Source organism: Seriola aureovittata, chromosome 4 (assembly GCF_021018895.1).
Source record: "Seriola aureovittata isolate HTS-2021-v1 ecotype China chromosome 4, ASM2101889v1, whole genome shotgun sequence".
Lineage (NCBI taxonomy): Eukaryota > Metazoa > Chordata > Actinopteri > Carangiformes > Carangidae > Seriola > Seriola aureovittata.
In genome coordinates, this window is record NC_079367.1 from 23,826,153 (window position 1) to 23,948,340 (window position 122,188).

General features: G+C 39.9%; 2 protein-coding genes across 5 annotated transcripts in view; one reads left to right on the forward strand and one right to left on the reverse strand.

The window, feature by feature from the left end:
• Nucleotides 1-1,037, reverse strand: part of LOC130168178 (cell adhesion molecule 2-like) — a 145,656-nt gene extending 144,619 nt beyond the window's left edge. The window contains exon 1 of one of the 4 annotated variants that reach the window (XM_056374824.1): nt 558-1,037. In XM_056374824.1, coding sequence (XP_056230799.1) covers nt 558-618 — 61 coding nt within the window. In that variant the 5' untranslated portion in view covers nt 619-1,037. The remainder of the gene's footprint in view (nt 1-557) is intronic. The other 3 variants (XM_056374822.1, XM_056374825.1, XM_056374823.1) reach the window with 3 other exon arrangements.
• Nucleotides 1,038-29,203: 28,166 nt separating this feature from the next.
• Nucleotides 29,204-120,457, forward strand: gbe1b (glucan (1,4-alpha-), branching enzyme 1b). Its single transcript, XM_056374372.1, has 16 exons — nt 29,204-30,861; nt 41,718-41,887; nt 44,629-44,744; nt 47,010-47,135; nt 48,238-48,373; nt 51,470-51,560; nt 53,294-53,503; nt 65,063-65,178; nt 65,831-65,958; nt 66,265-66,363; nt 74,822-74,932; nt 75,026-75,197; nt 89,312-89,496; nt 93,545-93,675; nt 102,593-102,710; nt 117,035-120,457. The coding sequence occupies exons 1-16, from the start codon at nt 30,764-30,766 to the stop codon at nt 117,095-117,097; spliced, it is 2,070 nt and encodes a 689-aa protein (XP_056230347.1). The 5' UTR covers nt 29,204-30,763; the 3' UTR covers nt 117,098-120,457.
• Nucleotides 120,458-122,188: the final 1,731 nt, after the last annotated feature.

The following is a 122,188-nucleotide window of genomic DNA, read 5'->3' on the forward strand; positions in this document are numbered from 1 at the left end:
AACCACCGGTTTAAAGTCATGCGTGAAATTACTTAAAAGGCCCAAAGAGACGCGACAGTATGACTTAAAAATGATCCGCTCAATGACACCGGGCTCCCAACAAACAGGACGCACGCCGCCAGCTGCCGTAACCTTTCGTGCATCCCTGTGTCAGCTTCAGGGGACATTAACTGGATGAACAGAACAAACGGGAGGCGACTATACAGGCGACTCATCTGCAGCCCGATGTCTTATCTGTCACTTAATACCAAAGGGAGGGCAACATCCAAGTTGTCTCCGATACAAAAAACTTGTGCAGCCGCATTCTGCTTTTCATTGCGCCGCACAATCAACTTCCAGGCATTCCAGCACAGTCGGCTCTGACAGCAGACAACGACAGCCGTGCTCCGGCCACAACTGCTGCGCAAACACACATCATTTGAAAGGAAAATCAACTCTCTCTGCACCGAATACTTGAACTCACATGTGACATGATCACATTTGATCTTTCCACTTAACGCAGCCACCACCTCCCCGCACACCACGCCCGTCTATATACGGCAACATCCAGCGCTCACCTTTAAAGACGCTTGCACAGAGGCTGTAAAGGATGAAGATCAAGTGCTGCTGGACAATCATATTCTTCTCTTTTCCTTCACAATTTGACGTCGACACTCCACTCGGTTAGTCTCTTGTCTTTCTCTCTCTCTTTCTCTCTCTCTCTCTCTCTCTCTCTCTCTCTCTCTCTTCTCGTCGGGATGGACTTATCCAGGTAAACGGCGCAGTTTCGGACTGACCGGAGTTACATTGATGAACTCTTGCCTTTTCCAGAGGAGTCCCTGTGTATTTTTCGCAGATCCGGGGGCAGTGATTACTGTAGTGAAGCAGGACGGCAGAGATGCTCGTCGGCAAAGTGCAGCTCCTGCCTCCCTTTATTGCCTTTCTCTTTGACTCGCTGCAGAGAGCAAGAGTCCCGCCCACGCTTTTTGACTAATGAAGACGCTTCACCAATGGAGAACACCTAGAAATAGTTCTGATCTCTGGTAAACTGTCAAAACAATTACACCGTGTGCCTGAGGGGTTACTGCCTTAACACCCATTTGGAGACAATAGGCTTCTGCAGGAATATACCGATAGTTGAGGCCCATCGTAAAAAATATCATTAAGTCTAAGATCTGTAAGGTCGGAAGGAGCCAGTGTTGGGCACCACAGACCTCCTACTAAGGCTCTAAAAAGGAAGACAAGATGCTGCTCCCTACCTCACGCGCACTGTCAGCGTGTGTCTTAACTGTGAGTGCAAAAATCACCATGCCACTGATTTAAAGTATTAAAATATGCCCACAGCTATCAGAGTTAATTTAACACTTTTAGACAGTTTGAACACACCGCCCCTGAGCCATAACAGCTTTATGAGCAGACAAACACAAGCCTGCAGTCAACACTAAACAACTCCAAATAAGTGTCAGTGCAAAAATCGACACTTATTGTCACTTTGAACATTTTTACAGCGCATGCTGAGTGTCTGTCTTGGAATCGTGGAAATGCAATAAAAAAAAGGACAGTGTGCAGTAACAAAAGAAAGACCTAGTCCATGTTGTGTGAAAAGGCGGTTGCTTTCCAAGAGGTTGTGACCTGGTGTCTGGGTGTGTGTCAGGAATCAGTGCACAGGCGCAGGGGAGGTTAATGGGCTCCTAGACATCCCTCTTCCTTCAAAGGTTCCTGCGAATGGTGCACAGAAATGAGTGTGACCATCCCTAAAGACAGAGGTGGGGGGAAGGCAGCGGCTCCAGCCAGGGATCGTTTTCTAAGCCCATCGTGAGGATTTTACACATGGTTTAACATGCTGCCGGGTGAATTTGGTTCAATTTTGCACAGTGGCCTTCCGTGCCACTCCCACTTCAAATCAAAATGCTGACCTGGCCATACCACCTGAGAAAAACGCTGTGGTGCTAAAAATATATTCCAGCCTTTTAAATCATTGGCTTTTCTCTTTCTCTCTCTCTCAGCAGGAATAAATGTAAATGACATGTGAAGCTCCACCATTCATTATCTAAACAAGCAATCAGTTGCATCACTAATTTTCATTGCCAAACAAGAAATTAATGCTGCGTTTTTCAGCACGTTTTAATCCATTACAGCTTCGAATCAGAATGGTTCAAATGGGGACCTTTAAGTCATTCACTTCTGAATGCTGATGCTGCGTTTTAGCCTTTCAACTTGGAACCATGCACATCTCTAATCCCTGTGGAGCCATTGTTTCCTTTCTGAACTGTAAACCTTGAAGGTCTGAGCGTTCTTGTGTGACATACAGTCTCTATACAACTCACTTATAATTCAGAGCAGAACCATACAAAGCTAATTACCATGAGCATGGTGGTAAAGAATCAATCCCATGTATCCTGAAGGTCAATTCTTCGTCGTTTCATTAGATCTTTGAGAGTAGAATTCCTCTCATGTGCCTTTTAAACAGCGAGAATTTATTGACCATGTGGGTTCAGCAAAAAGCAGAGGTTGCTGACATAGATCTGTAATTCAGAGGAGCACGATCCCCTTTTCATTTACCTCTGGGACTCTGCATGCTGCCTCTGTGCTTTGTATCATTTAAAATGCCCAATTGTGTCCTTTTGCCAGATTCAACCAGGTCACCAGCTGCGCTTCATACCCGAGTGTTTTTATCTTTAAATTTCATTCTAGTTTGCACTGAAAACAACATAAGATTCGTAAGTTCGAGCCTGCAAAGTGCAAAGAGAAGAATCAAAACAAAGCAAAAGACAAAAGTTTAAGCTAAGCTGAAATACATTAATATGCATTAACCTGTCACTGATAGCATTTAATCCTCCTCACTGATCGAAAAACAACTAATCCAGACACACTTGGTGCACAATCCATTTCAGAATGTGCCTGAATGACAGCAGTCGTGAAGGCTGAATGCTTTATATAAATGGTCCACTTCGGGAGATGAAGTGCTGCTCAAAGGATCACAGCATGTGCTGTAGCAATCTTTTCGTGACTCAAGCAATAAATACTGAACTACACTACATGATCCTGATTAAAAAAAAATTAAAATTTTTGATATACTGTTGCTTTTGTGTTATTGAGGCAACATGTTACATTTCAACACTTATGAAAGAGCTTCTTAACAACTGAATGACTTTGATTCCCACTTTGAATTGATAATCCTGTTACAGTGCATTGCATTGCATTCAGTGCAAGTATTCGGACCCTTTCACTTTTCTCACGTTCTTTTTTTGTTGCAACTTTATGCATCAATAATTCTGGAAGTGTCTCCCATCTCCACACCGGATCTCTGGAGCTCAGCCAGAGTGACCATCAGGTTCTTGGTCACTTCTCTTACCAAGACTCTTTAACCCCCCGATTGCTCAGTTTGGCCAGAGAGCCAGCTCTAGGTATAGTCCTGGTTGTTCCACACTTCTTCCATGTAAGAATTATGGAGGCAACTGCGCTCTTGGGAACCTTCAGTGCAGCAGAAATCTTTCATAGCCTTCCCCAGATCTGTGATTCCACACAATCCTGTCTCAAAGATGATCAAGAGAAGAGGGAGGAGCCTGAGCTAAATTTGAAGTGTCACAGTAAAGGGTCTGAATACTTATGTCAATGTGATATTTCAGTTTTTCCTTTTTAATAATACATTTGGGACAAATTTTTAAAATTCTGTTTTCATGTTGTTGTTACAGGATATTGAGTGTAGATTGAAGGGGAAAAAAAATTTAACGATTCCAGCCCTGCAACACAGCGAAATGTGAAAAAAAGTAAAGGGGCCTAAACACTTTGTAAATGTTCGCGTCTGCTTGGATGGTGAAATGTACTGCAGCCTGACTGATAATCAGCCAAATAAGAACTTATCATTGATATACTGCTATTAGCACATATTTCAGCCAAAAAGTATCAAGAACTGACAGTACAGATGTTTAACTTATATTTAAAGAAATCTGGACATGAACAGTGTTTGCCATTACATCATTTATCCAAAAGAGAGCAATTACATGTTTGTTTTTCTAAAGTGATACCAGCATAATATATATGTTGTTCACAGTTCTTTAATAAATAAATGTAAATAAAATAAATAAACAGCTCTATAAGAAAAATGTTTGATTATGTTTCTTGTTTGTGTTAAAATATGAATACTGAGTTATTGGTTATTTTAAAAATCTATTACTGGTTGACAAATCTATTATGTGAACCAATACATGGAAAGATTCTATAAGGTTTAACAAGTTCAGTATTGGATGAGTTAAACCTGAAAAAGGTCAATTCAAATTTTTTGCCTGTCTGAAAAAGATGTAGAAAAGTCACAGAAGACTTGTGCACGTAACCGACCAGTATGCACGTGTGTTGTTATGTTTCTGCTATATCATGAAAAAGCAGAGTTTAAAATGTTCAGTTTTCATACTAATGAGCTCCCACAACACTCTTAATTAATTAATTCATAAGATTCAATTAAAAGTATCACTCACACAAGCATTTCAGTTTGGTTTTTACCTTGAGGGGGTATTATGTTACAAATTACACATTGTGTTTTACACTGAGAATATAAAGACTGTGAAAGCCTAGCCAACCCACGATCCCTTTGTATTAAATAAATAATGCATGTGTTGTCGCTGAGATTACAACATTTAATCTCATTTTTCATCAGACACATTTTCAAGCACTTGTGTCTCCATCTGTTGAAAGTTGTAAGTTATTTTATTTTGAAAGAGTTCCTGGCAGATTTGACTGAGGGGGCATGAGGCTGGGTTCCAGCCCGTTTTCATGATGAGTCACAATTTATTGCAACATTTCAAAAAACTGTAAAAGATATATGCATCATATTCTACCAGAGGATGTACAGTAGCATTTGCATGTCATTTGTGGATGATACACACCTCTAATTTGCCGTTCACCTCTTATGGTCTTGATCATGCAAAAGAGGTAGCAACCAGCAGCGTGCTTAAGGAAGATACTGAATACTTTAATTAGCACTAAGCTCCTTTATCATAATGAGATAAACACTAATGTTTCTGTCCACACTTCCACAAATCACCGTCATTATTCTGCATCATGCTTCTGTGTAATGATGTGCAGTGGGTACATGTTGCAATGTGCTGTTGAAGACAAAGATTAAGGAGCATTTAGAGTTAATACCCTTTCTCTGAATGATTTCTTGTATCACTTGCATATTTGAAGAACAACACTATGTCAAAATAAAACACTAGTAGTTTTTCTATGTGCAAAAGCTGTTCTTGCTCCTGTACCACATGTAGCCTACATGGTGCCTTTTTTACCACTGAAGGTTAAAGCTCAGACTACAACAGTAGCACAGCACTTTGTATACAACTCTCCATATGAGCCGACACATACATGTTTTTTTTTTTTTCCTGTCAGAGCTCCACTGGGAAATAACACCTGCTCTCTCAAGCTTTGCAAAGCTTATTATAATGAGAGCTTTATGTTCTTGGTGCATTTCCTTATGCCTGTAAGATATTTGTTATCAATGACTAGTGGGAATAAAATTCCATCTGTTTATTGCCTTATTGATGGCACATTGGGAACTGCTACATTGATGATGGGGTTTGTGTACCAGGCAAAAAACATGCAAGTCAGCACCCTACGGAGCAAAATTAGAAGTAATCACTCATATATGTTGTCTGGAGATGTATACATCTCACAGCCATTCCCCACAGTATTTTCATCTGAACTCAGCATCAATTATGCAAAAACATACACAGTGTGCCATGTCATGATTGTTTCACATGCAGGTTCTAATTTGTGTTTTCCAATAAAAGTGTAACCATATGTTTGTCTGATCCTTTCAGCTCTCTAACCTACAAGATGCACTCTTTGTATGAGCCGCATGCTGCCGACAAGCTGAAGCGTCACTCAGCAGGACAAGTGACAATCAAATCAAAAGTGATTCAGCTTTGTGTGGCAATGCCACGGACAGAGATGAAGGGAAACTGAAGCCCCTTAATAACTTGAGACCTTAAACAGACGTCACACAAAGAGGCTTCATGTTGGCTTCATCAGACGTTCATGGAAACTATTCGCTATTTGCATTCACACTTATTTTCAATAATAAATTACATAAATTAGGGATGTGTGCAGTTAGTTGACAAAACGCTTAAAACTTTGCTCCCCTCACCTGCTGCCACCAGAAATACTAGTCAGTTATTATTTATTTTATTAATGTACAACTCTGGTTAACTGTTGTGTCTAAGGTGCAGACAGCGGGCCCCTTTCTCCCCACACACTGATGCCTGGATGTTGTAAACAAGCAAGGTGGAAAGTGGGATAGACAACATCTATGATATTTTTATCTGTGATGTGTGTTAGAATAAACTGGCATACGACCACTTTATGAAGCAGTGCATAACCACAGTCAGCACAGGCACGTGGACGTTAACCTGCAAGGTTAAGAGGGCTACTTGTGCGAGCACTGCTCACGTTAACCACATTCGGCAATCCAGTATCAATTTGTTTACCCACTGAAGCTGTGATTTCCACTCGGTCTGAAAAGTTAACATAGCTCACCATGGCAACTTTGACTGTTTTCTGATTGTTTTCTTACTTTTAGACGAGTCGACTAGTCTAAATTCATTTTTTCATTTAATCGACAGGGACATGAGTTGTTAGGAACATAATTCCCCTGAGTGAATTTACATTTTGAAATACTTTTAGTAGTTTACTTATTGGTAGATTATTGGTAGGCCATACCTATTGGCTAGTATGGCTGAACAGCGTCTAAACAGGGACAAAATATCATGTACGTTTTTCAATATCATGGAAAAACAGTACAACATCACAAGTTACAATAAATCCACATCTCAACAACGATGTACAAATTATACAAAACATATGACAATTGAGGCTTTACAAAAGGAAAAATTTGTTATTTGTAAAATTAACAATTCAATTTTTTCCTACGGTTTGCAAAAGGCACTGTGTGATGTATAGAGATGACAAATGGTTCCAGGAGAGCTATTTTATCTGATTGAATGAGGTGATTTTCTTCTTTTGTTGCATTACAGGGAAGTGAGTTTGAAACATTATACAACTATGGCGCTAGATAACTAATAATAACTTAATTGTGCTTGAGCTGAACACCACTGACATCTGTAATACATTTCCAGTGGAATTTTATTAAGAGTAACTCTTTCGCATCTGGAACATGGAGTGGCATAAAAGCACTTCTTCTAGGTTTTACTCTGAAAAGTTATCCGCGCAACTCAGTAAGCCGAAACAGCGCCCCAGGACAACCATGTCCTCCTTTCAAACTATTTAACCTACAGTGCACTCTGCCACTCAAGATTACTGAAAATATATCTCGACAAGCTACAAAACCTTGAACAGTATTCTAATATATAATAAAAGTTGAGATTTTTCTTAGAACACACAAGAGTATAAACATTTACACAATATTCCCTGAAAGCCTTGTTATCCAGCACCACCCTCTGATTTCACATATCCTAACATGTCTAAGAGTTTTGGCTGGGAGAGTGTTTTCGCTGGAGTAAAATATTTCAGCATTTAATGTAGAAATGCTTCCAAGGACAGCCAGCACAGTAGCACAGTGCACAGTTGTAGTACTCAAATCACAGAAATTACTGGACAGAACCTTAGCAGGTCTGATTAATTGAAAATGAAATGTTAAATAAACATGGTGACACCACAGTCCCCACCCACACACCCCCACCTTGTTTTCCACTGAAACTACTATTGAGAGATGAGTCATCTTTAGGCCGGGAGAGGTGCATGGTAATTACTGTATCGTTACTGCACAGCTCCAGGGGCATGGAGCTGTAATAATTCAATCAATACTGGCCTTTTGTCTTAACTTTACAAACCAAGCATCTTTTCAAGGGCACACACCGCCCCCGTGGGACCAGTATGAAGGCATTTTCTAGCAGACGCTCCTCTCTCCATCCTTGCCGATGCAAACAAAACCTAGTGCCCTGGTTATGCAGAGTGAAGTGCTTTGTGTTAGGGCTCACGTCCACGATAGCCCATGGCAGCTGGTGTTCTCACAGACCACTGCATGGAAAATGGGCTGATTTCAGGATTTAGCTGCCCGTGGTGGATTTCTCACTCGTGCTTATTGGGGCCAGAATCACTTTGATATGGACTTGCATAAGATTAACAGCGAGATTCTAAGTCCCCAGTCTCAGTTTTGTTACATGCTGGTCAGTGTTGCTGCCGTTTACCGTCATTATGCCGCTCTGACAAAAGCAGCCCAATTAGCATACAGCCATTTAATACTTGCATTTGATCTGAAGATTCAAGCTCTGATGAATCTACTGTGAGAGTTATGATGTCTGGAAGAAAATAACGTGTCACTCCAAACATCGAGGTCAATGCATCACATTCGTTAATATAAGGAAAGTAACATTTAGCAACATGAATCTAAATGATTCTGATATTATATCTTTCAAATATATTGATGTACAACATCTAAATATGTGAAACCTAAGCTGATCCATTCATCAAAAAGCACAAGAAAAAGCACCACATCTGGTGTCTATCAGATGGTGTCAGGTGTCTATTTATTCATTATAAACTAAATGAGAAACAATGAGTAACAAGTTTTAGAGGCACTGCACGACTTTTCTGTCAGTCCGACATGTCAAGCGCTACCAAAAGTTTTGATACTTGGATGGCTGTGTTATACACAGAATTATGATGCCAGTGTCTCATAGCTCATCAGCACTCTCTGCACCTCCTTTGCTTATCTTTGCATAACTACACATCCTGGTCATGTTTCCTTTCTCCTCCTGACCATCTGTTCCCTGCTGCCAATCTTCTGAGCGTGCCAGCTTCTGCCTCTACATCCTCTCCCTACTGAGTCAATCTTAGTATTGATATCATATTTTCCCTCTCTCCTTCTCTCTCGGTTTCTGTCATCCTTCTCTCTTTCTCACACACACACACACACACATCAGTCTGTGCAATAGTGGAGCTGCAACACAGAAGTCTTGATAACTGTGTCAGTGTGGAATATACTGTTTGTGATTTGTGTCACACATCTTGAACTTTTCTAAATTGGCATCTGGCTATATACTGTAGAAATTCTAACTAATACGCGTTAACAGAGAGATGATCGACAAATCAACAGTCTTAGCCTCAGTCTCAGTAAGGTGTTGGGTCACCATGTGCTACCAGAACAGCTTCAATGCTCCTTGGCATTGATTCTACAAGTCTCTGTACTCTACTGGAGGGATGAACACCATTGTTCCAAAAGATATTCCCTCATGTGGTGTTTTGATGATGCGGTGGAGAGAGCTGTCTAACATGTTGGTCCAAAATCTCCCATAGGTTTTCAACCGGTGGAGAGATCTAGTGACTGCGAATGCCACAGCATATGATTCACATCATCATCATGTTCCATCACTCTTCGGATGACCAATCCCATCAGGATAGACATGCTTCATCACAGGATAAAGGTGATCCCTCAGAACAACTTTGTATTGATTTGCAGTGACCCTTCTCTCTAAGGGGACAAGTGGAGTTAAACCATGCCAGAGAAATGCCCCCCACAGAATAACAGAGCCACCGGATCACCTCACTGTAGGGGTCAAGTACTCAGGCCTGTACCATTCTCTTGGTGTACACCATACATGCCCTCGCCCACCTGTCGGGAATATGGTGAAGGATGACTCATCTTCACGTCCACATCTCTGTAGACCAGTGGCTGTGGTTTTTTTCACCACTAAAATCTCGATGCACATTCATCTTTGTAATTAGGGGTTTATGCACTGCAGCCCTACTATAATATCCCTCTCTATGTGACTGTTGACAGACTGCTCTTGCTCAAACAGTCTGATCACGTCCTGCACTGACATTCTCAGTCACCTGAGGAAGAGTTTCTCTTCTGTTTTTCCTTACATGTCACAATAACGCATGTGCATCACGGTCATGAAATGTGCTGTCGACCACCATTTCCGACCGTATTGACTGACGTCTTTCTGACAGATCTGAATACAGATGACACTTTAGTCCCCGTCTTTATTGAAACACCAGCCAGTTGAGCCTCTTTGTGACTGAAGCTCCTGCCATCCATGCTGCAACAATGAACCCTCTTTCCAAGTCACTTAGATGTTCGCCTCTTGTCATCTTGACACAAAATCAGAAGCAGCTGGGTCGTCTTTTAATCTGTCAACTGTCTGTATGTTAGGGTTACATGAGTTAATAAGACTTACAATAGCCTGTTGACTTTTGGTTATTACAGTTATCATAATAATTTGTATTTCTGTCACTTTAATACAAAAGTGAGTTTTTGTACTTGTATGATTAAGATGTGATTAGAGCACCAATTAGAAGATAACCTGGGTATTCAGTCGAAAGAGAAATAATAGGGAACTATTTTGATAATCAATTAATGGTTTTAAGTTCTGTTTTTTTTCTGTGATATTTAACTCTATATTTTGGGTTTTTGACTGTTAATGACACAAAACAAGAAATTTGAAGATGTCACCCTGGGCTCTTTGTTTTATTGACCAAATGTCTAATCAATTAATTAATCTAGAAAATTACTGATAGATTAATCAATGTGGTTGCAGCCCTAGCTGTGATTTAATGGAAATTCAGACAGTTTTGTTAAATTCTGCTGTTTTTGTTGTGTGGAATTAAAACAAAAACTTTCCATGTTTATCACCAAAGCAAGAGTCCATGCAGGAAACTGTTCCATTTTCATTTAGAGTTATATGATAAATCTTAAACAAAAGACTGATGCTAGGTGAAAGATGTGCTATAGCTAAATTAGCTAATGCTCATGTTGGTGCATAGAGTACACCAGCTGCTGGTTATCCCTTGCAGTATTGCTGAAATCAATACCACAACAACTATAAGAAGAGTTTTCTATAAGAAGAATTTTCAGTTCTAATATATAGTATATTACAATGTGGAAAAAATCTGCAAAATCATACATAATGATTAGTATATTAGTATTAGTATAGTATAATAGTATATTAGTATTACTATAATACCATAATATGACATGATTGCAATGAAAAGTAGATAAAGAATCATAGTATCCATGAATTTTATGACAAGAAATAAACATGCAGTGGTGTTGTGTCCATAGAAATATCAATTTGCAACAAAGTATAAAAGGGTTCTGCCACCAGCTTTCTTTTAATAAGTACTTTATTCTTTATTCTACTTAGCAGTTTAATGGAGGGGAAAGAAATGATGGGCACAGCAGTAGTAATACGTGCTGCTTTTGGTTTTTTTCTTAAAACCAAATTCTACCCATAACTGCAACTAAAAGTGAGTCCTTTAAATAATTTTTCTCAGAACTGGACTATGAGCTATTGCCAACATCACCATCATGTAAAAGATAAGAACAGATTTCTCTCTCTACAGGTTAACTAATTATCCTCAGCCAAATATTGATGTGCGTGCCAAAGAAGATTGTACGTTGTATAATTTAGAAAACAACCTTATTTTCTCCCACGGAACAATACTGTACCTGTTCCTTGACAGACCTCTGCACACGCCACTTCCTCCTGGATACGGTGGCGGGCATCCACTACGGTGTATTAAGAACTCTACTGCTTGCCTCAGGCTTTTAAAGTAATGACTAATGCACTCCTCACAACCCACTGAAAGACTGCTGTAAAACATCTCAACCTAAACCGAGTGATGCATGTGGGTGCAGTAATACACTGTGGTTAACACATTTAACAGAGAGGTCTGAAATTCCTTTCAGTTTTGTTTGCATATTATTATGGTGTTTGTCTCCGAGTTTGCTAAATACAAGCTTCAGATATATGGAAGTTACCACCGAGTGAAATTGAAAAAATTACTTTCATAAGTTTTGTTTTGGAGAAAAAGTGAAATTCCATCAGTGCATTATGCATAACTAATACATAATTCATAGATAGATGAAAATTTCATCAAGGAAACATGATGACTGAGGTACACGCAATTACAAGCTTTGCTCACATCAAAGTAAAATAAACTGATATAAATAAGTGATGGTACGTAAGGAAACATGCATTCAGGCTAATAGATGCTCCTTGAGAATCCAGAGTATAAGTTGTATAATGATGTTTTTGGTCAAGCGAACGACCTCACTGACAAATTACTACAGTATATAGCAGCCTGCTGATGTTTGGATTCTTACTCTCAACCAGAATTTGAAAGTACACTCATGTTGTAGCTGGTTGAAACTTTAAGATGTGTCTCGCAAACAGCTTGTCAGGCCACAGCAGGGTGATTGGGGTTTGTTGATGTTGTGCTGTATGCTAAGCATGGCTCTGTTTGCAGACCTGACAGGTGCCACGCCAGATCCATTAGGAGGCATTTGCACCTCCCCCCTAAAGAGAGTATTTCGATATGTCCTCTTTGGTCAAAACAAAGCTGCTCGGCGGCAATGCCAGACCCCAGAGGACAAGGTGGCTCTCTGCCCAGTGAAAACCTCACTGAGGATTACAAAGTATAAGGAATGGCCTGGATGTCAAATTCTAAACTTTAACTTGATCTTCTACTTTGATGTCCGCTGGAAAGATTTTAACCTTCATCATATTTTAGTACGAAATATAATACATCTACTCAAAAGTGGAATATTTTACTGTGGTTGTACATTTACTTTGGTCTAATCAACATATTTTCATTTTTCTCGCAGAACCCCTGTGTTCCATTTACAATTCCCCTTTTTTTTCCCCCCCCTTAGACAAAGACACCTGGTTTAGAGGTGAATTAGCCTTTTCAGCTAATGGCTAATTCACCTCTAGAGTCTATTAGTAAGGTGCGCTACCTGCTGTTTCGCAAACTGTGCTGCTAATTTTAGATGACTCTAGTCGCTGTACATGTAAAACAAGGTGAACCCCAAAAACAAAAGCATACTTAACGTGAAGCCTGTATTTTCAGCACCGCACACTGACAATGAAAGGATTTCTGATGTCACGTACTGTCAAGATAGATTTTCCAATTTGTAATCTTCATATCGTTAATTTTTCACATTAAAGCACCAGAAAACAAAACTAGCCTTGCAGATGATAATAATTTCCCCTGGGTATTACCTCTCACTAACAGAGCAAGAAAAAAAAAATCGTGATTAGTTCTCCTGTGATTTGTGTGGCGCTCTGATATATCTCATTTACTTGATAAATATTCCAAAACCATTCCCATAAAACTTTTGATTTCAGCAGTTTCATTCGACACATTTCATGTGCCCTTTTTGCTGGTAGATTTAGATTGATTTCTCCAAATGAAATGTCAACATGTCATGGATCAAACCAGTTTCCCAATGTTCCTATTGTTGCCTGGAAAATTTGGAAGGAATTCACCTGACAAAAAGAATGTATTTTTGTGCAGGGGTGAGGCAACACATCAAAATGCTGTGATTCTTTTGCCAGACAGAAAGCAAACACTGATGTTACTTTCAGCATGCGCAGCATTTCATTTCGCCGAGGAATTTGTCAATTATCTCGATACACTCGCTCTGTCTGTGCATGCAGGGTTACACTCGTGGTCTTGACTATCATGAGCCAGGAATCTGTTGTTTTCTGTGAGGTACATAGCAATGAGCCATTTCCAACTGTGCTTAAGGTTTTCAGATTTAGCCCTAGGAAATGAAATGCACCCCGAATGCATCTCATTTGAAATGATGAATACTTCAGGTGCGATAAACTATAATAAATCTAATAGTCTCATGCAGCACAGTGGTGGGGAGGGGGGAGCTGGTTACAGGAGCTAAATCTGCTGCTCTTCCCCCAATCAATTAGATCTGTGAAATCCATCTCTCTTTGCATGTTTGCTCTTGTTTGCAATAATTACAACCTCCACCCCAAACAGGCACGATAAACAACCCCTGATTTAGAAGTGTTTGTTCAGATCGGAGGGACCTGCTGCTTGTCTTGCTGTTTATAAACCGTGGAAATCTACAGGGATTACACAGGCTCATCACCATCTGTGGCATTACTCCAAAACAGGTCTGCACAGAGAAGAGCCCTATCAGGGCAATGAGAGGAGGAGGCAAAGTCAGACTGACACATAATGGGCTGCTCCCACCTCATCTGCAGAACAATGCCTTCGCCATTAATTGGTATGTTAGCAGAGACTCACACACACACACACACACACACACACACACACACACACACATACACTACGTATGTCTGAATATGTATTTGAGGGAATTTCCACAGTTTTTAAGTGATAATTGTACATTTATTAACAGCTATTATGCGCAACTTAATTCATAATTATTTAAATGTATTTATCAAATACTGTTAAAGTTGCTGATTTCCCTGTTTCACCATTTTGAAAATCTAAATGCTGTTATAGATATATATTAGTTTCACTGAAGACTCACTGCATCTTCTTTTATTTACAATATTTTCCTTATAAAAAGATACAATTTGATTTATTCTTGTTTAGTCAGATGTTCTATTGTTAGCAAGGGGGAAAAAAACTGTAAATGTTTCAAAAACCTATTGTCTATTTTATCAAAATCATTTTTCTGTTGAAATAGCTGTGCCCCACAGTTCACACCCAAATACAGTTCACATGCATATGCACGCATAAGAATAAAGCTATAAGAATAAAACTTCAGGAAACTTCCTGCATCACAGTCCTTCATTTCAGACAGGGATCATCTCTAAGAGGTCCTTTGAAGGCCACAAAATAACTGGATTGACTGTTGATTGACAACTGTCACAAATGAGACAAATTATGATCGACATACTCTGTCAACACGTCTGACAGTGACAACTGTAGTTACCATTTAAAAACGGACAATAGAACATATCATCACTCAGGTATAAAACTATCAAAATCAACTTCTAGCTTCAAGAGCACCTTAGAATCAGGTTTACTGATAAACTCTGTTACATACTTGTGCATGTGTGCCCGATCGGTCATAAATGCACAATGTAACATTAAAAGCACTATAGATATTCCTCCGATCTTTGACTAACATGTCATTTGAAGCAAAAACCTATTTCTAGAAGAAGTGACTGAAAGAGGAAAATCAGCTGCTATTTCCCCTCAGTTAACTACAGTGTCTTGCTGCAAATAAATAAAGAAAGAGCTGCAAATACAGATTCTTATCCAGAGCGCTGAGACAAACTGTTCTTCATACACAGATCCACACTTAACTATCTATGCAAAATCATAACATTTAAATTCTCCCTCCATATGAATAATTAATTGTCTTACAAGAACTCTCACAAACAACCTATATATTAGACATCATGTTTAACCACTATTAGAACAGACCCAGACAAAATAAGTTTTTCCACCTTAGATTGTGCTTTATTAGTCACATTACTTTATAAACATATTCTAATCCTAGTTTCATAAAGGTGCTGTGAAACCTGCTCATTTCGCATTAATTACTCAGGTTAGCCATCTCATTAAACAATTAAATTCATTACAGACGTCTGTAAGGAATATTACTGAACCAAACATTGTACCTTCATGAGGTGAGCATTCCATGTGATCAGCATATGAATAAAACTAATGCAATATGTTTGTGCATATTAGTATACACAAAATAAAAGATTGTGCTAGAACCATTTTTGAAAGATTAAATATTAAAATTTTAAGTATAGGCCTAATATGTCAGATCCAAATGACTCCAAAGTGGTCTAATATGTTTGTACATCGTTTCTGCACATTTGTGCATGCAAAACAAACATCTGTGCTTCATTATGTTTCAAGTTATTGCAATTTATCTATCTGACATCTAATGCTCATAACTTGAGCATTAATGAAGCGAACATGTTTGTTTTGCTTGGACAGATGTGCACAAACTACGTGCAAACAAATGAGTCACCACTCTGAAGTCATTTGGACATTAATTGGTTGCTGAGGCCTGTGCTAGAGTAGGTAAAACCTAGTGTCTGGCTGGGCCATGTATAGTCAATGTGTGAAATTGACGATGTAGATGAAAACTGTTATGGAACCGCTGTAAACAACTGACGTCATTGTGTTCTATTTGCATTCTGCCAAGTGTCAGCTGGTTTCAGCCCTTCATCTGTTTGCTTCTCTCCTACTCTCTGTGCTAACGTATACAGTATTTTAATACAGCGAATTCCCAATAAAGCTGTTCTCATCTACGTGTTCAATGAAACAATGACTGAAACAATGACTGAAACATGGCTCTACGACTACATTTTAATTTCCAAGTTGATTTTATAACCACAAAGTTGTCTGACAAAATCACCATTAAAGAAAGAGTGTGCTGTGTTTTGGGCTATATTTACAAGTAAAATTATCACAGAGTGAGAACATTAGAAGCCGCAAAATACCTTTCTTATTGTCTCTTACACAGCACACAGCCTCCATCTGGGTAACAAACTGCTACTAAATCTCTCTTTATCCAAAAAAATAATAAATTGCAAGATTTGTCGTCAGGTGCTTTATTGAATTAAAAAAAAATAAAAAATGTCTGTTTGTGTCAATTCATTTTGAAGAAACGGCCAATAGGGAGACTCAAACTCATTCACATGGCATTCGGTTGGCCAATGGTGGAAATATGATCACTCGCTGTTACAGTACAGCCAAAAATGTAATATCTAATTTTTTTATTATTTTGTGTTGAGGCATTTCATTCTTCATTGAACATTTATTAATAAAGTGATCTGGGCCTCCAGAGCTCTTCAAGTAGGGATGGCAACTGATATGATTTTATTGATACCAGTGCAATTATCAATTCTGCTTATTGGTCCACTTCCCTGAACAATTTCTGATCAATTTTCTGTGTGGAAAAAAAGTTGACCTACACAGGTTTTTGCCACACAATCACACCTGACACCTGAGTGCTCCCACTGCTTTAAAATAGTTTGTTCCACGTGTCCGTCTATGAATAAGTAGACCTATACACAACAAAATGAGGCATAAAGAAACAATATTTATTGAATAGAATATTTTCTATGGAATATTAACATGGGTGGATATCAACAGTAACATAAATAAGAAATAGTAGAAAATAATAAAATATAACACTGAGCATTGGCTCTGCTGCCTGGTAATTAATCCAGTCCTCACAACATTATATGCAATTAGCTTGGGCAATACTATGTAAACATAAGCCTAATGGTTATGGCTGCAGCTTTATTACTAATTGAATCAGCTTCATCAGGCCCATTTGAACTGGCTCCCCTAGATTTCCTTTGAGTATTTTTAAAATACAAAACAATATGTGGCTTGGCTGAATGTGATGATGGTTATTATTTACTGAGAGATGTGTATCCATATTGCCAATTATGCCCAGCTGATCAATTTTAAATTCAATATTTAATAGTCAATGTCAATCCATTGCCAATTAAACCTTGACTGAGAGACTAGATAGTCATTGTTCATAAAAGATATGTGTGCCACTTCTTGTCTGGACTGGTCCCCACCAGTCCCCACCATAGACTGCATATAAAAAGGTCACCACAGAGGTTGCTGCTGGAAAGTGAAAATTTCATTTGGTGCATGTGCCTTTTTTTTTTTTTTTTTTTGCCTATGGACCGGTGTTATCTTTTCCAAGCTGCAGTTTAAAAAACACCATTGCCCGCTGGCATTTATCAAATGTAATATACAGTTGTATTTAACTCTCACTTTAGTCAGGCACAAAGTCACAGAACAGCCCTAGAAGTGGCTGTCAAATGTCAAGCAAGTAAGACACCAAGAGATGCACTGTCCAGGCGAGTGCGAAAAAGCTCCCAGTAAATTAACATATAATTGTCTATAACAATTTTAAGGTAATTTAAGCCTCCATGTGGGTCCGACTTTGAGCGCTAATGGACATCTACACAACAGCTCCACTGCTGAATAAAATCCATGGGGACACAATGCCCAGCGTTAATCTTAGTAAACTAAAAGTGAGAGGATGTTAAAGATGATCAGAATATAAGTTTACCTTTCCTAAAGAGCTACGACCCAAAGTTGAGTGTACTGACTCAAAAATGAGGTGACTAACAATCTAACATTCTCCAAGTGATTCCCACTGTAGTAATATTTAAGTTGATGGTTTCATCTTTGGATTCTCTTTAACTTTACTACATTGTAATCTTCACTACACAGCCTTGGAGGAAGACAAGTAAATTAGCTTCCTGATGATTATCAAGGTAAAGACAATGACAGGAGCATGTTATTAAGACCTTAGCTTAAATCAAACCTACCTATTAAAGCTGAAGGTCACGTAATCAGACATCAAAAATACCTTTCTATGTGAAATTTGCATGTTCTTCTTGTTTTCATGTTGATTTTTGCTCCAGTTTTCTTCCACAGTCCAGAGACATGCAAGGAGTAAGTTAGACTAGTGACCTGTCAGGAGCGTTTCTCTGTTTACTGCTCAGTGCATGCTGTGACAGGAGTCTCCCAACAAAGAGATATGGACAGATAATTTGTACAATACTGAATTTAATCACAACTATATCATAAGTGCAGTTCTATCCTTACATGCAAGGATAGAAAGAAAACTTCTAAAAGAAAAAGAAATAGAAGTCATCTTTGCAAATGTGATTTCTAATCACTGAGTAGCCAATTTCTAAATACACCTCAGGATTTAGCGTTTTATGATGTGACTGTACGGGAACATTGTGACATTTGTTAAAAAAAAATCTTGGGATGACATCTTTTAAGTGCTAATACTTTTGCTTCATTTCACAGTTATTAAACAGAATCACCTTGTTCAGTCTTTATTCTTCTTTTATTCTGTAAAAAGGCCAATATGATAAAAAGAGATATTATTATGATGTGTTTTGACCTTTGGTCTGCATACTGTTTAACCAGAGCATATTTTTTAATCTGAATACAAAGCAGCTGTACATGTTGCTGCTTGACTTCACACCTAAATTTATGAACCTACCCACTGTCACATTCTTTAATTTTACCTGTACCTCTGTGAATATATTCTCAGAGGTCTTTATGGCATTCCTGAGAACTATTAGGCATATAGGCATATAATAACCACAATGAGAACCTACGTACTTGTTACAAACACTTATTTTGCCATGTCAACTTCTTAAAAAACAAACAGTAAAACATTAAGTACATTTTCATGGCTGTTTGAAAGCCCCTCCTGTGACCTAATCAACCACTGGAAGTTTTTCAAAAAGGTGGAATTACAACTAATTCATATTCTTTTAAATTCTACAAACCTGAACTTGAGACTTACGGAGATAATCATATGTCGGTCTTTGTAATGGACCTCTTTCAAGGGAGCCAAGCAAAATTGAATGGTAAGATGAGGCCACAGAAGGAGGTCTTTAAAGTGTGAGAGCACCAGATGAACTTAAATGGAAGGTTATTAAACTGTCTTTTATGGCATAACGAAAGACTTGTCATAATAGAGTCCTGCTGAGCGAAATAGACCTCATAGTTAACCACTGTGCCAGTTATGGCACTGAGGGCTCACTATTATTTAATGAAATGTTGCAAGCATGAGATTCTCCTAATCTCAGTTTTTCTATCTATTCCTTCAGGTATTTAGGCCCCATCTCAAATGACATTTTAAAGTCGAGTGTATCATATAGAATATAACGTCGACAACCTTTGGATGCCTAAGCTTTATTTGGTGGTCTTTGTTTATGTATTGTTCAGTCTTACTGTGCTGCACTTTGCTTTCCAGTTTTAATTTCACTTGCTTCAAATAACCTTGAAATCCCATAGATTACAGAAGTTATAGTTATAACTCCAAATTTCAATTTTTTCCCCCAAAACATTTAAAGGAGAGAACTTTTTTAATACCTGTTGCTCTTTTTGAAAAATACATCGAATTTTTTTTCTAAAACTCCAATAAGATTTTGAAGTTCTACATAGCACTGAGACAGACCTTCTTAAAATAACAAATGACCTTCTTTTAACAGTCAATGCTGGGGAATGTTCGATCTTAATCCTTTTAGACCTCAGTGAGGCTTTGATTGTAGATCATGCAATTTTAATTGACTGCCTCAAGCTCTGGGTGAGTATCAGAGATACAGAAATTTGCTGGCTCAGCTACTACATTTCCCACAGAACATTTTCTGTCACTGTAGGCACTTTATCATCCTCCTCACCAGACATAACTTGCGGCGTCCCGCAGGGTTCAGTTTTAGGTCCTATCTTTTTCCTTGTATATGCTCCCACTTGGCCATAACATCCGTAAACATAATGTCTTTTTCAGCTGATAAAACTAAAGGCTTCTAAATTGTATCTGCTGCCTTATATCTTTCTTTGTCTCTCGCCTGGTGTTTTTTAAATGCCCTAACACATGAATCACAGATAACAGAATCATGGGTAACAATTGTTAGCTACACAATTTTTGAATAACTGAAAAAAGCTAATATAATTGTCCCTTCAATCTCTGCAAATCTGATTCATATTGAACTGGGAAGTTTGATTTGAAATGACAAATACATTTTGAGAAACCTGGATTTTGGACACAGAGATGAAAAGGGTTGAAAAAGACTAATGTCATGCATTTGTTAGATGAAATAAGCTGCTGTTAACCTCTGTCAAGCAAGATTTGTTATTCCCGTTTAACATTGACAACTCATCATAGCATCTCTTCACCACCTACCAAATCAACCCACTCAAGACTTTATTGATTACATTTAAAACATGACAAGGACTAGCATAAGCAGTATCTGTCACAACAGTATTATGCTTAAGAATCGCCAGAACTCTCTGCAGTTTTGTGTATCATTCTGCCATATAAACCCTAACCCTAACTGAAAAGTTAGGGGAATCTTTGCTATTACACTCCTTGGAGACTCATTTATTACCACTTTTGGCTGTTCTGGCTGTTCAAAACATTTTGGCTTTCAATCATGTTTTAATGAAATGCCTTTATTACATGTAGTGTTATTTTATTCTTAAACTCAAGTAAAAAAAATATTAAATTCTGAAAAGGCGCTGGTCTTGCCACTTGCTACACCCACACACTGAGTTAAGCACAGTAGAAATCAGAGGGAGACAATAAGGAACTTACTGTGTGGGCCACCATAAGGCCATTCAATAAAGACTCTACAACCATTGTCAAGAATATATTATGTATTGAATTAAGATGGACAGACTCAAGCCACCGGAAGCAACAGACTAACACAATTATTAATTCAATAAATGCATATTAAAATCACCAAGCTGCATAGACAGTCTCTACTCATGAGGTTTAAAATATGTAGTTTTAACAAGCGGCAGATGAGGATCAGTACGGATACACGCTCAACATCAGCAGTGACTAAAACTGAGTGCAGCAGCAGTATAAAACACAAAACAGAAGGACTGGTGGAATAATATCCATGAGACTATGTTTGAAGTCCTAAACAAAAAGTTCCAAATCTCTGCAAAACTGTCTGTCTTGGGCTCGACCACTGAGCTCCAGGACTCTGACTTCTCCTCCTCAGAATAGAGATGGATTACTTTGGCTCTTACAACAGCCAAACAGACACTGCAGGGACGCTGGAGGAAGAAACACCCGCCTCATTTCAAAGAATGGTCTACAGCAACGGCACAGTTGGCTGCTCATGAGAGAGAGAGAGACTCTCTGATGAATAAGCTTGATCAGTACATGTTTATGTGGGGCCCTTTCACCAACTGGTTATCAGTAACTTAGTGGTCATCTTCGTAGTGTTATCAATGGACTGTTGAGCTTATCCTTGGAGAAAGTGTCAGTGTGTCGGTCTGTGTTTTGTTTCTTTATTTTCTTTTTTTAGGTTTTAATTGGAAAATAAATGAATTGATTCCTGTTTGTCTGTCTTATTTCTATGTTGAAGCTTTCAATAGAATGTTCATCATTACATAAAAAACAAACACACACAAACAAACAAACAAACAAACAAACAAACAGGAGCTCAGCAGTGTAGATATAATTATGATATGAGGAACAGCAAAGCAAGCTGTCACACAAACCTATTGGTTATGAAAGAAATACTTTCAGTGCTTAGCTGAATATTAGGCCTTGACAAGATGTGACTGCATGACAACAGCCATAGTTAGTTTCCACCAATGCCATTATTAATTGTGTGAATGTGCAAAACAACAGCAATGATTACCTTTAAAGCTAACGCACAACATTACACTCTATCAGAAATGACACAATGAGTTAACAGAAACAGCTCAAAACAAGCAACAGGGAGGTAAAGCTGTCCAGGTCATACTCTAACACTCATGAAACTCAAACATTCAACAGCACAAAAGCATCATAATGTGCAAGGAATCAATTCAAAATCAGCTAAGCCACTACAACAAAGGGATCAACAACTATCACTGGTGCAAAAACTGCATAAAGCTTGACAGCAGCACCAAGAGCAGAAATGAGCAGCAAGCAAACTTCACAACTGTCAAAGACATTAACACATTAAGTGCACGTTAGCATAAGCAGCACTTACTTTGTTGTACTGGCTCTTCAGACAGCAGGACAGAAAACTCCAGCGACTGGCTTCAAGTTCACCTTTGTGGGTGACAGTTGACAAATGTTGGCTGTTGAATGAAGGTGAAAATTCAGCAGCATCAAGCTTCAGAACAGCGTGATTCTTCCAGGAAGCCATCTTGTTTTGTCACAGGGAGGACAACGCAACAGCAGCAGCGGCAGTGGTAACAGCACGTTTTGGAAGCAGCATTAGTGAAGCGTTTATGTTCAATTCTGCAGCAGCTTGTCCAAATACATCCATGGCAGTGCAGAGTGAAACAGTGGGCCAGCAGCTTGAATAACCCGCCATTTGTAAAGGGTGCGTTAGATATATGTTAACAAGGAGCATATGTCACGTGCTGCCTCCATGCGGCGTCCAGCGCTGTCACTGATGGCTGTGGACTGGGCGACATTACTGACTTTGTTAAAACCTCTGCGCACCAGTCTTTAGCAATGAAATATGAAGGTCAAATCAATTAAAACAAGATTTATTTAGTAACTGGTAGATGTCCTTTGGATTTTATGCAAAAATAATCAATTTATTATATTATTTTACATGACTCAAAATTCTGTGGATATATTACACATTGTTACATTTTTCTTACTCTTCTTTTGTGTTCTCTAATAGGCATGTGTGGGTCCTAGATATCCAATTTGTAAATGATCCCTCTGGTAGTTTTTATTTAAATCCTGCTGGGATCAAAACATTGTATTTTTGAATAAATGTTGCGGCTTGGAGTCAGTCTTCAGGCGTTATTTCTTTCCTTGATGCTGCTATTTAATAGCCTCACACCTATACTTGATGTGCATAGGCCTATAATTACACCACTTCAGTTTTTATTTAAATTACCAATTAATAATAATGATGATAACAACAACAACTTTGTTGGTGAATACTATTTTATATCCAAGGCCTGCATGCATTGCTTTGTACACAGAACAGCATAATAGATAAGTGTGTGGCTTTAACCAGACCATGAATTATTTTAGCAAAAATGTGTGTCTGTTTTGGTGCAAGATTAATTAAAAAAGCACAAATGAGTTTCCCATTTTTCTGCGTAAACATATCAGTAACTTAAGAAAATGTCATGTTATTGTGATTAAAATGAGAATCAGCATGGATTTTAACAAGTTCATTTGTAATGTGCACAGAAAATAAGGCTCATTCTCAGCATTCTTCATTAAAACTAATGGATACCTCAACAAAAAAGCTGAACAGCTTTTTTGCTTTAGTAATTGCCTTTAATTATATATTCAAAGCATGTTAATACCAACATTTTCTCCCACTGTGACAAGTGTCAGGTGAAATAAAATATGAAAATGTTAAGGTAGCCTTTTAATGGAAGTAGCCCTTCCTGAGTTGAAAACAGTTGGCCCTGACTGAACGGGTTATGAGGTTCCTTATATATTAATGGACATGTTCAGTCAAATTATGGGCACTCTACTGAACGCAATTGAATTCAGATCTTCAAGGCATCCATGCATCCATTGAGGCTAATGGAGGACATTATGTGCCTCTTAAGTTAATTATTTCAATGCAAATGTTCACTGGTTCAAATTGATCACTGTTTTGGGCTTAAATACTTGTAAAAGGAACTTAACAGGGGAACAGCTTAAAGTGAAACTTTTACTTCATTATCACTTTACAGTTAAAACACCATTTCACACAGAGTATTCAAATAATAGGATCAGAGAGCTGCAAATTCTCATGTGCCACACTAAGCTTTCTGTAGCTCATATGTTCTTTGTGACAAAAAAGAAACAAAGCATGTTTATACTCTGAATGTTCATTTTGTTCAATAACACTTTTGTATGTTTTGGTATGTTTTTTGACTTTCTGAAGAACAGCATTTATGTCTGCTCAGATTAGTTGTGGATCCACTTTTGTTTCATTTACTTACTGAGAATTATTGTTTTTGTTTCATCGTTTCATCTTGAAAGGTTGTCGAGACAACAAAACGGACATTTGATACTTATAATCATTGTTTCAGGGTTTAAGATCCGAGTGTAGAGTAAGGAATGTGGCTGATGTTGATTTTTGAGCCTGTTCTCAACCAGCATCAACAGCAAAATATTCCCTTGTCTCTTTCACTGTTTCAGGAGATGGACTGATACGCCGAACGCAGTGACTTTTGATTTGCATCATAATCAGACAGAATATCACTATGCGAGTTTTAGACTCAGTGGGATTGTCGAGGGACTGGGGCCAAGAGTGAAATGTCAATCGTCATGATGTGCCGTGCGAGCCGGTAATGACCCCAACACGTACGGCGTTAGTCATCAGGATATGTGTTTTCTTTAACACTGGGAGGCCATTGTGATTATTTTTCTCTAACGTTAACAATCATCTCCTTGTTTCTGTTAGAGAAGCCTTGACTTCCCCTCACTGGGGACCAGCTGAAATTCAGCCTCCTCACCCTCTTTCTTTGACGTCGTCCCCTGAGCCCCTGCTGCTTGATTTAAACCATTTGGCTTGTTATATTGTGAGGTCAGGTGTTAACAATTCACTTCTTCTGAAGGGGCTGACTCACCTGAAATTCATAAATGAGTTTTTTTGCCAAAAACCCCTGAGTGTGGCGATACAGGCTCTGCTTACCTCCTCGTGTCCTCAACCGACATCAGCGACTGTGACGTCAAGCCATATAGGAAACCACAGCGAATCGTGCATTTTAAACTTTGCTGCATTCACTGCTCACATCCACAACACTCTTACAAATTATCTAGAGGGAGCACACAGTGAGTATTTGCTCATAACAGCCATGAGAGAGCTGATATGACAAATCATATGGAAAATCTCACCTCCATACAGAGATTCATGTAACTGGTGGGCTCAGTCAGCACATGCTTTGTGTTCTGCCTCACACACACACACACACACACACACACACACACACACACACACGCATATTGCTGCTTCCGTCTTGTCTAATGTCTCTCATTAAAGATCTCGCTCCTCATGTCAGTCTCTGGTCCTTTCTGAGATCCCAGCTCCTCCATCCTTGAAATTGAAGGCTGGAGTGAATCTTATCGCCTCTCATTAGCTTCATTCCCATTCTCTCTGGCTCCCTTTATTGCCCGATGTTAACCTTCTCACTTTGGTGGCATTCATGGAGAAGTGGTGTCCTTCTTTCAGAGGAATTATGGGCTACGGATTGCAATATTTCACCACACTGATCCCTGACATCTAATTTGATCCCCAACAGAAGGAGGTTGTCTGTATCGTGCCTGGATCCTATTGCTACACCTAATTTAATTTCTCATTAATTATCATACATTTCCATTTTGTGTTAAGGAGACCTGCTACAATAGGAGAGCATGTGCAGTTTAATTTATATAGCTCTATTTTAGGGGGATTGCTGCTGAGGAAAATGCATTGAGAAGTGTACGTTTTTAGGTGTTCTTGGCTTGTAAATCACAAAACTGTCTGAACCTAATTGTCTGATGAGGAATTAGGTAATATTCAGTTCCACAGACTTTGAAATCAGCAGCAATTTGAGACCCAGAAAATGTATACTAATTATGCTGTTGGATGAATGCAGTTCCAAAAACCATTGCCTTATGCTTTTGTTTAGTGTGATTGATGTATTTTACATTGACGCAAATAAATGGGCCTTTCTTTTTCTGTCTTTTCTTTTTTTTCAATCCACAAACAGAAGAGCTGACTCTGCTCCTGTCTGACAGCTGAGTCGGGAGATGTCTGTTGTTGTGAAAACGTGCTCCTCTGAAAATGTCTTTCCTCCACATACTGCTGTGATGCTGTGTCCACACACACTCAAAACAGTTGTTCCCCGTCCAAAAATGCGTCACCTTAATCTTAATCAAGTGGCGCACACACAGATTCAGAGTTACAATTCTCAGAGACTGTGCTCGTGTGAGGAGTTTGGCTGCAGACGTAGATTAAAATGACAGACTTGAGGTCTCCACGGCTCAGTATTGATCAGTATTGACACTGAATTGATCTATACTCCTAGCCTTGCCATTTGGCAACGACACCTGGAAATATATATTTTTGCTCCACGACTGATCTTTTACATTTCCTACTTTTTTTTTTTTTTTTTTTTACTTTTTTTTTCTCCTACCTGTCAATATCTTTATAATTTCTTAAAAATATCTTAACAAATATTAGGGTCTTACCGTATAACTTTTCGTCATTTCATTTTAAAATAATTTGGAGTTTCTCTGTCTTCTTTTTATTTTCTTTGCTCATTTATTTGCCTGTTAGAGTTTCCTTGCCTGACCCTCAGAATCACTGCATATGATTTAGCATTTCATTTCCACATCAGACTGTCAACTTCTCTGTTGCAAAGCTATTTTGAAAAGCAGTTTTCCTTTACTTCTATGTAAATAGTGTCTTTGTCTGTGGATTATAAACGGCTCTCCCCAACTGACTTTTTGAAACAAAAATGTTGAACAAAGGAACTTTTCTGCTGCAACTTTCTGATGCCACAAGTTCAACATTTCCCCAAAACTCTATTCTATTACTCTACCTGAAAACTGTGTAAAATGATGTCCTTAATACTTTATGTAATTGCTTTTGTCATATGTTGTGTAGAGAATGACTAAAGAAAATAAAACCAGGGCCAGGAAAAAAAATAACCATAATACCCGTTCTATTTCTGATAGTTGCTGCCCACAAGCTGCCTACACAAATTCATTGCCATCCATTTTTCTTTTCCTTTTAACTTTGATTCATCCAGGATTTCTACTGGATAAACAGTGTGTTTGATCACTGTCCTGCTGCGCATTCATATGGTTGCGTACAGTCATATGTCGGACATGCCGAGGAAAATCACTATAGCGAGACAAAGAAATTTAAACCCTCTGGAGTCCAGGTTCTTCTTGGTTAACTTTTGCAGAGCTTATGCGTTCATTTTTGTCTTTGTTTAGAACCTTTTAAACTGTTCTCACATGCATGCTAACACATTTCAGTACAAGTTCAGCTATAGGCCTGACTTATCGTTTAGTCAATTTTACAAAGTGAAAAGCTGCAAGGAGCCCACAATATGAGAAAAAAGGAAAAAATACTGCTATAAAACAGTTCAAGGTTGTAAGGAATATTATTTCAACTATTTATACACAGAAGAACAGCAGCAAATATGAGAAATAAACTATAAGTCTATTAACATATAAAGTGATTTATTCCAACTCTTTGTGTGCCTTTTTATTGAAAGTGTATGTCATTGTAAATCACTGAAATCAAAGTTTGGATGTTTTCAGCTTCCGTGCTCTGTCTGTCTAGTCTGTTCATATGACATTTCTGTTTGTTTTAGACTTTACTGTTTTAGTATTCACTTCACTGCCCAGTCCTCTATCTTTCTGCAGCCATAATTTTTGCCTTGGAGGTGTCTTACGGAAGTTAAACATGCACTGGGAAGTAATTCTCTCAGCTTGGATGCATTATCATGCTTTGATGAATAATTACAGGTACTGAAAGACTAATTGTATTTTTTCATTACACAAGATATCAGTGTGGCATGCTTGTGTACTCACACCAATTAAGTTGAACAGGAAACTTGTTTGTGTCGGCTTCTAGCAAAGTCACACAGAATTGGCATTTTGACTATGTTCTGCATCTCTGATAGTCTCTCAGACTGAAATAGGGTTCTGTGGTGGGACATACAGTTCAGTACCACGGGGGGAGGGAGCGTTCAAAACTTTGAAAACTCGGAGCTTAATCTTCAGCCGTCATCTGAATTCTTGCGAATGAATAAATTAAAGCCACCCAGGGTTATAACTGTGGTGTTTTGGGAAAACGGAACAAGATTTACTCGGGGTAAATCGGATAGGAGGAATGGAGGCAGGGTTTGTTCAGAAATCTGTAATGCTACCACAGTTTGTGAGTTTTTAATGTTTGCATAATGTATTGATGAAAGAAAAACTATAAATCTGCCATTTTCATTTAGATTATTACTGCATCGAAGCTAATGCCAAGTCATGCAAGTGTCATCCACAACAATACACAACAGTCAAGAACACCGACGACAACACCAGTGCAAATTGTGGCAGTGATACAAAGTGGGGTTACGTGCCAAGTAGCATTATTTGTCAATTCCTTATTGAGAACACAGTGCAACACAATGTGTAATATCCCTGTTGTAAGTTACAGCCAGGTTAGTGTGGGTTGCTTTATCATTAGCAAAGTGTTATTCAGCCCTATATTGACTTAGTGCAACATAATCAATTTTATAAAATGAAAAGCTACAAGTCACAGACTGTATGTAAGTGTGGTGCACAACAAGTATTTTGGTGTGGAAATATTTTAGCTCTAGCTTAGAGTCTCCAAGGGGGCGTTCCTTTTTGGGACAGATTGATAACCAATCGGATGACTGATATCAGCCTCTGGTCGCACTGAAAGCAGGTGAGACAGGGAGAGACAAACTGTTCTGTGATCAAAGACAGGTCAGCTTGGCGGAAATAATGATTTTGTTTTTGTCTGGGATTTCTGCAGGCAAAACAAAAATCTTGTTTTTTATATTGTTGGACATGTAGATCAGCTGAGAAAATAGTTTACCTGGATCAAATACAGTGAGTAGGTAATAAATTATACTGTTGCTGTTGCTTGTTTTGCCATATGGCTTACAGATAAAATCAATCAGCTACTTACCTCTTGTCAAATTCAAGCTAAAATCTATTTTTTTTGTGTCTTTGGGTTCTGACTCTTTCCACACATCCCTGTAAACATTTGTTATTTAGCTGTGAATCACGGGAAAATGATATTAATTGGCATAACCTTCTGGGGTGGACACTAACAGACTTGTTCCATCTATTACCAACAGATGGCTCTTTAGAATGACACTCACTTTGTGACCTTTAGCTCAGACAGTTTTATTTCGCGACAAGGACAACATTTTCAAGAGGGACACTATTTCTTCAGTCAGCGTGCATATTTATCAGCCTTTTACTGGGAGGGATTTAATGTAAGTTATAGCAAGGTTACCTTGGAGTCTCTGGTCAAAGTTACTGAGGCCACAGACAATGAGATCAAAACAGTTTGAGGATCGTATTTTATAAAGACAGGAAGATTAAAAGGAGAGACAGCTGTACAACTGAATAGCAAATCAACTCATTGTCTTTAATAGACAATCCCCATACAACATGCACACAAGCGCTCAAGCTGTTGTGTGTCAGTGTGTTTGTTTTAGTGCTGGAGGCAGTTCCATGTGGTTCTATGACACCAGGCCTTGACATTAAACAAACTTTGCCCACATTAAACTTTGCCCCAATCAATGGGAATCTTGCTTCATGATGCATGTCTCTGTGAACTTTTTACTGAATCATTGTCAGATTAAATCAATGCAGGTTCCCCTAATAAAGTTTCAGCTTTCCCCCCAGACATGAAGAATGCGAGAAACGATTGCACTGAGCATGTGAATTCATATATATGTTCAAGTTTCCTGCAAACGTATATCTAATAAGTTTATAATTGCGGCTGGAGAGCATGCATCATGGCCTATTACCATTTCACTTTTACAATAAAGCCAGTTTTGTAGAAAGCTACATTTTTAATCTTCAACTCGCTCTGAATAAAATGTCACTAATAAATGACTTTCATAAAAATTATGACAGCTACTCATTATAGTAACTCAGCTCAACAAGACTAAAGGTCTAAAGCCCCAGTAGTGGCCTCGAGAGGCTGCACTGTTCATTACACCTCACAAGGTGACAGACTCACGGAGTGTCGAAAATGAAAATGGGCAACCCTGTGTGAGGAATGAAGATGGTCAGAAAATTCAGTTTTTTAAATGGAAATTGTAGCTTGATGGTGGCTCTAGAAAAAAAAAAAACACATCTGGGGTATCGTGAATATCTGCACCACAATTTATGGCAAAGTGGTCAGGCATGTTGCCCTAGACCTGGAAAAGTTTAAGCTGACAGTGGCACTAGAATAAAGGTCATAGGGTCACCAAAATCCTTAGGAACACTGCTTATAAATATTCATACAAAATGCCATTGTAATCAAACCAGTAGTTTATGTTGCTGTGGACCAAAGTGTTGAACAAACAGATGGACTGATCATCCAAGGTCAAAGCACACCATATCCCACATTCATACCATAAGATATACAGCAAATCATAATATAATGCTGCTAAAGAGTTTTAAGTCAATGTTCCTTGATGTGAATTCTCAGTAAGTGTGTGACACTGTAGTTCTCTTTGCAACAGCCTACAAAAGTGCACATCTGCATATAAATGCGAGTCATCTTCCTCTGACGCGCCAGATGCTTCCTCCGCTGTCATCTTAAAGTTACACTGTATCTCAGCACGGCACGGCTCGGCTCTCTTATCTCTGACCCGCTGTGATTGTGATGGGACGGGCTTGGGTGAAAGCAGCCTGATTCGCTGCTGTCTGTGGATACCAAAACCCCGCTCACACAGCACATGCCTTTCCTCTGTTCATGCTGTCACTGTCAGAGAGGTCCGGGCAGCAGCAGTCGGTGCTCGATTGGTTTCGTCTGAAGAAACCATGGCAGACCTAGAGGATAATGTTACAATTCCTGAGTTCAGCTGCCTTCTCCAAATGGATCCCTATCTCAAAAAGTACGAGAAGGACTTCAAGAGGAGGTAAAAACACGGCTTAAACGGCGGTTTTTTGTCACGGTGTGTCGTTAAAATCAGTCCCCGGTGAAGCTAACGGAGAGGCCAGGCTTAATCTGGCATTTGTGTCTTGAAATAAAACACACAGAAACCAAAAAACGACGTTCGCAACACCAGACAGTAGCCTTCTGTGCTCAGGTTTGACATTTTGAATTAGGGGAGGTCGAACAGAGTTGCGTCCCCCTCTCATGCGTAGCAGCTAGCTTGTTATTCCGCCCCCCTTTTCCCCAGACTGCCGAATAAAAAGCATTTAGAGAGTGTTCATCTTATTTATGAACCGCTAACAGAGAGCCTTTTCATTTTATGTGACAAATTACTGACGAAGTTGAGTCGTCTCTCAACTTCCTATGTTTGACAGTAGGGATATGTTCCTCGGTCAGGTGACGTCTACGTTGCGTCGTGAGGTCAGACTGAGCTGGTGCATCACTGTGGTCCAGCATCACAACGCACTTTGCTTTCTGCAGGCCTCGGTCCTCATTAATAGCTTTCTTGCTCTGATTGTCTGGCCTGGTTGTTATCGAAGCATCAATTATCCTAAATTGTGTTTTTAAAATTGGATTAAAATCCAGAGTTTCTGACGCTTCCAACTTGGAGCACGTACTGTACAGTAGTTGATTGCTTTGCGTCGTGCAGTGTGAAAGGCTTTGCAATATAAATAACCTCTCAGACATTAATTGACTTTATGCAGTACTCATATGCTGCATGATTTTCCCCTTCAGCCTCGATTTGGCCTCCATACAAATTAATTATTTGGGTGGAAGTCTTAAGTAGCTGACGCTGTATGTGTGGTAGGAGTGATTGTTAAGTGTGTGTGTGTGTGTGTGTGTGCTATTGCATTTATTAATCTGGAATTATTTCCATCATAAATTCCAATCACATTTTCCCGCACTTGCCAGAACTATGATGGTTGATGGTATCATACTACACATAAGACTAGAATATGTTTGCATGATGCATGTTCTTAATTGAGTCATATATTTATGCCAGTAATGGAAAAAAACCAAAGCGGAAAGTTCTGATAAATAATATAGCAGCCTTTTTGGCTCTCTGGAAAATGTCTTAATAGCTGTGTTTGAGATTTATTTTATTTTCAGTTAGAGCCACACAGGTTGTAAATGAACCAGAATCCTACTTTATATCATAACCTTTGTTATAGAAGCTTTTCTTGGACTGCAAAGTACCTGATTTTACATATACGCTCATACACTATGGATTTTTCCTTTCCTTTCCTTTTTTTTTGTCAAATTATCCCAGTTCCTTGTAACACGATTTTGAGAGCATTATGTCAGCTCACCAAACATATTCACATGCCATGATTACATTTGAAAATAGGCACCCAGGAGAGACAAAATATACAAAACCTTTTAATAGAATCAGTTTTAATTAACTGAACTTGAATTTCATAAACATCAGTTTTGCTAATTAGTCAATTCAGCGACCCTTAGGCCTGTTTATTCCCTGCCACTTTTCTCACCCAAAGGATGCCAAATAATACAGTGAATATTTACAGGGAATTTTAAAGTGGGTATTTGCTTATTGTGAACACTGAGGCAAATCTGTGTTTTAAATAAAAATGTGTTCAACTGCGTACCTTATGTTGACCTGAAAAGAACCAGCATGTGTCCCTCATTGGTAAATGCACTGACCTTGTGTCTAGTCTTATCCCCCAAAGTAAATAGAACCTCTGTGTCACTCAACAGATGACGCAATCTCACCCTTTTTTTTTTTTTTTTTTTTTTTTTTTAATTTGACTTATATACATTTGCTTTTGGTTCCTGTGTCTTTTAGATATCCATGAGCTCTAACTAGATTATAGACTGTACTGGAATAAAGGGATGCTCTTTAGAAAACTGCACAATCACTTGAGTTGCAACAAAATGCTCAAGTTAATGATAACGCAAAGCTGATTTCATAATCCTTGAACGCATCCTGTGAGCTAAATTCTGAATAGAAGGCCATCTGGCTCCCAAAATGAGTGCAGTTCTTCAGCTCAACTCCCCATCTCATGTCAAATTAGCCTTACCTGCTGGATTTAAAAAAAAAAAAATGTGCGTAATGTTTTTTACTTACAGCCCGACAGTGATAATGATCTGCAGTTCACGTTGCTGCAGTACCTGCTCACTGTTGGCTCGTCCCTGAAATTAGGCCTTAAAACTATGCTTAGGCGCCATATAGTTTTATCCATTTTCATTACCGTGTCAGATCTTGTCTTTAATGTGGCAGGTAAGGGACCACCTGCTTTGTATTTGAAACATGTGAGCAGGGCTCTAGCCTTCCAGAGAGATGAGCGTGTCAGTTCCATCTCAGACACAGCTTGGGATTGCTAGGCTTCACCGAGCTCTAGACGTGTCTCAAACACCTGTCTCACTGATGAAAGTTGCACATAAATTATTTTACATGTAGGATCACTGCTGTGTGAAGGTTAATTCTTGGTAAGCCCCATGGTGTTCTAAGGCCCAGCGTCCAAGCACCATATCATGAAAACAGGCATAGAAATCAAGAGCTTTCTCAGGCTGTGGCGTCATGCTGAGTCCCCTCACTGAGTTGCACAGTGCTAAGAATTCAGCTGGCTTATCAGAAGACTTATGACCACACACAAAGATTCTTTAGATTTCGCCGCATGTCATGGCTCAAGGCTGCCCATATCACAGGCTTGTTGAACTTTGATTCACACCCGATACAGCCGGTATGCTCAAGACAGTTAGAATTATTCCAGCATATTTTGCAAACCTCCCATTCTACTTAGTTATTTCGTGGCTGCAGGCAGCTCTTATTTTATTTTATCAGGATCCTAGTTTCAGATTGATTGTGAAAACAACCGTTGATGGTGCACGTAGGTTACAGCCCCAGTGAACAGTGCTCTATTGACATGCTTCATTATTTACCCTTCCTGTTGCGCAAGTATGCAGGAAGTGCTGCTAGGATTTTGCAGCACATGGCACCATGTATCTCCTAAATTGGACCAAATGAAAGCAGGGAGCACGGGGACTGCTGCTTATTACAGCAAAGAGTTTTTGCAAAGATTTGAGTATGTCATCACAACTTATTTCAAAGTGAAAATATCGCAATAAGTCTTAGTCTCATGCTTGTGCTGGTGATGCAATATATTTAAAGCTAAACTGATTATTGACTTTGAAGTGATAACTACCAATGCATGTGCTCTGACTGAAGAGTAATGAGCTCAAAAACAGGAATTAAAGATAAGTGGGGAAAAAGGCAGCCTGCAGTTCCTTGGTTAATAGGAATTATTGGAATTACTGGATTAAATTTCTGAAACTGCTTGTTGAATTATAATGAATTAATGTTTTAGATAGCTTCTTTTTAAGGGTAGCTTTGGCAACATTTATTTTCCCATCGCGCTGCTTCAGGGTCAAGAAGAGGGGGGAAGTAAGCAGGGAATTGTAGCTTTCATCAGTCAACCTATCTGCAAATGCTCAGGTCCTTCTTTACCCTCATTAATGCAGTTAGTCATAGACTGACATTAATGACATTATTTGAAAGTCACCTTGCTGCTGGGCTGTATGGAGGACCTTTAGGTAAGCTGAGGTCAGGACGCTGAAATGCTTGATCCTACTTGTGTTTCTCCAGGCTCATGCAAGACTGTCCTGACACCTCTGTGCTTCTGCTGTCACCATCAGTCATACACAACACAACAGACCTGAATATTCATTCTGAATTTAGACGCTCCGATTGTCTAACAATGAGTGTATGAACAGGTTACAGACTTCAGCTCGTCTGTGGGGAGAGTTTTAAAGGGTGGTCTGTAATCATGACTGAAGATTTTAAACTGTGACTGTAATTTAGTTGTGATATGATATCAATATAACAGCCAGATGTCAACTGGAGAGTCTAGCTGATTTAACTTTTGATATTATCAGCATGACATCACATGGATTTATAATATCTAATAGCTGTGTTTCTTTCTGACTCTGACTGTATAATAACCAGATGCAAACTCTGAGTCACCCCAAATGAGCCCTGCTTTTTCTTTCCCTCTAGTCCTGTCTATCTAATGCAAAGCTTCCCATTTGAATAATGAGTTGTCAGAATAATTCTTCTCATTTACTAGATTTTTTGATTAATTTGACTGTTATAAGTTCAAATTCATTTATATAATAATAATAATAATAATAATAATGATAATAATAACAATAATAATAATGACTTTTCAGTACAGGTAACAAAGTGCGTTATAACTGTTAATATAAACCAGACAAACAATTTAAATTAGAATTTAAATGAAATTTAAATAAACATCACCCAGTACATTTCTTTTTTTTCTTTTTTTTTTAAATAAAAATGTGTCTTAAGAAGTGTAATGAAATGGGGAACTGACTCTGCAAGTCTAATCTCCACAGGTTGTTCCAAAGTCTAGGGGCCTTGGCAGCAAAGGCAAAGGGCCTCCTTTCTTTTAACCTTAGAGTGGCCAGCAAAGCACTACCAGGGGACCAGCCAATGCCTGTCCTTAAAAATAATTAGAAGAATTTTAAGATCATAGCTAACAAACAGTTATGCTTAAATGGGTATTTTTGAAAGACCTACATTTGAAGGGGTGATTTGTACAGACATGCTTGGGAGCGCGGACAGGAGAGAGCTTAGGGAAAATAATTTATTTGATCAATTGATTTGCCTTGATGCTGCAACAAAATTTTCTAATGGGAGTACTAAAAAAGATTGTTGGATATTTGTGAATAAGTATTGATCATTATTATCAAATGCTCACTTGCAAATGTCTTGTTCACCAAGTCATTTGAACTTGTGTTGACCTGTGAAACACTGGGTAATTCAGAAGTTTGTTGATGCATAAAGTTTTACAGTGTGATTTAGAAATGTAGGCTTTGGTTGTGCTAGATGGATATTGAAAAATACACTCATTGGGCACTTTATTGGGAACACCTGCTTGTTCATGCATTTACCCAATCGGCTGATTATGTGGCAGCAGTGCAATGCATAAAATCATTTAAATACAGGTCAGGAGCTTCAGTTAATGTTTACATCAAGTATCAGAATGAAGAAAAAAAATGTGATCTCAGTGACTTTGATTGTATGGTGATTGTTGGTGTCTGATGAGTTTGAGTATTTTCTGAACCTGCAGAGGAGAACGGTCAGACTGGTTGCAGCTGACACAGAGGCTATGGTAACTCTTTACAACTGTGGTGAGCAGGAAAGGATCTCAGAATGAACAAGATCTTGAACCTTGAGATGGATGAGCTTCAACAGCAGCTGGTTCTGCTCCTGTCAGCCAGGGACAGAAATCTGTGGCTGTGGGCACACCAAAACTGGACAGAATTTGGTGTCAACAGCATGAATCCACAGACAAAATGGTGGTGGTGATGTTCTTTGTGTTTCTGTGTTCTACCCTTGCACTGATGCTACAGTTTAATGTACAGTTTACTACAATATCTAGCATCAGACTAGACAAAATTTGTCTAACATGAACATGACAATGAGTTCAGTGAACTTCAGTGGTCTCCTCAGTCACCAGACCTGAATCCAGTAGAACACCTTTGGGATGTGGTAGAACGGAAGATTGCAGCATGAATGTGCAGCTGACATATCTGCAGAAATGTCGTGTTGCATCATGTCAAAGGGTGGAACTACCCAGTAATAGTATGTTGTTGCCAATAAAGTGCTCACTGACTGCAGAGTGACACAGAAAAATTAGATATTACTGGTCAACTGTGACTTCTTTATATAATCACAAAACCTCGTTTGGAAATTTCTCATTTATGAACAGATGACCCATATCTCCAAACAAAATGTTATAGTTTCTCTATCTCTGCATCTATCCCATTCAGCCAGTTAATGTTAGACACAGAGACTGTGTCAGCTGTAGAGAAATGAAAAATTTCTGTAGAATTAATACTAGCCAGGAATTATTTGATTTTTTTATTCATTGAACTATACGACAAGACAAAGGGGGTTTGTGGAATTTGTTGACTCAAGTAAAGATTTTTTGTTCAGTCAATTTTCACATAAAAAATTGAGCAAAGGTTCTCAACCCAGCCCTAGTTTTCTAGAATGCAAACTCACCAACCTCTGGAAGACAATTCAAAGAATGTCAGGCTTTAAATCGTACTACTGGTTATCTATTGCTGAGGCCAGGTGTGGAAAGAACTTTTCTTAGTGCACTTTTTGTCCCCAGATTGTCCAGCCTGGACGTCATGCTGCTCTGCTTCTTAGCCCACTCCAGTTTCTTCTCCTGCAGCATTTGCTTGACCTCATCTGTGGCCCTGCGAAGGGAATATCTTCTCCTGCTTCTGCAGATGATTGATCTTCTGCTGCTCCTCACTGTGCTTCAGAGCTTAAGTCAAGTCTCTCCTGCTGTTTCCGAGCCTCATTTCTCTTATCCAGGAGAGTCTTCTTGATCAGATCTTTACTGACCCACCTTCTCAAGCACATCCTGAACCTTAGCTTTGATTTTCAGGAGATTTTTTTGCCAACTGATTAGGTTTCTCTTGAGCCTTCTAAGCCTGGGTTTTCTCTTTTAGAGAGCTTTCTCCAAAGATCCTTTAGTGCCTTCTTAATCTTAATTTCAATTGATGACTTTGGGACAAGAAGAAATTTTCCACTTACAAATTTGTGAATTCCACCAAAGTGTATCAACGTGATCCAATTCGAAGCTACTAAAATTTTTCAGAACAAGATGTCTGAGTTCTATTGTATTAACTTTGAGAAGACGCAGAAATTTGTCTGACACTGAATTGATTCGGTTATTCAACAGGAAGTTGATGTCTGTCACTTACAATGTTGCTATAATAGCTCAGTTGTGCCATATGATATTTTCTTCACTATCTTTGTCGATAAAGAACAGTTACCCAGACCAAGAGATAGGAGAGCCAGGGCTGAAATCTGTGACTCACATCTATAATCTCCTGCTGTTCTATTACCACTCAATAGGGGACAGGACAAATGTCCTTTGTAATTTCTGGCCACAGGGATTATTAGTGTTTCTTGTCATGTACTACCTGAGACAGAGAGAGACAGACAGAGAGAGAGAGAGAGAGGGAGAGAGAGCAGATGTGTTTTTTTTAGTGAAACCATAATATAGCTTTGTTCTATCTCTTCTTTCATAAAATTCAGGCAAGTATCAGGCTTGTGATTGGTCTTTTAATGTATGTTTCTTAAAGCTGCAATAATCAACATGTTTATATCTGACATGACGTTTGTAATAGGAGTAGTTTGTAATGAAGAACCCACGGCAAATTTTCATGCAGTTCCCCTCAGACTCACGCCCAACCTTTCAGCATCTTTTAGCTCATTGTCTTGGTTTCATGGCCTAAAACGTTACTGTTCTGTTTCAGTCTCACAGCTCACATTTGTGTCATTTACAGCCGCAGCAGGCGGCTATTTCCAGCAAAAAGCACTAATGAATCCACTGTAAGCAGACACAGTTAACTAGTGTACAGTCATGGTGGAGCATTTAGCAACTAAAGGACCACAAATTTCCCTCAGGAATTGGTAGAGAGCAAAACAGAGCTAAAGCGGGAGTGAGTATTGGACTTACATTTATTAGTTGGACAGAAACACGACTTCAAATAAATGATAATGTTACTCCATATCTGCTGGGTATGTAAATGAGCAATTGTTTGCTAACAAGTTGGTCTTCTGAACTTGTGTTTTCATGTGTTCAACTTGTAATTGGGGAACACATGTACATTTGAGAGCAGTTGAATGCAGTGTCCTGTTAGGAACTATTGGTTCTGAGTTCTCAAGGTTCTCAATATATCACTGATAGATTTGGCTCTTTAAAGATGTCTATTATTTTGAAGCAACTATATGTGGGATTTTAAAATCCTGACTCTGGTGACTTCCTGTGGTGTTTTCAGAAAGACACTGGGCCTGAAAGCAACACACACCAAACAACTAGTTATTCCAGGAGAGTGGTTTTAAAGGTGGTATAATCACAGAGAAATGTTTGGGAGAGGTTATAGTCAAATAAATGGTCTTTAAGAGAAGATAGAAGCAGAGTACTATAAAACTGAGATAAATTATTTTCCTGCTGTATTGTTACATTTGGCCCACATAAGGATTGTGTTTGTGTGATACTCTAAAATGCATGTATTTCAGTCTTTTGTGTTGTAGTTTGTTTGTTTGGTTAATGTTAATCTTTACATCACATCATGGCAAAATTGCCTTTAGTAAGTTTAAAGATATCATAACATACACACTAAGAAATAGGTTGGTTTGGGTTGAAGACAGGAAGACAGCAGTTATTACCAGAACTCCAGTTCACTGACTTTATTAGGAATTCAGGGCTTGTGCTGGTGAAAAAAAAAAAGTTGACATATTTGCCATATGTGATGAAACGGTCACACTCTGAAGCTCTGCTCTTTGCTGCTTGATGGGAGAGTGTTTTATGGCCATGTTGCCTATGGATACCCTGTGCAGTCTGATGCTAGATATTGTAGTAAACTGTACATTAAACTGTGGCATCAGTGCAAGGGTAGAACACAGACACACAAAGAACATCATAGAAATTTGTAGATAAGGATACAGAGGAAAGCATGGATGCTCTAGACTTTGTCTGATTGTCAAAAACTAGTTAAGAGGAATGCCCTTGCTGTGTAGTTCTGCCTTTTTTTCATGTTGAGTAACATATAGGAAAACAATGTTTGAAGCTTTCTCGAGAACTGCGCATCCAAAAAAACTTTAAGTTTATCGGATGAGTGGTTGTCGAGAGAATCGAAATGCACACAGGCAGAGATTCCTCCGTTTATAGTTGGATAGGAAAATAAATGAAAGTTTTGATTTTGCTTATAGCTCCAACTCTGTTAATGACTTTCTGAAATTAACTGTCTTCGTAGACGGAGTTCATTTGTGATGTGTGTCTTGATTTTGCCTCCTTGCTGTAATCTCAAGTGGAAGCAGACACAAGAGGTGTGCGGTGAATACTGCATACAGGATTTTGGCTCACTATTCCCTCTGGTCCACCCCCCTGGAACTCATTTGTTCTAATCATAGGCTTGACTTTCATGCCTATTAATACTGTGGCAGTGCAGCTCTGCCCTTAAGTGAATCCTGCCTTTGTCATTCCTTTCAGCATATTCTTGAAATGGTGACAAAGTGGCAAAGGAGGCATGTGGCAGCATTGGTTGGACTTTAAAGGTTTACATTTGGCAAGCACTGTCTGTATCCACTGCGCTCAACACAGGGAGCAGCTGCTGAGAAATCGCGCTGTTACTTCAGCCCATCATCACTAGCCCCAGGGCATTCACAGGCCAGTCTGAGCTTGGCTTCAGGGCTATTGGGGAGAGAGTGCACTTAACTCAGCTGGCTGAAAGAGGCTTTCTGTACCAGAGGGAATCTGATATGGACACCAGCTGGCTGCAGGAACTTAAGTGAGATAAATTGCAAAGTAGTTAGTCTATCCTTCCCAGTTGAAGGTAACGGACTGAGGTTTATCTCTCAGGATGTGCCTGCAGTTGCACATTCTTGAGGGAATGAGGCAGGTTTGCATCCTCAGGTGGGACCTAAAAGAGATAATGTTAGCATGGAAACATTAAGATACAGCACTGTGCGCCGCTCCACTGCATTTGCTGCGATATTTTCGAAAAGTTGCACACGTGCAAACAAAGGAGCCTTTTCAAACACATAAAAACAGTACACAAATATTTCAACTGTTTCTTGTCTTTCTTCTGGTGGTGTTCACTTATTAAATCAGACTTTTATTGGAACAACAGGTAAGGTACTTAATGTATTGAAAACATAAGAAACATTATCATTAAAGTGCTTATTCATGTTTGTATGGAAGCTCAGTTCATAGAGTCCAGGGCCTGTTTCCATTCATCATCATTCAAGGAAAGAATTTTGATTAATCATCCTACTTCCTGTGGCTGCCTTAAAGGAAAACTCCACTGTTAAAGTTTGTAAACTATTTAAAAATTGTGCACCCTGATAAATTTAAGACCATTCATTACACAGAACTTAGTGGAAATAATTAATTACTCAGTGAAATAGATTTTTGTTTGTGTCGGAATGGCATTGTAGTAACACTGACACTGTACAATAGAGAGGCTGCTTTTTTCCCCGGTAATGGTGGCATTACCGGTAATTACTGATTCATATCTTCTTCCCCAGTAATTTTAATTTGATAACTAGTTGTTTAGTGATATGTTGTGTGTGTGTGTGTGTGTGTGTGTGTGTGTGTGTGTGTGTGTGTGTGTGTGTGTGTGTGCGCGCGTGTCAACATCTTGTGTTGCCATTGTGCTTACCAGAACAAAAACAATATCACTATAATTTCCACTGTTATCCCTCCTGTGGAGTGTTGTAGCCGTTATATGGTAATGAGATAAATTATAATTTACCATCTGTAAATTATAATATTATATGAATACTTCACATTAATGATAAATCCATAATTAAATAATTAAGATAAATAAGAAACAGTGATCAGGTTTTATGTCAATAACTCAGAATCAAATTCTCAAATCTTGGACTCACTATATTTACTTATATAGAGACAGAAAGCTGGTGAAACATTATTTCTTTTGGTATTGTTGTTTCGCTAACACCCAGACCTGAATGCAAATGGACCTCTTGGAAAGGATGTCATTCAAATCAAAGCATTCTGGGAAAGGGGACAGTGTGGACAGTGCCAACTAAAGTAAAAGAGCAGACAGCGTGATGCAATGGAAATTCACACACACACACACACACACATACACATACACGAAAATCAATCACTTCACTGCAAAGTAATTGAAATCTATTCAACATCACTGAGAGATGATATATAACATTGAATGTATCCAGTGGCGGATTTTCCACCAAATTCATGCAGTTTTGTGTGTGTGTGTGTGTGTGTTCCCTCTGGTTTGAAGGTATGAGCTGCTACAGAAGCAGCTTGTACAGCTGGAAGAGGCAGAGGGTGGCTTTGACCAGTTCACACGCAGCTACAGGACCTTTGGCGTGCAGCGACTGCCTGACAACTGCCTGGTCTTTAAAGAGTGGGCTCCGGCTGCAGAGGCCCTCTTCCTGACTGGTGACTTCAGTAAGTAGCCTGAGGAGTACTGTCAGCTCCTGAACAACATGACACCAGCGTGATATCCAGGTTGTTTCCTCAAAGCTTCCACTGAATTTTATCGCTGCTCATTCATTTTCTCCACTCTTAAAGGTGCTGCAGTTCCTACAACACTGAAATTAAAGCTGAAAGTTGCAGCTTTAACCGACTAATTTTTTTCACAATTAATTTATTTGTACAAAGTAGGGAGTGTTTTTGTGTTGGGAAATCTTCATTTCTTCGTGGCACAGCAGGCCGTCCTCATTATGTTTTGAAGAAGCATGTGGCAGGCTGATAGATCAAGGTATTCTTCATTCCAGTTCTACAAAAGCAATCAATTTGCAATAATAAATCAGATTATTAAAAAGAAAATTATACTTAAATATTAAGTTACAGACACTGTTGGGACCGAGAGGAAAAAGATTTCAGTGCAAACACAAAGGTTGCGTATCTTCACGGTGTGTTAAATAAGAAATTTGACACTTCTCTCCTGAACACAAAAGGGCCAACAATTAAGAAAAAGCACAGCAGACTGTGGTACAAGGGTATCTGCCCTTTTGATCAATCAACCTGGGAGTAGGAAATGTGGAAAATATTGATTACACAGGATAAACTTGCATACTGAAGGGGGTTCTTTTGAATGTGGGAGTGTTTGTTAATATTTTAGTAGCTGGTTATTTCATCATCGCCTACAAAGTTGTTGAGAGAGTGCAACCTCTGTGTTTGCACTGAAATCTCTATCCCCTCCAGTCCCAACTTTGAAAGTAATTTCAGGTTAATAGTCTTCTGAGTGTTATTTTCGGTTAATGTGGGCTGTGGAAATGCAGCAAAATAATTTATTTTTATCATCATTAACAAGATTAAATGAGACTTGCTTTCATCTATCAAATAGATATACAAGGTAATACATGCAATAAGTGTCATTTTTTTTCTTTCCTTTATCAAATTTATTAATGCATTGAGATCTGTTAGACATGCCAGTAGCAATATATTACTCTCACCGGACAAATACAAAATACAAAAAATGTAGTAATAGAAAAAAAAATAACAAGGTGAAAGATTTCCGCCCGGTGCACATAACTCAGATACCGTGTGCCATCCCCCACCTCAGCACAAATACTTACCACTGTGCCACAGCCAGTCTGAGCTGACACCCTGCAGGTAATGATAAAGGAGAGCAAATGCTAATAGTAATATCCTCAGACCGATGCAGTGTGCAAAACCAGAGATTTGTCAATTTGTTTATTGTCCCTACACATTTTTTTGTGCTAGTTAGTTGTGTTGCTGCCATTCCCACTTTCCACATTATTCCTGTTCCTTTTTTAATTATCTTCTCAGGACCTTGGGCAGCAGCTCAATTCCAACTTTCAATTCTGTGAGAGATTATATTTTGACACGGCTCAGTCATATTATTTGATTTCAATTTCATAGTAAATGTGGAAACAGCCCAGCAGCCCTAGTCATGAATATGGTGCAGGTTGGATGCATAATGCACTGTATTTTTTCAGAGGAGTTTAAGCATAGGAAGATAAATAAATTGTGAAAAAATATGACTCGGGCCTGCCTGTGAAAAGTGCTGGTGCTGTGCCCGGTCACTTCTGGAACATCTCCTGTGATTCATTTCCTATCCTGCCCTTGTTTTCGCTCATGAATAGCAAGCAGATATGGATTACTGAATATAAACAACGTCCTAAATTGACATGCCAAAGTGGTCACTTTCTGATAAATGTTTTTTGTGTCGTGATATATTCCTGTCAGTCAATGGCAGCCAGTAATGTGGTATCAGCAGGTTATGAATGTAACGCCTCTCTGTTGTTCACTCAAAGATGTAATTCAATGAGCAGTCAAGTGATATTTTATCAGTTTTTCTTTTAGCCTGCTGCTTTACTCACTGTTGCAAAACTCAGGAAACTGGAGAGCGTTGCACCCACAAGGAAGAATTACGTAAAAGAGAAAGAGTGAGAGAGAGAGAGCGTGCCAAACTGTGTGAAGAGTGAGTGTAGAAGTCAGAAAAATAAAGAGGCCCTGTGACCACATGGGGTTGCTGAAATAGAGCAAAAGCCACAGTAGCGGGTATCAGCTACAAGCTGCTTGTTAGCACGAGGTAAAGTGGCAACACACTGCTGTAATAATCAAGAATGCAACTGTTAAAGTTTTATTTGCAATTAAAAAAAATAATAATTAAAACCCCCGTGGTTGGATTTCAATATTCCTGTCTTTGGTGACTACTAGTTGTAAAATCAAGAAAGACTTTAAGCTGTAATCACATAAAAGTTACGCACATGTAGAGGTTTTAAATAAATAATACATACGTCTCAGTTGTGTAATATGAGCCTTGTTTTGATCATCTTAGCGCATTAAAACTGTGCCAGGCTAATTTCTACATTGGCAGTACAAAATGGAGACAACATATTTTACGGGGATTTTCAACCTTGGGGTCAAGAACTCACTTGAAGATCCGAGGAGTCCCAAAGTGACAAATAAGGTAGAAAAAAACCTTTATTTAAAACGTAGGTATTTTTTCAGACTTTTCTCTACTCACCCGCTCTGTGGTCACGTCCTGCCACAGGATACCAAAGGGAGAGAGAGATTCATGTACTGACTTGGGTGCTGTCATTTATGATCATGTGGCTCTCTTTGATCAGGGCTGAGCTAATCAGAAATAATGTTTGGACCTGTGTTGTAAACCTCTTAATTTAATGTGTTTAAATCCCCTCTGTGTTCACCCATAGATGACTGGAACAAATTCGCCAACCCCTACACCAAGAAAGAATTTGGCAAGTGGGAACTGATTCTGCCGGCTAAGTATGACAAGTCTCCAGCTGTGACTCATAAGACCAAACTCAAGGTAGAGAACAGAACATCTTCATGCCTATCTTCACTCCCTCAGTAGGTGTCATCGTGCTTTGGCGGCCTGGGAACTTGTCACTGTAATGTGCGAGGGAGATTCCCCGTCATGTGTGGTTGTCTTATGAACCCGATGAAAACCTGGCGTGTCGCCGTCAACAACATGTCATACTCACAGCGCGCAGAAGGGAGATTACTGTATGTACACAATCTGCACAGTGGAGGGTAGATACACCTGAGGAGTCCCACTGATGGCTTTTATTTCAACTCCCATCTGCGACACGTGTCCCTCAGGACACTGGGCCATGTTTGCTCGGTGCAGAACACAGGCCACAGTAGGTGTAGATGATTGGTTTTTAGCTCTTGTAAATAATTCATCAGGGTTAAATGCAAAAGACGCACTGCCCATTATGCATTGTCCCCCCCCCCCCGAAAAAAAAACCGCGCGGATGAGAAATAATCCTGAAATGAGATGCCAGACAAGGAATGGATGGCATCACGGCGCCACTCTCCTTGGGACTGGGTCATCGTTGGCACGCTCCTGCGCCCTGGACAGCCTGCCCAGCTCCCATTGTCAGTGGAGGTCAGTCTAAGGACGATAAGAAGCAGATGGAAACGCTGGCACCTGGCCTTTCCTTGTGCACCCCCGCTGCCTATGAATGGCTGTCTTGCTGTGAGCTCCACTTTAGAATTAGTTCCACAGCACTCCCTCGTGGAAGCACAAGCTTAGCTCCAATCACTCTCATGTAGAGCAGCTTGCCCTTCCATCCCCTTTGTTCGGGGGCCCAATTTGTCTCCATAAACAAGCACTGTCCTTTTGTGGGTACAGTATTTACAATGAGCTCTTTCGGTTGTAAGCGTGCAAGACTTTAAAGAAGTGAACTGAAGATTTATCTAAGCGATCGAATGCCCGGATTTCCATCCACACCTAACTTCTCGCAAATTGCTTGGCTCTTAGTTGTTTTTCCTGTCCACGTTCCCCTCAGCCTGTCCAGCAGTCTGATTTTTCTTTAATGTGCCTAATGCTGGCCAATTTGTCTGAAGGACCACCGCTCTGTCAGGCTTTATGCCAGTCCATTTATCCAACTATCTTTTCCTAATCCTATAAACTGTGAAGCATGTCATAAGGGGAGCCAGGCAGCTAACCCCCAGGTGGCCTGGCCATAATGAAAAAACCCCAGAGGGGGGTCTGGCCAATGGCTCACAGGCAGGTGGCATTGGAACAGTCATTACTTCACAACAGTAGCCAGAATTAGTTGGGTTCTAATGCCCGTTCCTGCAGGGGACAAAGCAGGGTGAACACATACTGTGGGTAACACTACAGGATCGATTTCTTAGTGGGTCTTTCCAACTCTCACGCTGGCTTTCTCCTTTCTTATTTGGCTGATGGAGGCAAAGTTACTTGTCAGTTAGATTTCCAAACTATACTTTTAACCCCCTTCCAATCTTGAATTGCAGACATAATAGATGAGAGGCAAAAGGATAATGATTTAGATTTCCTGTTTTTCTAAATTGCTCCCTGGCTCAAATCCCTTGTCAAGATGGGCCAGCGGAGTGGCTGTGTTAAAACCAATGGAGAAGCTGCACACAACATAATTACAATTGAATCTAGATTCACCACACAACAGGTTCTCTGGTCAATACCGTAGCTTTTTGTCCTCTACACCCCCCCGAGAGCCCTGTGTAATAATTTTAGAGCTGTGAGTTTTGCGTTAGAGAGCCGGCAGCTGCTCTCTGGAAGAGGGCCGCTTTTCATGTTGACATATTGAAAAATGTTTGGTTTATTGGTTGAACAATCTGCACCATTTCTTCTGTATAATGGATGGGGAGTAACTGCACAGTTTTTATGATGTAAGCATTTCATGGCTGGAAGATGTAAATATATGCTGACATTAAAATCCCATACATCCAGGGACAGAAATATACACAGGACCTTGAAACCTCCTCTTAAACTAGAGGGCTGTTATTTCTGGCTTATTTTTGCAATTATGCTTTTACTTTTGCATCACTTTCTCTGTTTTGCATTAGTTTGCACACTGTTATCCTAGAGGAAGGAGGGATTCCTGTCCTTTTTCAATCCAGATTTCCAATGCTGCAATGTGTATCATGTAGTCTGTATCCGTTGTTCGCTTATTAGACAATGTGTGTGTCCCCTCCCTCTCAGCTTATGTAGAAGTGCCTGTAATGTCTTTTGAACGTCCCTTCTCTATGTCATTGTTTAAGTGCCCTTCCTATAACATAACACTCATTTGTCTCATTTTCCCAGGTGGTCGTTCACACTAAGGAAGGTGAGCGGCTGTACAGGATCTCCCCGTGGGCAAAATACGTGACCAAGGATGATAAATCTGTCATCTACGACTGGGTGCACTGGGATCCCCCTCAGCCTTACATCGTAAGTTAGTATTTGAATGTATAAAACAAGAAAAAAAAGCATTTATTTTCTTGTTTTATATACTATTTTTTTAGAGATCTATTTGTCTATTTTTTTCATTTTAAAACTGGTAAATAAGTCAGTACAAAAATCTGGTTAAAATTTGATTTAGAAAAAAACTAGTGCAGCTCAATGATTCATAGAGAGATTGGGTTATTTTTTGCCACTGGAAGCATTTTCTGAGCTGTCAGGATTGCAAGAGGACCTTTTTTTAATGTGAGCGGTGAGCGGCGATGATCGGTGTCTTGTTGCAACAGCGAACAACAGATTTTGGGTGCCAGGAAACTGAAAAATCAGTTTAAAATGAGCAAATTTTTCTTGTGAAACAATTTGTCTGATTGTGAAATTCTCATCACAACTTTCATGATTTTATTTGAAAGAAAAAAAAAAAAAGTTAAGTCTCTAAACTACTGTATTTGACTTTGCTCTGTCTCAGCTTTTAAAATAGCCTCCAATGTACTGGCCCTTCCATCGCTTCTTTGATTTGATTTGTTGTGAGCACGCAGTTACCTTTGAAATCAGTCTTACATCTCAAATCTAAAGCTGCTGTGGCCACTGTTGATGTGGGAGCTGCTTGATGCTGCTGATTTGAGAGGCTCTGAATGTATCTCAGTGCTATTTGATGTCCTCGGCACAAGTGTGCACAAGCAAAAGAACAAGAGGCTATTAAAGACCACCTTGCCTTCTTTATCGCTTGTTATTTGCCACCGTTTTAATTAGAGAAGCTCTCTCACTAGCCGTATATTTGCTTTATTTACAAGTGGCAATCATGTACTTCAGACAGCGGGCTCACAAGGCCTGGTGGGTAGCCATCAGGAAATTTGTTCGATGTATAAAACAAATCCCTCTCCCGTTGTGTAACTCGGACATAGTGAATCATAGATCTTTTAATATTTAACGTGCAGAACTATTATCAGCCTCTGTGGCAAGATATTGGTGCAGAGATTCAAAAAACCCACACTATGGTTCATAATTACTCACCAAATGGACTGTATTTTTAGCAGTTTTAGGAAAAAGTGCTGGACTGTCATGATTTTCAGTCTAATGTTGGTTTCCTTTCCAGCAAATTCACCCTCGGCCAAAGAAGCCCTTGAGCCTGAGAACATACGAGGCGCACGTGGGCATCGCTTCACCAGATGCGACGATCGCCTCGTACACCAACTTCACAAAAAACGTGTTGCCTCGTATAAAAGATCTGGGTAAGACATGAGACCACAGTACCTCTATGGCATTATTCTCTTCCCTTTTGGCCTCCCGTTTTTGTTTTGCTGGTTACTCACGTCTGTATAAAAAAGTGCACAGCAGTCGTCCTGCTGTGATCCTCCTCATCTAAATGTCAGTCAGAGCTTTTCCTGACTCAACCTGAGAACATTTTGTATCTTCTCCAGCCTCGAACAGAGAGGAAGGGAAGCATTAAGGTGATGTTTGTATATACCTCCCTACGCATCAAATCTGATTCAGCTATGGGGTGTTTGGAAAAACAATAGTTAAGGGGTTCGAGAGCTGTTTTTTTTTTTTTCTTTTTTCTTTTTTTAAATAACTGCCAGTGTCCTGTGGCATCTCCGTCAACACTGCTCCATAACCCAACACACATGCCACGCCATGAGTGCCACTGTTCCTCCACCAGCAGCATTTTCAGTGGCAGACCTGTCACACTCCCTCTGCACAAAACCACATCAGCAAGTCAACATCCTGTTTACTGGCATGACCTGAAGGGATCACTGACCATTGGACAGCACAGCACAAGTCACACCACACAGCAGTTATGGCTCTAAAACTGACAACTTGTTTCCATTTCCATGATCTGAACTCAGACAGCCAATAGTGGAGAAAAGGCGTCTTCCTGCATCTTGTTTCGTTCAGGAAAACGAATTATACAGACTTGTACTTAGGGTGAGATGAGATGAGCTGAATTTTATATCATGATAAATTGTCAGATTTAGTTTTATAACAATAAATAAAACAAAGTATTTCTCTAAATACATAATGATATGTTTTTCTTTTCCGCCTGACTCACTTCTGATTTGAGTTTTTGGACGTCTGGACTTGACAGTGGGCTGACTGACTGGTTGAACCTCTGCTTATGTGTCACCGGCTGTTGCTGCTATTCTCGGTTTAATTATACAAGATTCAGACAATTTATTTGTTGAATATCGTGATGTGATTCAACGTTGTCTGTAATGTCTGTATAAACAGAACTGTTCTTTTTCCCATCAACTCTATCAGATAAAAAAACAACTATTCATCAGGCAACTGTGACTGTTAATGCGACTGTTAACATTTTCCTTCATATGTTAGTCAATAGTTATCTAGTATTCGTGAAATTAATACAAAACCATGTGGTAAGAGAGTTGAAACGATTAAAAATCTAAATTAAGTGTGAATTTGAATTTTGGCAAGATTTTGACTTTACTTTTATTTTTTTGGCTTTTTTATAAAAGAAATTAAGAGGCAAGCCACAACTCTGCCTGACAAACTGTTTGGACAGCAACACAAAATTTAAAACATTAACTAATTATTCGATAAATTTGAAAATTTCCAATACTGTTAAGTGTAAGTGTGACTTTTAGTTATGCCAGCAAAACATCGTTATGGATGGCGAAGTCAGCCTGGCTGTCTGTCGGTCCACCACAAATTGCATTTCTTTCAATTTGCCTTAATTTTTCTTTCTTTCTTTTATGTGTTGTCTGTTTCCAGTTGATCTCTGGACCAGAACTGTGCCTTACCATGGTGAATTGAAGTTAATCAAACACAGCATAATGTGAAATTCTCATTCAAAACAACACAGACTGAATTTTGGAAACATTTTATTGTAACATTTTTGTGATCTTGTCTCGCTATTGACCAAATTTTCTTACTCATTAACTGCGGCGTGCGATTAATATTCATATAATAACTCAAATCATTATAAAAAATAAATTCAAATATGACTTTAACCTAATGGAGCAGATCCATGTCTTTGATTGCGATTCTGCTCATATGAGATGTGGCATCATTTTGCATTTGAATACAGGCTGCTGCAGTGACATTATTAATAGGCACAGATATGACTGGCACAGCAAACCAGGAGCAATCTGATAAATGCTGTTTCCTTGGTCGTGTCATCCTGTTTAGTGGGAAAGGAAACTGCCAGAGTAAATGCTGTCAAAGAATCTACCTGCAGCAGCCGAGGGAATCTGCACAATAGAATTCTCCAGGAGGCTAAACTCCACCATCTCTAGTGACGGCTGACTTTGCCTGCCATTTCATTTTCTTGACTGTGGAGAGAGAGTGTGTGTATATGTATATGTATATTTATATATATATATATATATATAGAAATATATAAATATATATATATTAATATATAAAAAAGAGAAACTTCCTCTCACCCCGGTGCTTTGTCACTCTCCTTCAGAAGCCAAAGCTTTTTTTCTCTCTCAAGCCTGAAAAGAAACTGCGATATAAATAAATAAATCTGCTCCACACAACAGTGAAAAACCACAGGGCCTCCCTCTGGAGTGCTCAGTGGCAGTTTAAAAGCCTGTTGTTCTCTTATTCATAGAAGCAGTTTTCTTAGGTCGTTTTGAAATGTTGTACATGACCTCCTGACTCTGATAGCTGGTGTTTCCCTGTAGCCACAGCTTGTCTTTAGGATACCAGAACTTGTTTCAAAAAGGAAATGCCTGGAGCTCATATATACAGTATGACTGTCACGGGTCAAATAGTATCAAGTTGTAATATTTCCATTTTCTTTTTCAAATGAATGTAAATTTTGTGAATACTGTATATCGGTGCAGAATTTTAAATTAACGTTGTCTGTCTTAGTAAAAGTATATAGTTAAATCTTCAAAAACATCTCCATGTTTTAGCCCATGTGGCTAACCAACCCCACACATAAGAATTATTAATAAGAATAATTTGCATTTTTAACAGTTGTTTGGTGTGTGATCTAAGCAGCGGGTGTTATTTTAAGAGAAATTGGGGGATGGCAAGAATAATACCCCCTCCAGTTATTGCAGGAAATGAGTCTATCCAAATAGAAAGGATGTAATGCTCATAATGACAAAGAGGCACCAGGATGTCAAGCTATATTGTATCATTCTGCCATACAGAATGTATAACACACACATATTTTCTGATCATACATAATTTAGTGGTTTACCCACTGCGAATGTCTGAAATATTTACAATCTGTAACACAGAGTTAGGCATATAATCTGGTAGGGAAGCTTTGAGCACATGAAATCAATATGAACCTTTTTGAATAGTAACATTCTTTTTCTTTTTTCTATCCCTCTCCTCTTTGTATTTAGGTTACAACTGTATTCAGCTGATGGCTATCATGGAGCACGCCTACTATGCAAGCTTTGGGTATCAGATCACGAGCTACTTTGCTGCTTCCAGGTAAACGTTTGTCAGCTTCGAAGCATGAATAATATATGTTGTACCGGCTTTCATTGAATAGTTGCCATGATATAAAGCCGCATTAAGCAAATAAAGTGATGTTATATGTAGACCCTTTTGTTATTATGCTATTTATTTTCAGCATTGTTTCAGCAATAGCAGCTAAATGTACATCAAATGTATTTAATTTCATTCAATATATTGACAAGAAGCATGAATTCAGTGTTACCATGACGACACCATTGCCCGTCCTCAAGAGCAACAAAAACGATGAACCCCTCTCAGCCCACGATTTGTCTGGCTGCACTGGAAACAGATGCACCAGTTGCAGTTTCTTCGGTTGCATTTCTGACAGTGGTTAGGTCAGGGTTTGGGTTAGTTGTCACTTGCGGCAGGGTTAGTGTTAGTAAGTGTGATTTCAAAGTGAATTCTGGGACCTTCATCATTGTTGTTATCACCAATAACCACAGGTATTGCCAAATTGACCAGGCCTGCTATCTTAGTATAATTTGCGGATATATTTTCTTATTTACAGAATCTGTCGTTAATACAACTGCAAACAGTTTATTTGGAGGGTCTTGAAAAACAAACAGCGTCAGTAACTTCCTGCTCAACTCATCTCAAATCAAGGTTAGGAAGTCTGACACCCACAGAAAACCCCTCTGTAAATACATTTGCCTTTGTTCCAGACAGTGGAGGGAGTTGTAGATAAAAGTGGACTAGCCAGAGTATTTATCTTCTCTCAGAGATCCCTCCTTCTTTTCTTCGAGTAGAGCATAAACCCAAAGTGTAATGTGTGTAATTTCACCCATGATTGATCTCTCGATGTCATTTAAAACCCGAGCGGTTGAGTAGCGGGAAGCCGGGTAATACTGTCGCTATGTGTCCTGTTTTGTAAGGAAGCTGATGCAATGATAGCTGGAAGGACGGACAGACATTATTTGTGTGCACACAAAGATACCTGTGTGTTTGTAAATGGAGGTGTTAATGCATATATGCAGTTACTCTGTGGTTTTCTGAGTGTTTCCAGAGTGTGTTCTTCATGACCCTTTAGATGGTATTAAAAGGTTGAAGAGTTACTATATTATATAAAAGCTATCAAATGGAAAAATGCTCATAACCCTGAATGTCAGCGTGGCTGTAATGGATCTTTAGATAAATGAAGGAGATTATGTTTGTGAAATAATATACAGTACTGCTCTACAGTCACAAACACATTTTAATGAAAATATAAATTCAGTATGTGCACTTGCACTTGCTCCTAAATTGTAGGCCTGCTGACACTGTGATAGTATGTTAAGGAAAAATGAACTCCAAACCGAGGGTATTTTTGTTGCTCATCAAGTTGCACAAGTCACTAACCAGGTTTATTTTTGGGGGAGGGGGCAAGTTAAGGTATAGGACTATGGACTATGGACTATGGTCTATGGACTATGGACTATGAAATTTGACTGAGAGGTTAGGGAAATTGAAAAACATAATGCACAACACATCTTTGGTCCTTGGAAACATGTACAGATTGTTTTTGAACACGTGTATACATGGTTGCTCTTTTATTTATATGGTTAGAAGCTCAGTTGAGGACAGTTGGTCCATTCGTCTTCTAAGGGTAACTTTGACATCAGGACTTGGCTTTAGGGTTAAGACTACTAGTAAGAGTAAATTTGAGAGGGTTTAGGACGGGGTGGGATGTGGCTATGGTGAACTAATACAAACTATCTGTATATCTGCAGTCGGTACGGTACCCCAGACGAGCTGAAGCAGCTGATCGATGTGGCTCATTCGATGGGCATCATCGTGCTGCTGGACGTCGTTCACAGCCATGCGTCCAAGAACACAGAGGACGGTCTGAACAGGTTCGATGGCTCTGACTCCTGTTTCTTCCACTCTCCACCCAGAGGGGAGCACAAGCTCTGGGACAGCCGCCTCTTCAACTACTCCAGGTACTTCCTGTTTGGCGCTAGTGTTAACTTCTGTACTTCATATGTGTGTGAATTAACCACGCTGCGGTACATGAATTGATGTGGTTTGCATGTTTAGAAGTACAGTTGATAAAAGTAAACTCAAAAGCCATTAAGGAAGAAAATGTATTAGTAACCTAAATGATCTTTAATTCTTCACAGGAGTTTGAGAAAGTCTTTTAATGTATTTGTTTTGTGTATTTATAAGTTTGAATGAGAAATTTCTTCATCCCGCCACCTACAGTACCTCACCTCAAGATTTTTAAACAACACAAGCTGTTTCTTTTTAGCATAATTATGTGTTTAGTTTGTTTGGCACAAAAATATGTAGTGCACTGATGCACGACTTATTTTTAAGATGTGCATTGGTGCATATGGCTAAAGCACGATGTTTAGGTCAATTTTATGCATTAGTATTGCACACCGCATTTTACATTTTCAGTTCCATCAAGGTGGAGAAAAAAATGTTCTCAGGGAACACTAACAGGTGATTGTGAAGTCTTCTATGGAAGCTGTAAGAGCCTTTTAGAGCATTTTCAACACAGAGGCTGCACTATGTAATTAAATCAGAATGCAATTACTTACTGATGTACAGTAGTTGTGAAAACGTGCTCCTCTACATTTTACATTTTAACCAGCACTGTAGGACTCCTTTACTTTTGCCCGACTTTGTGCTGCTATAATTTTGAGGCAATTAAATCTGACATTCCATTTCTTCTGAGCCTTTTAGCAACAGCCACGATATGAAAAGCAAGGAACCGCCCACTGATTACTGCAATTTGAACTCAACTTTACGTTATGCTCCACAAATGGGGATTAAAAGCTGCATTTGAATGGTTACATATGATACTAAACTCGTGAAAGAGATTTAAAACCAGCCTTGGCTCCATCAGATATATGAATGTTTGTGTTCTTTGTAAACAAGGCTAATAAATGAGCGTTGCGGTTTTAGGGTTTCAGAATTTAAAACAGAAATTGTATAAGCAACATATGAAGAGACTGATAAATGAGGCCAAATGGTAGCTGACATACCACTCTTTATATTTTATGAGACTGTCTGATACAGCGTGACGTGCTGAAGGTCAAAAGCAAGACGTCATGGCAAAAATGACAGATTACATCTCTCACCTTCTGTTAATCTGATATTCCTAAAGCGTAGAAAGGGCTATTAATGGTGAATTTATATTTTCCTCAAATGCTCTTGATTTTATTTCCTTTTTTTACCTTTTACACATTTGTACAGACAGGTGTTGAATTTTAATGCATCGCGAGTGATGATTTGATGTTTCAGTGTTGCTAGGCTTTGGTTATATTCACATTATCAGCTAATTACAAAAGTGCCAGGACAAACGTGAAGGCTCTGAAGTCGACGGGCTGTTCTCTGACTCCGCTCGTGCTCAGTGGACACCAAAACTATTGATTGGTGTTGTTGTAAACCCTGTTAATTAAGTGTCTCTCTTCTTTCCTCTGTACCCACAAAATGAGCCCAGCGCAACATTAAGGAGTCTATCAAATGCCTTTTTTTTTTTTAAACTCGTTTTTTAATAAGTGCGTGTTGGTGTGCAGCAGTTTCCAATACATTACACAATGCTTAGTGTCAGGCATGGGGGCTATAATAAGAGAACAAGGTTCTTCTTTCATTAGTTATTGAACTCTCCTCATATCAGAAGCACTCATTAGACACGGTGCAGACATATGCCACGACTGGGAGGCATATGAGGAGTCATTTGTAAAAGCCCAGAGGAGCACTGCAATGTCATAGTCAGTTCATTTGTCTTCTCTGCCTCTCACAGGTTGTTTGGACGTGTCGTTGGTGTCAAGCTTTTCTGCTACTCCCTTTAGAAGGAAATGAACCTCAGAGGCTAGCCGTGAACCTCATGTGAAACACAGCCTGTTTTTAATCAAGCAGCCCTGCTATCAGCCATCACAGTCTGACCATGATGTTCTTATTAGGTTGACAGAAGCTGACTGATACAGGCTATCGGAGCAAAGATATATTTTCCCCGTTGCTGCCTCCTCTGCTCCGCTTCCATTTCTGCATCTTTATCACAGAGCACCTTTCTTTTTTTTTTTTTTTCTTTTTTTCTTTTTTTTAGTCAGTATGTGTTTCTCTTCAACTTTTCCTCATAAAACATTCACCATTCACCTCAGTCTGGAGAGAATGCTGTTTAGATAGATGCCTGCTATCCTATTTGTTAACTTGAGTTGCCTTGGAGTCAAATGCGTCTGCATTCAGTATTAAAAATGTCTGACTTTGCAAACATTGGTTCCAGGCTGCAGAAAGGCGAGAAGTAGTTTTGCAGTTGCTGAATACCAACTTTATCGTAAAAGTACTGAGCTGCATTGAAACTGTGCAGGTACATACACTGCAGACGCTTGCCCTGGCTCACAATATATGTGGTCTATGTCAAGAGGTTCTTGGATGTACAGTTTATGTATGCACAGGTTGATATCCACTTATACACCAGACACTCAGCTGCTCTTCATAAGCAGAACTATCTGCGTTATTTGTTGGCCACTGTTACCTTCGTAAGCCTTTTCAAATACGTCAAAGTCACCTTGAGACAGTGACCGAGGGAACAGAGCCCATGGCTCGGCGTGTAGGGGGTTGGCAGCCACAGAAGCCAAGCCTTTTTGCAGATCAGGGCCTTCAGATGTGAGAGTTCTGAGAAGCTTGATGTGGGCTCATTCTGTAATCCCCCCCACTTCTCACAGGATCATTTGCATCCATTTTTCATCAATCTTTGTGTGAATTCTTAAGATATGAAAAATAGGCTCACGGCCAGGCTTCTGAAAACTCTTTTTAACTCCTGTCCATGTCCTCATGCTGAGAGATCGGCCCAGTGTTTGAGGACCAAGGAGCAATAATTCTCTCTTTGACAAGATCATTCTATATGTGTGTTTTTATTACGTTCAAATATTTGTTAATCATGTGTGAATGGGGCAATATGAATAGTGATCTAACACGTATTCAGTAAAGGAGATTAGCACTGCTTGGATTGTAAGTATATTCCTTAGTATTAGAGCTCAAATAAAGCAGAATCAAATCATTTAGGTTTTCTGATATATAATATAGCGATAAAACCAGTGATAAGTGTATCTTTTCATATACTATAATAAAGGTTTCCTTATTATAAGCTACTGGAATATATAATATTTGAGTATTTCTACCATCATACACTCATATGCAGTTTTTAAAGAGCAATGTAAAAAACTACTGGACATATATCATCATGTTAACATGACTTTTGACAGTGTGAGGTCTGTTTGCACCTTCATCATTTATTCTTTTACTGTGTGTTTTCAGCCTTCAGCATGCCAGCTAAATGTCCTTTAAATTGATTGTGAAATTGTAACATAGCACAGAATATCGTGAAGGGCACTCAGAAAGCACAGACCTCCACCAAGGCCAATTGCAGACAACACAAACCAGTCTTAAGAGAAAAAAAAAAAAATTCAAATTCCTAGTAAATGATCTGGATCTGCCCCAAAATTCAATGCGTCCTTCAATGCATCATGCTTCATCCCTCCACCAAGTTTGGTGCAAATCGGTTCAGCACTTTTTGCGTAATCCTGCTGACAAATAAACAGACACGGTTGAAAACACAACCTCCTTGCTGGAGGTAATAATACACAAGGGAACACATGTAGGGAAACAAAGAATCATCCTGCTGATAAATGACAGGCTTGTATTTTAAGGAAACACAGTAGAAACCATAACAAAAGACACACACAAAAAAAAAATCTGTCTCTCTCTCCCCTCGGAGCATTCATGTTTTCAGCATACAGGGACTTTGGACAGTAGTTGGGGCCTGGCTACCGTCTGATCAATCAATAACCTCAAACATGAAATGTCAACTCAGTCCAAATTCAGTCATTTCACTATTTAGCACCCATGAGATCTTTCCCCTGCCCCATCAAGTCACACAGCAAGTGGAAAAGCAGTTTTATCCCCTCTGGTGAGCTTCAGCTAATGAGCTGAGCTTAGCTGTAGGTGTGCATGCCGGCTGGTTGCAGCTGCCTGCAGTGCTTCCACGAGGTGCTGGATGGAGCCAGTGGGTAGGAACCTAGCAGCTCTGTACCCCCATGCCCATCAGTTCCTTAAAACTATCTGACAAATAGGAAAAAAAAAAAGTTCCATGGCAGTGATATGTGCAAAGAGATTTCTATTTGTTGCCAGGCGATTTTGTTTATGTGATCCAAATGAATAATTTAGCTCTTAAATGCTCAAGAGATTGTAGATTGTCGATTACAGAGAAGAGACATTTCATAAGTGTAAACATCATGCAAATTGAATTATGAGCCAATAAACTTATATAAGGCAGTCCTTTTTTTCAGTGGTAAGAGATGACAGCAAAGAGCTGCCACTGAGTGTTGCTCTTTCAGACGATACTGAGACACACTACTCACCCGCTCAGTACAAGATGGCAAAGTTTTGCAGTATTTTGCTAATGAATGTTTCATTTCCATCTACACCGATGTAGCAGACAGTGCAACTGGTCTGAAATATCGTGATAAAAAAAAAAAACTAACAAAGTGGCGTCTGCTGTGACTCGTCCCTCTTCTTCTGCTCACCCAACCCCAGGGACTGTTATTCCCTCAGTAAAGCCTGTAAGGGAGCACCCTCCCTCAAGGCTGGCTGCCAAGTTCTTGCCCACCTGTTTTTGTAATTAACAAGCCAGAGAGGTTAGCACATTGCAACACATGATGGTGATGTTAGCCAGCTAACTAGCTAACTGTGAAACTATGATTTTGGAGGCATGCCTATAATTTAGCCTTATCTTTGCTTTGCCAGAATGGTCATATCATTTAAGTAGTGTCAGTGATTATACATGAGAACATACACCTTCAGAGATATACTGCCACTACCAAAATATGGCTCATTGGAGGAAACTCCTACAGGGCAGAATTGGCCTGCCAGACTGCAATTGATTCCTGAAAGGCTGCAAGAACAAGGTGATACTAATTACAGGTTGCTAAACATACAAACAGTCTCACAGGCAGCAGAATATCCCTCCCAGGATGCCAAGCAAGAGCAGCTAGCTGCCAGGCAGCCTAAAGAATGCCAGACAAATGGCAGATATCTGACACAAAGCACAGCAATACAGGGACAGTCTGTCAGACAGCTAGATGAGAGTTTACCCCGCGAGGCAGCCAGCATCACCAGACTGTCTGAAAGGCTGCTTAACAATGTGGTACGAAGTATAAAGATGTATTTGTTACACATGTCCGGCACAGAGCACACATTTGCATTTTAAGACGCCCACAGTACTGACTATGTTTTTACTGGACTGCTGCTTATTTTATGAAAAGGTATGTGACAACTAGACATGATTAAAATCTCCACCTTTTAGTCGCAAAAGTAATTGAAAAGACATCATACAACATCAGCAAGTCATATCCTTCAGTATTCTACTGTGCACGTGTATTTAATGCGTCCACAAGCTGAATGAATAATCCCACAATTGAATAAATAAATAAATCAAAGCTTCAACCAAGAAATGTGAATTTATTGCAGGTGTCACGCCTGTCAATATCTCTGTCCTAGACGCATTAATGGCTGCAGGGATTGGACAAAAGTTTGAAAAGCGTTAAACGAGGCACCTTATTTGTCCTTTTTCGTCCAACAAATGCACACCATCCATCGGGCTGTCTGGCATCGTTGTTTGAGCATCACACTTCTTGTGTGACCTGTCAGCTTCTTAAATTTATGTTCTCTTATCTGCAGCTTACCTGTGATGTTGTGAAAACAGGGACTTAAATCTTTCTCTCTCTGCCATCCTGACAAGTTGCCATGACGCCTTATGCAAGATTGACTTCTAGGAACGCAGCGTGTTTCAGTATCCGCTCTGCCAGCGACAGGACGTAAATACCATCATATGGGTCACAGTCATGTTGAGCTGGAGCAGCAACTAAGCATGAAGCTGACGTGAAACATGTCTGTTGTTTAAAGTTAAACTTTTTTAACTGTATTATTTATTGTTTCTCTGTTACAGAAAGGCCACATACCCACGCACACACAAAAACATAAATAAACATGAAAAGATATACGGGTTGCTCTGTCCCCATTGAATCTATTTGTTCGGTGGTTCGTTGTCTTATCTCGTTGACATGTAAACATCGTCCATTTCTCTCGCCGCCGTTCCTCAGCTGCTCCATATCATTAAATTCCATTCACAATTTTCAGCCGTTCATTTTGTGTTGGTGGCTCTGCCTCGTACCGCCTGTTTGCGATGGCCCTTTTTACAAGTTGCCAACGTGAGTTTCATCAAACATCTGTCTTCTCTTAACACAATATCTCCCGTCATATTGCAAAAGTGCAGTACCTTAGATGACTTAGGTAGATCGCAGCCCAGAATATCAATTATTTCCCCCCGAAACTGCACAATCCCAAGGCAAAGCTAAAACGCATGAGAACGATCTACATTTATTTCCTTGCATCGTCTCATACATGGTTGCGCTATAGAGAAGTATTTGCTCTTAATTTCGGGTGCAATAAAGAATCTAATTACATTCTTCCTCCAGTGTTTTCTCCAGGCACGTGAGGATGTTGTGTTCTCCAATATCAAACTGTTCATCTTCTGAAATGTTCACATCCAATTCCTTTTCCCATTTCCTCTGCTCTTTACATGTAGTGTTGTATTTCCTCCCCTCTCCTTTAGATGCTGATATAATGCTGATATTACTCTGTATTTCTTCATGTTGTAAAAGCGAATTATGGTTCAAATTATCCCATTTTTATCTAAGATCCTGTGATGCTTTATTTCCCTGCCATAAAATTCCCTTCATTTCAAATGTCTGAAGTATCCCTGGTTGTTTAATGCATAGTTTTGTTTCAGCCGCTGGAAAGCCATTACATTACCATCTTTTGTTATGGTGCATAATGCTGTTATAGCACTTGGAATCCATTGTTTGAACCTCTGATCAAGCATGCCAGGGATAAAATAAGCTTTCCATTGAAGAAGTCTGAGCTCTTTCCCCAATCGATGTTTTTGTACCAGATTAAACCGTAGCTCTAACGTCAATCGAGTGACAGCTACTACATGTTCAAGCAAGTCTTTTTTACAAGTTCGTCTCCAATGAGGCTTTGAATTTCCCGTCCCTGTGCATGTTGCTCAAGATTTTCTCCATCTGCTTCATTAGTCATTAGTGCACCAGTAAATTGCTGGTCTAATTTATGCTGCATGGAAATATTAACCCCCTTTTTAAAAATATTTCCTGATCTGTAATGTTTTAAATTGGTCTCTTGGTCTTTGACCATTCCATATGAACCTTGAAATAACTTTGTTCCAGGCTTTAATTGAATTGTTTCACGTGTATTTCAATAGGCAATGACTGAAATAATTAAAGAAGTCGTGGAAGGACATTCATTTTTATAATATAGTGTCTGATATCTGAAGTCTAGAGGATAGCCCACCTCTCAGTATTGTTCCTTATGTCCTGTTCCGCTATGATACAGTTTACTTTATGGAGTTTATCGATTCCTCTTGTTAAAGTGACCTCGGGGAATGTTTTTTTTTTGGAACTCCAATGCAAGTTAAAATTTTGTTGCATAGTTTTGGCAGGGTAGTAATTCATCATAAGAATCTGTGTTTTCGCTAAATTCAATTTATATCCAAAAGCCAAACATCCCAATTTGATTGATTAAGACAGGGAGGTTTATGTCTGGCTCCTCTAAAGCCTGATGATGTTCTTCATTCCCGACTTTTACCCCTTTAAGATCTTTATTCTGCCTAATAGCTTTTGCCAGAGGCTCTATAAAAATTGTGGCTAAGGTCAGGGAAAGACAGCAACCCTGCCTGATAGACCGTTCCAATATTATACTATCAGTCAGACTACCATTTATTTTTATCCTTGCAGTTGGATTTTGATAAAGTTTTTTTAATACACCGGACAATCTTCCCATTTAGTCCAAATTCCTCAAGCGCTAGATAGAAAAGTCCAGTTTTGGCATCCCTTAATAAAAACCTGTATGATCTATCTATCTTCTATTATGTCATCCAAAAATTAAAAATAACTTCATTTGTTTTTGCAATAACCAAGGTACACAATTTATAATTTATGTTCAGCATGGATATGGATCCAGAAACCGAGCAAGTCTCACTGCTCCCTCCCTTAGGGCTCACTGATATTACATCTTCCTTCTACGATGGTGGGAGCTCACCATGTTCAGGTGTACAGTTAGATGAAGGCTCAAGTGATTGTATAAGTTGGTCACTGAACGTTTCTGTAGCACTCTGGTGGCGGACCGTCACTGCCAGGTTTGTAATTTGTTTTTAATCTGCTCACTGCTGTTTCTATTTCAGTTTTTGTAATGGCTCTAGTCAGACGGTCATTCTGATCTTTCCCAATTGCCGGAACTTGTAGTGACTTCTATAGCAGCGTGCGCCTGCAGGTAAAACAACACCACATATGATAGATTACCTTATCATACTCTACAAGCAGCAATATTAGAGCTTTACTCTATTAGTGCTCCCTAACCAGGTTTCACTGTCATTGCTGAGCTTTAGCATGAGGACAGTGTAATATGCAATTTGCTGTTGTATTAACACTGCAGACTGAGTGATAACTTCATTGAACTGCATAGATAAGCGGTGTATTGCATCGAGCATAGAGATCTAACTTTCTCACTGTAATTGGACTTCATGATGAATGGCATTGTGGGTCCTAATGTGGCAGTATGGTTTCATCTTGGGCCTCTGGCTCTCACTGGCTATTATCTCCATCCCGTGGGGATACATTGTGTCTGAGCCTTTGTTGGCTCTGCGCAGTGGAGTGGAGGACCTAATCTATTTATCACAGGGTCTGCGTGACCACCCAGCCAGGCTGCTATATCGGATCATACTAGGCTCCCTTGTGCTCCTCCTCAAGGGAAGGAGGAAGCGCCGATGTAACATGCAGCTTCACACCTGTCAAACAGTGCTGGGGTTGGTCATCCCTGAGGAATGGAGCGCAGAGGGCAACGCATTTAAATGTCTTTTGTGTCATGGTTTACTTGGCGAAAGAAATCTGGGATTTTGTCTCTCGCCACAGAGGATGTAATCTTCAGAATTTAGTGTTGCAACATTCAGAGGCTGAATCAATACGTTTTAAAGAGGAGGTATCACTCAGAACAAGAATCGTCTGGTGTTGGGATGGATTTTCGCAGTTTGAGATGTTATTGAAGTGTTGTTGAAGCATGAATCTGGGACTCACTGCTTCACCAAGTTTTTGACATGATGAAATTGCATCATTCAAGCAAAAAACTGTTGAACTGCCCCACAGTGTGGTGTCACAACTGGAGGAAAAAAAAAACAAATGGAGTTCAGTATCAAACTTTTGTAATTCAGAATTGGAGTCAGTTTTTTAACTTGCCACTGTAGATGTAGAGAGCTGAAGGGAAATCGGAGCGTTTGTTTAAGAATTGTGGAAAACCTCCTTCAATAACACATTTACATCTTCAATAATGGAAATGACTAAAAATTCAACCTTACAGTAAATCTTTGCTTCACTCTTTGTCTACACAGGGATGGTAAATATTTAAATGTTTCTGTTTTTAGTGCATTCAGTGAGTGCAAGTAAGACTTTACCAACTTGACCCACATGCAAATGCACGGTCCATGTGACTGTCCCTTAATAGCAGAATACCCTCGCAGGGGTGAAACATTTGTTGGATAACTTCCTCAGTAACTTCTTACACACAACATAACAATGCAAACAAATAACTTTGTCCTATATCCCAAGGCAAGGCAAATGTATTTGTGTAGCACATTATCATATACAGAAGTCTTCCAGTGTGCTTCACAGAAATTAAAAAAAACCCCAAGCACTGCAAATAAATTCTGCCGCATAAACTGTCCCCTTGCTCAAACACAAACTTCATTCATTGAGTCGTAGATGGATAAAATACGGACACTGGAAGATGGCATGGTTGGTTTTAGAAGACAATGTCGTTAGATATCTTTTTTGTTCATTATTTTTTAATGCAAAACGTCATACAAATGCAGTAACACTGCCACCTAGTGACCACACAAACTTTGGCGGATAAAAACAAAGAAAGAAACAGTCATGATGACATATACAGTAATACGCATTCTGCAGCAATGGTAAAAATGCTGTAGTTTTTCATACAAATAAATTATTTGTATTGTATTATATGTATTATTTATTAACTTTGTAAAAATCATGAAGGGTCCAGTTCGTAATAGCAGGTGCTGTAGGAGATACACACGGGCTCTCCAGGGTATGTAAGGGAGGGGCCGGGGTCTGCTGTGCGGCCAGCCAATCAGTGCAGTTAATTATAGTATTAAAATAACTCTGAACAGTCTGTAAAGGTTGTTGTGAAGCTCTGGAGGTCAGATGATATTTCGTGAAACTTTTGGTGAGGAAAGGTCACCAGTGTACTTCCAATTTGCCTCAAAAATAAAAATATATATATATATATATATATATATATATTAGGTTCATAAGTGCGGTTGTGTACAGGGACACCATACACATATCATTAAAACCATTGTTGGAGCTGAGGACACGGAGAGCATCTGAGTTGTGAAGTTCAGCCTATGCAGAGGCAGCAGTTCACATTTAATCAGTGGCTTGAATGTGTCATTCGTCTCACATCCTTGACGCTTTGCCGCGCCTTTCCAGCGCGGCATCGGTGTGTACAGTGTTTCATTTGGTGCTCATTACGCATACCGCATAGACTAGACGACCAAATCTTGAGTTTTAACTGACGTTTCCATGGCAACGCGCCACGGGGAATGGGAAGAGGTGAGGTGCGTAGTGTATTTTGCCTTGAGTGGCTGTTCTTATCCAGATGACTCTCCCATCACTCAGTCAGGAACGAGGACTGGGGCCGTTTATGGAATCCACCTCCTCCAGCCTCCACCAACACAGTCCAGCCAACAGGCACACGGAGCATTTGCACGCTTTGTAGCGCATCACGATCAACAAAGCACAGCCACAAGTTACACTTTTTGTCGGTTTCATCAATTTGTTTTCAGGGGTATTTGCCCCATTAGCTTCTAGGACAAAGAAGCTCTTCAAATGTTGACGATGGAAGCCAAAGAGGGTAGAAGGGTATGGTTTTTCTCCTCCTCAGGAGAGGGAACTCAATTCCCCTCCATGGTGTTTGCTTACCCAAGTGTAGCATAAAATCCTATCAGTGGAAATACTGAGGGAGGGACCTGGCTATACTAAACACTTGCCCAGTGGTCATACAAGTGGTCCGATGGAAATCAGAAAACTTTGCGTATTGTGTATTGTAAGCCGCTGATTTCTCATCCTGACAACTGGATATGTGAAAGACAGCATCCCCTCTACAGTGTAGTTAATGAAAACACCATCTCCTGTCACTGACACTCCATCTCCAACATAATGGAGCTTTGGCTATCAATATGTGAATGTCCTGTAGCGGTGAAAATTAATCTCTGGTGCCTAAAGTACATGATAAGATGTGTGAATAATTCAAGGCTTCTTGTTTATCTGACCTTGAAACTGTATGCGTGTGTGTGTGTGTGTGTGTGTGCGCGTGCCTGTCTGTTTTTCTGTGTATTTTGCTAGCTGGGAAGTGCTGCGGTTCTTATTGTCAAACCTGCGCTGGTGGATGGAGGAGTACCGCTTTGACGGCTTCAGATTCGATGGTGTTACGTCTATGCTCTACCATCACCATGGCATCGGTAAGACTGGTTTGTGTGCATCTCCAAATTCAGGAATGGGTAGTGTGTGTAAAGCATGTCCCATCCTCCCCTATTTTTTTTACAAATAAATGCAGCTAAATGAGACACTTATTTATGGCATGAGTTGAAACTGAGCTCTTCCCAAGCAGCACAGTCACTATAATGGAGCCTAACCTGTTCCTCTACAGTATTTCAAATGAGGTCTTTTTTTCTGAGTGAAGTGTGCGATTTAACATAACACAACGGGGCCTGATTGGATATTTGATCAATTATTCAATGAGGAGAGCCAGTTAATTGTGGTGAGACAGATGGAAAATGTCCCAAACTTTGAATGTAATTACACAAAAACAAAAGACAGTTTTAAAATGTTATTTTTTTGATATATTATTATGATATTATGAATCTTTTGGTATCTTAAGTACTGGTAGGTGTTAATAGATGTGTCTCTGTACTAGTTTCTAACCCAAATCAGCCTAAAAATGAGCCATATAAAATTACATTTATGTCTTTTATATGAAGGTCTGTCCAGGAATATATGGACTGAAACAGTAGCATTGCTTAAAAAAAAACAAAAAACTGAGGAGTGAAGGATTTTAGAAGTTTGGGTAGAAAAATATGACGAGTGTTGACTGTGTGGGTGTTTACTCCTCAGGCGCAACCTTCTCAGGGGACTACAGCGAGTACTTTGGCCTTCAGGTGGACGAAGACTCTTTGGTTTACCTGATGCTTGCCAATCACATTCTTCATACCCTTTATCCTGACTGCATCACTGTTGCAGAGGTAAAAAAACACAGCACCACTCACACCGTCAGCATCCGCTCACATTGCAATGACACTGCCCACAGCTATTATTAATTAAAAACACTTATTAGTTAGGCATAGCTTACTTACGTATTCATTTGTTTAATTAAGAAGTAATGCAAAAGGAAATGGGATGTCACTCTTTTTTGGCCTGTGGTATAGGATTTTTGCCCCTTAATATGTGCGCTGTGGAGTGGCATTGATGTGATCTTGGCTGACTTCTGGGAAAGAAACCTGTGCACACCAAGAGAAAATGTGATATGAAATAGTGTGACTTCTCCGCAGGATGTGTCAGGGATGCCTGCTCTCTGCAGAGCAGTGGAGGAGGGAGGACTTGGTTTTGATTACCGACTGGCTATGGCCATTCCTGACAAGTGGATTCAGGTAAGATGATTCACTTCTTTTTAATCTCCCTCTCTTTTTTTATGCCCTGTCTGTTTTTTTGTTTTTTTTTCTTCTACTTCTCCCCAGCAACTTTTACAGACACTGTGGGCCTGAGCTCTCACAGAAACATCCGTAACAGCCACAAATAGAGAGAAAAGTGAAAGCGTTTGTTTTCAAAACAGGGATGAAAGACAAAGGGAGTGACAGGGCATGTTAGGAGGCATTAAGCACTCTCGTGGTACATTACAGCTGAGCTTGTTGCTAAGCTTTTGAGCCTTTCCAGAAGCTTTCAAGTGTAAAACTTGTTTAGCAGTATAGTGACATGAGAATCTTGCCCTATATTTTCCTGGAGATGCCTGCACACTCTGGTGCTCTGGTGTAACTTGAATGGTCATGGAGCCTTGATACACCTAGAAACATGATGCAACATGTACAGGGAGAAATAGCACCATTGTTACTGATTCAGAAATGCAGGAATACACTATAAATGCTTATATATCCTTAGAAAATGTCTTCTTTATACTCTGTGTATCATACTAATAGAATAGAATAGTCCTGGGATGAAGGCAATAATGTTCAGTTTTTATAGATTATGTCATGGAGGCATTTATTTACTGCAACTCGATATTGTTTTTGTATTAGATTGAATTACATTATGAGGTATTTATATTGCTTTATACACTTTTTTGGACACTTATTGTATAGGCAACAAACTTGCTTACTTACTGCTTGTAATCTTGTAAAAATGTTCTTTTTTTTTTTCTTACCTTAATTGTAAAGAACATGGGCTCATACTTTTAGTAATACCGACACTATACTATAAAATAAAGCACTGCTTTTACACTGCTGCTCCTGTTCTGTAATAGGAATCCTCAATTTCATTGCACCTTTTCATACTTAAAATGCAGTTTTAAAATGCTTTACATAAAAAATGAAACAACATAAAGATTTTTTATTACGGCTGCAAGCGGTTAAATGCCAAACAGACTTCTGAATATAAGGACCACGTAAAATGATAAATCAGTACTCAAAGAATTCTATTTCCGTGAAACAGATAACAATGACTGTATTCCTACAATCATAGTGCACATGAATTGTCTGGATTTCTCTGGCTGCTATGGAGAAAATGGCATGAAGTCTCTCCATGTGTGAAGAGACTTTGCACTTGAGTCGTTTGTTTTCACTCTGAGCTGCAAGGTTTTTTTTTCTTCTTTTTTTTTAATCAAACTGAAGAAGGTCTTTGTGCTTTTTCTAAAGGAGTGCTAATTTATTTTTCTTTTTTTCTGACTTAATCCTACCTGCTGTGCGAATGGGAAGGTCATAATTTATCCCCCTTCGAACATAAAGTTATGAATAAATGATGGAAGAGACATAATTCTTATTGAAATTAGAAGCATTTGACTTATTCATTCATAATGACCTTTTTCTTAAATCAGTAATAATTCCGAGTCCTTTACATGGATGTATGTTTTCATTTGAAAGACAAGCTTTAATAATGTTAACATGAAGGTCATCTAGTCACTGATCCAGGCTGAACATTCTTTTGTGATGTTTTTTCCTTGAGTGGAGTGTTTGAATAGGCTCACAGCCACCTTTACATTTCACTTTGATTCATTATTCAGTCTGAAATGTCTGTCCTTGGGGTAGCTTTAAATGATGTCAAAGCAAACGTTATTTTTCGTTTTGAATTCAATGCTCTGTTGATTTTTTACCAAACCAGTCGAGACAATCTGAATAGCTGAAAATTAGAAACACAACAACCAACAATAAATGCTCATCCTCATGTCATCCTCACCTCATTGTCAGGGGATATACAGAGAATGATTTCACCCACAATGAATGAAAAAGGAAAATGGTCAATTGTTTTTAAGGATAATGGGTAATACCGAAACATCAAAAATATATGTTTTAAACTGAATTGAAGGAATTTTGCAGGAATAAATTTCATTAAATGGCAAAAAGCATGAAATGAAATCTGGATATTTATTGAGCCATGATTCACTTCACCGTATTTCTTATGCTTTTTCAGGCTTAAATGAATGTTACAATGTCATTTTTATTTTTGTGTTTTTTTTTTTTTTATATATTGTGACTCTAAACTTCACATTTCCCATCATAAATATATTTTTTTAACTATAGTACTGTAGCAGTAGTAGTAGTAGTAGTGGTAGTAGTAGTAGAGTGAACATTATCTAAGAAATGAACCGCAGTGTCATTTGAAAGTTGTTTGGATTGTACTGCTCTGTGGAAGAGAGAAGTCTTGTGAGTAAAGGTTCTGTTGGCCAGAGCGGTTTTCTCGCCTTCTGTCAGAGTTTTTGAGTTTTTTCCTTGTTTGGCGAAGGTTAGCATCAGTCATGCTGTACAGCAACGTGTGCAGCTCTTTGCTCTGCTCTCTCCCAGACAAAATGTTACTAATGTGTACACACTCCAACACAGAAACAGAGAAACACCTACTGAAGGAAAGATAGCGAGCAGCCTCCACAGTGGTAGATGACTCCCATCCCTCTGCTTTTTGTATTTGATTCTCATAGATAATTTACCAATATTTTACTTGGACAGACATGGTGGACCTGAAATGCCTTAATTAGGGAGGCTGTAGTTTTGTAATTTACAATAAAAAAAAAAAATTATTTTCCCTTTTAACTTTCACATTATGATTTCCACTGGTAGTTAGTTTTTACATAAAAGTCTATGGAGCTCTGAATGAGAGTTTTAACACTAGATTTAGCACATAAAATCAGTCATCAGGTGGGCTGACAATTATGAGAAAATGAACATGGTGACAGTGATGGCACCTAATTTTCAGATCATTCAACCTCAGTCTGATACAGTATTTATGATAACAGAAACAGTGACAAAAACAACTTAAATATTTAATATCGCTTCTTAAATAGAGCTTTCTATCACTAATCATTACTGGCAGAGATGATAACACTATTGAGTGAGGTGTTACCACCCGGCGCTGCTTCAGACTGGATGAGAAATTCTGGGCGCCAAATATTCTCCGTCCTTCCACAACAACTGCTGAAGCACCCTTTAGCTCGGCACTTCAGCCCAAACTGCCACTGTGAAAGTACTTAATGGCCCACAATGGGAAAACATTGTTCATAACTGTGCAGCCATCAGGTATGAAAGTCCATAACTGAAGCCAAGTAGCACAGGGATAGTGCAAGCATACCCATCCATCCATCCAGAAATAAATAAAGATTATTATATATTTCTTCAACTGAAAGTTTCTCTTTCTTGCCTTTTCTGTTTTGATGGTACCGACATCCAGCCGCTCATGGGTTTTCTCCCAGCCTTGTTTTGGAGCAATGTTTGCCTCTTCTGGAGAACTTGGATAAATTTACAGTACTTGGGATCAGTACATAACTCATAATTTATTTTCTTGGCCCCGTTGGTGTTTTCTTCAAAGTCTGTATTAATAAAAATGCCACCCATTCGTCGTCGGTATGCCAAAGTGTTTTTATGAAATCAGCAAATATTACTTTAGAAAGTACATTTGTAGGGAAACAGAGCGGCAGCAGGTTATCCCTGGGGATGTTTCTGTCTGTTTGGGTTGGCTGGTGGATGTGGATTGTTTTGTGTCCTGTTTGTGTGTGTGTGTGTGTGTGTGTGTGTGTGTGCGTGCATGTGCGCATGTTTAGAGAAGCAGAGAGCTGCTCTTCTTTGATATTTGACAAAAAAATGCTGTTTGCAGAATGCCTAAATAGGTTATCCGTTGTAAGATTCATGTAAAGCTGTGTCTTTTTTATCTACGAGCCCACACTGGAAGTTATATTTGCTCATATTTTGGTGAAAAAGCAAAGCGAAGTGTGTGACCTCAGCGCCGCATGCATCCTCTTGCACTACAGTTTCTTGTGTTTCTCGATGGGGGAAGTCTATGCATCGTTAATCAAGTCTGTCTCTCGCAGCGGTGGGTTTTACTCAGTAGCGGAGATGGAGGGAGGAGAACAGAGGGGCAGAGGGAGGGAGGGAGAGGATGGGAGGGGGGGGTAGTCCCAGACTTGACCTTCCTCGGTGATGCTTGCACTAGCTGTGCGGCAGGCAGTGCTGTACCGCTGAGACGCAGCCTCCTCCACGGTAACCAGAGTTTTCACAGGATTATCCTCGGGATGCCTCAGGAGAGGTTGCTGCTGCTTTTACTTTTCAAACAATATTGCTTGCGATGCAATATTCATTTAGATCCTTCTTCTGGTTGCATTATATTTCAATTAAATTTGTTGCTTCCCCGATGAGAGTCAACGCCACGTGAATCGTGAAGATGGAGGGGAGCAAGCGAGCGGTGAAATTCATGTATTTCTGTGCAGGGAAGCATTCATATGAACATGCCTTGGTATAGCCAGTGAAGTGCACTCAGGGCTCGCCTTGCCTCTTCTCACAGAGTGTCAATTAGGGAGGGATTTGAATGGACTGAAGGGGAGCCTCCAGTGAGGTGTGTGTTGCAGAGAAGGAGACATGGAGCGGGGAGGGCAGGCGTTCAGAAAGATGGACAGACAGACACAGAGACGGGCAGGAAGAAACAGAGGGAAAGACAGACAAAGAGACAGAGCAACAGAGCTGTGAGCTTATTTATAGATTCACATGTGTGCCCGAATGAATCTCTCTTGGTTCCTCGAGCGGGGCCTCATGCTGTGTTTCGTCCTCAGCATGACTGATTGATATGACTCATTTACTGGCTGCAGAAGGCTGTTAGGACCAACAGGCTGTGAAAAATTAAGATATCCTAATGAGAGGACCAGATAAGGCGCACAGCACAAGTTTGGATGATTCGATCTGATTATGACCATAAAATGCTGTCACTCCTAATGGATAATATTACAAAAGCCCTCTAATTTAACAAGCACCCTTCCCTCCAGCTACAATAGATTGAGATGTAATTGAAACAATTAGAGGCGGAGGAGGTAGAGGGCTCGCTGGTCACAGCTTGAATAAGAGAAGGCAATGCAGAGAATTCTCCAGCATCCCTCTGCCTCTCTCAGCTCTTCAACTTGAATGACCTCTGAGTCAATTGTCCCGATTTTTGTTTCTCTTCCCGTCGTTTAATTGAATGAAAATATCAGTCTGCACAGCTCTCTCCTTGTTAGTTTCAGGGGGAAAATCCATTTCTGGTGCTCACACTTTGCTCTGTCCATCATACTGGAAACTCTTTCAATTAACATGACTTAATAAGAATTCAGGCTGCCGCCAAGCAATGGTGGGCTCCGGCTTGTTTATGTTAACATGTCTGTGGCTTCATCACAGCCTTTAAAGGGCGCCCACTCTCTGTGACCCCCCGCGCCAAGCGTCGCTCTCAGCTCGATGAAGCATTTCAGCTTTATCCTGCTCTGTTTTATTAGCTAATTGCACTGTGAGGCCTCCCTTGTATGGTGTTAACTGGCGGCGCAGGATGGAGACGGTGCGCGTTTCTTCAGCGAGGTGGGCTGAGGAGGAGTGCATTTCAGCTGAGCAAAGCTTCTGGCAGACACATTTGTGTGGGCAGAAAGTTCATTAATTTCTAAAACTGTGAAAAAATAAAGACAGGGAGGCATTAGGTTGATCCACGGGATTGAGCGCTGCACACCTTCATTCCCAGCTCACCTCTGGGGGCGGCACTGTATGTGTGAAGAGAGGATATCCCCATGGCAACGCAAACTCAAACAAAGTTGCAGTACATGTGTTTGCTGGAGAGGCAGGATGCTCGGGGCAGCCACCAAATGTAAAAAAAAAACAAGCTTTACACTAAACGCATCTCTGCCTCCAAGTCCTTCCCAGCACCATGAGATGGTAGCAGAGAGGCTCTTGAATCAGTCGCAGCATGTCCGTGGCAGTGAGATGACCTCATCCTGCATGGATAGATTTTTTTTATTTTTTTTTATTCTCGCTCTGCCTAATTAATCTGGGCACTCTGGTTGGCGCCTGACAGCGGGCTTGTAAAGTAAGATTTGTGCCGTGCTCATTATCATTGATGAAGTGGAGTGTCAGTGATGCCAGGAAGCTCGGCTGGTCGGGGCTGATGTGGGTGAGCTGGTGGTAGAGAAGTCGTCAACCCAGTCACTCCTGTCTCCGCTCCGACAGTCCCACTCCCAGATTAATTGCTCCCAGACCAGTTTTGCGCTTGAATTGAATTGTAATGATTCATAAGGAAGTGTAAAGTGTCTGATTGTACGTGGATGTGGAGGCGGCTGTGATGATCCCTGGGGTATATTCTTCAGATTCAGTTGTTTAGCTTTCATATTGCAGCTGGTGGGGAAAAAAGAAATAAGCATTTTGATGATGTATTTATTTTTAGCTGGTGTTGCAATGCAAATCTTTTAATTTTATATTACTGTTGAGTTTATCCATTTATTAACTACTGTATTGTAATATTGTCCAGGGTCCTACTTACCCTGTCTGCCTTAACAAGATATTTTCCATGTGTTGAGAATAGAGACCTGGTAGCTATGACTCATCTGCAATGATTATTTGGAAATTTAACTCTTCATAGTGTTAATATTTTTCACACTTGTGGTTATGTGTATGTTGCAATATGAACATGATGTTTTTCTTTCAGAATCTTCCAATCAATTTTCCAACCTTTACTCATATTCCATAGGTTTACACAGGATTTATGGTCTTACTTTTTCATCACCAACAACAACACTCACACACACACACACACACACACACACCCACACACACACACACACACACACACATTCATACAGAGCTTTTTTTCCCCACACATATAACATTTTTCTACTATACACATACACTACCACACTGATGTTACATATGGGGCAATTTTGGGTTCAGTATCTTGCCCAAGGACACTTAGACATGCAGATTTCAGGAGTCAGGAATCAAACCACTGACCTTCTGATTAGTGGACAACCTGATCTACCTCCTGAGCCACGGCCATCCCATGCAGTGGCCTAATATAAATTAGATGTAGACGTTTTGCTACATGTCTTTAAGATTCATTTTTCGCTTTTGCTTAAATTTTTTACCATATATTAACATTTATTTTTCATTTTTTTCATTTTCTATGATCCTGAAAACATGGCTTCAAATCTTTAAGTTTATCTCTATAATATTAAATATTCACGAAAAAAGTTAAAAAGGAACATGTAGTAAGGAACAGGTAGTTTGTCAAAAACACATGCGAACAAACTACATAAACTAACCAGCTTTTTCTTTTATAAACAGAAATGTATTTTAACATTAAAATCCATTGACATAGAACAGAATGTAGACATTAGATTTGACCTGGTGTCTGAGGTTGATAAAAATGATATAAAAGCCTGCTTGTTGAATTGTGACTTAAAAGGTGATTTAAGAGGTCGGACCAGTTTTTCTCCACGGTTTTGTAAGCTCCTAAGCATCAGAGGCCTGATCTGGTTTGATGTTAAACAGAAGGATGGATAAGCAAGGCTTGTGTTGAGGATCTGAGGCGGCACACTGAGCTCACAGGGAGTTAAAAGGTCTGAGAATTTGTCCTACATGTAGATGATGCCTCATGCGCCTCAATGAGGTTTTCTGGTGCCACTGGCACTGACTAATATGGCCACACAAGGCTGAGGTGAAGAAGAGTGAATGTGAACAGATGGTGATATATAGAGCGGGAAAGCCTCTATTTAGGTGGACCAGCCGGTTCATCTCAGACATATTGATCGGCACAATTTACTCTCTTTACTCAGAGGATTATGGCTCTGTAGAGTAATATAAAGGTTTCCTGACATGTCAATCAGCTGTCATGACCAATTCCACCGAGCAGACTTCAGCCTGTCACTGAGTTGGACTTGCCAACTCCCCCACCAATCACACAGACCGCATGTCTATCACCAAGGGTTCTTGGAGGGCATAAACTCAGTTTTTTTTACATGTAGGAATGATACTGATACTGTGGCTTTCTAGCATCTCTCTTGTTCAATAAATCAGCTTTATGCCTGCTGCAGTACATGTGGTTATCTTTACTCTGCCCTGTGCTACTATTTGCTTGTGTAACTAAGAGTGATTAGGGCACAGTGTTAGTGCAGGGCACATGTGTTCAAAGTGCATGTTGTGGTAGCCCACCGTTTCCTTCTGACCCCTGAAAATGACTCTTTTGGCAGGAAGTGCGCATGTGGGCAGGCCAGCGACAGGGCACCGATTCCACGGTTGGATTTATTGTTGAATCCCTCCGTTTGGATGAGAGGCTCTGACCTTGCCCATCTCAGGTGGGGAGAGCTGATGCCTTACTACCCATGGGCTGTAGTGAAGTTATTAAAAACTCCATTACCGCCATTCAAAGGTAGACATAACTCACCGTGCGGATATAGAGATGTCAAAACAGAGATTGATCTGAGAAAGAAGTGTAACCCAGAGAAAACTTAAAAAAGGTAGAAAGACTGCCAGAACTGAAATACAGAGCTTCAGACATCAGTCAGAGCCCGACTGGATCTCTCAGCTACACATCTATCATTCCCTTTTTCAATAACCCCTCTCTGTCACTGTGTAGATCCTGAAGGAGTTAAAGGATGAGGACTGGAGCATGGGCAATATTGTCTACACGCTGACCAACAGGCGCTATGGAGAGAAATGCATAGCCTATGCAGAAAGCCATGATCAGGTAGGCTGTTCTCTACATGATCCTATACTTTGCAGAGTCAATAGAGTCTGCATCAGACCAGTGTGAATCATAAAGCCTATCACACCTTTCCAGGCTCTGGTTGGGGATAAGACCCTGGCCTTCTGGTTGATGGACAAGGAGATGTACACCAACATGAGCTCCATAGTTCCCATGACACCCGTCGTTGACCGCGGCATACAGCTGCATAAGATGATTCGTCTCATCACTCATGGCCTGGGTGGAGAAGGCTACCTCAACTTCATGGGTGAGTAATCCCGGTAACACACAGGGAATCTAACACTTCAGCTGTACATACAATCAATTATACTGTACACCAGGATTAATGATATTAAGCAGTCATTTAGTAATGATTGAATACCTTTACTGTCTGCCATTCAATAAGATCCTTTTTTTGATTTTTTGATTTTTTGAGTTGAAACAGTTAATCCACAACAATCCATTATTCATTTCCATCACCAGTCCTTTGTATCTCTCTTTTACTTTCTTTGTTTGACGTCATTGTAAATTAGATATGTGGTTTTGAACGACTGGTCAGACAAAACAAACAATTAAATGTCACATTTGGCTCCAAGAAATTGCGATGGGCATTTACATTTTTTTTTTCTTTGACATTTTGTGTTGTAAACAAATAATTTTTTAATTTAAAACAATAACCTAATATACCCTATATATATATATATATATATATATATTTTTACATGATTTACATGACCAATTCAAAATTCAGACATAAAATGCTTATAATCTATATAAGTATAATCGTTTCGATTCAGCTTTCACATCATGTATCGTATTACATGTGACACAATAAATCAAATCTCATTTCATGTCATATGCTGTCACATAACCATACCATTTGCTGAGGCCATCTTATTAATCGCACCATGTCTGTGCGGTTGAGGTGGCATTGAAATGCTGAACAGTCAAGAGGCGATAGAGGTCATGATTATGAGGCATCGTCCTTCTGTTTGGCTCATTTTTTATTAAAAGAGATGAGGGGAATCACTTCAGATCCCTCTCATGTACTGTATTCTTCCGGAATTTGAACTTCTCCCCTCAGGCAGACACAACAATCCTTAAGTGCTCACTGAACAGATATAAACACGCATTTATTTTCCTCTCCATCCAAGTCCTCCACAGGCAACAGGGAGAAGCAGGCTTCACTATAAATATTTAATTGATAAGCTATCCCTACCGTGTTCATTTACGCTGCTGTTAGTGTTTTCCTTTGTGCTGTACTGTCATTAATTTTCAGACGTATCATTATGTCATCGTGTGTGTTTTAGCTTCAGGGTAAGATTAAAAAAAACAGATTTTACCTTTGCAATAATAAATATATCCCAAATCCTAAAGGCTTAAAATAACTTGACATGGTCCTTGTTGCTTATTTTCCATTTGGGGTAAAGTGCCCAGTTATTAGATTTGTTATATTTCTTTCATGGAATATATCTCTGGAGTAGCTCACCACCAATGAGTCAAGGCTGATGATAAGCATCAAAGGATCCTTTTGAAGTGGGGTTGACATTAATACTCACTTTCCAGAGCTGATGGTGAAATACAGGACAAAAGCTGTCTAAGATCAGATAGGTTCTTTTTTTTTTTTTTTCTCAAATGGATCCAGTTCTCAGTCACTGTTGAGATGCTCCTCATTTTCACAGACATCATCTGAGCTACGGCACGGCTTTATCGAGGCCTGCTGGTAAAGATAATAAAGTGATAATTAATGACAGTGGAAGTTGACCTTGGTTGAAGGAAATGTGTTTCCTTGGGTGTGCTGCTCTCTGGCTTAATGTAAATACAGCCTACGCTTGCGATCCACAGCATTTTAGCTCCACCTGGTGACAAGGTGATCCGGTCAATCTCTTGAGTCTAAACAATCAAAAATATTTCTACAATGTCTGTGCTGGATTCATTATCACTCTTCAGTATTCACCACGATGTCCAGTCATACTAGAGGGGAAAAAAAAAAAGAAAGAAGAGTGAAACGCCTGGTGAATTTCTGCTAAGTGCACTGATGTGTGGGGGGAAAGAAGCACAATCAAAGCAGCTGTTCTCGATAGACAATCATAGCAGGGCAGCTCATAATGAACAAGATGTCAGAGAATTGACCCCATGTGGGTAGTTGAAGGACAGTTGATAATAATTATATCTGATTTTCTGGCTAAAGTATAGCTAAAAGGCACACTCGGCTGTACTCTTGGTGCTGTACCCATGGATTTCTGTGCCACATTTACCCTCAACCAATCAGTGCAGCATCAGAATCTTGAAGAGTTGATACAGTGAGTGAAAAACATAAGTCAATTTGACAATCATTTCATGAAGTCAGTTGATCGTCTTTTGTTGAAAAAGATTTGCTCTCGTAAACATACACAGTATTTAAATGACAATCTTTAATGAGTGTTAAGTTTCAGTTGATGACTGATTTAAGCAGCACCCCGGTAACAAGGATGCCTGAAGTAATCCATAAATTGTCTTCTTGCAGATCAAAAGGCTTCAGTTTGTCTAAATAAGGCAATAATAAAAGAGCATGAAAGCGGCATGCAACTCATTATAAGAATTCACTGTATTTATGAAGCCAATCCAGTACAGTCACTTTAGGTTGAGTATTCTCTTACATATGAAGGATAAAAACGACATAGGAAAAATAAATAAATAAATGAATAAGGGCATTAATTAATTAATTAATTTAAAAAAATACAGAAATAGCATTTTTCATTACCAAGATGTATTTATTTCACATTTATCTATGTATTTAGTTGTTTATTTCTGCACATTATTTATTCATTTATTTATGTTTACTTACAAAGCTAGAAACAACAGAAACAGAAAGCTTATATTGTTTTCTTTACAGTTTCCATTAATATTTTTGTAAAAATATGGTTTATGGTCTTGTCTATCAAAGTAGTAATATGTAATATACTGTATATTTAACTGTGTGCTATCCATACCTCTATATGTGTGTGAGTGTGTGTATATATATATATATATATATATATATATATAAATAACGTTTTTGCCCCCCCTTGGCGTACACCTTGTACATTCTTGCATTTGCACCTTCTGGATCTGTCTTTTCTGTGTATTATCCAGTAGGATAAACCAAAATTACAGCTGCTGAAATGATACACACTGAGATTCAGGATTCAGGTTTCAATTATAAATACTGGTATTCTGAATTTATATTCACTTTGAATTCAAACAGGAGAATGTGTATGTAAATCACTTCCAAGTCTTTCACCTGTCTTGGAAACATTTCTGTGATTGCCTGATGAAATCTGCCCCTAATGGGGATCCTCAGTCTTGTCCTGCTGGCTGTGAGCAGTTTTTAAAAATCCAGATCAAAGATAGTTCCTCTTGCTGATGCAGTTTGCCTCAGTCCAGACTGGAAGCCATTTATCACCAGTTTTACTGCAGGAGCTTATGGATAGTCTAACACATATATGAGTGTCCTCCACTCCCTAAGTTATTCTGCTTTTTTCACAGGGTTTATGAGGACCTGTGAATACTTCAATCTTGATCCTTACTGAAACAGACGGCAGTGACTTATCAGTTAATTTATTGGTTTTTGTTTGTAGATGTCGTGTCATAGATTTGGAGAGAGGGCAAACTGTTCAGGACTATGAACAGGGCTGTTCTAAAGAACAGCGTAAGTACCCAAGTAAAGTTGAATAAAATCTCCCTTTTCAAAATGATTACTCACTAACAATTACTGCTAATTCTTTTCCATTTCCTTAAATTGGAGTGTGCAAAATTACTCAGACAAATAAGACAAACTCACAATTCAAACTTTAATTTACCCCATTCTGTCAAATAATCCTCAGCGGTTTGAAGAGCAGAGATATGGAAAGGAGACTGGTATTACGGAGACAGGGAAATGAATATTGTTCTCTTTTGAGAACTGCTGTCTGGCTGACTAAAAGAATGGTGCCATCATCTTTTGATAACAGTAATAATGGATGAAAGTTAAAAGTTTTCTTTTCCTGAAGAACACAAAATCAGGGAACAGACAAAAAAAAAAAAGTTTCAAAATCTACAAAGACACACTCCAATGAAGTTCATCCAAGGCCATTGGGTGGGCGAGCATTAGGGAAATGCTCAAGAAAAGGAAAAAAAGAAAATCAAGTGAATCGGAGATGACATGCCGTGTCAATGGATCAATGACGGGAGAGTCATTTAGCCAGTGCTGAGCAAGAGCAAATTGTTTGAGCAAGCAAATCAATTTGAAGTGCCTAGCCCAGAAAAACCCATTTATTTACTCATGACCAATAGCAAACACCACACAGCAAGAGGACAGAGGGAGCATTCGTATTTGAGATGCTGAGAGACGGATACTGTAAGGGATGTTGGAGTGTCAATGACATTAAAGCGCCAAGTGGCGTGGCAGTAATGAAACGCCTCAGTGGTTTTATCATTACATCGGCAGGGACAGAATGGAACCACTCACACTTCCTGACTCTCAGGGCTCACAGAGACTTAAGATAACCTTGCAGATTTACAGTCTAAATTATTGAGCTAAAAACTTATCCAGCACTCTGTATTCATGGAGTGCTACAATGCAACAGGCAACCATTATACTGTGGCCCTGGACGATGAATTGAAAACCAGTGCTTCCTCCTCATACATTTCAAATAGATAATGTCACTGAGAGCTAACTGTGCTTTCAGTCTTGTGCCTTTGGTTGCACGTGCCAGTCCCTGCTGCTGGACCAGTAATGCTTATTTAATGTGCAAACTGGGAATGTACATTAAAACAGCAACAAGAGATCAATTTAGCAAGTGCAAATACACATTGCATCCCGTCTCTTTGCATTTCCATCTTAATTTTTCTTTTTCGCACTACATCTAAAACCTTATGCGACTCCCGCATTCCCAGCCCCTCAGATTCCCTCATTGATCTTCCTTTGCCAGAATCCCTCCAATGGAAAACACATTGATCCTTGGCTTCTTCTTGTGCTGCTAATTACTGAGGGGACTGTGTCACTGTCAGGCCCTTATCTGATGCAGGGCTGTGTAGAGGAGTAATGGGATGTGCCAGCTGAAAAGCTGTCTGACACAACCTTGTGTAAACATGGTTGCCCCCCATTAATCATATCATTATTGGATCCACTATAAATTTAAGCTTCAACATCATTCAACCAACTTTAGTTATTTCTTCCACCCTTTAGCATGGGTGCAAAATCTTAGTGCTTAAAGGAAAATATTTGTTCCTTTTTTTATTGCTGCTGACGTTTTACTTGCAACCTAGCTGCTGACAGCTGGGGAGGTGGTGACGTCGCCAGAGTCCAACGGGGCAACATGAAATCTGATGACCAGACAGGTTATTCTTATATTATATATGTTTTTTTTTTTTTTTTAAGTATATTTTTGGGGCTTTTTATGCCTTTATTGGATAGCACAGTAGAGAGAGACAGGAAATGGGGAGGCAGAGAGAGGGGGAATGAGGGAATGACATGCAGTAAAGGGCCGTCCAATGCGGGATTCGAACCGGGGCCGACTGCAGCGAGGACTGTAGCCTCTACATATGGGGCACCTGCTCAACCCACTGCACCACTTGACGCCCCATATTATGTATGTTTTTAACTTTTCCACAGGTTAATTTTCCCTGAATTTCAACTTTTTTTTTTTTCTTTCTATAAGACAAGTTTACTGCCATGCTACCCTCTTTTAGTCTTTGAGCTACATGCAAACTTTAGCATGTTACCATCCTCACAATAACAATTCTAAAATACTGATATTAAAAGTGATATTTGTAAGTTTTGCTATTGCCACATAGCCAGCGTTAGCATCAACAGCTGTTTACTCACCAGTCTAGAAGAAACGTTGCAACTTCAGGATCGAACTTCATTTCTTTACTCACCAAGAGCTGTCACCAGAGATAGAAAACAACGCCAACGTTAACTCTTGTCTCTATCACATTTTTCTTTTACTGTAGTTAGCATGCTAAACAGCTAGCCCCAGCCTGTCTGATCACTTTCCAATAGCAACCTCCAATCTTCCCCTGAAAATGTAGTGCTGCTCAGAAGGCGTATTATAGCCACAATGATGGCCGAAGTCAATTGTCATTGAGCGACAATCACCACCACCTGCTCCTGGCAAGAAAACCAATTTCGGCAGCAGAGAAAACCTCCAAGCAGGTATAATGTTAACAGGGTTTCGCGTGTTAGTATACTAACGTTTGCTAATTAGCACTTAACAAAGAGTAAAGCTGTCATTACTTTTGCAGGTATTTAGTCACGATACAAGGTCTTGGACATATTTTGACCAGATGACAATGCCAGATCACCAGAGTGATTACAATTCATCCTGAGAAAAAGTGCACAAATGTGCACAAACTTTTATGCCAATCTACCCGGTAGTGGTTGAGACATTTCACTCAGAACCACAAATGTCAACCTGCTGGAGGCGGTAGAAGAATAATCAGGGAATTGAGATTGGAATGTTGAGACATTTAAGTCTGGACCAAAGTGGTGGAGTGACCCACTGACACTGCCATCCCATGAGCCGTGACACTAGAATGACTAAAAAGCCTGAATAGGATAACTGGAGTTTGATACAATTTTTTTGGGCAACAGTCATATCAGTAATAATAACACTGACCTCACCAAGTTCAATTCTGAGATCAAAGCACCAACATCACTAAAGAGAAACATGAAGCATGAGCAGTCGGATCCCACAGGTTTCAAACAAACCCGCAGGTTAGTCAAACAAACAGCAAACAGTAAAACTAGAAGCCAAACTGTTCTATGTAAAACTGCTGGGTCAACTGCGACCAACCATATTTTTGTAGTTATGTGTATGGATAGTTTTTCTGCGCAACTTTCCTCCAAATGAAGTGGTTAAGATAATCTGGATAAACAGTGTGCTTGTTTACAACCTATTTGATCTTCTGACTACTTATGTTTTTTTGTTTTTTTCCCCCTGTTTGATGTCATTGTAGTGATATGTCATAAAAATCAGTAATTATCCTTTAATGATGTTTAAGTCACAATCCTTGGATAATATATTATGCAAAAACTCCTCTCAGTATTTAATTTCAGATAAAAGTACCCCAGATATATTATGAGACACAAATGATGATTTTTATTTATTTATGTGTGTTCTTGAGGTGAGAATTCATCATATTTCCTTCCTGTACAGAATGTGTTATCTGCTTTATTTCAGCTGTGAGGAGGCAGAGGAAGGTGATTATCATGGTGATTAATGCAGGCATATGGGAGGAACATTGCCATGTTATCGTAGCGGGAGAGGGAAATGATTACCTAATGGAGGTGTGTCCAATGTGTTTCTTAAAGCTGAAATGAAAAGAAGAGTCAAAGGCTTCCACAGGTTACTGAATCAACCTGTGCAGGAAATCAATCATCTCCACTAGACTTTATAAAATAATAACACTGGAAAACTGAAAGTAAATACAGGCAAAAGAGGCCGGTGCATTTACACCGTTAATGAAGTGTAGCTCTTATAAAAGCTTTTATCGAAGCACCGGCCTGCATCTGGGCTCGCTGTCTCGGGTAGAAATTAGCAGGAAGATCATGTTTTTTTGGGGGGGTTTTTTTCTCCTGTGTTTTTGTGAACATGTGTGTATTTATGTCTGTATATGTGTACATGCCCTCTCTGCCTCCGTATGCCGCACACACTCTCACAGACAAAGTGGATGAGAAGGAATAGCTCGAATGCTGAGTGCTCAATGGAAAGGTCCACATTTAAGCATTTTCACACTGTAAAGTCAGTATTAGCAAAATACTTTGCATTTCTGGGGACATTTCGTTGTGTGGTGGCGGCCTAACTTGTGCAGGTCAAGTGTAGGTAGATGAAGTCACCTCACATTGAAATATTTGGAGCATAGCGTGGGTTACTGGTTTCTATTGCTCATTATTTAGCCTTCTCCGTTTTACGGCCGTAGTTCAGTTCCCTCGCTCTGAACCAAAGGGAAAAAATGACCCGTTGTTTCCTCTTGGTTTTAGTCCGTGTAGAGTTCACTCTGACATATTACAAACAAACATAGAGTTGTAAACATAAAGTCACATGGACTGACAGGTAACTCATTCATTGGACATTTTCTGCGACCTATTCTGCATCATCAGCGCTCTAGGGGCCTGCAGAATTCGTTTCAGTCACCAGCAGCATGTGACACTGTGCCTACCGGCGCTTGAAGTCTTCACTTATTTTCCCTGGTGGTTGCAAAATGCTCACATGAGGAGAAACAGTTGGTCATGAGCGGCACTTCAGACTGGCAGCGTGACTTTATTTGGCATAAATAGTGACAGAAGGCGAGAGACAGCAAACAGAAACCTGCCATCTTATTCTACAGTATGATTGTGGAAATCGCTTCCATCATCAGCAGAGGAATGCTGTAAAATTAAAAAGTTTAGCATTTGGATTTCTGCAGTGTCACATACCCATGATCACTTTGGCTGCATGTTTGCCGACTGTAGGAAACATGTCTTTTATAGGGGGTTGTGGAGCATTTTTTTGGTCCATGCCTTACTGTAATTCAAAGGGCAATGATCTCACTTCCCAGAATTAATGAAAACATCATAAAATCCACAGCAGTTAGGCTTACATGTGAACACAACACAACCTAAAATATCACACATGGAGAAATATGATTGTAAAGGTGCAGGAATACCAGTGTCATTCTCACTGACCTGCAGGGGTGTCGTGTGGAACATGTGTGCAGGGCTCCACAGGCTGAATCTGTGCTGCATCAGCTGATTCCACTGATGAGCACATCTTCAACCAGAGAGCAGGAACTAACCAGTGATCACTTGGTGAAAAAACCTGCGCTGTGTCCAAATCAAAACCGCATACTAATTGTATGTAGGGTGTATTATATACTGATTTTCATGGTAAACTAGATTTGTATTTATAGTGGTACTGAACCAGTCAATATACTTTCGTATTTTGTGCTTATATCAAATCATGTGGGACCACAGACTGCTGCCAGTTACACTTCAAGAGAAAGCAAACTGCTTTTCCAAAGATCTAATCCTTTTTTTTAATTTGTTTTTTGAAAGATCTTTTTTATTTCTTTGCCGGTGTGAGCAGCTTCCCATCCTCTGTGCGTTGTGTTTAGGAACAAGAGTTCATGAACAGCATACTTGCAAATCCAGCTGATTTTGTATGCATGCTTGCATCTCTGATAATGCTTCATTTTGTCAACATGAATGCACAACACACTGAAAACTTGCTCAGAATTGTGACACACTTGGATAGACACACTCACTGTCACACGCATGGCACATATCTGAATGTGTAATTCAGTTGTAGCTTGAGTCCTCGTGGATCCGTTGACAGTGGTATGTGAAGTAAAACATCTTCTTTGATGGCTTTTTCTCGGTCTGAACTGTGCATTACATGCTGCTGCACTGATCCCTTACTCACTTTTTCCTCACCAGAAAAAAAAAAAAAAATGTACAATGCTTTTGCGGCTGCTCTCATTCCCACCACCTACACATACTGTATGCAATACAGTGCAACTCAAGACAGCTCATTACCCTGCGGCGTGTCGAAAGTCATTCTGGGAAATGTAGGAGCTCAAAAGTACTGTAGATGTTGACGAGCGCGCCTGAGAGTTGATGCACCAAAATAGTAAATTATGCATTGAACATCACATATTGATGTCTGAGAGAAAAAGAGTATCTGAATGTGGATTTTTTTTTTTTCTCCTGGAGTATGAGATCCCTGAGGTAATCACTCTTAGGTGCTACTTAAAGATAGGAGCCACTAGCACGGCATTTGAGAGTATTCTTTTATGCCATTGCTCCCTCTTGACATGTCTTGATATCATATGAAGGCTACCCGAGTCCAGAGACGCCTGTGACTGGCTTTGTGAAATTAAAAAAGGAAGGTTGTCGAGTTGTAGCATGTCTTTGATTTCATTCATCTTTCATTCAGCACAATCCTTTGTTCCTTAGTTGCCTTTCCAAGTGGGTTGAGAATGTAGACAGTATATAGTTTTCTATTGTAATTCCAGTTCTATGATTACAAGTGGTGCCCTCACATCAGCCTCTTTGGCCTTAACTACTCATTTCTCCTGTTCTTTACACTGAACTGTTAATTTATGTGCTTATAGTCACAATGGGATTATTTAACCATATAGGTACAGGTAATGTAGGGTAGCACAGAGTACTGCAAGGTTGTAGGCCAACCTGGAAGTTAGCATCACCCTAGATCCCTTGACAAAAAGCCAATGGGATTTTTCCATTGCCTTTTGGATAACTGCAGAAAAAAAGCTCTGTGACAAACAAAAGTTTATGATTCTCACATGTTTTGTTCAGCAAGATGATCTTCACAAATGAGCATCACAATCGCAAGAGGTTAAAAGCTAATGTTCGACTATAAACTAACTACACCACAGTTGCACGACTTCAGCCTCACCATCACTAATCTTCCAACTCGTAGTTTCATTTAGCGCTTACCTCTTCAAAAAAAAAGCCTTTCCTCTTATAAAGTAAAATGTTAAAGGAATCACAACTGGGTATTAACTTATGTATTTTGCTGTGTATGGTAAGATGACATGTGAAAATGCCTTGAGCTGAGTTAACCGCAGACCTTATATCAGTCATCTAAGCAAAAACCCACAGACATCGGGACAAAGGAACCGGAAGTGCTAAAATGCAAACTAATCTCTGGGTTTTAGGACTCATTCCTGCAGCACTCTTGACTTTTGTCGACTAACAACTATTTGCACTGTCTGTCTACAACCAGATCCCACAGTCTGCATTAAATTGTGAATGACTGTAGAGCATTCAACTATAAATCAGTCAGGAAGGGGGGCACACCGGCTCTGGCCGTACTGTAGAGGTCATATACATGTAGAAGGTATAGTCTCTCAATATTTTAAAACTGCCACACAGTCTCTCTCCAAACTCCTGATATGCAGTATTAAGCACACACTGCCTGTTGCACCACTAGCCTGCAGATTGTCCATCTCATTGCTGCTGGCAACTGAGTCATTCCCACATTTCCCAGTGTGGGTCCAAAGGAGCGATTGTCCAGGGCTCGCTTAGATCTAACATTACATTGTATTATCCAGTACAAGGCTTTCAGTTTAATAAACATTAATAATAAAAAAATTCACCATATGTTTTGTTCAAAGTGTGTTGAAGAGTACACGGGTGTGGATGTGGAGCAGGGGGGGGGGGGGGATGACTTGAACAGCTCAGGAAGGTGCTTGAAATGGATCGTCCCCCCTGAGGCTCTGAAGACACCGGGTAGTCAGAGAGATTGACACTTTAGACAGTCCCCATAGTGGCAGCAGATTACTCACGAGAACTTCATTGCTTGAGGGCAGTCATGCCTACCAGACATGTCATCTGCCACCTGTGCCCGGGGCCATGACACAGCCCACAGCGGCTGTAACATCCGTGGTGAAATTGCTCATTTGCCCTGCTGGGGTGGATGCAAAAAAAAACAGCTCTGTCAGAGATGGGAGCTTTAACCTTTAAGAGACTCCTACCACAACGCCTTCACACACTCATAGATATAGACAAGATTTTTTTTAGTCACCAGGGTGATGAAAACTAGTTTGGAAATGCATTGTAAAAAAAAAAATAAATAAAGAGGACGGCCACAAGGGTGAAGCTTACTGCTAATGGTTGTTGACACACACCTCAAAACAGTGGGAAGGTTTCAGCGAGCTTACTCACCTGACTCACCAGCATGCCAGTGTGAGAACGCAAAGGAAGTCATTGTCTTCAGTCCTTCCATGAGGTGTGGAGTTGTCTTCATCTGCCCAGGGATGACACAGCAGCAAGGGTCTGTGGAGGGGCAGAGGGCCACATTACACTACAGTATGCATCACTGTCAATACGCTGGACCTTCATCCATGGTGAATATGCTATATAGCTGTTATAGCACTGCTGTTTTCTTGTCATCTGTTGAAAAAGCCATGTGACCCATTGCTCTCTAAGCTGGCAGTTGATCCCCATGGCAGCATTCTCAGCACTGAGGTGACGCTGGTGAGCATAACCCAGAGAAGAGGGAAGAAAAGTAGATGAAAGGTAGCGTCGTTGCTGCCCTCACGCAAGCTCCAGTAGGGTTAAATAAACTCATTCCGACTTGCTGAGCACATGCAGTGCAGGGCAATTTTCAGTCTGTAAAAATGCGGAGTGGCTATTTCTAGGAATGGAGGATGAAGCAGAACTTCAGTACAACAACTGATCTTCTTATACAACGGAAATGGATCAAGACGATCACACCATATAGATCCAAAGGCACTGAAAGCATTATTTATATATACAGTATGTATACTGTATTTACTAGATCTTACTTAAAGATATGCTAATATACTTTTTCATGTGGTATTCCTACCTCAAAGAGCTTATGTGATATCTTTCATTCGTTGTTTGTGATTTGTGACAGTCATATGTTGACAATAAACAGCCACCTTGGTGTAATATTTAATGTGGATTCACTCTCCCATGAGGACGAAACCTAATGATTTTGCCGATCCTTTGACCTTCCCTCTAGTGCAGCAATAAGTGCAAAAAATGTAATGGTCAACACATCACAAAAACAAAAATAAATGTTACTATTAGCAAGAATCTTATCGATTTCGCTGACCCTCTGACCTACACTGTGGCACCGTCATTACATCACACTTCGGAATTTTGAATGTGTGTAAATCATCGCCAGTTACTAACACAGACACGAGACTAGTTTTCCAGTGACTAAAATTAGATTAGAGTTTGATGTTTAAGATTGCTCAGTATTAAAATTAAGTTTGGACTTTGACTTATTTGCTTTTGCATAAAGAGCAATTAAAGTCATACCAATGCAATATACAATGTTTGACTTTTTTCAAAATTCTGCAACTATACAGTATAGGTCCTGTGCTCGGTGAGATTATTTGCACATGAAATATTAATAGTGGAAGTACAGATGCGCAGTGAATGTGTGCTGTGTGGTGTACTGATTCCTCTTGGTGGAGTGCAGGGAAGAAAGTCGGCCTGTAACTGCCTGTGTTGCAAGTTTGAGGTGGAATTCTCTCCTTTACATTTCAAGTTCAGCTGTGTGGGAGGCTTGTTATTCATGCAGATGTCACAAGAAAAGGCTCTCTCTCTCTCTCTCTCTCTCTCTCTCTCTCTCTCTCTCTCTCTCTCTCTCTCTCTCTCTCTCTCTCTCTCTCTCTCTCTCTCTCTCTCTCTCTCTCTCTCTCTCTCTCTCCCTCCCTCTCTCTCTCTCTCTCTCTCCCTCTCTCTCTCACTGCATGTCTATGCTGCCCTAATTCCTAGGCAAGTGCTGCAGTGGGCTTGTTGTACTGGCAGTCCATGCCTTATTGTTCGGTACTTCTTTAACACCTACATAATGTATTTCATTAGAATCTGCTGTCACTCTCTGTCCGTTCCACTTCATCCCATCACTCTGAGTTTTTATTTTTTATTTTTAAGGAAGTGGGATCTCTTTGCACCAAATAAACAACTGCCCTCTATTCTGTTGCCATGCATCTTCCTCTGTCTCTTGTCTGTGTATTTTGTTCCTCTGCTGGGAATTCAATTATCCTGGCTGTTGTTTTATGATGTTGTCGTGACATCCGATGACGGATTCATTATCTCATCTCCTGACATGACAGCATCGTAGAAACGGGATTGTTCTTTCCTACACTTTCCCTTCACTTCGCTGCATTCGGCTTTACATCCGGACTGTGTAACTCTGTCTGCATCAGTGATACTAGTCTGAGGTTTTTGTTAAGGAGTAGTTACATTAAAGGCATGTTGGTTGCGATGGTTGTTACGTGGCTGAATAATTCAGAAATTCAGATGATGTTTTGACAAAAGTGATTTAATCAACAATGTGACAAAGAGATATCTCTTCCAGGATTCCCTCTTTTTGTGTCACTCTTACAGACTCCTTTGCAGTTTCTCCCCATTTCCAGCAATGACTTGAAGTTTGCTCTCTTTTATGGGAATAATATATAAATATATCCTGGTGATTTCTCTTTTTTTTTTTTTTTTTTTTTTGCATATATTTGTTGAAAAAGTGAAACTCAAATAAAAGTTATGGGATTTATTTGCAGTATTTTTACTTGTGTTGGCTTCTCTTTTTAAAGTTTTACTCATGAAAGGACGGGTTCCTCTGTGACAGGAAGGTTGGCACACTGTAGGTGAAAATGTTGCAAGAGCTTTGTGGCTGTGTTTTAATATGGAAAGTACTAACCTCTGCTGGGGTTATAAAGAGGCTGCAGACTGTCGCTGACTCTGGTCTCTTTGATCTCCGTCTTTTTTTGTCTTCTTAAAAATTGCACAAAACCTGAAAATATCCTGATATAGCGCGACACGATAGAGTATGCTAATTCACAGAGACTGTGTGCCTTTCCCTTCATAATATACATTCTTTAATAACACTCTCTGTGTTGCAGGGAATGAGTTTGGCCATCCTGAGTGGCTGGATTTCCCCAGAGTGGGGAACAATCAGAGTTACCACTATGCCCGCCGGCAGTATAACCTACTGGATATGGATCACCTCCGCTACAGTCAGCTCTACGCCTTTGACCGGGACATGAACCGTACCGAAGACAAGTATGGCTGGCTGGCTGCCCCACCTGTAAGGACATCACATGCTCACTTTACAGTAGGCTTTGTGCAGACAGTCTCAATGACAAAATCACATGAACATATATTGTCACAGCACCATTTTTAGTCACATACAGAATATTTAATCATTTCTTGTTTCCTAGCTGATTGTCCATAAGTGATTTTGCTCATGTAAGATGATTTTTATTTAAGAATAAATGTATTCTGAAGACACTATCTTTACAGGTACAGGTTCAAAATTTGGGAGTAGTGTAGGTATGTTGAACCTGAACCCAGGCAGCAGATCACCATAAAGAGAGTTCATTTTGGAAATGTCTTGTTTCTCTGGCTGCTGTCAAGGTGAACAGTAATAGATTTCACTCTCCTCCTGTAGCTTCTCTCTTTGCCTGCTATTGAAGCTTATGGGAGAAAAGAAAAGATGTTTTTCTCTTGAGGAGCTGGTAGCAAAGTAATAGGATAATGCAAATGGAGAGTGTGGCTAAATTGACAGGGATTAGGAGTAAGTCTGTGTAATTGATTCAAAAATATCCTCCCTCACATCCCCAGGAATCAGTCTTCTGATTAGAATGACTTCACCTTGGTGCCTCGCGCTCTCACCTGCGCTTTGCTCCTCAGCAAACGGCAGACAAATGCAGCAGAGTAGGAAATGTATCAGAGAGCGCAATTAGAGACATGTCTGGTTCACAAGGATAATTTCTGCATATTGGTCTATCAGTCAGACGTATGCTCTGACTTACTGGAGCCTCTAACACCTTTTTACAACTGGATGAAATGGAGCTTTGAAGGTAAAGCAAAGCAGAGGCAGAGCCTGGCTGCTTTCTCTGCTCTCTTTTGGGGGGAATTGGAGGGAATGCTGATCCCAAAGGATGCTATTGGCAGGGAAGATGCATACATTTGACACTGGAGCTGACCCGTTACACATCGGGTGCTGTTTTTCTTGGTTGTTTCAATGGCTTTTTATGTGAGATCATATAGTAGATGCCAGCCCTGCAATGTATACTGCAGACATCATGGAATTTTGTTCTTTCTTGAAGTTGATTCATAACCTCATAATATTATAAATATAATGTAAGATGATATAATGGCAGTCTAAAGGTTGTCATTTCCGTTAAGTTAAATTGCATGTGAAGCTCTGGGCAGCTGTAATGTATAGGGAGCAGGAAGACCATCCATCACAAGGGTAATATCTGAATATTGGGCCTTATTTCAGATACATCTGATGGCAGGAGTTTACCCTGCTGGAGTGCTCTTGAACACAACATCCACTTAGGGCAGAAGCTACCTCTTATTTAAGGCTGGAGAGGATGTGCATGTAATTAGCTCTCATGTTTTCTTTTGCTGTGATCATGGAATAACAGATTTTGTTTTTGATCACACACCATAAAAAAAAGACCGTTTTAATATTAAGCTGCTAGATATTTATTCTGTGATCATCAGAAAGGTTTGGACTGATTGTTGTCAATATTACAAAAATGTTTTTATGTCGAGATCACTGAAAACAGTTTTCAAATGGTTTTTCAAAAAATGATTTCTTTGTCTTTGATTCTTGAAATGTAATTATGTAAACCTTGAGGAAGTGAAGCAACATGTGTAATAAGCCAGTTCCAGGGGTGGGGTTTCTATAGCTCTGCCTGCACTTCTGCTCTCTGTCCTCGGAAGCAGCTGCGACAAAAAAGAAAAAAAAAAAAGAGAAAAAAATTGTTCAGGGATTGATACAACATCACAAAAAGACTTTGTAGAACATTACTCACAGATAACGCCAATAACTGCTCAGAGATTCAGCTGTAATAAGTAGATGAGTCTGAATCCTCTGTACAGCTTATCAATGACATTGCCAAGGTAATCACGCTGAGTGGGAATATTCTATAGCTCGGTTCAATATTTCACTGTGGTGGTAAGATCCAAGGGCATTCTGTAGTTAAAATGAGGAGCAGGAGAGGATCTGTCGGCAGCTCTCCTCGTTGTCCCAGGTATAAGTGAGCTTAGCAGACTTTGCTTAAAAGTGTGATTTTTGCCCACCTCTTTTGAAGATGTGCAGCTGTGAGCTTCAAAAGGCCAAACTCTGGACATGAACTGAGGCCCCTCTTATTGAAGAGATAGCATCAATTCAGGTCTTCCTCTGTGATAGAATGGAAATAAATCAGTACACACTAGTGAGCGGACTATGGCATTCAGTGTGTAGTGTGTGTTTTACTTAGACCCGCATTACTTAACCGCTATGTCGCGAACCATTACAGTTGCCCATAAGATGCTTTTATTTTTTCGTAATATAACGTAAAGGTCCCATATGTCAGTGTAGTTTTACATCTCCTCCTTCAGGCTTCTCTCTGGAGCTCTAGTAGCGTTGAGCCTCTCTCCTGATTGGCTGACTGTCTTCTGAGTAATCAGATAAACACATAGCAGATTTCAGGTAAACACTCAGAGAAGGTCGGATGGGTCCAGGTGGGCGGGGCTTGGGGCATGGCTGACAGTGGTTACTCCTTTGTTTTGATGTCGCAAAGTTACAGAAATCCTGAAGGCTGGTTTTAAAGCTCAGTTTCTGAATACAGGCTGTGTGCATTTCTCTGTGGGCTGAGCACTTTGATACTTTCACAGTATTAATATAGAAACCTGCTTTATAATCAAAAAAGACATGGACAACTACCTTTATACAATATGGGACCTTTAAATCTATCTTTATCTATAGTAGTAAAAGCAGTCTATGAAACCCAACATTAAGATTTTATGTTCACATTAGGATACACTTAGAACATTGAGGTCAACAGAGGTCTTGGGATTTACTGTACCTAACACCGTCTGTGACTTGAGCCCTTTGTGCATTAGGCTATAATTCGGTCACACAGTGTTCCCCAAGAAAACCTTAGGGGAAAAGTCAAGAAATTATTTTTGACCTCTAATCCAGCAGCGGGGTACATCTTCAAAATGTATTTTCAATGTCTCCTATCTCCCTGGAAACATAAAACGTTCACCCAGGGCAAAACCAAATGTTTAAATCCAATTTTTCCACAAACTGTGGCGGCTGCATCTACAGCTGACTTAACGTACGTTCCCAGTGAAGGAAAAAAGAGCAGAGGGGATGGTCGCAGTTCGTGGAAAATATTGGATTTGAACAGTGGTTTCACAAAACTATTTTCATTCAGAGTGTTTAGGTCACAAATAGGGTTACTGTAGGGATTTACCCTGCTCTCATTGCCTGGCTAAGTTTCACCCAGAGCTGTTGTTTCAGTTCAGCATTCTGCTGCAGGCAGTGACAGAAACAGAAATTTAACAGGCTCTTAGACCTAGAGTCAAACTGAAAGACGGTGCACATCAGGTGAGCTACTTTTTCTTGCTGCACACTCGAAGGTTATTACATAATTATTTGGATTTTTCCAACAAACATCAACAGATTCTGAATATAATCAGATTTTATAATTACCGCCAGGTCTGTTGATTGCATTTAAATTTCTTTATTTATTTATTTATAAGTAAGAAATATCTTTTACTGTATATGCTTATTGGGTCCCAGCTTAATGGATGCAGGTTGTATTTGTTAGAGGGTTTGTAAGAGGAGCTTGGCATTGCTCCAAATATTTGGACTTCTCACGTAGAAATGGACTCGGTAAAAGACTCCAGACTGTCGGCTCATTCCTTACCCTCTGTCCTCTCCGCCGGTCCGGTTGCAGGGGTTCTTATCTTCTCGTTCAGCCGTGAATATGCTGCCCTGAAATTGGCTCGGGGAACAAGGCACTAAAAATAGGGGGTTGGGTGACATTGATAATCTCTGCTAATGACACGTTAACAGTAGCTCGCTCCACAGGAGAGTGGCGGCTTTATCATGTGCAGCTGTCTAAAGCTGACAGCGTGCACCTTGCACTACCCTGGGCCGCTGCTTTCTGCTGATGAGTGCCACCTGAAATTTGATGTGGGGGAATGTTACTCAGTCTATTTGGAAATGTGAAGTCCACTGATATAATGTGGCCCATTATAACTCTCTAAATCCAAGATGAGAAAGGTAATGACTATTCATGAAGAACTATTTTATTAGCTTTTCTTTTCTCTCCCTTTTCCCCCTCCAGGCCTTTGTCAGCGCCAAGCATGAAGAGGACAAGGTCATTGTGTTTGACAGGGCAAATGTGCTCTTTATCTTCAACTTCCACCCCAGTAAGAGCTTCCAGAGCTACAGGGTGGCTGTAGAAGTTCCAGGAAAGTATCCTTTCAGCCTTCATCTGTCATGTCGCTGCTTGTTTCCTCTACATCTTCAGACATTAGCTTTCCTCTGTCACGCCACGGTGCACACTCGCAGTGCCTCTCAGAGTAATGATGTCTTTGTTTGTTACTTAATCTTTATGAGCTTGATAAAATCACTAACTGAGGATATTATAACCAAAACAGTTAACGTCTAAAGGGGCAGAAAGGAGACAGAAGTGGAAAGATGGGAACTGCTTAATCCATGTGCGCACTGACACTTTTAAAGCTCACAGAGAGTATGTGAACTCTTTTGGGAAGGCATGATTGAAATACAGTCCGTCAACTACTATTTAGTACAGGAACTGTGTGTGGATGAATATTACCAATTTACCCTTTTTTTTTTTTTTTTTTACCCAATTTACCCAGTTACCCTTTAACTTTTTAACATTTAGCAGCATCAACACGTCCAGATTTCCTCTTTTCACACTTCATCACAGTATTCTCTAAAACAAATGACCACATTTTCCATCAGATCAGTTGTAGCTGTACTTTTAAATGCTAATATCACAGGGCTGCTCAGTTGTGCGGCTATATAATTTTTAAAGGATAAGGCTAACAAAAAGAAAAGATCAAAACCAACAGTGCATTATTTTGTCTCTCAGTACTCATATTACCCCATATTTGTTCTGTCTAAAGGGAACAGAGCAGATTTTCCATTAATCGGAAGGTCAGTGGTTCGATTCTTGGCTCCTCCAGTCTGCATTTCTAAGTGTCCTTGGCCAAGATACCGAACCCCAAATTGCCCCCGATGTATCATCAGTGTGTGAGTGTGTGTATGGTAGAGAAGCGGTATATGTGTAAGAAAAGGCGCTCTAGGGAAGACTAGAGAATATAAGTGCAGTCCATTTAAAGACATAAATCTTGAAACACACATCACATATATACAGTTTCAATTAAATTAAAATAAAAAAAGTCTAAGCAATTCCCTCAATCACCCGGGCAGTGTAGTTACTGTATTATCAACGCTCACTCCAACCGGAATACAAGTTGCTCGGGGGTATTCGATGGGGACTATTTTCAGCAGTGGATCTGGAGTGCTAATGAGTAACAGGAACGGTAGCAGCATGTGTGGGAGTGACTCAAAAATAAACTACAGTGCGTGTTCATGGTAATGAAGCAAAACGTGTCACACAGTGCAACAGTGTGGCCCATGACGTTGTTTTAATAGCTTTTGGACAACATCTCCCCTGTGCACTATGGCACAGAGAGACTGCCCTCCTGTGAAAAACAAGCAGACAGGTCGTTTGTGCAGCACTTTATTATGACCCATAGTTACGTTTTGTTGTTAGGCAACATCTAGTGGTCGTGGTAATTATGACAGGAGCAAAGGGGAAAGTGCAGTGACGTAGTATAAAGAGCGACAAAGTCTATGTTAGGAGGAGCAGAGATGCTTTTGTGCATACTTCAGTTGTAACGAGTGGTTATTTGAGTTACTGTTGCCTTTCTATCAGCTCAAACCAGTCTGGCCATCCTCCTCTGACCTCTGGCATCAACAAGGCATTTTCGCTCAGAGAACTGCAGCTCACTGGATATTTTCTCTTTTTCGGACCATTCTCTGTAAAACCCTAGAGGTGGTTGTGTACGAAAATCCCAGTAGATCAGCAGTTTCTGAAATACTCAGACCAGCCCGTCTGGCACCAACAACCATGCCACGTTCAAAGTCACTAATTCTGTCCCCATTCTGATGCTCGGTTTGAACTTCAGCAGATCGTCTACAATCCTAAATGGATTGAGTTGCTGCCATGTGATTGGCCTATTAGATATCTGCGTAAACGAGCAGTTGAACAGGTTTACCTAATAAAGTGGCCGGTGAGTGTTTATTAAGATTGCCTTAAAGATTTCAACATGAGACAGGTCATACTTTCATACCATCAAAGTGAGTAAGTAGCTTATCTCCAATGTGTGAAAATCAACAGCAACTGTATTCAGTCACATGGTTATGTCATCTTCACCACTAAGTGTTGATATGAGATTGAAGGCTGGTTCAAAATGAATTTATCAATAAGTTAGTCAGGGCTTTGAAGAGAATGAAAATCACCTGTGCAAATAGTGCCTTCCTCTTCTGGCCCGAGAAGGGGATCAGGATCTAAACACTGTGTCAGACTTGTTTAAAGCAATTGTGCCTTTGTAAAGACCCACAATTTTACTGGTTGTGTTTTCTCCGAGGCTAATACTTTTGTGATATAATTTTGGCAGTCGCTGTTGAGAGGAATATGAGTCAGTTGTTTATAGTGGTGTTGTTATGCTATTAGAGAGAAATAATAGCAGAGCCCAGTGATTCAGAAAGCGCTCTCTTTAGCAGCATTGGCTGTCTGTCTTCCCAGCGAGCAGCGCAGAGGAATTTAATGAGTCCCACAGTTGTGATTACAGCAGGCTTAATGATCAGGGATGTGAAGGGGGACAGAAATCTGACAGATTTGTATTTATTATAACGGACATCACTCTCTTCTGGGGCTCACTGTAGCTCACGCCAGCAGTTTCCCGGATGGATACGAAGCTGTGTTGTTTCCTCAGCTATGACTTCAATATTGTGATGGAGAGTCGAAATGCTGACAGAGTTTGTTAGTTTTCTCTGGACGCCAGCGGTTCAAACCACTACACATGAGCAATTCAGTCTCAAATTATGATGATTCGATTGGCTGACAATGAGGCTGTTAAACAGCAGTTGTTCCTTTGAGTTCTACAGTTTTTTTGTTTTGTTTTGTTTCATTTAGAGGGATAAGTTGATGCTTCTTGCTAATTATAATGAAAATAAAACTGTGTCAAAATGTAATGAAATATCCTAAATGAAAAAAGCTTTTCATACAGTATCAGCCTGATGATGTCATTATATTAACCAGCAATATGTTTTATTACATTTCAAATAGTTTCTCTCACTGGTTATGACATTATCTGGCAATTATTATATCGTTACATAGATGTTTAGGTTATAATGTCCCTGATGCCTGGGTAGCATGATTATTACAGTGGATAAAAAACAATACACAAAGAACATGTCTAATCTCTATTGCGCGTGTTAATCAGCATCTAAAAATATAGGGGCAAAAACCCCTAAACATGTTATTAAATGTGAATAGTGAGACAGAACAATAATCAAGTTTATTTGATGATTAAAAAGATAATAGGAGTAACTCGTAATCTCTTAGTATCATGTGTTAATTGTGAGCTTGTTTGATGTGCAATTATTGTGCGTTCTGCGTCGTGTTTTCAGCTCTGGTTTAATGGGGTAAATCTCGGGCACAGCACTAATAGCCTTGCTGCACAGTGTCTGTAACACCATTTTTGAGGGTTTATTTTCATTTAGATGGAACCACATCTTTTCCTCCTGGTGCTCCTTTTGATGTTTAAGGAGAGGCCTCAGACACTGGGTGGGTTGAGAGGAAATGCAAATAAATGTGAGGGCAAAGCTCTGGCTGTCATTATACAGAGAGGCAGTAAACACATAAAGGCAAATGTGCCGTGTGTGAGGAAGGTAAATGCGCCGTGTGTATGAGGAGATGCAGATCCTCCGATGGGAATGTGTGCAGAGGATCCAATTAGGGAGGAAGACAGATGAAAGTGCCACTCAGAGGCAGAGGAGGTAAACAAGACAAGCTCAAAGAGTCCAAAAGTGCTTTTTCATTACACTCAGCTGTCATATACTTAAACTTTCTTCTACCTGTGTGAGGGTCAGGGATGTCACAGAGGAGCCCCACACCACAGCTGTATCAGGAAATGATAGCTGGATGCTGCTGACCATGCTGTGTACCACTGAAAATGGATCCAATACGGGAGTCATTTCCTTTGGCCATATGGCAAGTAGTGTATTGTATCAGAGAGTGTCTCTTGGATGGCTGCATGTTAGTCTGGGTGGATTTCCAGTTGGTTTCTCTTATTACCAAACTAAATGGCATCTCATAATGTCTCGATACATTGCTTAATTACACAGAGGAACTCTAAGAAAAAATAGTTGTCGATGTAATGCTGAAAAAAAATATCCCTAGTTGAAGCTTTACAGATGTGTTACAGCTAAATAACTTTTGTGGTTTTAAGGTAAAACGTAAAAGTCTGCTGTTTTAACTCTACAATAAATAAATAACTATATAGTCGTCGTCCCTCAGCACCAGTCCATAGCTGGATGCTCAGTGACTGTTTGGCCTCCTCGTATTTTTAGACAAGCATTTTATTGCTTCTCATTGTCCTCTTTTGAATGTGTGTGTGTGTGTGTGTTTTTTTTTTTCCTCTCTCTCCACAAGGAACAGGAGAGAAAGTGAAGTGAAGCACCTCGCCGAAAATGTTGGCCATTAAAATGCAGTCAACGTCAGCTTTTCGACAGGCACTCAAACCATCACTGTTTTTTATTATTTTCTCTCTGACTCGTGGTGGACACATTCTTCAGGCAGTGGGCTTTATCTGGCTGGTTGGAGTATTTGAAATCCCAGTTGGATCCCGTCATGAAAGCTGTACCTGTCAGGGCAGATTGGTCTTTGATTTACCCGGTGCCAATAGGCAGTTGAGATTGTGTCAGGTCATCATTCTCTGTTCCTTCAATGCCATTTGGAATAATTCAACTACATGTGTAGTGACACTAACTAACTAGGATTTAGGATAACATGCACAGTTCTGTGCATAGGTGACAACAATTTACTTTGGTATTATCTAGAATGAATCGTATGAGGAAAATATGCATCTACTTCCTGTAAGATACATCAAGATGGATTGAGTAAACAAAGTTGCATTACTTTTCTCTGCATGAGATCCCATTAGGTTGTGAATGTACCAGATATCATCCGCAGACATCCTCATCAATCCAGAGGCTTAATCTGTGATTTCGGATTTTGTCGTGTTGAAACGCTGTAGACAAACAGACGAGCTACTTTATTTCAGGCATTAAAGGAAAATTCTATTTCATTATAACTTTGCTCTTATTTTTGTAGTTTTTACCATCGTTTCTCTCATTATGATGACACTGCGCTCGATAAGTTCCTCAGATCTGGGAATAGGCTGACATTACCAAAGGAGTATGAGGAGGCAAGAAAAACAAGCAGTCAGTTAATCAGACAGGCTGTACACAAGCCAACAGTTTAGCCAAAGTGTCTACCACTTTATTTGTAGGTAAAATAATAATAACAGCCTTTTAACTCCTGTAAGTATGCCACAACAGTTTTTCCCATCTCCAATTAAAATAAAACGCACCACTATTAACAGGTAAATCAGGCAGCTACCTGGTGCACAAATAATAATCTGCAGCTCAACACACCCAAAACTCCTGAACTCATTATTGACTTTGAGAGGCATGAACCTCATCCCAAAAACTGCCCTACAGAAGTTGAAATTTCCTAGCACCCATTTCTGCAATATCCTCAGGTGGAACATAGACACAGACCATGTTGTCAAAAATGCCCAGCAAAGACTTTTCTTTTTTTTTTCTCAGGCAGCTCAGTACATTTAAATTAAGACAACAAATCAGGCTCCGTTTCTAAACAGCAATGTTTGAAAGTGAAACCCACAATAGACACCACTGGATTCTGAGTCAGCCATCCAGAATCATGGGCACCACCCTCCCTCCATCAATGAAATCCTTCTTCCAAAACTAACTGTGAAAAAAAAAGATAATTTACCAATTTGTTGATGATGATTCCCTCAATGCAGAGGAAGACTGTTTACACAAAGCTACGGCAAGTACAGTGGTCAAAGAAAGAAGTCAGTCAGTAAACTGTGATGGAGGTTTTCAATGTACAGTTTTGGTAATAATTTGTCCTTTTTCAATTGTTTTCCCTTTTAAAGTTTGAAGTTTGGCTGACTATTTAAATACTATAAATACAAAGCTACAGTGACAGATAAGAAGGAGAATTCTGACAGTAAGACTCGTCACACTGACAGCAAGTTTAACAATACAAAGCAGTTACACCCACCCAACTTTTTGTGCAAATGTATAGCTTTATTTCATATGTAATGAGAATTTCAAAATAAAAGAATGTTCATCATTTTGTATAAAAAGTTTGACAAAAGCCTGTCTGGATCTCGCTGGACTTGTTACAACCAAACAAAGCAACAGAGAATAAAACAGCTGTGCTCAAGGCTGTTAAATAGTACAGTAGGTGTCACGCCTTTTATACAAAGAGATGGGCATTCCTTTATTTTGAAATGAATAGTCTTTAAGGGTCCCGCTTTACATCAGTTTATGTGTCTTGGCTGCTGCCACCTCTTATTCCTCTTTGGCAGAAACTGTTTCTTGCCGTTTCTTACACTCTGATGTAACTTGCACCAACTGAGCAGAAAGCAGGGAAAAGTCGACTCTGAAAAGGCAAGATGTGGTATTTAGAATGCCTTACAAGGCCAGGCCACATTCTTCAGATGTGCACACATATCTTAACTCTTGTTCACCCACGCCAGGGTGCTATTACTTTCATAAAGCCAGAAAGAAAAAAAAACAAAACAACAGGCTGGTGGAGAAACTACATGGTGGCTCGGTCTGCAATCATGGTCATGGCCAGATTCTTTTCAGGTCACCAATGGCTCTAATCATCAAGCTGCCTTCTTTTCCTTCTGCCCATTGGACGAAATTGATTGTGTTCGTAAGGCTTCCCCTTTATTCACAAAGGACGTATTGATAACAATACTTTACAGCTCAACGGCAGGCTATAGTTGCAGCCGTCTGTGGCCACTAACAAGGACATAATCACTCAAAGCTTCCAGCCGCCAATTTGTGCTGGTTGTTGCTTCCTTGCAGAAAGGTTTGCTGGGAATTACTGTAACTATGCATCATTTCCAGTGCACTATGTGCCAGAGGCGTGCACAAATACAGTACAAATGCACAGCAAGCAGTGTGAAGAAGCACCGTAGTAATTCCCAACACTCTCCATCCATTCTGAATGATATTATTGGAAAATATTTACAGTTCACAAACATATTCCATGCTCCATTATGGTTAATGTAAATGTTTTTCTTGTTTGTATTAGGAGAATTAACCTTTGGAATCAAATACATCCTCAGTTTCCCAAAAGCATTACAGCCTTTGAGAGAATATTTGCATATTCTTCTGGTAGTTATTGTAAAACCTCCCTAGGAAAGTGAGTTTGTTATGTTAATAAACTAGCATGGCGGCGAGTAGAGCAGAGGAGGTTTGAAGGAGGGGCTCTCTCTCTCCTCAGCAGAAACAATGCACAGAGCAGCACTTCTTTTTAATCATCACTATCAAAGCAGACAAGCAGGCAGCAAAAGCGGAATTTTCCCGGCTCTGGGGCAGAACGAGGCAGTGTTTGAGGATCACACTCGCACTCCAGAAGATCGCCTATGGGGAGATAAGGTGATTATTCAGCCAGCCAATTAGGGGGCTGTTTGCATGTCTGCTCCTCTCTCCTGGTGTTTGTTACAGTACCACTGCTCACAGCTCCCCGTCCCTGAGAGACAGGAGTTAATAATGCACTGCACAGATGTTTATGGGTATTTACATTATACATGGACATCAGATTACACATGTTCAAGCATCTCTGACTGGCATGAGTAAAGCTAAACTTTGCCTGGAGAGAACTTTTCAGATTAAAAAATAAATAAATAATTATGTACACACTTGTCAAAGTGCACTTTCTTTCATTTTAAATCTGCCATTTAAAATGTCTTAAATATTTCCTCTGACATTAATAACAGCCTTGTAACTGATTCCGGCATCCATCCTTTTTGGGTTTTTTTTTTTTTTTCAAGCAATAAGATGGGCAGCGTACTAATGCCAAGCACGTTCTCCCCCAGAAAACTGTTGCTTCTGACTGACTTTGGGAGCTCTTTCCTAATAATTTAGATATCATATTAGACATTATTCTCTATTTCCCCCTGCTGAAGGACATTAATTCATCATGTAATCAGAGATCTTTTGTAAAAAATAAAAAAAATGAATGAATGAATATATTTTGAAGGGAAGCATCCTTGTTTAGAAGCACAGTGGAGAGGAGAAAGGAGGAAGAAAAGGTGACAGTAAAGGGCCTTTCCCTTACTCCTCATCCACACACACACACACACACACACACGCACGCACACGCACATACAGTATGTGCATCTTTTCTGTGCATGATCAAAGGCAGGTGTATTTTTTTTTTTTAACTATGTAACTGTCTCAGTGCAGTGAAGAACCATCCCACACCCCTCCCTGACATGCCATATTGTTTTACAGCTTTGAATCACATTGGTTTCATCAAGACGTCTTTTTTTTGACAGTGATCAACTGAGAAAGACTCTTAAATGTCAAAGTAATAAGTCATCACATGCATTAACAATATTCAGTATATTCCACATACAGCATAAATTGGTATTTGAAATTTAAGTGTCCAGATATGTGAAGTTAATACAGTATTTGTTAGGTTAATATCAGACTTAAACACATGCAATGACCTAAATACTAACTTGTGTGGGATGAATACTCCGGCAGTAATTCATTTGTTATTCTGTACTTAATTTGTAGTGATTTGCTCTCGCTTTGACATTGACGTGTCCTAGAGGAAGAGTGGATGCTTCATTTGTGTGTATCTGTTGTCACTCATTTGGATCATTTTTTTGATCAGATTCATTATTTATGCAGTGAATTAGATAAATTAGACAGGCAGGCTGGATGGTTGAGCCATGGCTGAATCGCTTTTGTGTTTATGTTAATTTCAGGCAGCGTTCTCTTTGTCTGCCAGAGCTCTGCACTGTTGCTTTGCAGCGCTGCGAGGAGGAGATGAATGCTGATGGATGTGAGGATTTCAATGAGTATAAACCAGCTGAGCACTGCTAAACCAAGTCTGCACAGCAAAAGCACTGGAGATAAAAAAAAAAAAAAAAACCTCTCTCTTGTGGTTCTTACGTCTTAGATCTTATAATCGAGTTTCCCACTGCTATTGCACCTTAACTTCCATCTTCCTCAGATACAAAATCAAGCTGGATTCAGATGAACGTCCGTACGGAGGTCATGGACGTCTGGACCACAACACGGAGTTCTTCAGTGAGGCCCAGCCCTTCAACGGCCGCCCCAACTCCATGCAGGTAAATATTCTCAACCTCGCACTTTTGACCCCTTCAAAGGTCACCTTCTGTTGAACATCACCGAGTCCTAAATATGAAGTATACGCCTATTATAATTCCAGGACCATTGTAGTCGAGTCCAATCTCTAGACCACTTTTCTAATAACCTACGGTGTATCAGTATCCCTCTCTGCATAGTAATTCTAACAAGGTTTGGAGGATGTTGCACATTCACATTGAAAAAGTGACAAAATTAAGTGTACTCAAAAATGTCAGTACGCATATTAAATGATTTTTGAGAGGGCTGTTGATGGGCACTATTGTCCCACAACGCAGTGCACGTATGTAATGGAGGAGCCGCTCAGAGCTGAAAAACATCAAAAGGAATTGTGGGCGGTGATGAGACAGCTCCAGAAATATCATCAGAAAATGAAAAATGAAGGATTAAAACTTTGGACAAATATTTTTCCTTCTCTTTGTTGTTTCCAAATTTATTTTGCCAGTAGCATCACAAAGTAACATGTTTAGCATAATATTTTTATTATAAAATGTTACTTTTATTACATCTGCCAACACAACTCTTCAGAATACCATCACGGTACAAACTTATTCTTATGTGGATTTAGGGCACAGATTTAGTCTCATATAGCTTTTTCACTTTTGACTGGACAAGCACAGGTATAACAACATTCATAATGGCTGCTTGTCATATAGGTGTGTTGGTGTCAGCCGTCCTGGTGTCCTTTTAGACCTTTCTCACAGCAGACTGAAAAGGTGTAACAAATAATGATGGCTTTGTTCCACTGAAATTTCCTGGCAAACCTCTCCAATGAGCAGCTGCATTCTGACACGGGCACAACAAAACACACAGCCATTATGAATGTTACGTAACAAATTCAAGTATCTGCTACATGCTACTTGCTAAATCACTGGCATGGCTTACTGGCACACCTTTGGCTCATTATATATCTATGTGTGTAACTGGAGGATTAAAAAGTACATCCACTATAGTCAAATCATCCAGAACATCTTCTCTGAGGACTCTCACAATGTAAACATGACGACACTTGAAAAGGTTTCTTTCTTGTTAATGAGAGTACAGTGGGAAAAAATGGCCGTGATAACAACCTCAATTAGTTTAGAGTCTGCCGCTGACCTTACCTCACATCCTGATGTACTACACCGACCGTTCATGTGAGTAATTGTATCTTGCGGACGCTTAGTGTTAATTTCTTAGGGTGCATACGAACAATGCTCAGAGGAAACAATATGCATGGTAGCCATGATGAGTTTATCACAGGGAAAAACAAATATATCAGCGACTTAAATGGAACACTGCCGTCCTTGATTTTAGTTATTTACATGAGTGTTTTTAACCCTATGTCCACTATGAGAGGTTTATTCTCATGCATTTTGTGGCTCAGGCGTCGGCAACTGTTGGATGTTGACTAGAATTTGAAAACATATGAAAACATATGGATAAAGTTCACATTCAAACTGTGCGTGTGTTAATCAGGTGGATATTGAAGGTAGTTTACTAAAGTTCTTTATGCGGAAACAGAGGTGGACACACAACCTGCTCAGCTGCAAGTGTATTAACGTTTTGTCCTTTTTATGTTCCATGTTTGATTGCACAAATCAGTTTAATTAGCTTGAAATGGAGTTCGTAGTGAGACGATCTTTTAGAGCTGTTCTAATGAGGTTTATGTGTGTTGTTATGAAACAGTGCTGCCTGTTCTGGCAAAAAGCCACCATCTCCCTGGTCTGGGCCTCTCCGCTTAACCGTTGCTCTATAATTTAGTATCTTCTTCATTAATATCATTAGCTTTTAATGCAAAATCCTGAAAATGATCAAATATGGCTGCCTTCAAAAGAAGTTAGATTTGCCTGTCAGGGTATGGTATCCATTGTGGATTTCCCACCCCCATAACATTAGGCTTGTTTGTGAATATTGTATTTGGTGTCTTGCATTTTACTCAGCTCGTTCTTGTAGTTATCCAGGAATCATTGAGCGTCATGTGAATCTGATTTCAGATTCTCCACCAAACAATGTGTATTATTCATGGTGTTAGAACTTACCTTTTCATGTGCATGGCTCTTAAGCTCACACGGCGTCATGGAGAGGAGAAAAATATCTGGGAGAATGAACCACTGGGCTTCCATCATGGAGACTGCTAAAGGCTAATAGCATGAAATAGGTCGGTCCTTGAAATACAGAAAGAAACACTGATATGCATTTTAAGCAGAGTGCTTGAGGATCTCCCACGTTTGCCTCCTTTTTCTCCTGCTGTAATTTTTTTCTTGATTAAAATGCTGAAAGGCAATAAGATGTTTATGAATAAGGTCAGGGATGAATTAGTGAGGATCAGCACAGATACCCAAACACTCCAACTGTAACTTGGCTGATTGCATGTGTTAGATCTTATGTTAATGAATCCAATTAATGTGCGAGGACAGTGATGTCTGTGAAGTGGTCTGCACAGTCATCACGTCCTTCTGTGGTTTTTCAGTTTGTTTAGTAAAATAGTAAACATCTCGAAGCAGTACACTTATGCTGTTTTGGTTAGTACCAGAGTTGATGTAGCACCCGGTGAGATGTTTGTTTATCTGATGTTTGTTTAACCACCTCAGATCAATACTGAAAGTGTTTCAGTTAATGGATAGGGGATATTACTCTATATTAAGAGTTGGACAGAGCACTTTATGCATCAAAAATGTGTTTGGCATAACTGACACTGCTTTTAAGATCATCAATTCAGCATTATTTAAGATTCTGTCGACCCTTGTTAAAAAGCCTCTTCCTCTTTCATGCACGCTGTGATCCTCCATCGTATTAGCTTAGGTTTCATCAGGTAAGGACTCAAATTCCACATTCTCTTAAATCTTTTCTACCTCTTATTAATTCACACACCACTGCTTCACCCACGTCCCTCTTGGCCAAAATGTGAAATTTAGTTAACAAGTCATCTGCTAATGTTGGCACCATCATGGATTAATGGGGAATGAAAGGAAGTGAGAGGAATGAAACCGACAGGGAGGGAGGGAGGAGGCAGGGTGGGGACCCTTCTGCACATACTGTATCTCCTTTAGGCCCTCTCATAGAGATTGCACAGTGAGATTGTAGTCTTGCATAAAGATGCTTTTTCTCCTCCTCCTCCTCACACCTACCTGGTTATGACAAGACTAATCAGACAAGAGCCTCTGTGGAGGCTACAAAAGGTGCCCACACCATCCATGTTTAATTTAAAAACTGTTGCTTTCAAAGTCTACAGAAACTTCTTCTCTCCTGTCTTTTTTAATGGGTCCATCAGTTCTCCAGCTTCCTCATTACGGAACGATAATAAACTCTCATATCCTCCAAGAATGCATCACTCCTCAGACGGAGAATACACATAATTGGATGAAACCAGCAGAGTCGAGATAATCGCGGTGGCACGGTACACTGAGGTGAACTCCATATCACCGAAACACCCTGTGTTTACAATTCTGGTGCTGGACTGTTGTCTTTTGACGTCTCTTTAGTTCTTTCAGTCATGTCGGTATTATAAAAAACTGATGAAAAGAAAAATGCGCCCACCTCCTCAAAACAAATATAGAAAGAAAAAATGAGAACAAAGAAAGAAGTTACACATGACATGGATAGTAAACAGGCATTCTCATTCATAACATTTGTTTCGTGTCTCACTATGGGAATGCCTCCTGACCTCATGAGAAGCTCCAACAACATTACGCCAGCCCTAATTGGCTGGCACCAGTGACGCCTATGTCAGAAGGGGATGGGCTCCTCCTCCTATATATTAGGCTGACAGATCGTCAGTTGTCATTCAGAAACAACTGAAGCGACAAGCTGTCAACACCACTATACTAATGGGGAATATAGCAACATTTCATTCCATAAGCCTCATTTATGCTCTCTTTACGTACGAAAATAGATACATCCATTTAATTTGAACATGCACAATTATGGACAAAATGAACTTAGAACGGACAGAGCCTAATGTTGAGCATAAATGAGGCTATATTCTCATGTAGTAGCTGCACAAGCTGTTTAGCGAATTTCACACGTCTGCTCGTGTCTATAGCTCACTAGCTAACCATAGCTATGGCTTACAACATCAGTCAAAATGAGAAAAGTACAAAGCTTTGTCCCTGTGATGAAAAATATCTGGTTGGGACAGTGTGTGGCATGTCTGGGCTTTCCCCATGCTCATGCTGCCTTAACCTCTGATGGATGTATCCTCTGCGTTCCTTTCCCACATAAGCGGCTTTACCACTGGCTAGCCCGCAAGGCTAGCCTGTTGGGGAAAGACTGACTGCTGAGTGGACCCACTTAAGTTGGCCATTACACCTTGATCGAGCAGAGCAAAGGCAAGCGGCAAAAATTAAGCCAACACAAAAGTGCCAAAAACTTCAATTCCTTGTATGGCCACATGAGAATGGCTCCAAAGGCGAGTCAATCCCCATAGACTTTCATGTTAAAATGTTTACAGCTTGGACTATATAGCTAATTTCCTCCTTCCTGACAGCTTTATGGGGGTGAATTTTTATATGAGTCACTTGTTTTATTAGGACTTAAAATTCTGCACAGTTGAGGGCGTGGCGACTTTGAATGACAGGTGGCTGAGTGTATGCTTGCCACAAACCGACATGCACCAAAGCACGCCCCACCTCTTTGCCCATTTTTGAATTAGCCTGGAGTTAGGCAGAGTGGACGGAGTCAGCCCCTGTCAAGATAGTGACAGCGGAGCTCTGAGCTTCAAAACCGCTCTTCAGAAACCTATAGGTGATGTCACGGAGGCTATGTCCATCTTCATGTACAATGAGAAAAAGCACACAACCAAGTCCTGGCCACCATTTTCCCATTGCAAGAGAGAGATGAGGGATGCAATGGATTCGCTGCTGCTCATGCCATCCTGGAGGGTAACTTGGAAGGATATACCATACAGCAAGAAATCCCTGTTGGACTGTGAGGGGATGGAGTCCCACTGCGCCTGCTAGATGCCTCCATAGACCCGCTGGTGGTGACCCACCTTCAACCGAAGACCTCCTTGTCTTCCACAGCTCCGTCTCTCACCTCCATGACGGACTGCTTGTAGAAGTGATTATGGAGAGAAAGAAGCAGCTGGACTGATGGCCTTTGCTCTGTGGGAGAGCAAGCCTAGTCTGCCCCCTTCATGGGCCGCAAAGTCCCCGCCAAGCTCCATTCCAGAACAAGTTTGACGGGACATGTTTCACACAGAGTGCAGAACATGGACAGTGTGTGCTGCACACCCCAGCCACAAGAGTGTGCCAACACACCAGCTTTGATGGAGTGGCCGGTCAGCCCTCCGTCTCTACACTGGGAAAGCTGGGGAGAGCGATAGAGCTACAGGCTTCACTTCAAGATCACTCCACAACATTTAAAAGAAGTAATCTATTCCCATGCTCAGGACAGGTCTGCCAATATTCTCCAGGAGAAAATTTCCACCATAAGAAAGAAAAGAGCTATAAGAGTTGCCCTTCTGGGGAAAGCCACAGCTGTTTCCACTTGAGGTATTTCCTAGACCCAAAAAAGGGGGTCAGGGGGATGAGAACCATTCTGGATCTCCGTGCCCTAAACAGTCATCTAAGGAAATACAAATTCAGGATACTGACACTTTTCTCTGCTGCAGTTCATGCATGCGGGCAACTAGTTTACATCAATCTGACGGACGCTTATTTCCATATACCCGTAACTGGAAATATTTGACATTCACTTTCCAGTGGATAGACTATGAGTGTGTGGTTCTGCCATTTGGTCTGAGCCCAATTGTGTTAGTAAGTAGCCACATTCAAGGAGGGGGCATTCGAATTGCCTTGTACATTGACACCTGGCTAGTGGCAGCCCCCACGCATCAGTAGGGGGTTTGTTACATGGATGCTCTCATGCAACATCTACTGAATCTGGGTTTTCAGATAAATGTGAAAAGACCATGATGGTGCCGGCTCATTCTGGCCCCTCTCCAAGCCAAGGCATTTTTATCCATAGAAAGAGTGGAGACTATCCAGACAAGTCTAGCATTGTTTCACAGGGGACAATATGGTTACTTTCAAACAATGCCAGAGGCTGCTGAGCCTGATGGCCTCCTCTGTAGTGGCCATACCACTTTGGCGCCTGTATATGAGAGGCATCCAGTGTTGGGTAGCCTCCATTCCCCTTGGCTGAGGGATCATCATGTTTTAGTGAGGACAGACAATTCCACCATAATGGCTTAGGCAAAGGGACTCAGTTCCCCCTGCTTACACACATTGGCACACAGACAGATAGTTTGGAGCACCATGCACCTGCAGAGCGGCTCATGTGCTGGGCATTTGGATTTATTCATTTTTCATTAGGGTTTGGTCAGACAGCCATGGACGTCTATGCAACAGTGGAGAATGCTCAGTCTTCTTCTCTCTACATGATCAGGGAGCCCCACTGAGGGTGGATGCACTGGCAGATGACCTTCCATTATGCTTCTCCCCCAGTAGCACTTACTCCTCCAACTCTGATCCTGGTAGCCCCGCGTTGGCCAGGTAAGCACTGGCCGGCAGAGAATTTTCAACTTCAGTCTATCGTGCCGTGTTCATTGCCACTACACTGGGACCTGCTGTCTCGGACACGGCCTGGCATGGTTCATTCCTCTTCCGTGTCCTGTGGCAGTGATTCTTTCATTTCTACAGTATTAAGAAGGGTAAAGCTTTCTCAACATTCAAGGTGAATCTGGCAGCTATTTCAGCCTGCCATATTGGTTTTCACAGAAAGATTGTGGGTCAACACCCTTTAGTGTGTTGATTCATGAAGGGTGAATGCTGTAAATTGCCTACATCAAGGCCACTGGCTCCATCGCGGGATCTTCCCTCTGTAATAAATGTTCTCTCCTGTTCCCCTTTTGAACCCTTGAAACAGGTGGAGTTGAAGATTTTGTTCTTGTAGACAGTCTTATTGCTTACTTTAGTCTCGGCGCATAGGTGAGATCCATGCACTTTCCATGCATCAGGCATGTATACAGTTTTCCCCTGGGATTACTAATGTCAGTATGTAGCCTAACCCAGCCTTTACCTTGAAGGTTACAGGCTTGTGCTCTTCTATAAGACTGGCTGTTTTTTATTCCCCTCCTCCCTCCTCTGAGGAACTCTGGAGTCTGCATCCAGTTCACGCACTGCAAATTTATTTGGACAGGACCCAGGCTTTTAGACAGGGTAACCAGTTATGTGTCTTGGGCATAACCATACGTGGGAAAACCTGTATCCAAGCAGCGTCTTTCCCACTGAATAGTACAGACTATTGCCCTGGCATGCACTCCGAGGGGTCCTCAGCCTCCCATTGACCTACGTGCACATTCCACCAAGGGTCTGGTGACCTCGTGGGTTTTCTTCAAGGGAGTTTCTATGCAAGAGGCTGCATGCTAGGCCTTACCCCACACCTTTGCTTGACTCTATTGGTTGACATCACAACACCAACTTTGACACATTCGATCTTCGATGCAGGCTCTTTTCAGAGTGTGGTTCCTCCCTTGTGAAGGACCATAGACATATTTGGCAACAATCAGTATCTTTCCCATAGCGAAACATTAAACTGTGCTATGAAAGAGAATGTAAGTTTGTGGATATAACTCTGGTTCTCTGATTAGCGTGACTATCTCACCAGACCACCTTCCTTCCTTGCAGTAGAGGTTAGATGGTTTTGAATATCACCTGACCTTATATCAGCCTAAGAGGAGGACCTCACCCCCTCCTGACATAGGTGTCACTAGTACCAGCCAGGTAGGGCTGGCGTAATGTTATTTGAGCTTCTGATGAGGTCACACTGGAGGCGTTCCCATAGTTCATAGATACTTCATGCTAATCAAAGAACCACGGTTATATCCATGACCTTAAGTTCCCCTGTATGCAGAGTATACAGTGTACTCAAGGAGTAGTTGCTATCATGCATTTCAGTTTCAGTTTCAAAAATAATATTAAACTTGAAAGAAAAGTATTTGACTTATAAGATTAAACTTTTGCATTACAATTTATGCTGTATCTGCTAAAACTATCTCTGTGTTTTTGAAAATATTTAGATTCCCCAGTAAAAAATGGTACCAATTTCTTATAAGTTAACCTTTAAAAGGGTTGATGAGTTGTAACGAATGGCTTCATTATGGATTGATAAAACATCAGCAAAATATTATAAGCCACTAATAAGCACAACGTCTGGGTTGCCAGGTTGTGAATAAAAAAATCCCTTTTGCTGTTGTATCTCATTTCTCCTCATTAACAAAGGTTAATAGGACTAACTTTTTAATAAATCATCAACTCTGCAGTTACAAATGTTAATAGAGTCACAGATGAAGGTTCACAAGTTTCTCACTTTCTAATAGGCCAACAAGCCTGCATTTGTTAATGTTAAGAAGTCCTTAAATTTATTTCAGTCTTCTGGCTCTGCTCACTCTCCCTGGTCCAACAGTGTGGTCTGATGAATTAAAGAACTAAAAACACAAAGCAAGAGTGTCATGCTGGAGTGGGATAGACACCAGCAACAACCTGGCAATCCAAAAGATGTCCATATGAATTAAAAATAACTAATTCAATTTATTAACAATAATAAAACCATTAGTTAGACATGCTTAATAAAAACTGCCTTATTAGAAAGTTGTACAGAGTAAATAGCAAATTAAATATAATAAATTTTACATGTTCTTAAAATATTGGTTGCTGTTAAGGAAGTAGTAAGATTTAAAATAACACAACCTGCATTTATTCTTTCTAATAAAGAGCATCCATGTCAGTGACTAGTCATAATTACTGGGATAGTTTTCACCTTGTGAATCTGTGTGTGTTTGTGTGTGTGTGTGTGTGTGTGTGTGTGTGTGTGTGTGTGTGTGTGTGTGTGTGTGTGTGTGTGTGTGTGTGTGTGTGTGTGTGTGTGTGTGTGTGTGTGTGTAAAGTGTGAAGCAGGTCCTGTATGTCCTGTCACAGTTTTACTCTGTTAGTTCACACTTCAGAATCAGGCCTTAGATCTTTCTGATGTACGTCTTTTGATCATTTGCCACGAGTCTGCTACATTTCTCTCACTTTCTTTTTCTTCCTCACTTCAGCTTAATTTCTTAATTTCTGAGTAGTCGTAATTACTGGGATAGTTTTCACCTCGTGAATCTGTGTGCGTGTGCGTGTGTGTGTGTGTGTGTGTGTGTGTGTCATCATGGCAAAATGTGGTCCTGGAGATACCAACTGTAGTGAGAACTACCTCAGTAGCAGTTTTGAGTGTTTTGGAAGGTGTTTATGTCAGTGGACAGGTTTTGTCACCACGATAGCATCAAAGCCGTTGAAGATACAGTGAGAAAACTTTACAGGTGTGTAGTTGAGATCAAAATGAAGGCTGAATTAGGTGATGGGTGTAGTCTGACCCATGAGTGCTGAGTACTCATGTAATAATATAGTAATGAAGATTGGCTACTAATGGGTCAGAACGTTATCATGTTGATGGTTGTGATCCCATCATAAGATGGTCTCTAGTTAGAATTTTAATATCAATAATGGGTTTTTGAAGTGTATTTAAGTGTTTGATTTAACAGGTTTATAATGGTGCCAGTATTGTTTTTGTTAGTGATAACAAAAGAATCAGCACTTGGTCTCATTTCATTTTACCCTTGGTAATTTGAAGAGAATGAATGTTTGAACAGCTTGCCATAATGCTGAATAAAAGAGATGAAAAATGCACTCTTCTCTTTATGCAAATAAAAAAATGTTGCAGCTAAGCCTTCATCTGAGTGAACTGACAGCTTGATACTCAGCAGGGCATTTCATGAGAATTTCTCTCATCAAGAACTAGGACTACTGTTATTGAACCATTCCAATTTATTCATTTAGCAAGACAAAAACTTAAATAGTTGGGGACTAAAATTCCCTAAGTGAGAAAACGTATTTTAGGTGAACCTCCTCTGGTATTTGTCACATTTACAGTTTTGTTTGAGTGTTATAATGTCAGACATAACGCTAAGAAACGCTGATGAATAATTAGCTGCTTCAAAACCTTTTGATAAACTTTGCATGCATCAAAGGGGATGTCTCCTTTGACAGTTTCACAAAAAGAAATTAAGCTGAAGTGAGGAAGAAAAAGAAAGTGAGAGAAATGTAGCAGACTCGTGGCAAATGATCAAAAGACGTACATTTCCATCAGAAAGATCTAAGGCCTGATTCTGAAGTGTGAACTAACAGAGTAAAACTGTGACAGGACATACAGGACCTGCTTCACACTTTACACACACACACACACACACACTGACACATATACGGTACCATGAAATCCTCATACAGTACATATACTGTATGAAACATATGCTGAACTCAGGTAAGAACTTGCATTAATTTGTATCTGTGAGTACAGACTGTATGTGAGGCAGATCACATCATCCTAACATCACTTAAAGTTCCCCTTTTTAAATTGTTTGTAGTGTAAATCTTCCTGTAACCTGAAATGCCGTTGCTCAGAAAAGTTGTGATCGAATTTGAACAAAGTTTTTCCATTTTACAGAAGTTTCTTGGAAGTTTTTATTTCCTCTTCAGCAACATAAGTCACGTAAGCTCTGTGATTAAGCTGATCATAGGTGAATTCGGTGCTTAAAGGAAATTTACAACCTTGGTTGTTGTAATTTTGGTAATTATTCCTAGCAATGATGATAAGATAATGATTTGCTGCTTGATTTTGCTGCAACGATGTTGTTGAGTAAATGTTTATCTAACCACAGGAGGGCAACAACAAAAATAAGGCCCAGGTTGTAAACAGAAACATATATTATCCTTTAATTGCGTACTGTCTCAGTTAACCATCCAAGTCAGGTTTGTGTTGCTACCCAGTCAGATCCGTGGTCTTTGCCAACCTGCATGTACAGAGGTACTTACATGGAGCTGATCCTTGTTAAGTGAGTAATGGAGAGAAACAGAGACATGTCTGGAGAGTTAATGTGCACAGATAGTCAGGCAGTCCTCTCGCCAGCAGCTGGGGTCAGGAGACAGAAACCGAGTGGATGATATATTCCTGTGAAAGCACCTCATGAATCCTTTATCACTGTGTTTGAACATTGATCAGTTTGAGTATTAGCCTGAAGGCTGGACTCTGCTCTTGAAGAGAGAAGAAAATCCGAATTCTCACATGTGAATGTGATACGAGGCGATGTGAGAACATCCATGAAACACAAAAAAAAGTCAAAAAAAGGACAAACGGCCCCAGCTAACTTTCTGCTCATACAATACATGTGCCTCACAAACAGGCTCTTTTTTGCTTTCTCTCGTATCGTTTCGCAGCTCTAATATTAACACTTGGAACAAATTGTCAGATTTGCAAAGGTTCAGTTATACAGTCACTACCTTTGGATTCGACTGCTGGTACTAACTGCTGTTGCTTAGATATGAAATGTGGCTTGTGAGTGTTTGCCGGTGAAGTGGTAAACACCTGCTTCGAATGACTCATCAGAAAGCAGCAAAGGCTTTATGGACATATTCAGACAAATCAAGTCGGATGCTGGAGGACCAGGGTTTCTTGTTGCACATCGCCCTCACAAAATGCTGGGAGCAGAGTTTGTGCTACACTGATGAGAATTGTGTCTGACATTAATCCTGAGAAATGTATATTAATATTGGGCGACTGGATGTGAGATCTAAATTAGATCATAACGTAGGTTAACCAGGAATGTGAAGTAATTAGCGCTGAGAGATCAGCAGGGTGAGCAGAGATGAGCTCCCTGATAGCAGAGAAACGTTTTCATTCACATAACAGAGTTGTCTACTGAAATGGTCAGTCCCATACATTCAACAGCTGCTGCTAACCGCTAACTGCTGCTCACTGGCCTGTGGCGACTGCCAGCTGAAACACCAGCCACCAACCCAGGCCGAACCCACATCTTTATGTTGATTGACTATCATACTTAAATTCAGATCTACATTATCAATCTGAGCTAATTTGGGCCAGACTTTTCAAATCAGTCCGCACATAAAGCAAGGCCGTGTGACTTTTTACGCACTGACTGTGTGTTTGTACGTATGTGTGCAAGAAACATGAAACATTTTAACTTGCACGCATGTTTCTTTGCCTCAGTATGCACCCAGTTAAATTTGCGTCCAATCTTGCTTTTGCTGTTATAGCCTCACGTGGTCTGGTATGACAATGAACGCTGAGCTGATTCACTCACTTTATAACTGTTTTAACATTCACCACATTATCTCGTGTGACCTGTCCCACAGGGGCGGGCTTTCAGCAAAAGTAACACCGGCTTGCTCAAACTGCACGTTGCAAATTTAATGTTCACTGTTTTGGATTACACCAGCTCAAACAAGCTTCCTGAGGCTTCTACTAGATTTTAATATTGTATGGAAATGAATGGAAACAAATGAATGCCTGCAACAGTGAGAAAAATGCATTCACTAAAACACAGCAGAATAGTTTAAAAAATGCTCGGCTGTAATATAAAGTCATGTGATTTGTAGTAGAACCAAAACCAGCAAAATCACTGGTGTAGCGCTGTAACCACTATATTTGTGATACACCAGGCAGATTTACCTAAATTTTAACCACCTCATGTGTTGTGTCGTGCTCTGTGAGCAGGTAACCCTAAAGAGCAGCGTCGCTCCTCAGCTCTGGTATATTCCCGCGTGTCGTTTTGTTTTGGTTCTGCTCAGTATAAGATGATCCCCTGGTCCTGTGTTGTGAAAATGTTTCATACATGATGAGAAACATTTGATCCCTTTTTTAATTGCATCTACTCTGAATTATAAATTTTACAGTCATTTCCAGTACGTAGATTATGTATGTATCTAGTTTATGACACCTTCCTGTTGTGAGGAGTAATATGTTAATGAGTATGTCCTCCACTAATTGCTGTGCCAACACTTGGGACTATCTGCTGCTCTTTGTTCACAGATTGATTTAGAATTTGTCACTTTTACTGTCTATTTGGTGAAAATAAAAGCTGTTGACATATTCCAGGTTAGGCGCAGTGGTAGCTTTTGTCTAAACAGGTGCAATGATTCATTCCGCCGTTCCTTCTCTCTGCGGTGCTTCTGCATGGAGACTCTCCCACTGTGACTGTTTAATTAGTCACCAATGTCTGTGTCAGTGTTTCAGCACCGGGCTGCTCGACTCCCTTGGTGACAAACTGTTGCCAAAGAAACACATCCACAGCGAGCTCAGATCCACTGATGCCGAAGGGCGGCTTGAAGAGTTCAGGGGGTGATTGAATTGTTTACAGCTCTGCTCTGTTTTTCACTTTTCTGTTGGGAAATACAGCATCATTTATGTCTGCTTGGCTTTTCCTTTGGCATAAATCTGAAATGACTAATGGTACACAGTGGCTCCTTGCCTCCAAACGACACTGTGAATATCAAAAGGATTGATCAAAGACTTTATTAGCTACACCGCTCCAAACTAACACCCTCACTAAGATTTCTTTGTACTGTGTATATATAAGGAATCTGACATTTCCAGACTCCCGTTCCTTCTCTTTTTTTGTGGTGTGCTTATTTTTTGCTGACATGTTTTTTCTTCAGTCCACTAAAACTCGGGAGATTCTTTCAGCTCCTCTTATGCCCACTGGCAGATTGTATCTTCACAGAATACCAAATTTACAGTTGATACACAGCCAATATTTCGAGATGATGAAACACACAGTTATTGCATTGATTAGAGAGTTCAGAATTTAAAATGAGGACTTTTTTTTTTGTTTAGTTTTTTTTTGCTCCCACTTTAGGCAAGATCACTCATTTGGGGATCGTTCACTTGGATGCACAAGCTCAGAATATAATGTAATGTTAATGATATGAATCTGAGACAGGTTGAATCACTGATCAAGAAATTTGAAGCACCAACTGCGCCAGGATGCATATTCTCCATAGCTCAAAGCTTGAAATGAAATGCTACAGCAGCAGTTCACAGGCACAAGTTTAAGTTCTGTCCTCGCTGCGGACCTGATAACTCCAGCACCACCCAGATGTCTTCATGCAGCTGCAACTTTGTCACACTTTGATTATACCTCTCTAACCTTGCCGGTCCTCTTCGATCAAGCCTGTGGTGTTTGCCCACTGTCTCCTCTGCAGTGTTATTTTTCTGCTCAGATCTGAATATCCCTCTAAATGCAACTTGCGTCCTCCTCTTCACTGTCTTATTTCTGTCTCCTCCTCTTTGTTTAGCCGTCACGTCAACCTTGATTGTGAGAAGCGATCACGTGTGATCATCAAGGCACCACCATGTGCCTCACTTCTGAAAAAGGATAAACCTGGTGATCACGTTAACATCATTAATCCTCAGTTGTCTTTTCCCTTTTCTCCCTGCTTTCTTCCCTCCTTTTGTCTCTCTCTCTCTCTTTCTCTCTCAGGTCTACATCCCCTGCAGAACAGCTATTGTCCTGGCCAACGAGGAGATAGATTACTGTTATTAGAGGGAGATTGTCTCCACAGAGACGAGGATCGAGAATGGATTCCAACCCCAACTGAGTGTTAACAATCACCTCCATCTTAAAGTGTCAACCTTGCATGCCACCCAAACCCACTTTTTGTGTTCGAGTCTTTTTCTAAATGGGGAGAAAAAAACATTTTGAGCTTGTGTGCTTTCAGACACCATCTGCAACCTTAGATGCTGTGTAACCCCATTTACTACAGATTGGTCCATTTGGGAAGCATCCAACATAACCAGCAGCTAGATGCTAAAACTCAAAACCCTGCCGAGTCCATCCACCACTAGCCAGCAGCCATTTATAGGCTCTGTTGAATTTGGCGTGTCATGTGAAACACATGACCGGATACTGTGGCAGAGGGCGGCAATGCAGCAAGCATTCATTTATTCAAACATGACAGAAGCTCAGAGGAATAAGAATATTTTAGATTGTTATGATGACAGATTTTACTTGGTTTAATAATTTTATATTTGAATATAAATAATATAAGAGATTTATCATATTACCAGCACTTGAAAATCAAAACGTCCAGGTATTTAAACACCGAGGAGCCATCTTTGTTAATTTGCATTGTGGGACATTGTAGGTATAAAAATGTTGTAATTTGCACAAAGTAATAATCTGCTTTGAATTATTACACTTTTAATGGGCACGTAAAACAATTGTGTTGTAATGTTTGGATTTATGCAGCTACTGGGAGCATTTATGTGGTTATTTATGGCCCAGTTATTAAGCCAGTAATTTTCAGCTAAAGAAAAGTGATAATATCACCTCATTTGAATTGTTCACAATGCCTTGCATAATACACAAGTAACATTTTCAGCTGAATTGCACAGTTTTTTCCTTTGCATAAAGTGATGCAGTTTTCCCCTACAGTAGATCACATTAAGTCATTTATGTCATGAATTTCACTAAACTCTTACTAAACTGCTAATTCAACCAAAATAAATTGGCGCTGATCATCAACACATCATTTTGTGGCAGGCGAGACACTTTTGACATTTGACTCACACACCCAACTACTTTAAGATACCAGGATTTATGTGCACCGTGTTCATTAGATACTTCAGCATTCCACAAGTTCACACAGAAAGCGGATGTGAGCAAAAGTTTCCAATTAGCTCTGACTTCAGTGACTTTTGTGACTCAGCACACTTGATGATTGAACATCTCAAAGCTGCAGTGCTCATCCTGTGTTCCCCATAGCCGTTATGTTAGAAGGTTATTGATTAACTAGTCAAGTCAAGATTTATTTATGAAACAACATTTGACCAAAGTGCTCTGCAATCAAAATAGCAAAAAGTATAAAACAACAATAAAAACACAGACGAGTTTAAAAGACAAAAAGACAATAAGATGATAGAAGCAATAAAACCATAACAATAAAAAAAACTCTCATATTGAGTCATTAGAGGAATAAAGATTTGTTTTAAGCTTAAAAGTCTAACATGCAGAAGCAACTCGTCAAAGAGTTTGGCTGCTACAACTGCGAAGGCACGATCTCCCCTGTGCTCCGGCCTTGATCTTAGGACAATGAGAAGCAGCTGGTCAGCAGACCTGAGTGACCTTGATGGGACATGTGGTTGTAAAAGGTCAGTGAGACAGGTTAGAGGTAGCCCTTTTAATGATTTGTAGGCATACGATAAAATCAGTCCTAAAACATACAGTGAGCCAGTGAAGGGAGGTCAGTACGGGGGAAATTGTTCTCTCGCTTGCTCGCTCGCTCGCTCGCTTGCTCTTAAAAGATGAGCTGTGGCATTCTGGACCAACTGCAAGCATGAGAGGGAGGCCTGGCTAGTGCCAACATAAAGGGCATAACAGCAGTCAAGTCAGGACGAGATAATAACCCTTTCAAAATAAATGCACGATAAAAAGGACTTGACCTTAGATAAGAGTCTTAGCTAGAAAAAGCTAGAGTTGATCACTGAATTTATCTGTTTGTCAAATTTAGAATCAGTGTTATTACACACATATGTGGGTTTTACACATACAGGAAACACAGGTCCATACGAGCAGCAAAAGAGTCAAAATAACAGGACTTCAGTTTTACTCTCATTAAATTTTATTAGAATTAGGGCCATCCAACTTTAAATAGTCCAACAGTGATTTTAAAAAGGTGGCAACATTCTGTTTCAAAGGCCGGTCAATTTGAGTCTGATCTGCATGACAGTGGAATGAGATGCCATATTTTCTAAGGGTGTTTTCACACATAGTCCATTTTTAAAAGAACCAAGCTCAGTCCTCTTCTGTTGGTCTATTTTGGGTTCACTTAAAAAGGGACTCTATTTTTATGGTCACATTGCAGTTTCTCTGGAGATCTCAGACCTATTTTATGACTAATACAGTGATAATACTAATAATACAATAACATATGCACATATCATCCACCCTCACATATGTGCAAATGTTCACTCATTGCTCTATCAAGTTCATTTTGAGGCCAGAAATGGACCAAGTGTGGAAACACCCTAAGAATGAACCCTAAGGTGAACATGTAGAGGGAAAATCGGATTAGCCGGAGAACAGAACCCTGAGGGACTCCAGAAGGCTGACAGAAAAGCTTCCGTCAAAAGTCAGACCACCCCCAACCAAAACATGTACGAACTGAGGAACATCACTGATGATAGGTGACTGTTTTGTGACTGAACTCGCTCACTCAGGCAAAATGTCATGAAAATGGTCTTTCATATGACAGGCTTTATCCTTTGTGGTTGCATTTTTGCAAACGACTGTGATAACTGATCTTTTTCCAGCCTTTGAGTTGTCTTGATTTCCATCCTCCTTCTAAAAGTCCCTTGTTTCCGTATGAATGGACGTCTTTTGGACACTTTCCAGTATTCTCTGCACGTTCTATCAAAGCAAACAGTGTTACAACTAAAACAAGAGCTGATTTTCAGCATCCTCTATAAAAGCTAATGCTTTGATTTACTGCCATGGATACTGTAATTCTGTGATCCACACCTACTGCATTAGTGCAGATTCCCAGTCATTTAAGCCGTACATTGTAGCATAAGGCAGGTTTTGATCTGCCTCCCCTGCAGCTGAAGGAAAAAAAAAAACACATTCATATTCAGGACCATCCTCCTGTGTTTAGCCAAAAGTATCATGAACATGTCATTTCTTTTTGTGTAACACCAAAGCATTAAAAAATGCCTTTCTCCATCTCTGAAAAAGCACAGAGAGGATCACTCTGCATAAATTTCAAGCAACAAGGTTGTGAGAGAGAAGTGCGTTGAGTGTTTAATCATTCTTCATCTGACCCAATGTCATTGTCATTTTACCTCTGCCAAAATGAATTGTCTGCATTTGTTCTCAAAAGTAAAACTGATGTCTGATACACAGAAACTATTGCAGCATACTTCTTTCATTATTACTAATGATAATAAATCAGTGTCTGTCGAGCCACAAGGAAAACGTGGATGAACAGGCTGTGCAGACTGACTACTGATTCTGTCCCATCGCACACTTAGGGAGATGCAGCGGCTTCAGTGTTCTGCGGACTATATCACAATGGCACTCTGTCACCGAGTACTTGATACAAAAACTGTTCTTTTTGGTCTCCGTAGTCTCAGAGTTCATACTAAATCATTGTCACCTGTCTGTCAGTTTCATCCCCCAAAGCTCCCCCTTATATGTACGAGGCAGCTTGCAGCCAACGAGAAGAGATTTCCCAGTTACCTTAAATATTAAGTTTACATTGTTGCCTCTCATGTATCTATTTCCTGAATCACTGCCACGAGAGATGCCGATATTTGAACAAATGTTCGACAGTTCTTGTGAGGAACTCATATTTTAATTTTGTCTTTATTGCGTGCAATTCAAGTTTTGACTCCTTGCTAGTTTTTCCAAAGACATGAGTGATGCTGAATAAGACAATAGTGAAAGTGTAAACATAACTGTTTCCTTTTCAAGCAACTCCCCGAACTGCTTTCATATATGAGTCTTGTGAACTGTGTGTAGGAGGATACTGGACCAGACTTAAATAAGGAAAAGCCCTGAAATCTTTGGGATGACAAAAGGAAGTAATCTACCTTGCACTCTGCACTCCGCAACTCAAAGGTTCAGTTTCCATTTGATGACCAGGGGCGCTGTGACATGTTCTTACAGGACTGTACAGAGCAATCGTCTCAGTGATACCCCACAACATGATGTAAGGAGGATGAAAGACAACTCATCAGAACATAATGCTTAAATTTCCAATTCCTAGGCATCCACACTTTGCACTACTTACACCAGATTATGTGTCTTTGTGCGCTGGCATCAATACAAGCAGGCTCTTAATAGCAGCTGCACCATGAAAAGCAGTTTGGGAAGATCACAATGTAGCTATTGTCGACGCTGTTTCACAAAGGTGCTGATTCAATTCTGTGGTAATTTTTGAGGCTGCATTTTTGGGATGTTTGGAAGTGATTTTTTTTTTTTCTTTTTCTTTTTCTTTTTCTTTTTTAAACATTTTTATCTCTGGCTTTTCTGCTGCTGGTTCACACCCTGCACATATTCATTAACCAGCTCCTGGTTGTGTGGGTGGCTCTCCTAGTTGTGGGTTGCATGTTTTGAAGCTGCATGACATCTCTCGTAACTTTTCAATCTCTTCAGTGTCAAGTATCTAATAAAGGTAAATGCCAAAAATAAATAATCCTCCATTGCAAAAAAAAAACAAACTCTCTGGCCTTATCCAAAAATGGCCCACAGTTACTTTATGAGTATTCATGTGTTACCACAGGGGATGTCTTGTACAATATAATGCAGTCCAATCCAATTACCATGCAAATTTGTTCACACAGTGGACAAAATAAGAGAAACACCTAGCAGCATAATGCAACACCGCTGCAAACTCTGGCAGAACTTTGGTGAGTTAAATCAACACCTTTCCGAAGCAGCCGCAGTAAAAACTGAACTGCTGGCTTCACAGTGTTAGATGCTCACACATGGCTATTTTATGTGCGGTTGTGACCCCTGTAGACATGACTGCCATGAACTATGCATGATGTATATGTGCTGGGTTGCACATGAGAAGATTTCATAAGTAAGCCTGAAAGCATAGAGTGTAGTGTAGCAGTTTGTCTCTTTGTATTT

Coding starts and splice junctions, on each gene's coding strand:
- gbe1b (XM_056374372.1), top strand. CDS start 30,764: ATGGCAGACCTAGAGGATAATGTTACAATTCCTGAGTTCAGCTGCCTT. Junction 41,888..44,628: donor CTTCCTGACTGGTGACTTCA/GTAAGTAGCCTG, acceptor GTTCACCCATAG/ATGACTGGAACAAATTCGCC. Junction 93,676..102,592: donor GCTGTAGAAGTTCCAGGAAA/GTATCCTTTCAG, acceptor CATCTTCCTCAG/ATACAAAATCAAGCTGGATT.